Source organism: Vidua chalybeata, chromosome 4 (assembly GCF_026979565.1).
Source record: "Vidua chalybeata isolate OUT-0048 chromosome 4, bVidCha1 merged haplotype, whole genome shotgun sequence".
Taxonomy (NCBI): Eukaryota; Metazoa; Chordata; class Aves; order Passeriformes; family Viduidae; genus Vidua; species Vidua chalybeata.
The window spans coordinates 14,818,102-14,959,215 of NC_071533.1; the positions used below are offsets into that span (position 1 = coordinate 14,818,102).

A 141,114-nucleotide genomic window follows, 5' to 3' on the forward strand; every position below is an offset into this window, starting at 1 on the left:
CGCCTCATAGACCTGCAAGGTCTTATTGCTATGGTAGTTTCGTCTAAGAACCTGAATATATTTCCTGCTATTTTATTATAATAAATTCTAGCTGTGCTATCTGTTTTCATAGTTCATGATGTTTACGTCATTCATTCATTTTAAAGAAGCTGAAAAAGAATGAGAGAGAGAAATACAGAACTCATGTTTCTGACAATATTTCAAGGAAATGTATTGCTGTGTGTTCATAGGAGATGCTTTGTTTCAATTTAGAAAAGCTGTTTCTTCATCATTCCCTTCCAGCTAAAGAACACTGCCAAGGGAAATTTTGAAATCTGAATTGTATATATCTCATAATTTTGAGGAGGACACAAAAATTCTCCTAGACAGTAATCCATCCATATAAACAAAGACCTGTCCCACTCCTATTCCACCCTGGCTTGATCAAGTCAGTCTGGTGAAAAGAATGAGGGATTGTAGTTTGACTGCAATTCCAAATCAAACATTAAATAGTTATGGCATTAAACCCATGTTCTAAAAGAAAATGACAAATAATCTAGGACCTTTGGTAATAAAATACCACACCTGTTATATTTCCCTGTTAACTGTAACTCTTTGGGGCTTTTCTGCTCCTGCTCTGTCCTCAGGGTAGTATTCATTTCATTATTTCACTCCTGTCTAAGCAACTTCCAGGAAGCATTTTTCTAGATTAAAATGACATCACTTCCAAACCTTGTAAATTCAAGTCAGCATTCACAAAATATACTGGATTGGCAGCCTTTAACTGCAAAGTCTTTACCCAGCTGAATCTACAGCCAGCACAAGCTTGCCTGCCTTGCTCTGCCTGGTATTTCAAATTTATTCATCTTTTCTCCCTCACTTTCTTCAACTTAGCTATGTTGACATCTCTTTGATACTGTGATAACATGAAATATTTAAGAATAAGTATGTAGAACACTGACATTAATGAGATTATAAATGTTTTCAAAAACATGAGCCATGAACAGAAATCAGGTTTCTGGAACATTCAGCCCTGACCAGGATTTTGTAGGTACAATTTCAGTACTCTTCGATTTCTCACTTGTTTTTGCCGTTTCAGAAGTGCAGCTTCGTACATTTTATCTGTCTGAATCTGGTGCTTCAGAGCCTCAATTATACCACCAAGGCACAGCAATGATTATTAAATTCTTACAGTCAGGCAAGGCAGTGATGACTGAAGTTTAATCATACGAGGATTCTCCCATCCCTGTTCCAATGGTAACAGCCTGACACTTCAAACTGTGGTCAATTTCCCATAAACCATTTCACTGTGAACAAGGTAATTACCCTACACATTCCAATTAGAAATATGCATAATTTCTAACACTATAACCATACAAAGTACATTTGAGATTTGCAATGAATTCTTTTGTTGCCATGCTGCCTGGTTTTAAGTTGGATCTCATGGAAAGAAACAAAAGGGACTATTACACTTAGTCTAAACGCATATTAGGAACTGTGTATTTCATCTTGGTGGTTCTGTAACAGTATGGGGAGAAAGAAAAAAGGATTTGGTAAACTCTTTTTACATTACCCTTGTCCTTCAGTACTAAGATCACTCAGGGAGTTATCATCTTACCCCTTGAAATGGAGAGATGTATCATGAAGGCTTCTGCAAGGATGACTTCCAAGTCATCCTTCCAAGGATGAATTCCAAGGTATTATGAGTGACCTGGATAACAAAAGAGTGGACATTACCTTTCACTATAGGAACAGCAAACCAATCTCTTATTACACAATACTCAAATTATGAAAAAACACAGACCACAGAACACAATTCAAATTAGTGATGGGAGGTGCAATGGAGAAAGCAAGAATAAAACTTCCTTAAAACTAAGAACTAATATTAAAACCATTTTCTATCTATTTCTGAAAAGCTAAAAAAAAAACCAACCCAAAAAACAAACATACCTTGATATGTGAAAGCCTTGCTCTGAGCATACATTTATGAGGCAAGAGCATTTCTCATTGACTTTCAGCTGTACTTTTATGTTTTGCTCTCAAAGGAAATACTCAAGGCAATTGAAAGTCCATTCCTGTAGCCCCCCTGTAATAACAGAGGAATTTTCTTTATAAAAAGAACACAATATGGGCAGTACCATTTTTTGAGTCAAAGGATCCCTGCAAGAAGACAAGGTTTCATGCAGACAGATTACTGCATGGCTGTACTTTAAAATGCATAACACTGATACAGATGTATAATTAAGTTAGACACCTAGACTGTCTGAAATTAATAACCCCAAGCACTTGAGAGTTACAGTAGCTACACAATATATTAGTTTCTTAGAGAGCAAAATTTGCTCTGTTCTGCAAATAGTTCCACTGAAGGTCAAAGGGCTTTTGGATGTGATGAAAGACATGAAAAATCACTTCCCTAAACAGTTCAAGATGCAAGTTAATTAAACTGATGAAAACAAAACCCTCTTCTTCCTTCAAAGCCATAGCTGAGAAAATTATCTCTGTGAAACTCTTGGCTGGCTTTTCCTGTGCTTTATGATGACAAACTTTGTACATACAATAAAAAACAAAGGCAAAACCAGGGATGGTACTGAAAACAGTGTGAGCTAAGAAGTATTTCATACTAAGACTACTTGATGATGCTCACGAATGAGAATTTCATCTTAGTGGTGATATGTGGATTGAAAGTCCACTTTCTCTGAAGTAATTGGAAAGCTTAAATAAATTTCCATTTCAGCAGCACCTGAATGCAGATTTGGAATGTAGTTTCATGGAAATTTATACCGATACTGCTCAAAAAAGTTTAAAGCAAGAGAAAAATGGCATCTCAGCAGCATGTAGACAAACTAATGACTTTATTATATATAAATTAACACATGTACTCTATATGTACCTACCATTCTGTATGTTCTGCATACAAAAGCACACAGGCTCTGCCTTGAATTTAAGGGGTTGTCCTCACATCGTGAAATAATTTTCCCAGTGAAATAATGCACCAAAAAAAAAAAATCTCCTAATAATGGAAGAAGTAATATTTCTCTGTACAGCAGGAATCTTTGTGACTGGGCTCTATAGAGCATAATTTGCTCTGATTACATGGCATGGGCGTCCCAGCATCCTCCCACTGTTTTTCAGCTTGGCACCACACAGAAATATAATAGTCAAGCCTAAGGCAGAGACATCTGGAACACTTTGGGGAACCTCGGCTCGCTCGGTAAGTCAGTCAAAAGCGCCTCTTTTTTACCTGCAAATTTCAACTTCAGTTGTTTGCAGTGTGGGGCTGGATATTTCTCTAAGTACCTGCCGAGCTTTGTGCAGGTTTGGCCGGGCTGTTGGCCACTTTTGGGCCGTTTTGGCCAGAATTACCTTGCTGCTGGCAGACCCCCGCCTCACGGGTCTGGGCTCCCTCAGGACTCGGCGCCGTCTTGGCGGGCACCTCCCGAGGGCTCCCCTCACGCCCGGCTTGGCGGACACCTCCTGAGGGCTCCCCTCACGCCCGGCTTGGCGGGAATAGGATTTACCTCAAGCCGGCGGCAGCAGCGGGCGGTTGAGGGACGTTTGTAGCGCTCCTGTGGAAGCGCACCGCCCCCTCACGCCCCCTCCCTCTCCCGAGCCGTGGGGGGCGGAGGTGGGATGGGAGCGTCCCCTCCTCTCCGGAGCGCTCGTTGCGGGAGGCGGGTGCGCTCTCCGTGGCCCGGCTGCCTCCGTGACGATGCCGGACTAGCGAGGGATGATGACAGGCAGAAGAGGAGGAGGCGGGGGGCAGAGTCGCCGCCGCTGCTGGGAGCCCTGTCTCTTGCTCGCCTCCCCGGCAGTTCCCGGCTCCCGCTGCCGGGCTGCGCATCGCGCCGCCTTGCCGACGGGTTTGTGGTGAGGGGTTTGTACTCTCCAGGTGCTCTGTCCCCCGCCAAGCAGGGCTTGTGTCTCCTTCCTCCTCCTCCTGCCTCCTTCCCCGCCGCACACGCTGCCGGACGAGGCCGGCCGGGAGCGGGAGCAGCGGCGGCCGCTGCCGCCACCTGAGGGGACCCTGACCATGTCGAGCAAGGGCAGGAAGAGCAAGGAGCAGGGGAGAGTGACCTTCCCCCCGCAGCAGGAGGAGGAGGAGGAAGGGGCAGAGGAAGAGGAGCAGCAGCGCCGGCGCCGCGGCTGGAGAGGCGTCAATGGGGGACCGGAGCCCCCTCCGCCGCCGCAAAGAGCTGTCAAAACCCTCCGGGAGCCCTACGGATACTACCCGCCTCCCCCTTTTGCCAGCACCATGTAAGTGGGGCCCGGGGGGTGTTCGGAGGGGGCCGCCCGGCAACTTCACCGGAGCAGGGATGCGGCTCCCGGCGAGTTTTGGGCCCGGGGGCACGGCCAACCCCGTCTCGGCCGGCCCCGGCAGCGCGGGCGGGAGCGAGAGCGGCCGCTCGGCACCAAGTGCCCGAGGGCATCGTCCGGCCCCGGCCTGCCCTCGGCCCCCTCCCCAGCCCCGCGGCTCTGCTTCTTCAGCGTCAGGCAGGCACAGAAGTGTGTGCCGGGGCAGAGAAGAGTCCATCCCTTCCTTGTTTTCCCCCTAGATGCAAGTGCAGCTGCCGAGAAATTTGACCAATTATTGGCTCGGCTAAGGTTTAGAGAATCCGTTGCTAATGCATCCGCTTTATTCTTACTTATCTTTAAAACCTATGCTGAGATAAAACCAAATTACCCACTGAAATCTACGACACCTGTGCAGAAAAACCTTAGTTCTGGAGATGCACCTTATCCTGTTTGCATGTGCTCTTCCAAAATATCCGTTTATTTTCAAAGATGCAATCATAAACATCTATCTGTTTAGATATATAAAGAGTTGATGCCCATGCAACTAGACTTACTGCCAGATAAATTCAATTTTACTAGTAGGGATGTTAACTTTCTTTTCCCTGACTTGCAAAATGTAGGTTGTTCATGAATAATTCACTAATTTTTATTACATGCTGCAATTTAGGTAGACTTAACCTTAGAGGATTGCTTGACTATTTTATATTTTCATGACAACATTTAGTTCTTAATGAAATATTTTAATTACCAGATAGCAAACACTGAGTTTTAAGAGAAGATATTCAGCATTTGTAGAAGCCTTAATTAAAATCAACACAGAGACAACTGTAAAATACAGAAATAATTAGGGCAGTGCTTGGAATGGGATAACCACAAATGAAAGTGGGGTTTACCATCCCTGTGCAGAAATTCTTCACCAATACCCTGTGCCCAGCAATTTCCACTTTGAGTGAATTGGTCTTTCACATGTCTTCAGCTGTCAGAAAGTTAGTTGTGCTTGAGTTACTTGTCTAGACTCCCATGTAGATGATGGAATGGGAGCAGAAATAGCAGTGGGAAAAGCAGCATAGCCATTTATCTTCTTTTTTGGAGGTGCCTGTCTTTATCTGCCATAAAAAGAGACTTGGACACATTATTTTTAGACAGTTGAAGCTGGCTCAGATGAATTGTAAGCTATGAGTCCTCAACTCCTGCATCCCAAGTGTCCTTCTAGAAAGGTTGACATATTCCTGTGTTGAAGAAATGGGTACTGCACCACAGGGGATCAAACTGGAGTTCAGTTTACACAGCTGTAGGTGTTTGAGCCTGGAGTGAGCTCTGTCTCCTGGATTTGTTTCTGGTAGATAATTCTTGATATCCTGGGAATCTGTGAGCCCAATGGACTGTCAAAAAGGCTGACATGGATTGATGTAATAGGAGTGTATTGAACTGTTGGGGCATAGAGGCAAAAGACACAGAACTAGATTTTGCCTGTTATGTGACTATGGTCATCCTTGGTGTAACAGTGGAATTTTTCTCCTTTAGTAACATTCTGTGTTTGGTGCTAGTGCCTAAAATCATAGTGCATGTTAATGAGATAAAGATGAGCATCAGCTTGCTCCTGATGTGCTCAGATTGACACATGTCAGGCTTTAGCAGGCACAGATGGAGAATCCTTGGCTGGAAGGATTTGTAGTGTAAATACTCAGCACAAGGTGTAAGGAGAGAAAGGCAGGAAGATGTGAAGTATTTTGCCCAAGAAGGCAGACGTGGCTGGGTTTTGCAATCTCTGAAAGCAGTAGCCTGTGCAAGGTACCTGTCAGTGTACAGCTGGCTCCCTCCTGTGCCAAATATTGCTGGAAAAAAAAGTAATTAACCTCGGATTCCCACTAAGATTGCAGTTTGGATGTAATACTTGTTTCACAGGGTACTATATGCCCCAGTGGGAAAAAAGTGGACAAAATCTGTAAATTAAATGTAGTAGGCATCAGATACCTGACTTCCTAAGTCTCTCTGAAAATCACAGCATAGTTTTCTGGCTGGAGAGATAGAACACAAAGAAAGGACTAAGTTTCAAAGGAGCTTTACAATTCTTTGTTGATATGGCCCTGTTAACTTGGTTCTTTCCTGGTGAGATGTTTGCCTTGTTCTGGGTGTGTATAGGTGCCCTCCTGCCTTCAATATATAGTCCTTTTTTTCCCCCAGGAATTCAGATGGTTGGTATTTTCCTTTAAGGAATTATTGAAGGATAATGGTCAGAAAAAGCTCTGCATAGTTTTATGAGGCAGGAGTTTGTTCCATCCCCTAAGAGCATATGCACCTCCTCCTGATATCTCACCGTAATTTCTTTTTTTTTTTTTTTTTTTTCCATTTTTTTGGACTAAATCTTTCCAGTTTGGAGCCAGAACTTCTGTGAGATGACATGAGGGCATTTTGGATGATGGATTATGTCATTTCAGACCAGTGGGAGAGTATAGACCTCAGTCAGATCTTGCATCTGGCCTGATTTATGTTCTGCTGTTCAGCTGAATTAGCCTCCCTCTTCTGGAAAACTCAGGCAGTAGCTCACAGAAAGGAAAAGGAAGCTCTCATTTAATGCATTTTGGATTTGGTGCAGGGACTCCCAAATTTTTTGGATCATGAGTCAACATGAATGAAGGAGATTTAGTGGTGAAGAAACAAATGTGTGTCCCATTCTGATACATGGCTGTAGCCGAGCTTGGAGAGGTGGGAAAGCCTTCCTTTGGGAGAGGCAGTGAGGATGAGGGATTGCCCCTCCAGCACTGCTTGTGGTCCTGCTCAGAGCCAGGAGCTGCTTCCTCACATGGAAGAGCTGTTTTTTTCTGTGACAGTAACAAATAAAACACTTGAGATCGCTTAGTTTGAGAAATCTCAGGAGTCATTAGCTACAACGCTGCTCTTGTGTATGTGCGTGTCTGAGCACTTTTGTAAGGCAATTATGGGTCTTTAATTTTAAAACTGGGACCTCAGAGGTGACTTTCGGCAGAACAAGAGGCACAATCTGCATCTGCTGCTCGGCTGACTCCAGTGTCGTTTCTTTTAAATGCTATTGGCATTATGTACTTACCAGATCTGTCTGTTACTACTGGACTGCATTTCCTTTTCAGGGCTAGAACGGAATCAGGATCACTAATATACTGTAGTTTAGCAGCAGGGTAAACTGCTTGTAAATTGTTGATGCCATCTTTTATTGCATGTGATAGTTCAGGGAGAGTAACAGCCTGTTCTTCAGCACAAATTGCTCTATGGATCTGGGAAGACCCAGGATAAAATCTCTGTTTCTCTACCTACTATCCTTTCCTTTAAAATTGATTATGCTGTGTGCAGTGTTAAAAAGTAGGCTTAGAAACAAGACTATAAATCCTTTGGATTGCTGTAGATAATGAGCTGGATAAGGAAAAGGAATTCTCAGGTCAACTCTTCATCCCACATTTCTTTTCTGCTGCAGTTCTAGATTGAACATGAAAAGGGATAGGCAGTGTAACAGAGTAGAAACCTGTAATTGAAAAAGCCCATGGCAGAAGCAGAGGGATTGTTGTGATTTTTCCAGCCCTTTGCAGTTGCTCTGCTGCTCAAATGTCTTGCTTTGTACATTCCTTGTAGGAATAACTCTGACCAGGCAAGGATATGATGCAATGTAAGGTCATAGTAAATGTGCTGTGTGCAGAAAACAGGAGACAAGTGGGCATTGATTGTTCAGTGGAAAATCTTTTTTAAAATTATTTTTTAATTTCCCATATGAAGGTCATACATTTTAGATGAAAATATTTGAGGTAAGCATAAACATGTTATAATGTAGGATAGGTTTTTGTGTCTTATCTACCAGGTCTGTAATGAACCAATTAATTGTTCAGAGTGCACACAGCATTGCTCTGTCTGAGAGCTTGTGATGTAAAGGTCTTGAAAGGTGATGTGCTCCTTTAGGAGCCTTAGCCTCACTCGTGTGGGAGTTCTGCTGCAAAGCAGAGCTGGGGAATGAGTGATCCTGAAAGTTGCTGTACAGTTCTTGACATTCTTCCTTCTTTCCAGTGAAGTTTTTGAGTTCCTAAAAAAAACTGCTTAACTGCTGCAGGCTCAGGGCCAAGTGAAACATGTCCAGATATGGTGGGACAGGTGTGCTTCATTCAGCTAACATGACTGATCTCCAGTTCCATCCTTCTTTATCTCTACTAACTAATAAATACAGAATAATTGAGCATTTTTCTTACTTGGTTCTTTTGTGGGTTTTTTTGCCATGCATTCTACAGATATTTTTATGTTTTTATGTATGTGTTCTTCCAACTATTTGAAACAGTTGGGAAGAGGAGCATCATGATTCCCATTTCTCCTTCCCTCTTTTTTAAATTAGGTTGTCAGCACCTTACAGAGACAAGACTGAGTATTTGAACTTTAAAGGCTTTGCAAATAGAACCCAAGTAATTAATGCACACTTAGTTCTATTTTATTAATATTTTAAAGCCAGTCTAATGATGTTGAGAGATGCAACTTGAGATTTTGCTGATTTGATTATTTCAGATGGCAAATAATACATATAAAATATGCTGAAAATGGTCAAACACTTAAAACTGAAATTCAAACTATTTTATTCATACTTTGGGATAGCTAAAAATATTGAACACAAGAAAAGGGAAGCAGAAAATTGAATAGGAGACCTTGTACCCGATTGTTGCATGCATTACTCTGACCAGAGCTATGCTGGCTTCAAAGTCTTTGAATTTTCTGAGGGAAAAGTGGAAGAAAAGAGGGGAGAAGTGTGGATGAACACAGCAGCTTCGTGGCCCTGTGGTGCTGCACAAGATTTTTTGCTTTTCATTTTTTTGGAGATGTCTTGGCAATATTTTAGTCATTAAAATACCAAGCACCGTGCATCTATTTTGAGAAGGTATTGCAGCAACATCAGATACATAATTTCTGTCACAAAGTTTACAGTTAAGGGTATCTTCCTTCCTAGGAAGCCACTCTTGAAAGGACACTTTTGAAAGGATATGTGTCTCTGCAGAAGTCAGATGAATCACCTCAGTGGTCATTCAGATAGTGGGGTTTGAAAGGAAGTCAGATAAAATGAAAATAAAGGTTGTATTTCAAAATATGCTGAAAAATTAAACTGAGTATATAAGACTAAATGTATTGTGTATTTCGTAAAAGATAAATGAGATTCAAAGTGGCAGTTTAGAGTCTTCTTAAAGCAAGAAGTCACCATGAGTCAATTTGTTTTGTCTTTGTTACATTTTTAATACCTATAATTTTTTTCTTCATAACATTACAGTAAACACTACATTTCTGTATTTGTGTGATTTTGGATGTGGAGGATGAGTGGAAGTGTAACAGCAAAAAAGACAATAAGATCTTGTTTAAAAAGAAACTATGAGAAGATAAGGTACCTGGTTTTACTTCTGATTTTGTTGGGGAATAAGATAGCAGCGCACTGTGGCTGTTCACAATGTGCTCTCTGGGCTCAAGTCTTTATTTCTGAGTACTCCTAAGTGGGAAATATGCCTGAGGTTTAAGACGTTAAATCAATTCTGTGTTTAACAGAGTTACAAATCCTCTCTGTTATGCAGCCCTTTTTATAGATTTAAAGAAAGTGGTACAGAAATGGAAAAAAAAAAAAAAAGGTAAGAATGGATCATGTCATGTTTGCCAGAGCAGTTTTGCCACATCTTTCAAAAAGTGAATAGTAGTTAGTATTGCTTATACTGTGGTGACACTCAGGCTATTTCAGATAGTCCAGAAATGCCAGCCACAGATAACAAGGTAAAAAGATCAAATGCTTCATCCCAGGAGAGACCTGCCCTTGCTAATGAGTTTCACAGTCTCTTTGCTTGATGTGCAACTGAGCTGCCCATTTGTGTTCACTGAAATGTTCAGGGCTTGGACTGGGTTTTAGGATGTTTGTAGCTGTGATAAAGTGATTAAGATTGTACATTTTGATGTAGATAGCTGGAAGGGCAGGCCTATCCTTACTAATGGAATTAGTTATGCCCAATGAGATCTCCTAGGCTGGCAGTGCTGCATCCAGTGATGGCAGCGGACATATTTTGTGCAGTGTCAACAGAGCAAAGCTCATCGTTCAGAGATCACACCCACAAAAAATGACCCCCACCAGCTTAGGAGGCTGTTTCTCTGTGGATTTGAACCTGCATCAGTTTGGATGTTTATCTTCCAAAGCTGCCCATGCAGCTGTGTCCACTTTATACAGAGCTCTTGCATGCCCAAAGGTGCATGTGGCATTTTTCCCTTGGTTCTGTCCTTTTTGCAGACTGACAGGGTTTGCTTAAAAAGGGCTTTTTAATATTTTGGTTTGCCCTTGGCATTTATTACATGGACTCACATCTCTTCTAATGCACTGAGGGTAGAAGGATTGATTTCCTTTTCAGTTTTTCCATCTGGCCTTTTACTCCTGTGTCTGAGTTCTTCAGCAAAGTGAAAAAAAAAAAAAAATCACAATGCTCCTGTAAGATGGGAGCCACTTGTTCTTTTTTTTCTAAAGATGAGGAACAGAGGCACATAGGACCTAAGACACAAATTTGGAACTTGAAAGATCTCTTTATCTCTATGCATTCTGTGTACATATATATATACATACATACATATATATATATATATATATGTGTGTTATATGTATTCAAAGCACACCCTCCATTAAGTCATATTGTTTATCAGCAGCACTTGGTGTCTCCATGCCCATCAAATAATCTCAAGTGATCTCTACTCCTTGAGCTACTGGATTAACTGATAGCAGCTGGAGGCTACCCCTCACTGTTGAGCTGGACTAGAAAAGGCAAGGAAGATTGCTGACTGGTTTTGCATTTATGTGCAGATGGCAGTGAAGGAAGGTTAGGGTATCCTGAGTACATTTTCAGGCCTTTGGCCTCTGCTCTGGCAGGCACAATGCTCCTGTTCTTCCCCCAGCTGTGACGACTGTAGCCTGATCCCATCCATTCTGTTGTTTCAGACCTTGCCAGGCAGTTGTCTCCTGCTGTAGTTTTCTCCAGCTAGGCAGCGTCTGTTCCTCAGCCTCTAATCCTAGGTCCCTTCTCTTTGCAATTTCTATCCAGTCTCACTGCTCTGGACCTCCCCACCCCTCTCTTGTGTCCTTGTCTTGCTAGATCCAGCTCAGCATCCAATCTGTCTGTTCTCTCAGTACATTCACTGGTTCATAATTTCAGTTTTTGTGTTTGCCAAATTAGCTTGCTCACCTATTCTTTTCACCTGTTACCCTTCTCTTTCCTCCCTCTTTCTTCTTTTGCTACTGATTTCTGTGGAGAATTCATGGGTTCACTGGTTCTCATTTTCCTTTAAAACATCTCACTTTCCTACACCCGTGTTTCCTCTTTCTAGTACAGCAGTTATCCCAGTTTTAATTCTTTAACTCTTTGACTTTCCTTTTTTTTTTTTTTTTTTTTTTTTTTAATTATGGTACAAGAATGTAGACACAGACCCTTTCAGGTCCTGAAATGGGTAATGTAGAAACAGGCCCAACACAATTCACAGCATTGCAGGAGTCCACTGGAGTGAGAGCTGATCCCAGTCTGTACTGGATGATTCCTGGTATCTGGAACCTGTGAGCAGTTTAGTTGCAGAAAGTCTGCTGAATGTGTATGTAGTATTGTTTTCCAAAAATCCGTAATTTGGCCAAAGTGACTTGTGAGTAGAAGCTTCCAGGTTTAACGTTTCTAGTAGTAACATGAGAAGCTGTGATCAGGCTTCATCACGTGTTGTTTGGCAAGACATCCTGAAGAAAATGTGTTTCCACCTCACTTTTATGTGATCTACAACATGGTAAGCACTAAGTATTGCCTTACTTATACCATCAGCTTGAATGCCTGTGATGGGTAATATTAATTACGACTGAAAGCAGTATAGTAGATGAGTTTTCATTTTATATATGGGAGGGATTTCTGAAGAGGGGCGATGTCTTAAAAGAAATGAAAAATGTTGATAAATATTGGCCATGCTAAGAGAATAGCAGTGGCCCAAAGCATTAAGCCTGTTGAGTGCCTTTAGATTGCAGACAAGCAAGAGTGATCCCAATACAGGATACTGCTTGTCAGGAAATGGGCAAAGGAGAAGGGAGAAAATAAGTTGTTGCAGCCATAGGATGAGAAGTTACAAATTACCACCATAGTGAAAATTTGTTACCTTTTCCTTGTTTTCTCCTTAGGTACATCGAAGAGAGCCCATCCCTGAGGCGTATGACCATGATGAGGGAGAAGGGAAGGCGACAGGCCATTCGGGGCCCAGCCTTCATGTTCAACAACAGGGGCACGAGCCTGACGGCCGAGGAGGAGCGATTCCTGGATGCTGCCGAATACGGAAACATCCCCGTGGTGCGCAAAATGCTGGAGGAGTCAAAGACACTGAATGTCAACTGCGTTGACTACATGGGCCAAAATGCCTTGCAGCTTGCTGTGGGGAATGAACATTTGGAAGTGACAGAGCTTCTGTTAAAAAAAGAGAACTTGGCACGGATTGGAGATGCCCTGCTGCTCGCAATCAGCAAGGGTTACATTAGGATAGTGGAAGCAATTTTGAATCATCCTGGGTTTTCAGTAAATAAGCGACTGACTCTGAGCCCTTGTGAGCAGGAGCTCCAGGATGATGATTTTTATTCCTATGACGAAGACGGTACCCGCTTTTCTCCAGACATCACTCCTATAATTTTAGCCGCTCACTGCCAAAAATACGAAGTCGTGCACATGCTGTTGATGAAAGGAGCAAGGATAGAAAGGCCTCATGATTATTTCTGCAAATGTAATGACTGTACAGAGAAGCAAAAACATGATTCTTTCAGTCACTCTAGGTCAAGAATAAATGCGTACAAAGGACTGGCCAGTCCGGCTTATCTGTCCCTGTCCAGCGAAGATCCAGTGCTCACTGCTCTCGAACTCAGCAATGAACTTGCCAAGTTGGCCAACATTGAAAAAGAATTCAAGGTAATGGTGTCTTTGTGTTTTTCTGTCTTTGTCATTGTTTTAAAGTTGCTGCTACTTCATGTTGTCCTTAGATGCTGAAATGATTCCCTGTGCTTTTACTTTTTCAATTACAAATACTCTCATCTTATTGTCTCATTTAGTCTTGATACATAAGCCTTTAGAAGGAATTTTTAATGAAATGAAATTGCTTTTGCACCTGCTATGTTTGGAGAAAATTAGTAAAATTAGAAACTGGAAAAAGTGTGCAAGGTTCTGATAACCTTGCAGCGGACAGAAAACAATTCTGATTGCTGCAGCACACAAGGATTGTTATAAGTGCAAAAAGCAGAAACATTTTGCTTTTCTTGGGGGCACTGCAGCACTGACCTTATTCCCTCTTCTTAATTTGTACCGATTTTGACTGATATCTCCAAACTGTTAAGAATACCCAAAGTGGATTTTTTTTTGGATGCACCTTTTAGGAATGTCACATGTTCAAAACCAGATATTAGACTGCTTATAGATGTTTGTCCTCTTACCTCGTTTTCAGCTCTATCTAGTTTTTTATTTCAATGCCCTAACTTCTTTATATATTTCAGCTTCTCCCTCAGACAATTAATGGCTTAGTTAAGTGTTGCCCAGTGCTTTTTTAAATTATTTTTCTGTTCAGTTGGATACCTTGAAAAGGACCATAGCAGATACTTTTCCTCTTGTCCACTGTTCTCCCCCTGCAGCCAAACCCCATCAAGTATCAAACCCCAGTAGACTGCTTGTAATGAGAAGAGCTTGGCTTGGGGAATGACAGATTGCTCTCAGTGGGTAGAGATATTCACAGCATTGTCTCTTGGTGTAGCAGCAACTTGGGGTTCTGCAAGGCCAGGCAAGGGTACCACTTGCTCATTTAATATCTTCAAAAATTATCTGAGAGAGACAAAAGATGCATTAACCTCTCCAAACAGCAGCAAACACTGCTTACCCTGTGGAGTACTCAGAAGGAATACACAACAAGCTGGAGAAAGACAGACAGAAATTAACAAAGTGAAATTTAACAGAAGAGGAAGAAAATTCCTGAGAAAGAATAGGTCCATATTCAGCTGAGTGAGTTAAAATAGTATTTAAAAATAAATTTTCAATGGTGAGAAGGTGTTATAATACATTAATTATGAAGAATGTATTATAACACATACTGATGAAGTGTAAAATTCAACTTAAACCCTTCCTCCCCTTTCTTTGCTGAAGGAACTCACTCATACCATGCTGTGTATTGTGTAACCTGGCAAATTAATTGAATACTTCCTCAATGTATTTATTCGGTGGGAAAATGTCCGATTTTTCTTTTTCCTTGGAGGAAAAGCTACCCTGCCACCAAAAGCTAAATTAGGGCAAGCTGCATTGTGGTTTTGTTAGGCAAATGTAGATCATTAGAATTGCATAGAAAAATTACAGTGGAAATAGAAATTCATGGGAGACTCCCATCTCACAGGCACTAATACTGTGCATACAGATTTCATTAGAAAAACAAGTAGCTTGAAATTTTGGAGCAGAAAAGGTGAAGTTTTTTGATTGAGCTTCTCATTTCAAACCACAGCTTAAAAAAATTATTTCAGTTTTCAAAATGGTAATTCCCTCCTATTTTGGGATGCCTAAAACCCCAAGAAAATCACTATTTTCACATATTTCAGTGTTTTTGGATAGCACTTACATGACTACTAACCTTGCCAGGTGTATCAGATGATTCAGCTTTGGCATCTACAGTAAAAATTGTTCCTGACTCTTTGCTGGCATGGAAATTCCAGCTTCTCATCAACATCAAAACATTCCAGTGAAGTAATTACTCTCCTCATTGATGTCACTCATCTCTTTTTTTTTCCTTCTGTTTCCATCAAGCCTGATAGGAGAGCTGAGTGTTTCCCTGGAGTTCCTCCCATCTGTAACTCCCTTTTCAGTGCTTTCTTCCCTACAGAACTGTCATCTGAAAGTGTTTGGCTGATAAGTTGTGTGCTTTGTCACATCCCAGAGGAGAAGGCTTCTAATCCAGCATTTGCATTCCTGCAGACTTCTGCTGCACTCTCCTCTAGGATCATCACTGGAAATGCTCAAGTATTCCACTCAAATTCAATCTGTAGCACAGCACTGAGCAGAACTGTTTCAGGGTGGAGAAAAATGGGCAAAATACTTCATCTCCCTCACAACAAAGAAATGGACAAATCTATTTAAATCATTATTTATTCTCAGTATCTATGGAATATTAAGGCCCATGATGTTTCCTGTGCATGCTCCGCTTCCAGGATACAGAGCACTCCTACAGAAAATACTGTTCTGGGTGGTTTTCCCACAGAGAAAGAGCATAGGTTAAACCTGTTTAAAAACACCTGAGGGCCAAGACTCCTGGTAAATGCTTGTTAAATTGAACCTAACATCCATTGCATATGCAAAGTCCAGTCTGCCTCTCTAGCTTATCATTTACACCAAGAAATCCTAATGCACAAACCAGGGTTTGCACAAGTAAATTAGAAATGTGGGAAGGTGACTTAGGCCATTCTTTCATGACAGTCAGTTCCTCAAGAAAACCTGATTAATTACACTGATTTTTAGGATTTTGTTTTATTTTCCTTTTAGAAGTAAGGAGAAAGGATTCAAAGAAACCAGAGAGCCCTGATTTTTCTTGTAAATATGCAAGACACCTAACAAAAAAAAAAAAAAAAAAAAAAAAAAAACAAAAAAAACCCTGAAAATTAATAAAAATAGATTAAGAAACTGGAGCCCCATAGACCATTTCATTCTAGTCCTTTAATCTACAAGCTTCCTTACTTCCATTTGTGAAATCCTTGTTTCAACCTGCTGTTTGTTCTTTTGCTCTTCATCTATTATATTTATTTCTTCTTGATGATTTTACTCCTTTTTGATCTTTGCATCCACTTGTCTTCTTCCCATGTATTCCTCTATTCATTTCTCTCATGGCCAGGGCAGGGAGTACAGTATTTCTCTGACTTTACTTGGTGTTCCTAGTCCCCCATGTCTCCTAATTCCAAGGATTGCCTGCAGGATTTCAGATGACATCAGGAATTTCAGTTTGATCTCGGTCAGGAATGCTACCAAATTGTAAAAACTGGAACTGTTTCTTGTGTAAATGTAAAAAGTCACCATTACCATAGTTGGAGAATTATCTCTTCCTTTCCTTTGTGTAGCACCACAAAAATACTTTGCAATACAAATATTTCCAATTTTTATGTTTTCCTGTTCTCCTATTTTTAGTAGACCATGGCCACTGCAGCTTGGCTTGGGGAGTGTCAGGGTTGGGTTACTAAAGTTAATTGATATTCACCCTCCTCCCTGAGAACTTTAAAGCTGTTACTGCCCAGGAAAGGGAGGATTTCTGGCAGTTAGAACAACTGATAGAGCTTTCCTTTGGAGTCACCATAGGAAGAGAGAGGACAAGGTATCTAAAAGGCCCCGTGGTTATCTCTTTATACCAGCTTTCAACTAAATACTGTCCTGTGTAAGCAAGCTCAGTTCTCCCAGCTGAAATTGCTCTGGCAAGGATCAAAAAGGTTGCAGTCCTGCTTTCTATAGGATAAATCCCTGTTCCCAGTTTTTCTAAAAGCTCCTACTGAACCAACGGAAGATGTGGACGTGCATCTAAAAGCAGAATCTGTCAGTGTTCCAAGTAAATTTACATAGTGTTATCTCAGCTGAACTAACAAAGAGTGTTGAAGCTTGATCTAGGTTTAGGCCCAGCTTTTGAAAGAACGGGGCCCAGATCCATAACTATTAGTGCAATTATGTGCTTTCTTTGTATATACAGTTACATGTGCAAACTCACCATATATATGATTTCAAAGTGGCCGTTTACCAGATAATAACATAAATTTATGATTCAGTATAATGACTGTGAATTAGTTGTGCATTGCTCGTGAGCTTTGGTGCTTGCAGGAGTGTGGCTCCTCTAAAAGAACACAGATCCCTACATTCTGCTTGACAGCATGTGATGGCTCAGTATAAATTTCCTTTGCAGTTGTTACAAATCTTGAGTGAAGGTTTTCTCTACGTGTGCTTCGTTCTTTGCACACAGACCGATACGTTCTTTGTCAAGACTGCAGATGAATTCACAGGGCAGTGCTTGATGTTATGAGTGAGAGCAGAGCACGTAAACTTGGGCAGGCTGATATCCAGCTTTTGATGTGTGTCAGAGTCCTCTGAAACTGCTTGTGAGATGCAGCTTTGCAATTCCAGTCGTCATCAGTTGCCCTGAATGTGCTGGAGTCACCTGCGAAACCTGGGAAACGCAAAGTGCAGGCTGATACTTTTTGATGTTACAAAGATCTTTGTGCAACTGTTAGTGTTGATCTGCTGGCTTAATTTGTATGTTTTCAGGAGTGAGCAGAGGTGATTTGGATGACTGGGACCATAGATTAAAATTTCTGATATTCACAAAACACCCTAGAGGTAGAAGGTTGTTTGAGAATCAGGTAGTTTGTCTATTTAATTCTGTAAAGCAATCAGATAGACTGGGATAAATTTGATTTGCTAATACATAGGTAAATAAAGACCTGGAGAGGGAAATCTGACAAGTTTTCCTGCTATAAGATTCATAGCCAGAGTGGGATATTAAGAATGCACATACTGGTTTTCAGTTCTCATAAAAGCATTTGTGAATAATGTAGGCTGTATTTAATCCTTAAATTTGACAGAATAAAAACTCATCCATTATATCATTAATCTTATCTGGCAATAAGCAGAATTTTTATAAGCTAATGCTGCATCTACCAATGAAGAAACATGTCATGTCTCTACTGTTATTCTCCTGCTATTGGAAGAAATCTGGGTAACTCCTGTGGTAGGCAAACATGCAAAGCATGGAAATAACTCTTGTTATTTCCTAAGTATTAGAAATTTACTATTTCCTCTTCTATTTCTTCACAGTTAGCAAAATAATGAGAAAACACTTTGTAATTGAAGCCTCTCCCTGCAACTGGTCAGCCCATGCTCATTCATACAAGGACAAAATTTGGGTTGTGTTATGTCATAAAGCACTTGAATAATACAAAACCATCTAAACTAAACTTTATGACAACTTAATAAGATATCACTTTAGACTGTAGGTTAAATACAAATAATAGTAAAACCAATACTTTTCTTGGTAAAGTTAAAAGTGCCTGTAAATTCAGGTGAAAAAGAATGTAGTCTCTCTTTTAGTTATGTTGTATTATTACTGAAGTCACTGCAGGAAGAGTATCCTCCCATGCACTTAGAACAGCGGATTTACAGCTACTTTGGACTGCTAGAGAAAAGTTGATTATCAGTCTTATTCATGTTGAGTTAGTGTTAAGCTGTGTCTGATGATTTTCATGGCTTTTGCTCAGCCACCTCCTTTAGTAAATACTTCCTTTAGCTATAGTGAAATGTGTAAGCAACTCTTGCTTGAAGTTAAATGCTTAAGGAACAGTGTTCAAATTCTTACCAATATTTAGGAATTCTTTTGTGGAAAAAAATATAAACAACATAGGACTTGAATAAACTGAAGGCATGGTATTGTTTTGAGCTTTATTAGATGGTCTTCAGTCACTCCTTTTCCTTCAGTGAATAAAATCCCCATCTTCTTTTTACATTGTGTCACCTTGTGGTGCTTTGCTTAATATTCTCCACAACCTGAATTCTAGCAGTTATACTTAGAGTTTTGGCCTCTGTGATGAAGCTCTTTCTTGACTAGGCTGTCATGAAAGACTGTTCCTCTTTGTTCTTTTTTTTTTTTTTTTTTTTTTTTTTTGACTGCTGCTATTTTCTAGCCACCATCCTGGAGTCTTCTTTTGCAAGGTTTTTATCTTTGTAGTGTCTGAGATCTAATCACATTTCATGTAAAAGCTCTATCTGCCTTCAGACCTCCATGCATATACAGTTACATATACATGCTGGCAAGTATATTTCACTCCCTTGATTAGCTTTTTTATGAGACTTTGCCTTTTTCAAAGTCCTAAATCTTGGTCATACATAAGCTTGCTTATCCCTTCACTGAATTTAATCACACATCCCAGTATTATTTTTATAATTGGCTCTTCTGTCCTGTTCTCCTTGGTTACCAGAAAGAAGTCTAAAATAACCTTACATCCTGTTGTTTCACTGACAACTGAATTAATTTGTCCTCTATGACCAAAGGAAATAACAGGATCCTGTTTGAGGTCTATGATTAGGACTGGTTGTTTCCAAGTCTGTATCAGAGATGTTAGTCTTGTGTAATAACACAACTTCTAGGAGTATTTGTTTGTCTCCAGTAATGTTTTGATTAATATCTGAATGATGGCTGATTCTTGCACTTACCCTATGCAGCCTCTTTTCCCATCATTTCCCTAAATAATTTGAAACTGCTGAGAACACCTTAGTTTCTCTGTCTCATTGTATAGATGCTAAGTTGAAAATTTAGCAGAACTACCAGTACGAGGAGGTAAAATTACTTAGGAAAGGAGGAAAAAATGAGGTTTTCAGGGGGAAAAAAAAGAATAAGTGAGAAAATTATGAGGGCAGAAGCAGTAAGGAAACATTTTTGAGAAGACAGGCACCTCTAAGGGAAATTTTGCACCCTCAAAAAGTGATTTTGAAAAGGCAGTGTCTGGAAATGAACAGTGCAGCACAAAAAATGGAAAGGCAGAGGGCTCAAATGAGTGTTTTGGTGGCCTGGCAGAGGAAAAAAAATTAAGAAAAGCTATAGAGTAATTGAAAAAGGTGGTTGTGCTGTTTCTAGTTGGACACTGAAGGTAAAATTGGCAGATTCAGTCAAGTTTCCTCCTCCAGCTGTAGCTTCATGTGAGGAAATCAGGGGTCATATCTCAGATATGGAACTTCTAGGAATCTGTCTGAGAGGACATGGACACAAAAATGAAGACTGAGGTTTCTGCTGAAGCAGAGATCAAGATAAGAGTTTATAGGTAATGTCACAGAGGTGGTGGGAGACATTTACAAGTGTAAACAAAAGTACAGGCAAAATTTCAGACAGTTATGCTTTACAGAGTTAGCTAAAAATTCTGAAATGCAGCCACAAACGTTTTGTCAGAGGAGGAAGAAGATTAGAGAGAGGCAAATATTTGATGTTGACATATATGATAGTCCTTGGAAAGTCTGAACAGGTATGAAAGATGAATTCTCCTGTTCTTTCCAGAGCACTCTTACATGAAATTTGGGGTATTTTGCTCACAAGGTTGGCGTCCAAGTTTGTCTTGCAGTTACTCTATGCAGCTACTTTGTAACCCACTGTGCCAATTGTTGGGTATGAGACGTTCTAAGGGAAGGTGGGAAGCAGAAGGTGGGAAAGGTAAAAGGGAGAAATGTACCTGGTGTACATCAGAGTAATGAGTAATCAGCCACTTCAGCAGTGTAGAAAGAGCTGAAAGATATTTGTAGCCTCAGAGCCTGAAAGACATGTAGCCTCAATTATTTCATTAGTTTTCAGCAAATTTTTGCAAGAGTGAGGTTACTTTTTTGATAGTCCTGGTCCTGCTTTGTTTGTGAAATTCTTATATTTTCAGCTGGCCCTTGTTGCCCATCCAGGTTATTTTTATATAATGGTACATATTCTCAAGTTCCCATGCTCTGCTAAACAGCTGCTCTTAGGTGTTCACCTTGTGTCAGAGGATGAATGATTCTACTGTATGAAAATTCTATAATATCTGATACACTCCAAACTTGACACAGTAAAAATCAAACACTTCACTTTTATCAACTTGTACAGGTCCTTTTTTCCTCACCTTTGACTCTTAAGCACATTTGTCATGGGCCATTTTCTGTCCCCCTCCTGTTCCAGAATGACTATCGCAAGCTGTCCATGCAGTGCAAGGACTTTGTGGTTGGTGTCCTGGATCTGTGCCGGGACTCGGAAGAGGTGGAGGCCATTCTGAATGGGGATCTGAATGCGGAGCCAGTAGAAGCACAGAGGCACCGAGCATCCCTGAGCCGCGTGAAGCTGGCCATTAAGTACGAAGTCAAAAAGGTAACTCCTCACAGCTCTCAGGCACTGTGGCAGGAGGCCAGTGCACCTCCTCCTTCTGCAGGTGTTGTGAACCCATGGTCAGATGCACAACTGAGACATGGGGTGAGTAATCAAGACTCTCACAAGGCAGAAGGGGACTGTAATGAAGGAGTTTAGTTTAATCTACTTCCCACCGCTGAGAAGTGGCAGGAGATTGTAATGACATAAATGAGGTGTGCTAGCCAGGCTTTGCACAGTTGGTCAGATCCTTCTCCTGATTAACCCAAAAAGTACTTTAGTAGAGCCAGATTTTCACTCAGTGGCACTCAGGCTGTGTCTTCCTGTCAGTCAATGCAATAATATCTACTACAAAGAGAAGGCTGTGTTGGTGAAAATGTTGGTTTCAACCCATAAGTAACTCATCTGCAACTGTGTCATAGTGAGAAATTCCACATGATTTACCATGCTTGTTCCTTTAAAAATATTTTAAAACTCAGCCCTGGAAATGCATGGAATATGTCTGTGGCTGCTTGGTCTATTAATTTCAGTTCTTCACCTTGTACCTGTGTTTATTGATGTTTTGGCAAGCGTTTTCAGTAGATGCCTCTCTCAGAGTAGTTTGTGAATGAATGTTATGTGTTGAAAAATGGAGATATGCATCACATATTTGACATAAATACATATCCTTTCATTGTAGCTATGTTGTTCTCCTCAAGATGCCACTTAGGCTAGCACAGAAAATAGTTAATACTGTGCCCTGTTGTGAGAAAAGCCAGGAAGTACAGCAGTGCCTATGTATTATTTACAGCTACCTTTTTGTGTGATTAGCATCACTTCCATTCCTTACAGCCATTATAGTTTCATCATCTCCACAAGAAGCCTTGTGTCTCTCAGAATAAATAACGCTGTGTTCTGTGGCCACCTCTTGAGCCAATCTGCCATATAAAACAAATTGTAAGGACCCTGCCAGAGCAACTGGGGATTGCTGGTGTTTATGATGGCCCCAAAAGATTGATAATAAAAATTGTAAACACATATTCCAAGCAGCAAATCATCATTTCTAGTAAAGGATTGGTCTACAGCAGATAAATGCATATTAATTACCAAAAATCACGGTAAAAATATACAAGCATTAAATTAATTTAAAAGACTGGAACAGGGGGAAAAAAATCAAAGTGCATAAGCATGCTTTAGTGTCTAAATATATACTTCTTTATGCTATTGCAGTTTAATGTGTACCAAAACTTTGTTGATGGTCATGTCTCAGCTTTCACATTGAAGGCTGTGGTTTTCTTTTATGAGTTTGTTGTCGCTGATGAAATTAACTAGTGAGCAAAGGGCCACACAGATCTGTTAAGAATAGCAGAAATCTAAATAATGAAAAAAAAAAGATAATTCCTCATAGCAAACTTGTTTTCTTCTTTTGCAAGAGAGAAACTCAGAGTGCTGGCTGCAGTTCATGACAAATACAGTTCAGAACCTACAAGAGGAATGGTCTTGTTGGGAGGAAATAGATGTTGTAGAGTTGTTACCATGTTCATACATGTGCAGTTCCCTGTAAGTGGCCATTACACAGGGCATGGCAAGGAGGGAAATGTCTCTGCCATGGTGGTCCTTTCATGCTGGGATTTGCTGTCAGAGCTGTGACAGATTATAGTGATATCCTGACTGGAACAGATTCAGATGTGGGAACTCCAGGGACTACTTCATGGGACTACATGGGACTACTTCAACCCTCTCACCATAGGAAGCAGACAAGCATGTGGCCTATTTCCTTAGCTTTCTGTGTGTCTAGCTGTGCTTCCAGGTCAGGTCCATTAAGGTCAGTTCCTTGTTGCCAGTAGTGCAGCCAAACAGAGCAGCAGGTCCATGAAATAATTATGAGCCTATGCCCCACCCAGAGGGAGGAGAGGCAGGAAAAAAAGATAAGACAAGTAGCAAATGTGCTCAGAATCTCACTGTTAGGGAAAGGGAGTTTTTAATTCTATTACTAATGAAACTCTTGCACTTAATGCCCTAGGTACTGCACCAAATTGGAGCCCATCTTTTAAACATGATGTGATTTTGAAGCTAAGGTTCAGACTGAAACTGCAGCCCCAATAGAGAAGGACTAAGGGAATTAAGGGAGGAAAAAAAAATAAAGAAAACAAATTAATCTTGCTCTGTATGCTGAATTAATGTTTTTAGTTTCGTGTCTCAACTCTGTCTTTAGATTGCCAACAAAATTCCAGAGAAGAGCTGACACTGGACCAACTAATATGCAGTTCATGCCGAGACAAAAATCAGATGGAATTTCCAAGTGAAATCAATAAGAGCTGAAATAAAATCACAGGAGTTGAGTTTCAAACCCTGAAGTGTTCAAGTGATAGATAAGAAAGAAGATGCAAAATTCTTTGTATTTTGTGTGTTAGTGTATCAGAGTGTGCCAGGATTTGTTCTTGCTCCATCTAAACCCAGCCATTATGATGACAGAAATAAATAACATAGTCACTCTGAGTCATACAGAAAAATATTTACATACTGATGACTTGGTTCACAGTCATGAAACTGAAAACATCAGAAGTGTTACTGTCAATTATGCTTGGAAAAGCAGCTACATTAAAATTGGGATATTTTTTCTTTAAGTGACCAGATACTATTCTCATGCATTGTATTTGTTCACTGAGGTTCTGCTTGGAGATGAGAGTATTAGATACATGTGATAGTAAGTTCAACATATGTAATGAAAAATGAGAAACTGCATGGAAAATAGAGTGAGAGGAGAAATGCAGGAAGAAGAAGGTTGTAGGATGATGTGAGCAGTAGGTAAAATGTGATGTGAACCTACTGTCCTTGGAGGAGATGGAGCTGCAGACAAATACAGGTAATACAGACACACACGCCACAGGGGTGGGCATAGTTAAAAGTTGCTGAAAATAAAACAAATGCAATCATAAGCTGAAATAGTTCAGTAAAGACTGAGAGAGGAGGGATGAATTTCAGAGCTTTTATGGATGAGAAGTGACACAACTTGCTCCAAGGGCTTGGAAGTGGTGCACATTGTGCAGTTGCCAGCAGTTAAATAAGTCACTAAGATCCTCTCAAGAGCCTTTAGACTCACTGCCAGAGAAGATCTTGCCCATAACTCTTGGCATCTTATTCACTAAGTCTCTAAGTATTTTTTTTTTTTTTTTTTAATTATAGCAGATCTCCTCTTAGTGTCAGATCAAAATACTGATAGATAGGAGAATAAACCAGCACAGAGCTCTGGATGAGGTGCCACAGGGCCCATGGGCTGATTCCCAGCCCTGGCTAAACTTCCCTTAAAGCTCCTTTACTGTTTCTTCCCATTCCCCATGGTAACAGAAGGAATGATGTGGGTGTTTCTTCCCTACAGTTTTAAGCCTGATTTTAAAAATGTCTTTGTAATTTGAAATAATTATTTACTTTCCTGCCTTTGTCCATAGTTAATCTGCTGTGGGATTTGTCCCTTTGATGTCCTGAGTTGACAATGAAATTTATCTTGGCAAAAGAAGAGGCTGGGGGCATATGTCAGAATGCACAAACACACAAAAACCCAATCTCTTCTTCTCAAATGGGCCAGGCTGGCAGTTTTTATGGTACATAAGCTGCAAAGGTGACAGCCTAATAAAAAGAACAGAAGCAGTCAGAGTTGACATTAATTTCTTAAAGAACTTTTTTACAATCTCTTTATTTATTTCTCTTGGCCACTCCACTTTATGTACAAACCACATTAATATGTGAAGTAACTGCTTAATGCATCATGCATCAAAATGCTTAGGGACTTTAATTTTACAGCAAAGTAGATTAAAGTATGACGATTGCCTTCCTTTTTAAAGTTCATGCAGCAGTTTCAGATTGCTCTTCTTGAGAGGTTTAAGGTTCCCTGTTTTCATTGCCAATGATTTAATTTGATTTTCTTTAAGAAGTCTGTCCTGTTGTACTACTCTATGCACTTTTTAATGAGATTTGGAATATTAATAGAGTTTTGCAAGCAAGACCTGGCAAACAACAGTGTATGTAGTACATAATGATCTCTGAAGAGTACAAGGGATAATAAAGTGGGTATCCAAGGTTTACAGTATTTTCATTCTTTTTTCCAGAGTATAACCAATTGATATCAAATCTCACTCTTAACCCAACACAAATTATCAGTTATCAGATTTCTTTTCAAACCTTTTTTTTGTGAAACACCTAGCCTTCTTTATTCTGATTCACTAGTTATTGATAAGTGTACTACCAGTTTTCTTCAAATTGCTGTGAAAACCAGGCTGCTCACCCTTGTGCTTAAATGGTGTCCCATATGTTCTTGTGATGTGGCAGGTTCTTTTTTATTTATTAACCTTTGTTGTAAAGGCAATGAGAAAAAAACCATGGTTCTTAAATATCTGGTGTTAATTTAGACCTTCAGGTGATTGCAATTGTGCATGTGGCAGTTATGTAATTCTTCTTATTAATGACAGCATGTGTTGTTTTTTCTTTCTTTTCCCTTTTCTTTGCAGTTTGTGGCCCATCCAAACTGTCAGCAACAGCTACTGACAATCTGGTATGAAAATCTCTCAGGATTACGGGAGCAGACCATAGCTATCAAGTGTCTGGTGGTGCTGGTTGTGGCATTGGGCCTTCCCTTTCTAGCCATTGGTTATTGGATTGCACCATGTAGCAGGGTACTGAATTTTATAAATTATGTGTCTTGTGCTCTTCTCAGAGCTGCTTTTCCTTTCCTGGCAGTCAACATGCAACTTCTGCTGCTTCCAAATTTTAAATAATTAATGATATTTTTAGCAATCTTTAACCTTGTGCCAAAAGATGCTAAGGGGTTTTTTGTTATTTGCACTGTAAAGAGGGACCACAATGATGAAGCATTGAATATAAATTAACATTAAACTGAAGGAAAGAAAAATAATCTTCTCTGAGAGCTTTTTTTTTTTCTTTTTTAAATTTCCATAGGTTATGCTCACCTCACAGTATCTGCTATGTAATTTATTATATTAGTAACATTGATTTTTTGAAAGTCACCACTCAGATTCTTTATTAAGTCTCCTCTGGTGGTATCCTAAGGTCTCATGCTGTTCCCATATAAACCATTAGCAGAACATCTGTTGACTTTACTGATGCAGAAGTTAATCTTAAGTAAAATATTTGTTATCCCATCCCTAGGAGGTCTGTTTGCCAGCTGAACCATAGAGCAGAAATTCAATTAAATTCATCATTCTGACCATGTAGTGGGGTGTATTTGTAAAAGAGCATAGCTGTGAACTCTTACCTTTTTAAAAATATGCGAAAGCGTAAGGGTGTTCCCACCTTTCCTGCTGATTTCACAAGGAAAGGAACAGCAGTTTCTTTGAAATCCTGATGGTCTATAGCACATGAATTGTTTGCAAATCAGATGTATTCATAGATCTTTGGTATATCAGATGAAGGAAGATTTCTCTGTTGTATTAACATTTTTAAAAATTTTAAGTACATGTACTCCTGTGCTGAATGTGATCTTTCAATTTTATTTCCTTTGCAAGTGTAAAGCAAAGAAATATGAGTTTCTTTTATATTTAATTATTTTAGTTCATCTCAAAGTGGATAAGGTTTTTCTCATCTACATATTTGAAGGGAACCTGATCTTTTCTCTGGATTAAATATTTATTTACTTTGAAGATAAACCTTTATGAAAATAGTGTAATTGCTACTCTCATTATCGTCTGAAATGTCACTTTCCATTAATATATTTAGTAAATATATTCCTCACAGCTCCATATAATAGGAACATCTTAATATATTTTTAGCTGGTGTCTAATATGGAAAAGTGACATTTGTCCTTGAGCTCTAATTCCTAGTAGCAGAAACATCTGATGTTTTTCCCCAGTGCTCATGTCAAATAAAAGTGCTATACATTCAGGTCAGTGGTTGGATATTGCAATTACAAAATGCTTTCTAAAGGTCAGGAGCAGGAAGGGAACCTGAGATTGTTTGCCCAGGTTGTAAGCGCAGTTTAATGTGTGCTGGTTTGCTTAGTTCATAGTAGCTGACCCAAGTTTCAAGGAAAACAATTCCTTGAAATAAGGAAGCTCATGTAATCTTCTGGAAGCAGCTGGTCCCCTCTTCTGGTGCAGACAGACTGCCCCTACTGCTGCTGTTTTGTTCTTTTACTAGGTGCAGATGTGAATTAAACCTGCTGAATTTATTTTAAAAAAACACTTATATTTCTGACCTTATTTTTCTTAGTCCGTTTTGTGGAACAGTCATTAGTTGTGATAGACACAGGTACTTACTTGACACTTAGAGCTCTGAACATGTGTTCTGTGGGTGGAATATAGAAAACAGAGATAAGAAAACAACTAATTCTTCCTATAGCTGTAGTCATAGAAAAGTTAATAGTACACTCTTGTTGTTAGGGAAAATGTTTTGCTGGAGTTGGAGATTTGAATAATTTTTTTTTCCCTGGGTTTGCTTTACAAACTCTTCCTGGTCACGGCCATTGTACATTTGCAATTCCTTGGAGTGTTTCCCCTCAAACATTGCCATCTAGAGTTTGTGGAATTACATGACCTCTCACTAACAGAACAACATACTCTGTGAGGCTCCCTGTGGGAGCCTTTTGTCTGAAATGGCAAAGCATCACAGCTGAGTGCTCTTGAAAGAATATCCTTTAAGAATGAGGTTTCTGGCTGTCCTGAGCTCTGAGGGCCCATTTATGCTTCTGGAATGCCTGGTGTTTCTTTGAGAAAACTGAGTGACTGCTTTCATTCTGCCTTTGCAGCTTGGAAGAATTCTTCGAAGCCCTTTTATGAAATTTGTGGCACATGCAGCATCCTTCATTATTTTCCTAGGCCTGCTGGTGTTCAATGCTTCAGACAGATTTGAGGGCATAACGACGCTGCCGAATGTCACTGTTACTGATTACCCCAAGCAGATCTTTAGGGTGAAGACCACCCAGTTCACCTGGACAGAAATGCTGATCATGGTGTGGGTTCTTGGTAGGTATATTGCCCCTTCATTTTCCTGTTTTCCTGCAGATAGACATTCTGAAAGGGAGGAGAGAAGCCCAGGTCCCAAAGCATTGATCCAGCTGCTGTGTGCAGCAGATAATAAACCCTTAGAGCAGGTAACAGGGCATTAGAACAGATTTTGAATAACTTGTATCTCCTGGTTTAAGCACTGCTTCATCCTAAACTGTGTCAGTTTAGGGAGGTGAGTATCACTTGCATGCTGCCTTTTGGGAGTTCCAAGTTAATTCTCTTTATTTGACAGAAGGCAAGGACTGGGATTTTCCAATCCAATGTGTGGCTGCTCTGAGTGTGACTGGGATGGCAGCAGCAGCCCCTTTGAATTACACAGCCAGGGAAACAAGAAGAAGTTTGTGGGGTTGTGATTTTGTTATTTGTTGGGTTTTTATTTTCCCTAAGAGGCCTCTTTGAATCAAGCAAAAAGTCTCAATTCACAACAACCACATCTCATGGTTATGGTGAGGCTGTGATCTGGATTAAATCCACATAAATTAATTTCTGAGAAGAAGTTTAAGTAAGAAAAGTGAATTACACCTAGCCAAATTCCACTTTCTATGCTGAAAAGAATCTTATTCTGTAAAGTGAAAAAACAGTAGTATAATTGCACCCTTTATATTTCATCATCTGTGGTTTTGGGTAGTTGTGTTCTTGTGGAAAAATTAAATCCCCTGATTTAGAAGTGGCTTAGGAATGTAAATGGCAAGAAAGTAAGATGACGTTTTTTCCCCACACTTTACTTTTTCTCCTTTGGAATTACAAAGGTTTTGTTGTTTGGCCACAGTACTTTCACTGCAAAGTCAAGGCTCTACTCTGCCCTCTGTGGGGTGATGTCTGAACTATATTTCTATTAATTAATTTCAATTAATACCTTGATATTTGATCAACCCTGTTGAAACCACGAGAGAATAATCTTAGTGATGATGCTGTGGTACTGCAAATAAGTGAATCTCTGCTCCACTGGTATCATCCACTTCCATGAAATGGGAGAATGCAGGGAATTTAAATGACAACAGTTTGGCAAACATTGCTGTGCTTTTTCATTTCTTGTTGCAGGTATGATGTGGTCAGAATGCAAAGAGCTGTGGCTGGAAGGACCCAGGGAATACATCTTGCAGTTATGGAATGTTCTGGATTTTGGGATGCTGTCCATTTTTATTGCTGCTTTCACAGCCAGGCTCCTGGCATTCCTTCAGGCCACAAAAGCACAACAGTATGTGGACAACTACATTGAGGAGAATGACCTCTCCGAGGTCACGCTTCCTCCAGAAATTGAATATTTTACTTATGGTGAGCTTAGTTTTTCTGCCAAACAGATCTGAACATAGGAAAGATTGAAGGATGCATTTAGAAGCCTCTCTTTACCCTAGAGCTAACTTTGACCCCCTTGATTTTCAACTTTTGGAAGTTACATTTTATTCCTGGCTAATTGCACAACAGATAAAATGTTGCTGTGATTCCTTTCTCCTTTTTTTGGTTCAGTTTTTTGAGAGTTATTCATGTTCATAAACATCTATCAGCATTTCCTCCTGAAGGAAGGATGCTGGCCCTGTGAAGGTCTGTTTAAATAGAATAAAACTACTAAATACTTATTGCAGTGCAGAAATTGTCAATAAAGGTGTGATTGATCTGTCTTTACAACACATGAAAATGCTGCTGACAGTGTATTTTAGGATGGACTTCAATATATTGTAACAGCAGACTTGGTTTTGTTACCTTAATTGCACTATAACCAATCTGAACTTGTGCATATGTAAATACACATTTAGAAACACAGGGTATTTTGATATGAAACACATTTTAATTCAGTGTTGCTCTGCTAAGATGGTACATGAATTCACATAATAATTTACAAATTTCTGCATAACTCAATTGTTTCTGTGCACATTGTGTGTAAAACCCAAAGTCCTATTTCTTTTGAGGTAATTGTCAAAAATCTTTATGGTCACTATGGAAACTAGGTTATATCCTGCAAAAAGCAAAAGCTTGGTGTGACTAATAAATGAAATTGTTCATCAGGCAGCCCTTAACTTCCCATCAATAAAACACCAAATAGGAATAAATTTCCCAGCTTTAGCGTAGTGCTTGTTAAGATAGCTAATACAGACAAGTGAAAAACTGCAGTAAGGGATTAGTTACTGTCTAGTTCAGGTAGAAATGCAAACTGAAAAAGAAAATGTCATGTTTCTTCAAGTCACTTCTAACAGAAGTAATGTAACTCAAATTCTTAATTTGTGATTTAAATGAAAAAGGAATAGAGCAGCAACTATTAGACTCCTCAAATATTTGTCTCACTTAAATTCAGACATGTCAATGGAAAAATCCTATCAAGGTTTATTCCTCAGGATTGTGATAAATGAGTAACCCCTGTATTTCATATCTTCCAGCTAGAGATAAATGGCTCCCATCTGATCCTCAGATAATATCTGAAGGCCTTTATGCAATTGCTGTTGTTCTCAGCTTTTCTCGGATTGCCTATATCCTGCCTGCAAATGAAAGTTTTGGGCCCTTGCAGATCTCCCTTGGAAGGACTGTTAAGGACATCTTCAAGTTTATGGTCCTTTTTATTATGGTATTTCTTGCATTTATGATTGGAATGTTTATACTGTACTCCTACTACCTTGGAGCTAAACTAAACCCGGCCTTTACAACGTAAGTATGAGGTTTCATTGTAGGTAAAAAGCCAATCAAAACTTTCAGGTTTTTCACTAAGATAACAAAGTCTGTGAGACATTGTGTGCTCTCTCTTAGCATTAAAATAAAACTGAAGACCTCAGAAAGCAGAACACAAAAGACCAATAGTTCCCTGTTTGTATAATGGAAGCTTTCATTTCAGCCTGAAATAATTTCACCTGTATATATTTCAGTCACATAGACTTGTGGGCAACCAGTTGGAAGAAAATATTACTTGATATAAAATACCTTTCTAGTTCCTGTTGTTCTGCATGTATTGTTACAGCTCTATTAGCTGTGATGGATAGTGGAACACAGAGGACAAATGGAAAGTGCTGTGAAAAATGCTTCCTTGCACGTTTGTTGTTTTGATCAGTGTTCTGATTCACAGACAAATTAATTGAGATTGTTTATCAGTCACTGTAAACACAATTTTATATTTCTTTGTGTAGTTACTAATAATGCCTTCCTCTTTTTTTCCCTACAGAGTGGAAGAAAGTTTCAAGACCTTATTTTGGTCGATATTTGGCTTGTCTGAAGTAACCTCTGTTGTCCTCAAATACGATCACAAGTTCATTGAGAACATTGGTTATGTTCTTTATGGCATATACAACGTCACAATGGTGGTGGTTCTGCTCAACATGCTGATTGCTATGATCAACAGTTCATATCAAGAAATTGAGGTGGGCTCTGTTCTCAAGTTTTTCTCTTCTGTTATGCTGTAAAAAGGGCAGAGTTAATAGGAATTATTTCATTGGTATGCAAAAAGTACAATGAAGAGATTACCACAGGAAAGGATATCACAAAATATATAAAAGGAGGCTAACTTTATCTAAAAACTCAGCCAAGCTGCAGAACCTCAAAGGATCTAAACGAGTTTATCTCATGCCATGTACACACTATATTTGGCATCCAACTCCAGTTAAAAAAACAAATCAGAAAATGTATAGCGTTGAAGATACTTGGGTTTCAAAACTAAATCTCAGGTTGCTGAAATGAAAGAAAAAGTGTATTTATAGTGCCAGCTTTCCAGAACATGAGTTCAAAGAGCAGTACATTCACACAGATGCAGGCACACACCACACAAACAGGAAGAACAATTATCTAAGACATAGTGTACAAATGGATATGTCATTCCCAGTCTTTTCAATGATTTCTGGGACATGTTAGGGAATTCAGCAGGAGAAAGCTAGTTATAATCTAGCTTTGGAATACTTCAGTAAGAATGTATTAGGACAAAATAGGTTTGTCAGTATTTAACACAATTTCTTCAGGACCACAAAGTTTGCATTTTCTATACTCCATTATAAATCATAGTTGCTTGTCCTGGTTATGTAAAAAGCTGCGAGTACAACCATTTTAAGCCATTTTTTGCCTTGAGTCTAATATTTCAACACTTGTGCAAGTACCAAGCCCATGTGACCACTTTAATAAGAAAAGCAAGACTTGAAAAACCCCTGAAAGCTCCACTTTAAATAGCAGGGAGTTTATATGTTGGCTTTCACTTGATGCAAAAATTATGCTTGTTTAAATGCTTCACATGCTTGAACTAAGTATTCTCAATGAAATGTTGCCATAAAGAGACAACTGAAATTTGGTTAAAATAGACTAAGTAAAGAGGTTGCATTTTTGCAGAACTGCTGGAAGTCTTACTAGCAAGAAAATAATATTTTATCTAAAACCAGAAAGATATTTCAAAGCAGTTTCATTTGAAAGAAGCTTTGCATTTCATAAAAACCAAGAGCATCGTCTGTTTTATTTTGTAACACAGGATGACAGTGATGTGGAGTGGAAGTTTGCTCGTTCTAAACTTTGGCTGTCATATTTTGATGATGGAAAAACGTTACCTCCACCCTTCAGTCTTGTACCAAGCCCCAAATCTTTTTTCTATTTCATCATGAGGATCATTAACTTTTCTAAGTGCAGGAGGAGACGGCTACAGAAGGACATTGAAATGGGAATGGGCAACTCCAAATCAAGGGTTAGTTCTGAGATCTTTTCATTGCAGTGAAGAATTGTGTGTCTATTCCAGCAGTCTTCTTTTCTTTTTAATTTTAACCTATAATCCATGATTCTGATGATAATAGAGTAATTAATCATTTATAGCAATAAATCTCTCCTTCAGACTGCCAAAATATACTGCATAAAACAAGAAATAGACTTAAATTTTATTAGAGCAACCAAATGTGGGGAAATAGAATTAAAACAAAAATTGATGAGTGTTCAAAGATGCAAATAATTCCTACAAGGAGTTACTTGAATATTGATTAAAGATACTTTAAGTCTATTTTCTGAGAACAGGATGGCTAAAATGATCAGCATTATAAAAAAAAAAACCAAACAAAACCAAAACCAACATATAATTCAAGGCAATCTCATTTTTTTAAAAAATAATACTCTGATATAGTAAAAGATGGGGAAATCCCCAACATTACTAAAGGAAAATAATAATGGAGCTGAATCCTAACTGTGAATTCCATTATTTATTTTAATTTTATCTTATTTCTTCCTAGTTAAACCTTTTCACTCAGTCAAACTCCAGAGTTTTTGAATCCCACAGTTTTAACAGCATTCTCAATCAGCCAACACGCTATCAGGTAAGTACATACAGTGATCACTGCCCTGAGTAATAGAACAGTGAGAAGGTTCTAGCAGAATTTTGTGTTTCAAGTACAATTTGCCTTCACCAGATAAATAAAATCTCCTGTAGAAATCAAACTCTTGGATGCTCTTTGAAAAAAAAGACAGTTATTGTCCAAGCCCTTCAAACAGTTATTTGAAGCATTTCAAAACTAGCTCATGCAGTACTTAAAATTGGTCTTTGATGTCCCAGTTGGGAAAGTGTGAGGAGCAAACATCTGAAACTGGTGAAGGAATATCTGATATGGGTTTCTGGGTAAGGGATGTGAAAGCTGACTAGGTTGGCTGTTCCATTCCTTTCTTAGCATGCCCCCAGAAAAGCCCCTTTGAGGCAAGCACTTCATCTGGGGCTGTTCATTCTTTCTCTTAGGTAGATGTGACAGAGAGAGCTAAAAAAGAAAAATGAACAATGTTTAATTATGTAATCTCACCTGATTATGTAACTATTTTAATCTGTCAGCAAATAATGAAGAGACTGATAAAACGTTATGTTCTGAAAGCACAAGTGGACAAAGAAAATGATGAAGTCAATGAAGGTAAGAAAGACACTGCAATATTCAGAGGCAATTTTTTTCATGTTGTATTAGGAACCAGTATTACAGGGATGCATGGGAGTTTTGAGTGAAAAGAAGGATTGTTTCCATTTCACATGCACTGAGGCTCAGATAGTAATGGAAGTATGCCAATGTCATAAAAAAAATTGAAAAGTAGGACTAAAGAAGTAGGACTGAGAAATATTATAGGCCCCATTTTACAGATAGAAAATGAGAGTACAGACATAATGCACAGAGGAAATCTGTGAAGGAGCTATTAACTGTATTCGCACTTCCAGACTCCTAATCAAAGCTGCAGGATCTTCCTCTCTGTTTCATTCAACTGAACACACAATTATACACAATCTACCACTTTACACCATGAACTATTTGTCCTGCCTTCCTTCATAAAGCTTCGAGGAATAATCACCTGTGAAGCTGCCCATCATTAAACAGAGCCCCACAGTCAGCTGCATGGTGATAAAAAATGACAAATGTAACCTCTATTTTAGTGGGAGACCTTTTGAGAAACAGTGGATCTGAGCTCCCTGGCAGATGTGAGAGGTGCTTGCTCGAGGTGCACGCCCTCACTCACCACTGGGATGAGATTATGGCAAAGGTTGTCCTCCTCCCTCCAACCTTCCAGGAATGACATGCAGGTCTGCAGTCCTGCAAGGAAACTCCTATGCTCTGTGCAGATCCCCAAACAAAAACTCTAGCTAGAATGTTATCAAGCAATAGAGTGATGCAGTGATGGACAGCTTAGAGTCAGAAGATGTTTTACTGGCATGGCAGCATCAGGCAGCTGTGGGCATGTGTGATGAGGGGCTTGAAAGGGCTGCTCAGCTCTCAACTAAGGCAGCAAAGCTTCTGTTTTGCTCCTTAGTTGCTCTCTGCTTACCTGTAACTCTCTGCAGCGAGAAGCAGGGAACAAAAAAGATTAAATTAAATCCCCCTCAGTGCCTTCAAAAGGCAGCATTGTGCACTGACTGTTATCCTGACACTTCCCCATCCTGTGTGGCTGTACAGAGTTGTGAATGTCAGTGACAAAAGCAGAAAGGCTCCTAAAAGTGAACCCTCTCAGTGTGCTGTTCTCCTGAATTCCCACTGCTTTCCTCCTGTTCCTGCTCTGTGATGTAGGAAATCATACCTAGTGACTGATGTAAAGACTGTTCTGTCACCAGCAGTGCCAGCCCTTTCCAGGTCCCTGATGCCACTTTGGTGTTGGCAGAGATGTGTTTAAATTAGAAAGACAGTGCAGAAGAATCATGGTTTACTGACACCAGGGTTCTGGCTTTGGCACCAGGTTTTATAGAGGAAAGTCCACTTTGAGCAGGGCAAGTAACCATTGAGTTTCACTCTTCAGCTGCACAGCCAAGTGCTCTGCGTCCTCATTGGTACCCAAAGCACAGACCCAGCCTCTGAAGACACAATTCTTGAAGTCTGCTATACCCTAAACAGAAAACATTGGCATTTCTATGTACTACAACTACTTTAACAAAAGTCTAGAGATTGTCCCTGTTCTGCATCACTAGAGAATTTAGGTGTCTCTTCATACTCTTTTATTGTATACGTAACAAATCATTTCCTGAGGCAGATGCTGTGTAAGAATTCACATCCCTCACACTTGCTGGAAGAACAATATCTGAACATTTTAAAAAGCTTTTGCTCTTGAACTGAATATCCTACAAGGGAAAACATGCTGCTGCTTATTATGAGTCTGGCTTTGACTGCTGTCTTTGTTTAAATGTGTTTTTTGTATTTGTGTCAAATTATAACATCATATTAAATTGGTTGACTTTTTCTAATTCCAAGGATGTTGGTAAGGAAGAGGAGAGAGACTCAGAAGCTGTGAGTTTTACTGCCAGCTCTGTCACACCTTTCCTTTGTGATTTTGGCACATCCCTTCAGAAAAAAAAACTCTTTTCCTTTTCTCTCTAAAAAGGGGACACTAATATTTACCAGCTGTTCAGCAGTGTTGGTGTGATTAATTCATTAACCTTTGTACAGCCCTTTGGGAATCTTTGGTGGTATGTATACACATGGAGCACAATGCAAGGCCCCAATGGACTGTTAAAATTCCTTCGGTGCTATTTAGGGCTGGAGACATATCTCACTGAGAATGAAGATGAGGTAAATCCTCATCCTGTACCTGCTCTCATTAACATTTTGGGATGATGATCTGAAATAGGCATTGATGTGACTTAACAGAGGAGTATTCACTGAATATTAAACTTTGCTAACGAGTGTTTCTTTCCATTATTGATGCAGGTGAATTAAAGGAAATCAAACAGGACATCTCCAGTCTTCGCTATGAACTGTTGGAAGATAAGTCCCAAGCAACAGAAGAGTTGGCAATTTTAATACATAAACTCAGTGAGAAACTAAATCCTAATATGCTGAGATGTGAATGATTCAACGAAGGAACCGTGGCTTCGACTACAGCACAACTATTTATTGGCAATAATATTTCAGTATCTCATACTTGAAAAAAATGTATTGTAGATTTTTAGCACTAAATAACTTTATGTACAGCTTCTCTGGAATTTAGTCTTAGGAACTTTTATTAACTCACCACAAAAAGATTGCTCTCTTCATTTTAATTGCCTAAAGCAAGAACTATCATAACTTTTTTCTTTGCATTTATGCATTACAAAGGTATCATGGTATCGATTGCTGATATTTTAACAGATTTATGATTACATATGGAGAATTCTTTGCACTAAATTTGCAAGACAAAAAATTAACAGATACAGCATAATACTCTCTTCCTTGCAGTGTCCAGGTACAAAATAGGATTTTTCATACTACAATAAACCAACTAGAGATGAGTGGAGGATTACTTGAAATCTTTGTTCTTTATTAGTGGTGCTAGTAATGCGTGTAAGCCCAAAACTCATGGTTATGACCACAAGGAGTTGCTGAGAACCAGGTAAGTGGGAATGGAATGGCAGCAGAGCTATTTAACATGTCTCTGTATACGCGCACCCGCACCGATCCTTTCTTATTTCAGTGTATTTACACTGCGAAGAGTAAGGATTTTTTTTTTTTTTTAAACTCAGACCCTGTGCAGGGCAGGTATTTTTGGCTTCGTTGTTGAATAAACCACTCCTCCCGCATGGTTCAGCACCGACTCCGGCGTCCCCCTCGCGGCCGTTCCCGCTGGGGCCCCCACGGGGTGCTCCCGGCTCTGCCCGCCCCTCGCCCCGCCCTGGGGCATTTCAGCCAATCGCAGTGCCCGTCTGGCCGAGGCCCCGCCCCCGTCCGCCCAGCCAATAGGAGGCGGACCCCGCGCGGAGGTTGCCGCGGTGACGAGCGGCGGGCGCGCCGTGCCCGCGGGAGGGACGGGCGTCCTGCGGGAGCGATGGAGCCGAGCATGGCACGCGTGGATTACCTGCAGGTGGGCACGGCAGCGCCCCGGCAGCGGGATGAAATGGCACGGCCTGCCCGGGGCCGTGGGGCGGGGCCTGCGAGAGGCCCGAGGCGCTTCCCGGCGCTCCGGGCCCCGCTCTGGAGCGTCTCTTCCATCCACAGGTGGGAGTCACGGCGCAGAAGACGATGAGGCTGCTGCCCGCCTCCGGGAAGAAGGCCACGCAGAAGGTACCGACCGCTTGATGCTTCGCTCCTGTCCTGTGCCTCATCCTATCGTTAATCATCTCCAGAGTTTCCGTAGATATAGGACGTCATAGGGAAAGACCACAACCCCATTTTGGCGGTTTGGAAAACCTTTTTTGTGGAAAAAACAAAAACAAAAACAAAAAAAAAAAAAAAAAAAAAAAAAGAAAAAAAAAAAAAAAACCTGAATTTATGATTGGAAAACTTCAGAACCGGGAAGGAATTTTTGTAGTTTACAGCGTTTCTGAAACCACGAAGGAGTTCTTCCATATTTCTCTATTTCACTTAAGCCTAGAGGAAATGGCCTGAAGGGAGATTCAGATTAGATATTAAAAGAAATATTTTACTGTTAGGATGGTCAAACATTGGAATAGGCTGCCTAGGGAGCAGGTGGAGTCACCATCCCTGGAGGTGTTTAAGAGGTGTCTGGATCTGTCACCGGGTGGGTGCCATGGTTTAGGGGTTACAGTAATAATGACAACTTGATGGTTGAACTTGATGATCTTAAAGGTCTTTTCCAACCTTGATGATTCTATGATTTTTTTTTTTTTTTAGTTCGCCTTAATATAAGTTCAAATTAAGGACACCTTGTTAGGGAAACTCAATATAAATAGCTGCATTTTTTTTCTTTCAGTAATAAAGTCTTAGTGTGAAAACATAACTTTCCCCAAATACATCTTCACCTCATGGATTTTTAAAAGTAGAAGCAGGAAAACGATTGCAAATGCCTGTACTTGAACTGCTGTTCAATATCCTATCTATAGCATTTTATATAGATCTTTAAAGTATACTCCCATATGTAATTAAGTACTCTAGAACTTTGAGTCCTTAAATATATGAAAATATCGTTAATATTATAATAGAGGACTATTTACAATAGCATGCAGTGATAGGACAAAGGGGAATGGCTTCAAACTCACAAGAGAATAGGTTTAGATTAAATATAAGGAAAAAATTCTTCCCTCTGAGGGTGGTGAGGCACTGGCACAGGTTACCCAGAGAAGCTGTGGTTGTTCTATCCCTGGAAGAGTTCAAGGTCAGATTGGATGGAACATGAGCAACCTGGGATAGTGGACAGTGTCCCTATCCATGGCAAGGGGTTGGAGCTAGGTGATTTTTAAGGTCCCTTCCAACCCAAACCATTCTGAGATTCTGTGAATACAGGAAGAGCATTATTTAAAACCACTGTTGGGTGTGTAATAAAAAATAACAATGTATTATACTTTTGAAGGTGGTTGTTGGAGATCAGGATGGGGTCGTTACGTGCTTTGGCATAAAAAAGGGGGAAGCTGTGGTAAGTGGAAATGTTCCATTTAAATTTTTGGTTTTGGAATGTTCTTCCCAGTGAACTTTGAAAGTTCATTTTTTATTGATGAGGCAAATAAGATGCCAGTGGAAGGTGTCTAGGTAGAGCTGTGGACTGATGCCTAACTGTGGTGAGGGCATGCTGATCTCATGCCTGATCAAGCACAGGATTATCCACAGTTACAGTCAAAAACTAATGTGGAAAAAAAAGTAATTTCCACACATTTTGCACTTTAGTTAAGTTGGGCTTAAGCCTGGGCACATACACAGTTACTGTAATGGGACAAAACCTGCAGAGATTCATTAAATCGGCTTAGGGATTTGAACAAACTGATTACTTTTTATGTCCAATTCAATAAAAAATTATTTTCTTTCATGGGTTTTCTTCTCCAGGAAGTTCATGGTCAACTCATAAGTATTCTATAGCAATACAAATAAATCAATGTAGACTTCTGGAATAAGAATGTAACATGTGAGAGGGAGGGAGTGTGTGGGTGTTGTTCTTTAAAATAAAAAACAAACCACAAACAAAACAGCTGACAGCAGTGCTGAATTTTTCCCATGGATGAATTAATAACAATGAAGTAATGAAGTCTTAATTTATTGTGTTTTAAAGCTTTTTGTTTGTATTTACTGATAAAATGCTTGATTGCTCTGTGTTTCTGAAGATGAATATGAGATTATTTTTGTCTGTGTACAACCCATTGCATCTTAGTTTTGCCAGAAATTGTAAAGTAAATTTCTTATCCTTTATGTTAAAAGACTACCATAAATATGATATTGTGATGATGAAAATTGCTTTTCTGTTGACAGCCAGTGTTCAAGACACTACCAGGACAAAGGATCTCCAGACTGGAGCTGGGAGGAGCTCTTAATACACCACAAGAGAAAATTTTTGTGGCTATAGGATCCGAAGTCAGAGGTTTCACAAAAAGAGGGAAGCAGTTTCTTTCCTTTGAAACTAACCTTACTGAAAACATCAAAGCTATGTAAGTATGATATTTTGCATTTTTTGACAGCTATAGCAGATTGTTAGTTTATGATTTTATGCAATAATTTTAAGCATATTGTGTAGGTGACACTAAGTGCCAGTCCAGCTTCAGCTTGTGCTGTGATCTGTAGAAGGAATTTGGAATATCATGGAGAAGTCTTGGAAGTGTGGGCGGAATTGGGAGTGGTCTGGACTCACTGCACTCACAGCAGTGCAAAATCTGTTTGAGCAGAGCTGGGATTATATTGATAAAGTGTGTCCTGTCCACATAGCTCTTGGAGCAAAATCTCTTTTGGATTGTGTTGTAAGATGCTGCCATAGACAAATCTTTTTTAAAGATATTCTTAGGACTTTACCTGAAGACAAAGTAGAAATGTCAGAGCTGTAGAAACCACGTGGCTTTAATATTTATAAGGAACTCTAAAAGCTGGAACAGCTTGCAGGGCCCCATAATACCTTGGAGCTGTAAGCATAGTAAGGCATAAAAACATAAAGGACTCTTGCTGCAGCAAGATGCTACAGGAAGTGTTTTCTTCTCCTCAGGTACATTTCAGGAGCAGATCTCTTTCTCTGTGCAAGCTACATCTATAACCATTACTGTGACTGCAAGGACCAGCACTACTTCCTATCAGGAGATAAAATCAATGATGTTCTCTGCCTTCCTGTAGACAAAGTGAACTGCATCACACCGGTGCTTGCGTGTCAGGACAGAGTGCTCAGGGTGTTACAGGTTAAAATGCCTCCTTCTTTATGTTTTATGTATGAATGCTATGGAATTGACTACTTATTAAGGGATATGATTAAATATGATAAGGATCAGTGTACTGTGCCTTACTTGGCAGTGCTGCTGCTGGTGCATTCTCTTTCTACTGTTTTTCTAAAGGAGAATCGTCATAAACTTGTGAAAAATGAGGATTAATGAAACCACTATAAACAGGCTTTGGAATACATAGGTGGAAGTAGATGACAAATTGGTCCCTTCTAACTAAAAGTGCTCACATATACATTTAATTTCCTGAAGTCTTTATCACTTTGGGAATTCTTGCTCTCATAAATTACTGTTGCGACAAGTCTTGAGTGATACTAAGGGGTTTAACATATTAAATTGCCAGCTGAGCTTCTGGATCATTTAAAATTTTAATAACATGGTTCAAGAGTCCTGTGTTTTTTTTTTCTACAGGCTTCACCCTGTTTTTGGCTTATAAATCGTTTTCCCATAGGAGTTTGAATAAGTAAATCTTACCTTTTAGTATGATCCATAATAATTTTGTCATTGTGGGGCTTTGGTTTGGTGTATGGCTGGTGTTTTGGAGGTGCTGTTGTTATTTTGATGGTGAGTTTTTTTTTGGTTTTTTAATAAATTCATTTAAGATTGTTCTCTTTGTCTTCAGGGATCTGATTTGCTGTATGAAGTAGAACTTCCTGGACCACCTACTGTTCTTGCTCTGAGCAATGGAAATGGGGGTAACAAGATTTGAATACACATATAATTAATAATACTATTTTACTGTGTTTTTAAGATTTTGTAGCTTGTCTTTGTTAATTATTCTGTCTTGATTTTTAAGCTGATGTTAAAAATGCAGCAGAAAAGTGACTATGCGAGGTAATTTTTTACGTATAAGTAAACATAGAGACATGACTGGTTTAGACGGTTCTAAATTATATTCACATTCAGTTGAAGACCTCTTACAACACTAGTGAGATCTGAAGGGTCTCATTGTGTAAAAACAAATTGGACTTCGGGGTCCATGTCCAGATTTTGGGTTTGTATTTCCCTTACACATGGATTTCCATAACTGGAATACATGGATGGAGGAGAATATTGAGTAGAGTTAACATAAACTGAGACTGAAAGGTTCAAACTTAAAATAGTTTTGATCATCCTTCTTGCTAATCTGCTCTAACCTCATAGAAATCGCTTTAGGGTGTTAATCTGGTGCTTAATTTAGTTTCAGTTAGATTGTGTGACAAACATCCTGAGCTGGTTTGGAAAAGTAGTTCTTAATTGCTGAAATTTTGGCACAACATTCACTGCTGGGTGTGTGTTGTGAACGGGTTTCTCTGTTTTTCTTCTGTAAAGTCCATTGAATAGCCTTCATACTTCAGCCTAACTTTGCTGAAATCCATAGTAATAGATTGTGACTGCTTTTGAGGCAGAACTCAAGTGCAAGGGTGCAGCCAAACACAGAATAGTGATAGCCCCAAAGACATTATCAGGATGGGTGCAGTTTTCATGGATTTGTTTTTAGGTTTGAAGCCTGACAGTTCCATTGCACGTCACTAATTCAGTGTTTCCTTTTACCATGGGCTTCAGAGTGTAGCTACCCAACATTTTGAAGTCGGTGTGCTTGATTTTATCAATTCTAAATTCAGTTTCTGTGTTCAGGTGATTCTGGGGAAGAAATTGTGTATGGGACTTCTGATGGGAAATTGGGTGTCACTCAGATTACTGGTACCAAGGCAATACCAAGGTGGGAAATTGGAAATGAAAAGAAGAGAGGAGGTATGTGTCTCAATTTCTCACTCTTTAGCTTTCCAGCATACCTGAGGCTTTGTTAAGGGTAGGGTAATCAGGAAATCTTATTCATAGATAACTTTGGAGACATACTGTGATTATGTGATATTAATATGACTAAGGTCTCTTTCATTCTTCTGATTTTCTGACAAATAATTTGAATCAGTTTGTCTTGCTTTGGATTTTGTGTTCATATTATTTCCAGTGTTTTAGCAAACTTTTGTTTTTACACTATTTTTAAAGTGGTGTTTGTAAAACTGTGCTCATTCAAATATGATTCATTGAGATGTTTTTAAATTTTCTATTTCTAAGTGTGTGTATATTTGGCAAATACACCTGCCAAATTTATCAGATGCTCAGTGATTTTAAGATCTCTAAAGAGTCATAATAAAGGGTTTTGTCTGAAGGTGGAAAATGTTTCCACAATAACTGATCAAAACTCTCCCAGTTTTAGCCTTGGTGTGCTGCTTCTGGAACATCTATTAGCCCCTACTGCTTTGTAAAGGACAAGATCAGGAATGGAATGTATAAGTACATTTTTATTTAATTATAAGAGTTATCTTCACATTATTTTCTTAAAATGCTTCCTAGTATGTCCTTAGTTTTTCTGTGAAATATGGAGCCCAAAAAGTTAACCTTGAACCTGAAGCACAGGGGAGGGACTTCAGCCTTGAGGACTCATCTGGAAATCTCATTATTAACACCTTAAAAGCTGGCCAGGACTCTCTTTCTGTGTAACTGAGTGTGGCTTGTGTATTATTGTATCATAAACTAATAAAGATTAAGCAAATGGCTTTGTTTTCTTCTTCATTAGGTATTCTGTGCATTGATAGTTTTGACATTCTGGGAGATGGAGTTAAGGAATTACTTGTTGGACGAGATGATGGAATGATAGAGATTTATAGCTTTGAGAGTGCTGATGATCCTGTCCTTCGACATGATTATGTAAGTCCTCATTCTTCATACTCTGCTGGAAAAAAAAATTAATTTAAAATAAAAATCTGTATTTCAAAACTTACATGATCGTTATTGCTAAAATATGTGGTTTGTTTTTAATTTAAGAGGTTTGTAACATTGACCACATGAACTTGAAATCAGTATGGTAACATGTAAGAACCAGAAAGTGAAGTGGTTGTGATTTGACCAAAAATCAAAATAATGTAGAGACTGTGTGTTAAAGTTTTGGCTTAGTTGACTGCTGGGTGAAACCTAATACAGAGTTGCTCTCTGAATGAAAAACCCAAGAGTGTTGTGTATAGTCTGTGATTTACAGGTTAATAAATGGAAGTTGTCAGGGCTTCACTGAGCATAATTACATTGGCTATCAATTGTTTAAAATAGTAATTGGATCCTGAGGGATCATTTCACTTCACTCAGATTGCTAATTTCTGCTGGAAAAATACTGTCTATCAGTGTTTTGCTTTCAGCTTTTCAATTTGTTTGCTATGTGGAGTAGAATCTTCTAAAAACTTCTAAAATGAGTGCAGTGATATTTCACTCTGCTTGAATGTGTTTATTTGAAGGCTTTATCAGAGAGCATTGCATCAATCCAGGGTGGCTGTGTAGGAAGAGATGGCTATGATGAAATTTTAGCAGCAACATACTCAGGTAAGCTTCATATCATTGACACAATAAATGTTATGTATGGTGAGGTGATAAAATGAAGCAGGTTATGTTAGTGCAGCTCACATCTCTTAAAATTTTGTGTTGAAAAGATCTCTTCTGATTTAATATTTACACTTAAAAAAAAATTCCTACACTTAAACTGTGGGGATTTTATATTTTAAGATATTCATCATGCGTAACACAGTGGTTGACTATATTTTGGTGTAAACTGCTGCCTTAATGTGATGAATTAATAAGTATGTCTGAAGGAATTATTTGTGATTTTTTAATATACATGAAAAATGTTGATATACAAGCAGGTTTTTATTTTATTTTTCTGTCTTTTATGTCATTTAATTCCTTCTTCAGCTTCACAGTCCTTTAAATGGGGTTGATTTTGATTTTAGGAGGAAATAAAGCTCTCCCATGTGAGGCATCTCAGCAGCTCCTCTATAAGTCTTGAGCTATTGACCTGTCTGTGACAGGCCATGATAAAAATGCTGCATATGTCAGCTGCTGGGAGCTAAAATATTGCTAATTTTCTTTCTTTAGTTACCTTCAGTGCTAAAATTTAACCTATTGAAACTTCTTGTAATGAAAATCATGTCATTTGGCAAGATACAATCCTCAGTCATTTACTGAGAAATAATGGTGTTCCAAATACCTCTTTTAAACATTTTTGAGTGATCAAATGACCCTTGCACCTGACCTCATATGAATTGGTTTGTTATGATTGGCAGTACTTAGTACTGTTGCAGTCTAAGTCCTTCATGGCTTCTTTTAATGGGAATGTTGTAAAGATTCATGGATCATAGAAGAAAGGGAAAAAGTGAAAGCTCATGTTCCTCTCTGGGCTTTCAAAGGTGAATTCTGGTAGGATGTGCACTAGACTGATTTTGGCAAGGAACCAGAGCTATAAACACCCATTCATGTCTGCATATCATGCCTGAGGTATCAGAGTATAATCAATTAGTATTTTCTTTTAGAAATAAATGTAATTTAGTAAGCAAAAGTATAACTTTTTTTCAAGCAGCAGCATCCAACTTTTAAGCCCACTGAGCAGCATCCAGTTTGCTATAAACACATTGCACAGCTTTTGTTTTGTTTCAGTACTGCCAGTAATTCAAGGTTTTGTGAGAAAAAAAATCCAACTGCTCAGTTAAAAACTGTTAAAGAAGAATTTATTGCTCAAAGTGCTTAATGAAAAAAAAATGTTTTCCAATTTAAGCATGAAACCCATAAAAATGGTGCTCAGTGTCTAGGATTAACTCTACAAAAAAGGATTAAATTGGGCTCAATTCTCTCTACCCAGTGTGTGGAACAAACATCACTCCATACATACAATAGTTGAGTGTAGAATTTTCTTTTTAGCTTATAAGGAATATAAACTTCATATATTGGTTTAGGCTGGCTGACAGGACTGACTACAGAACCTGTCCATAGAGAAGGTGGATCAGGTGAAGAACTTAAATTAAGTCAAGAAATGCAGAACAAGATTTCATCCTTAAGGTAATTGTGCTAGAAAGAAATTTAAATGTAAGAATGGAAATGTTAGAAGCTGAAATGTCATCTCTCCTTCCTATCTCACTGGATTTTCTTTATCACTAATATATCTAGAAGTAGAATCAGACCTTTTCAAAGTAGAAATGAATAGCAGCCTCATTTCAGTCTTTTTCTATCTTGCCTTCATATAATGATGTCTTAATGCTTTCTGCCTCAGTATCAGCAAGATGAGATTCCTTTCTTCCTTGCTGCTTTAGTTTCTAAATGATGGCAGGAAAGAAATCACCACCATATTATTCAAAATGCATTGTACTCTTGAAGGAAAATTTTGTCCTTTCCTGTGTCTCAAAAACCTCTTTTGGCAAGGAACATGTAAAATCCACGTGTCTGTGTGATAGAGTTTATTTTTTATCTTTGCTAAGTACATCTAAGGGGAGTCACTTCTGGCTGGAAAATTGAGGACAGGAGATAAACATGATTGCCTTGCACATTTAAACTACTTAATTTCTAGAGTAGCTCTATAGTTGCCTTTTTTTTTTTTTTTTTAAGACATTATGAGTGGTTTCCCTTTTCTAGGAATGAATTGGAACAGTTGCAGATAAAAGTACTTCAGGAACGGGAGAAATACCAGCACTCCTCTCACTCCAGCACTGCAGTTTCCTCAGTACCTGCCTTCAGTGTGAATGAGAAGTTCACACTGAACAAGGATGATGCCAGCTACAGCCTCATCTTGGAGGTGCAGACAGCCATAGATAATGTCCTGGTGCAGGTCAGTGGGGCTTTGTTCTTGTTGGATTTCCTGATGCATAAATAAAACACTCAGAGACTTTCTAGTTCAAAAAGCCAAGTTACAGCATCTTAAGGACATGTTTGTTAGGGAGCAAATACAACAACTTCATATTGAGCAGAGCAGCTTTACATTACCAAAATAGACCAAAGTGGCTGCTGTAACAGAAGATTTCTTTGTAACTTTGTGTTTGCTTTTGCATGTACTAATTTAAACATCAATTAAATGAGGTGCACATCCTCACTCACAAGTTTAGTGCCCTCTATAATGGAAAATTAATTTCTGAATGTTATGGGCCACCTGTTAACTTCCAGTGTGGAACAGCATCTGATTTGTGTGCAGCTGGGGAGAAATAGTCCTGCCCATTACAGCAACCTTAATTAATTATTCCTCCTACTATATCAGCTGAAATTAATACCATCATTGGTAGTCAGAAAGAGTAGCAGTACTGAATCACCTTATTTTGGGAAATGCATGAGGAGAAAAATGTGACAAGGAGGAGTTTATGAGGTAATTTTTCTATAACAAATGGGAAAGAAGTATCATAGGATTTTATTTTCACTTCTTAATAAAAATCCTGTTTTTTTTAAACAATGTTACAGAGCAATGCTAAACTACAGCTGATTTGCCACTGTATAATATCAGATGTTTCCATTGCTAAATGAGAAATAATGAAATTGTTTCATCTACCTTTCATGTCTGAAAGACAGTTACAGATTTTATGCTGAGGTTGTGGTAAACCAGCCCCCCAGGAGTTCAGGACTCTGTAAGGGAATAAGAGAAAGATCATCGTGTTACTCCAGGATTAAGTAGTAAGCTGCATGTCTGTTAGGCTTTTGCCTCTGAGATGAAGCAATCTCCTTGCCTCTCTCTCCTTACAAAGCTTGATGACAGTTAGAGGATAAATGCACTTGGAGCTACTCAGGAATGTAAGCTTCTTATTTTTCCTTCCTCCTGTATTCTGCAGAGTGATGTCCCACTAGACTTGCTGGATGTGGATAAAAATTCTGCCGTTGTTAGTTTTAGCAGCTGTGATTCTGAGGTGAGTGAAACCGAGGAAGTGATATCTGTAGAGATGGCGCGATGGAAGCTCCTCATACTGCGTAGTAAAAATAGAACTTGGATGTATATATCTCTGTTTTAAAATACATGCAGTTAAACTACTCATCTGATAATTGTGAAGAGCACAGCTTCATTAGAGATACTGCAGCATTAGGAGTTATAGGCAGGTCCTGACGTAAGGCAAACCTAAAATATGCAAAAATATCTGCTCTCTTCCTTTTTTTTTTTTTTTTTGTTCCTGGAAGATTGTGAGACACAATCAGTATTGCTCTCTTCTCTGGATTTCAAAGACTCAGGTACATTTGCTTCCTAGCAATTTAGGTGAAGAGTGTTACATTTCTTCCATTTCTAAAAAATACCTTTAGAATGTGACAATTCTGCTGTGTGGGGAGTGAAATGTTTGCATGCCTTTTTTTATATGTAATAACTACAGACTTAAATAGTTACAGAATTAAAATTGACACTGAGGGCCGGGAGAAAATCCTGGAACTACCTTAGGATTTATGAAAATATTCTGTAAAATCTTTTCCCTTCTAACAGTCCTTTATTTTAGTTTTAAGAACAGAATTTGCACATCATGTTCTGCCCTAGAGCTCACAGAAATCAGCTTTTTATTTTAGGTTTTGTGCCATTTGTGATGATTAACTTAGAGCTTTTTGAGGTGTATTTTCCTGCTGATCCTGCTTTAGGTTTTGAATGTTGAACTAATTTTGTAGATGAGTGGGCCAGGCTGACATGCATTTTTCAGATGAAAAGTAGGTATCTATGTAATCTTTGTAGAAATATTAAAGACTGTAAGAGGCTTTGGTTGTATTCTCCTTATAGAGGGATTTTTATTTTTATTAACTCTATCATAATTAAAGCTAATTGGAACGTTAAGGGGAACCAAGGATTGCTTTTTTTGCACTTAACTCTTGTAAATAGCTGTACATGCATAGCAAAAAACTTCACTGTAACATAGCTACAGTTACGTTAAAACAGACCAGTAGAAATTTTGTGAATCCACAGACCTATTTTGTATTATTTTCCTATTTAGTTGTTTTTTTTTCCTTTTTTCAGCCAAATAGCAACTTTCTTCTTGCAACTTACAGATGCCAAGCAAATACAACAAGACTTGAACTTAAGGTAAAGTGCTCATAAATATGTTCCATAAAATTTGTGGTTAGTCCTGCTTTGGAATGAAGAATTCTCTACGTGGATCAGTCCAATTTCTACTGCTGTTTTTTTCCCGAGACCTGCTAATCTGGGGGTTGTGTTCCTTTTTATTTGTCTTTAGGATTTCTAAGGGCTTTTAAAAATATGTCAGAGGAAAGCGTGAGATCTTTTTGAGTGTCCCAAAGATGAAAGCAGTGGGGACACCACAGATTGGGAAAATACAGGATTCTGAAGGCAATGTGTGCAACTTAAAGCTGAGGGAAGTGTGGGAAAGAAAGCTCTGGCACTGTATATTCTCTGAAGTGTTTGAAGGAAGTTATATTGGGAACTAACAAGGGAATGTAGGCTCAAATTGTATTTTGGAGAGGAAGCAAATCCTGTCATCCCATGCTTATTACACTTAAAGGCATGTGGGTGTTTTGGAGTTTATTTTTAAGGATCCACAAAATTCACACATTTTATGGCAACCACCACAGGAAATAATGAAGGAAATCGTGATTAGGAAAATCCTCAGCATGCACACAGGCATGAAGTTTTCTCTTTTTTACTACAGCCTCCTAATCTGATACGTGTTTATGTAAAACTCTCAATTTTTGAGGCTTTTAATTTTAACTGATCAGAAAATGAGTTAGAGGGTGTTATTCTATTAATATTTAATTAATCTAATACAGCAGCACTTCACTGGACTATGCTCCATTTAGTTTTAAACTCATCTGCTTTAATTATAGTGGCACTATCAAGTAAATATAGTACTATAAATATTCTTGAAATACTAGAGTCTTTCTTTAACACACTTTGAATATTCACTAAATTTCCAAACAGTGGTAAAATAATATTTTCCCTTTTCTTCTTCTCTGTGGATTCTTTCCTCTCTGCAGGTTCGCTCGATTGAAGGACAGTACGGGACACTTCAGGCGTATGTAACTCCCAGAATCCAACCAAAAACCTGTCAAGTTCATCAATATCAAATTAAGCCACTTTCACTTCACCAGAGAACTCATTCTATTGATCAGGACAGGTATGCGCAAAGAAAAATCAATGCCTTTTTTCACTTGGAAAAAATGACACAAGGCAGCTGAAACATTTGCTCGATAAACTTAAGTATAGAATTTCTAGCCCCTAACATACACTTTTGAGCGTGTAGTTCCATTTCATGGATTTCCTAATAGAAATTATGGATTAAATGGGTTCCTTGCCACTCTTGTTTTGGGGCTATTTTTCATTTTACTGCTCTGAGTAAAGAAGTTCAGCCCCATGTGTTAGTATAGCTGAGGGTGTGGTAGAAAGGAAACTTTCTGTAGGTAACTGTGTCTTTTCAGTTTCATTCTCTGCTCCACCCTTTTCCTCTGTTTTTTTTCTCACAGCTAACTTGGCCCCAAAAGTGAGCCAAGACTTTTTTTACCTTTATCTCTCTGTTACAGGAGTTTTGTATTTTACACAATTTCTGATGGATTTTTGCCTACCTCACTAACTTCTCGTATTGCCTCCAAGGATCTGCTTGTTCAAACCAAAACTGAAAGACTGAAGGGAGATACCAAAGGCTTCAATGTGCAAATGAGCTCCACTATGCCTTGTTCTTGATAAAAATGCTATACCTGGGGTTTACAGCACGGGAGGCTCTTGAGGCTCTTAGTCATATTTGCTCTTGTCAGTTATTTACCTTTGTCCTAAATTTCAGGTTTAACAACTTGCAATGGGACATCAAAAACTTCCAACTTTTTTTTTTTCTAGTTCTGACATGCCTAATGGGAGATAAACTTGAATGTGCATGTAGCTTTGCATTTTGAAGTACAGAAATATAGCTGTAATCTGCAATATGTGTCTGTACTTAGGGAGAGACCTGGTTTTTTACAGTGTGCTGGTTAAAAGGAAACCACCACGTGGAACTATTTTTTTTTTACATGGACAGTGTCCCTCTTTCTTAACTATTAACTGTCCTTTTTCTCTTTTAATTTCACAATGTCACAGGCCCATGAATACACTGATGCTCAAAGGCCAGTTCAGTTTTGCTGAAATTCACTCCTGGGTTGTGTTTTGCTTGCCTGAGGTGCCTGAAAAGACTCCTGCTGGAGAGTGCATCACCTTTTATTTTCAGAACACTTTCCTGGGAACACAGCTTGAAAGTACCTACAGGTAAAATACAATTACTAAACCTAATGCATGCATGTGTGTTCAAGTTCATTAATTTAAAATTTTTCTTCTTCAATAGAAAAGGTGAGGGATACTTTAAATCCGACAACATCTCTACAATATCCATCCTCAAAGATGTGCTTTCCAAAGAGGCTACTAAAAGGAAGATTAATCTCAACATATCATATGGTAAAAATTCTTCTGTATTTTGTTGTCTTTCCATTCATTTGTTTTTTCCCATAAATGGATTATGTAATACTCATTTGCTTGTTGGGGTTCTTTTTTACTCACTGCTAGATGTAAATGAAGAATCTGTGAGGCACACATTAAAGCTTATCCACCCTAAATTAGAGTATCAGCAGCTGCTGGCCAAGAAGGTTCACTTAATAGATGCTTTGAGAGTAAGTATCTGAACTCTTGGGGTTTGATTTTTATGAAGGGGCTATGCTGTCAGACACCAAACCATGGCTCAAGTCAGGTGTGTGTCATGTGGGGATCTGTTGTTCCCTTTCTGTTCCCTTAGATTAAATTATGTATTTTAAGTGTCTAGGAGACAATTTTCTTTAAGGAAAATTCTCCTTTTTGCTATATAACTAGTGGTTAACATGTAGGATTACTGAACATGCTTAAATTGAATGGTAGAAGGGCAGCCAGGTTTATCATCTAATGTTCTCTCCTAGCCTACTGTTACTTTCCAGCTCCTTCTGTCCCTCTTCCCACTAATATTTATAGGTTTTTAGGTCATCCACGCCAAATGCAACTTTGCTTTGGAACTTCATCCCAGTGTTTCATAATTTCTAAATCATCTGCTTTTGAATCTTCTGCTTAATACCTTCCTCAATAGGTTTTAGGAGGTACCAGTTAGGCAGCTTATCTCAGTTTTTGGACTTTTTTTCCAACAACCAGGATTTTCCTGTGAAAACTCACCATCATTGAGTTGGTATTTATTATTTAAAGGGAGGGGAGGTGAAAATGTTGAACCAGTTCTCTTTTGTCCTTTTGGGGGAATCAAATACTTGTCAGAGCTCTTTAGACAGTAGAAAAGCTGGCTACCAATGAGAACAGTGTGAATCTTTATTATCACTAAAAGGGTTTTACTTGGGCTTGGTTTGGCAAACCAGGGATGTAAACAATAATAGAGAATTTATTCTTATGCATATTGTGTTTCTGCAATAATAATGGTGTTGTACATCTTGCTTGCTAGACAGCAAATCTTTGACAAATTTTTTGGATGATAACTTTATTGACAGGCAGTAAAATAATCTAATGATTGATGAAAGCTGTTATCCCAGCAGACTCACAGTGCATAACTAATTACTACTAGTAACTACTATTACTAATTACCTCTGGTCTAGAACAGAAGTGCCTTCCTCTGGAGGATAAAAAGATCTATACTATTAACCATCCCAAACTGGTCTGATAGACTGAGGCTTTTTAGAAGAGGCATTCAAAACTTTTTGCTGTCACAAATTGAGTGATACTTTCAGAGTTTACTTTTACCTTCAGACTTCTCTGAGTGCTACACTTTTTTAGGAATCCACTTATTCTAAAAATGAAGGTATGGTCAAGTCTTGAGTCTGCATGGTGCGATCCTGTTCTGGCTCAGAGCTGGAAGCTGAAATACGGAGGATTTTGAGAATACAGTCTATGAAGTGACATCTGGTGTTTCATTAGAAGACTAGAAAATGAGGCACTCTGAAAATAACACTTGCTAGTTTGGAAGGGAATTGACTTCCTTTTGAATTATTTCCTTCTGACATACCTAAGCTTCATTTCTTCTTACTTACCTCCTCTTATGATACTTACCTGCTGTTAGCCCTTACCATTTTAAACTGTCTTTGAGGAATTACAAGTTCACGAAGGCAACATGGACTTCCTGCTCCCAAAATACCGCAGCATTTTGGAAGAGGCAGATCAGCTGCTCGAGGAATACAAGAGACAACCTGCACATCTCGAGAGACTTTATGGTTTGTTGACAATTCAGCTTTATTTAAATGGGGCTTAATGTCCAGAGACATGGCTGAAATAGACAGCTGCTTATATTTAGATGATTCTTGTCTTTATGGATATGATTAAAGATTGTGTTCAAATTCTGGATGGCATTTAAGAATGTATAAAAGTTAAGTGGCTTGGATTTGTTTACAATTAAACTGTTGTTTAAAATGTGAAGTTTAAAAACTCTTCTAACAACTGGAATATTTGGTACATAATCATGAATTAAAAGTAGAGATATCTCCTACTGAAAATAAATAGTAATTCCTGGAATTCTACTTTTACAGGTATGATCACAGATCTCTTCATAGATAAATTTAAATTTAAAGGCACCAATGTGAAAACCAAAGTTCCTCTCCTTCTGGAAATTCTGGATGGCTGTGATCAAGATGGATTGATCGCTTTTTTTGATGCTGCCTGACAAGGAACAAGCAGAGTAATTTATCTGGTTTTAACCAAGGCATTTCAGTATCAAGTCAAAAACACTTTTAATCTTTTGTTGTACTGTCAGCTCTTAGGTTTTATTAATATTTATCATATTGTTTACAGTAGTAAACTTCATATAAACTGTTGTGTATGTTAACTGTGTGCAGAGGTTTTATGTACAGTGTTAATAGCTCAAGAACGATCAGATGTAAATACCAAATATCCTTTTTTGCAAAAATGTTTTCACTACCGTTTAAGACAACATGGAGTAGCCTGTCCCACAGCTGCAGGAATGGATGAAGAAACTTTTCCAGAGACTTGGATGGATTTGGAAGAAATCTGTGTGTTTAAGCTGTACCTAAATTAGTTTTTCCTGTTGTGTTGAGAAGGTGGTGTGAGAATCTCACCAGACTTGATGTAGCTGGTGTGTGCAGAGGGGGGAGAGCTCTGAATTTTAGACCGATGACAGCTCCATTTAAAGCCACATTTGTTTAGTAATGGATGGCATTAAACTTTCTCAGTGCTTCTCCAGCCTCCCTGTGCTTCATTTCAAAACTCCACCTACTTTCTCACTTGGTTTTATTTAAAATTAGAAGAGATGAAGCAGCCAGTAGAGACAGAGATCTGTTTGCAAGTAAAAAGGATCAACGCCATTGAAGTGACATAGAATCATCAAGTGTGGAAGAGACCTTTGAGATCATCAAGTCCAACCATCAACTTGTCATTATCACTGTACCCTGTAAACCACATCCCCCAGCACCATATCCAGACACCTCTTAAACACCTCCAGGGACAGCGACTCACCCAACAGTGGTAATTTTTTCCTAATGGTCTCATCTGAGGGTGGGGAGGCCCTGGCACAGGTTGCCTGGAGAAGCTGTGGACGCCCCATCCCTGGAAGTGTTCAAGGCCAGGTTAGATGGGGCTTTGAGCAGCCTGGTCTAAAATGAAAGGTGTCCCTGCCCAGAACAGGATCGTTGGAACACGAGAACCTTTGTGGTCTGCCATTCTTTGATAATGGAAATATTATTATGGTCTCATCCCGAGGCCATTTCCTCTTGTCCCCTCACTGCAGGCACTACCCCCTCCTTTCAGGGAGCTGGAGAAAGTGATGAGCTCTCCCCTTAGCCTCCAGCCTCCTTTTCTCCCGACTAAATCCCCCCCTCCCCCATCTCCCGGGACATGTTCACGAGCCCTGCTGGGCAAGCTCCAGCTCGTTTCCCACACACGTTTCCCAGCGGGAACGCCCGAGGCTCTTTTCTCCCTCCCTTGGGCGGGCGCGGGGCCTGGTGTCCCCGGCAGCCGCGTTCCCACCCCGTGGGCTCCCCGCCCTCTGTGTCCGGCCGTGTCTGTTTGTCCGTCCCTCTGTCCGCCCCATCCGGCGCGGCCGTGACGCCGCGCGCGCCCATTGGGCGGTTCAAGAGTCGCGGGCTACTTGAACGGCGCGGGCGGCTCCAGGCGCGCCTGTCCCCGGCCCCGCCGCTCCAGCCCCGTCGTCGCCCCGCCGTCCCCTCCGCCGTGCTCCCCCCGCTCCTGCTGCGGCCATGCTGGCGGAGCAGGACAACCAGGAGAACGTGCCCCCGCCGGCGGCCGGCAAAGCCGCGGCGCCGCCGCCCGCCGCCGGCACCCGCGTGGCGCTGGGGCTGCTGCGGGGAGCGCAGCAGCGCGCCGGGATCCCGCTGCAGGTGAGGGGGAGCGGCGGGTGCAAGGGGATGTGGAATGGGCAGCGCCGCTTCGGCACTGCGGGAGCTGTCAGGGGCCCGGCGCTGACGGCCGCTCTCCCCACAGGCGGCGCGGGGCGGCTGCGAGGGCCGTGGAGCGACGGCGGGGCTGCAGCAGCATCAACATCAGCCCTTCTCCATCCATGTGGACGAGCCCGATGGGGAGCGGGAGCCGCGGCGGCAGCGGGGCGTCCTGGCGGGGCAGAAGGAGGAGGCGGCGCTGGGGCTGCGTGCGGCCGTGTGTGCCCTGGGAGAGCGGCGGCCCCTGGCTCCCCTGGGCAACGCCATGGAGCTGAGCTTTGGTACGTGACACCCCGGCCCTGGTGCGCCATGCAGGCCGCGTCCCACCTGCTCCCCCCTCAGGGCCCTGCCCCCGGGAAGCGCGGAGCAGCTCACCCAGGGAATGGTTTCCAGAGCCAGCTGGAGGGCTTTGGCTTGGGACGCGGGCTGGTTTGGTTCCTTTGAACCTGCTACCAGGATTGCTCAGCTCTTCCCGGCAGCTGAGCCTCTGCGTTCTCATCCCCTGCTATTTTAGGCCGTTTTGTACTGTATTACTTTAGCTATCAGTACCTCATGAGAGAAGCCAGATTACAGACAAAATCAACCCATAAAGCCTTGCCCTTTGCTACCATTACAGAGTTAGAAGGGGATTTTACCCAGGCAGATCCCAAGATGTAAGAGGTTTTTCTGCCAGTTAGTGATGCAAGTGTTTTGAGTTCTTACCAGTATGTGAAAAATGGCAACTGCCAGATCCATCTTCTGTAGCACATGTATGAATATCTGGGGGCTGACTTCCCTGTGATCCACTTCTGCAGGCTACGAAAAGCTCTGGCACCCCTGCCTTGTTTTACACCACAGTCTAAGCCTGCAGGATCTGCATCTATGTTACAAGGTAACAGAGGGTGCACTACATAATTGCAAGAGAGTTTTACATCTCTTCATTCTTAGCAGGAAGAAGAGAAAGGGGAAGGGGAAACTTCCCTGTTGCTGTAACATTTCACTTATGTAGAGCCTTCCCAAATCCCAGTCCAGCCGAATGAGCCTGCACAAGGTTCCCTGTGCTGTGAGGAAATGATGTGATGGTGCCCATTTTAACATGGCTGTTATCCTCTGCTTAGATTCTCCAAGTATTATGGATATTTCAATAACCTCAGAAACAGAAGAGAAAGCACCAAATGTTAATAACGTGCCAGACTATATCAGTGAAATCCATACGTACCTGAGGGAAATGGAGGTGAGCTGCTGTCCCTTTTCTTATTTGCATACAGACCACGGGGGAAGAGTTTGGGGTGGAGAAATATATCTGAACATGAGTTACCAAGACAGTGACTAAATTAGAGCTTGCTAGAAAGGGAGAAATAAGAGCACGGGACTGGTTTATTGTGATAAAGTTTATTGTGCCATGCACAAGCTGGAAAGCAAGATTACATAAATAGAACTTACTGATTCTAAACTCACTAGTGTTTACTTCTGATTTGTTAAACTGTGATAAGCAGAGTTTAAACAGTTGCTTCCCCAGCAGCACGTGCTCCAGCCTCAACTTTATCTGTCATCTAAACCTACAGGTGAAGTGCAAGCCCAAAATAGGTTACATGAAGAAGCAACCTGATATCACAAACAACATGCGGGCTATTCTTGTGGACTGGCTGGTGGAAGTTGGAGAAGAATACAAATTACAGAACGAAACCCTGCACTTAGCTGTAAATTACATTGATAGGTTTCTTTCTTCCATGTCTGTTTTGAGAGGAAAACTTCAGCTTGTGGGTACTGCAGCTATGCTGCTCGCATCGTAAGTGAAATTGCTTCATTTCAAGTTCCACCTGCTGGTTTCATACAGATGAAAATCTTATGGCTGTTCTGTTGCCTAGAGCAGGACTGACCTGGGAGGGCTTCATACTAGGATAAAAATCAGGAGTTATCCACCTAAAAGCGTATCTTTGAAGTTATCTTTGAAGTTTGCCCCTAAAGTGAGGATCCGTTATTTCCAACTGCAGCAGCCGACATCTACAACAGTATTTGAGGGAATATACATAAGGCATGCTAAAAGCAAGTTGTGCTTGCCCCAGTTACTAATTTAGTGGGTTATTCTGGAGTTTCAAAGACTCCAAGTACTAAATTCCTTAGTCCTAAATTATCATGCTGTTCTAGCTCTCTAATTTCAAATCCTGGTGATTCAAGAGCTACTGAACCAACTGCAGCAAACTTGCTTGGCACCAGTGCCCAGCTCCTTGCCAAGTCAGAATATAAAGTAGCATTTCATTAAATGCTGGTGGTTTTCTAGGACTCAGTTATTTAGTCATAAACGTTTCTCCTGGCAGAAAGTTTGAAGAGATCTACCCTCCTGAAGTAGCCGAGTTTGTCTACATCACAGATGACACCTACACCAAGAAGCAGGTCCTAAGGATGGAGCACTTAATTCTGAAGGTTTTATCATTTGACTTGGCGGCTCCAACAATCAACCAGTTCCTCACCCAGTACTTCCTACACCAGCAGACAGATGCTAAAGTGGAGAGCCTGTCAATGGTAAGTAGGAATTCCTAGCTCAGCCCATGTAATTAGAGAGTTTTATTGCAGATACTTATTACACATATATATGTATAACATATATACACCTTATGAATTGTGCTCCTCCAGAAGTGGTACCCCACTGCTTGAAACTAACACTCTTATTACCACTTTCTGTCTGGGATACTCCATTCTTATCAGAGGCTAGCACTTGGCCTGGCTCAAGTATGCACACTTACTCAGAGCAGGCAGAGATTAATGAACTTGAAATTGAGGCTTGTTGCACTGCTAGATAGATGTCTCCCTCTCTCTTATCTACAGTTGCCACACCTACCCCCACACACTTTGGCAAAAAAAGACTTTTAGTTTGGTTTTGTCCTCAACCAGCAGAAAGCTCTAAATCCAGAGGCTAGTTTCTAGAGCAGAGCACAGATAACATTTCAGCTGAAGTTATAGTAAATCCTAGCTGTATGGTAGGTACCAGAGGTCCTAAACACAAGCCTTTGTCTCACTGTGCAAAGGTCAGACCCAACTACAGGCTTCCGACTAGTTCTTATATGTTTGCAAATGTAAAATGTGCTGGGAAAGCATGTGGGAATGCTGTTTGACAGTAGCTAGCAGGAAGTGCTTAAAGAGAAAGTAAGTGGAAACTGAAAAAAGGTGTCCTTCTAACTGATGGCAGGATTGGAAGCTCAAGTTAGGGTTCTAAAGCATCTGTTAACATTTGGAAGCAGATGATTATCTTTTTCATTTCCCTTGCAGTACCTGGGAGAGCTGAGTCTAATTGATGCTGATCCTTACCTGAAATACTTGCCATCAGTTATTGCTGCTGCAGCATTTCATCTGGCAGATTACACACTCACTGGACAAACCTGGGTACGTAGCACTCCAACATGAGCCTTCACAGGCCTCTGTGTGTGTTCAGTGTATTTCTACACAGTTCTGAGTGCTGGGCCTGGGCTGCAGGAATTGCAGCCCTTCTGTGCTCCTAGGCTGTTAATTAGGGATTGCTCCCTGTGTCATTTGAAAAATGGGATGGCGGGGGTGAGGTAAATATGGTTAAAAAGGAAGCTAAAAACTACACCACTGGTGATCAGCATAAGTGAACTGCAACATTCAAATGTCCCTCTTCCTTTTTTTTCCTCTCAGCCTGAATCCCTGTGCAAAGTAACTGGCTACACTCTTGAAGACATCAAGCCTTGCCTCATAGACCTACACAACACCTACCTCAAAGCAGCCCAGCACACACAACAGTCCATAAGGGAAAAGTACAAGAGTACCAAGTGAGTATCTGTGGAGGTGTTAAGGTGTGAGTTGTCCAAGCATGTAAATGTCTGGCAGGGTGCGGGTGTAGGATGTATCTTTTGAGTTTTCAGGCAGATTCAACTAACCAAATTCACCTCTTAGGTGAGAGGGTGACAACACTCCCTGAGGTTTTTACATGGTGTTCTGTTCCTGCCTGAACTGTCAGGTAGAAACTGGAGGAATTATCTAGGCATTTCTACAGTTGGTGATACCTAATGCTCCTAAAAATCTGTGTGGGGCATGACAGCCAACAAGCCCCAGAATGGTTCCTGCCTGGTAGGAAATGTGCTTTGCTCTTTGTGGCAAAGAACACTTGAGTAACATGACATCCTGCCTCTTTTGTTCCCTCTCTAGGTACCATGGAGTATCGCTCATTGACCCACCAGACACACTAAACTTATTGTAATAATCAAGAGACTGATCTTTTTAAGAGATATATATTACCAGGAAATTATGTACAGTTTTAAACATGGTTCAGGATTCTAGATATGATCACTCAGAATATGAATGCAGGCTTTTACTTCAATTGTAAAGTTTAGTTTCATGTGGTTTTAATGTAAATCTTTTGTACATGCAATCTTGTTAAGAGTTTTAGCTGTGTTTTTACCAAAATGTTCTTTTCAGGCACAGAATTAACCATGCAGGCCACGTGAAGTCTGAGAATGCTTATCTAATTATAGACTAAATAATAGCAGTGCATTATTATAGTAGGGCTTTTTCTCCTTCTGGGTAAGAAAAATTTGGTCGCCACAGAGTATTGGCAGCATTTTATACTGTCTAGTTTAAACTGAGACTTAGATCAAAAGCATTGCCTTAATGGCTACAAAACTGGAAAAACTATGGCCATGAGGAGAACTCCTTGCTGGAATCGACTCATGAGGCTCTTTAGGACGTGCCCCAGTTGCTGTATAATGCAGTGCCAGATCTTCATCAGGGGAAAGGCTGAAAGCTCTGCTGCAGGGACTGCACAGTTAAAACCCCCTGCACCAGTTCATACCTCGCGCTTCCACTATGCAGAAAATGGTCTTGCTGTCAGTATTTTCTAGTCCAAGTGTAAAATTGATACTAATCTAAACCCATGGAGTTCCCACTGATGTGTTGGCTGTCCCAAAAGTCCATTGATGCCTACTGAGAAAATTAGTCCCCAGTCTACTTGCCTTGTACCTCTTGAGGGGTGGTGGAGGGATTCAAGTGCAGTGGGTGAACTGCTGCTCTGTGGCCTCAAGAGCAGGGAGTGTCATCTGACATGGATGGGCTGCATGCAGAGCAGCAGGAATTCCGTACACCCCTCACGCTTGGGAGGAGCTCCTCTCTGGCACACAGCAAAAATGTGCCACGTTTTTCCTTAGCTCTGGAACTGTTACATAAGCAAACTGGCATTCAATCAGCATTAGAGCAAGTGGATGTTTACCCTCAGCCTGTGTAAATGGAGTGATGCTGCCCTGTACCGCTGCTGTTTGCATGTAAAGTAGCGAGTGCACAGAAGTGGGCTGAATTGAGCCATTTTCAGGTTGGCTAATAAACAGCTTTTGTATCTGATGTTAGTGGTCTTGCCAATAGCTTAAAATCACTGAGGGGTAGTGCTGTCATCTTAAACTGGCATTCTAAAGACTTTTGGTATGGGCTGCCCTGTGAAAACTCTGCCTCTTCAACTTGAAGTTGAGTCGGCGCTGTCTCTGATTATCTGGGCACCCAGCAGTATAAACTCCTCCTCACAGCTGTTAGGGTGTGGGCTGTTTGAAATAATTTTTTTAAAATAGTCATCTCCATCAGGCTGAGCCCAGCAGTTAATGAGAAAGAACTCTGTCTTACCTCAGCAACTACAAAGTTACTACTCTGCCCCCACCCTTGTGCTCCTGCCTGAGCCTTCCCTGAACCACCTCAACTACAAAACCAATGGAGTAGAGTGGTGGTCAAAATTCTGGTCAAAGTAAGCAGCAGGAGTGGCCTTTTTGGCCAATCTGATCTTAGGATGCACTTGGACTTTTATGTGTGTTCTAATGGTTAATGAAGAACTGCTTTTCATTGGCCATCAGCCTTTATTCAGATTAATTTCAGTGGGCTGCTACAGAAATGCTAAAATTAATTTGGGACAGCCTGTCCAGCATATCATGTCTGGTGCTTGGGGTTGGAAACACTTTAACCTTGCAGGAGAGAGAGTTTATATAGGGAGGAATGTTTTTCACTGTTTGTGACCTTGGAAGGGTAACTGGCAATGCTGACTGTAGCAATTATTTGAAGGTAACAGGCTCTCTTCCTGGGAAACTGCGTTCTGCCTTCCCCTTCCTTTCTGTGGTGTATTCCAAGACCACTGAGAAATATCAACATTGGAGGGGTAATTTAAAGGAAGCTTATGAAGTATTTTCTCCAGAAAAGGAGCAAGTAGCAGTACTTCAGGTGAAAAGACTTCAGTGGGTTTTAGTATTAATTTAGTGCTTAATCAAAAGAGCTGTGCTCAAGTTCTAATGGAATTTGGTCCCTTACTGTTCCCATAGCAGAGAAAAATTCTTCCATGCTCCCTGAGCTTTACCTTCACCATTATCAACATGACTTCCTCTGCAGCCTAACAAAAAAATCTCCAGTCAGGGGCTGGCATCTCTGCCCAGCACGATAATGTTCCTCCTTCCTCAGGGCAGCTCTTGCTTTTGCTATTAAATGCTGTCTTTTTCCACCTTCTCATTTTCCAAAGTCAGTATGGGAAAATTCCAGCTTTTGCTTCTAAGCCTTTAACAAAATATCCCAGGTTGTACTGTACTACTGTTAGGCCTATCCAGGTTAACTTCTAATCCGTTCCAACTAAAGGCTCTAAGGAATATAGGGATGTTATGTGTGAAGAAGGTAGAAACAACTGTGCAAAAAATACTATTCTTTTTTCTGAAGAAGTTTACAGTCTTGTGATACTACAGAACTAAGAAGGAACTGCATCTTCACCCATTTTTGTACTCAGGACAGTGACTTTGGGTTGGAAGAACTGACACTAAAAAAATGCACTGGTTTAGCTCCTGAACAAAAGAGGCTTTGTGTGTTGGTCCCTTCCTGAAAGAGCATAACTTGAATCACACTTTGCCTGGCTGGGAGCAATGTTATATGCATATGGTTTAGGTTTTTTTACATTAAGTTCTTAATCTGATTTGGGGAATGTAAAATCTGCAACAGTAACTTCTCTCCTGTTCATAGCTCATGTAACACTGAGGTCACCTGTAAAATAGCCCTGCTTCACTTTGTAAATATGTGTGTGTTTCCAGGGTCACTTGTTTGTAAACAAAGTGCCCAGATCAGGCATTTTGCAATCCTCCTTGTCTCTTTGTTTTGCCTGATCCTAAATTCAGAGCATAACTCTTTGCCTATAGTTCAAGAAGCATTCCTGTCTGTTGCATGTAATATTTAATTAAACTTTTAAAGAAACTCCACTGCTGAAGTTCTGTGCTAGTTTGTAAAGTCCATGCATTTCTGGTGATTTTCACACAAAGTGGTTTGAGTACAAGGTAAGATGTGGACTAACAGGGGCAAGAAGGTTTTAATCACAGCACATTGATTTTCCCCTGTGAAGAAAGCTCAGCTAGGTGTTTTTGCTGCAGCTGGATGCCAAACCTAGGATTCCAGTTACAGGCACCATTTTTTAATTTAAATCTGTGTACAATCATTTAACATATACGTAAAAGCATAACCAGATATTGGAAGGGGAGGAAATAAAATTATCTACAAAAATAAGCTCAGTAATAATACACCAAAATCCATATTATACAGCATTCCTGCAGGAGGGATGATGGCTTTAACGAGAAGTTCTCTTCTTTCTTCTCCTTTTGTTAAATGCTTTCTTACTTGGATTTTCTTGTTTGGAGCTAGTCTGTGTTCTGTCAGCAAACAACAGTTGTATCAGAAACATACCAAATGGTTTTTCAAAATAAAACAGGCTGATTATCCGTAACTTGGCAACTACCCACCACGCCTGGGGCCAAGGTGTAAGTTAATCTCTTGAAAGTGTACTAACAACAAGGGTTTCCATGGATACAGCAGCAAATTTCACTTCTTGGAGGTAAAACTCAACATCAGCTCTAGTACAGCACACAGAATGTCTGCAGCAGCTCTAAGGAGCCACTGACTGTATGCTCTCACTCCCTCTGGAAGGACTAAAATGAGTCAAATGGCCAAAACCATCTCAGACAGCTGCAGGCCAGCCAGGCTCTGGCCCCTCAGGACAGAAGAGATTTAGCCTAGATTGCTCTCAGCTGTATCTGTATTCCCTTTGATCAATTGAAACCTTTCTTAGCCTTGCCAAGATACTGTCCTTCCTGGAACAAACTTTTATCCCCTCCTAATTCCACTTGCTAGTTACCTTGTTTTCTGTGGTAGTTCCTGTGGTTCCAGAATGACAACTTCTTCCTCCTCGCTGTCAGACAGTACAATGGGTTCATCTAAAAAAACACACAAACCCCACCAACCCCAAACTGCTGGTCACTTTTGTACAAACAACCCCCTGTAAAAAATAATCACAGCATTTTTAAAGAAACACCCAGAGGGGCTACTGATTCATTCTGAGCCCTCCCTATACTACAGAAATCAAGTTTTGAAAAGAACTGACTGGGTCAAGTGGAATTAGCAAATGTGTAAAATGGCTACAATGGTTCTTTCTTCCTTTGGACCTTTCACATTTTAATTATGAACTGTTAATAAAGTGATATAATAAGATCTGATTTAAGAAAAACAAATACTTACCACTCTTAGTTTCCCTCAGTGTACTTGTATCCTCAGTCTCCACTTTTTCACATTCAAAAGCAGCTGCCTCACTTTCACCTTCTTCTTCCGCTGCTTCTTCCTTCTCAGATTCTTCAAGGTCTCCCCAGGAGCTCTCTATTCCTTCCCCAATCTGGGCTGTCCCAGGAGTGTGCAATACTGGATTGGCAAAACTGCAGGAGTTAAGAAAAACCTTGGTGTTTGCTGGTAAAATTCTTTGTATTCTGAGAGTAAACCAGGTGGTTTATAAGCTGGGGAGAACAGATCTAAAGGGGAGTTCAGAATGCCACTTCTCCAGTCACTGTAATAATCACAGCTCTGACCTCAGCTTTGCACTTTAGGCAAGGAATTAAAACCAGACTGAAGCAAGACCAGGATGATGATGATGAGGATGATGGTATTTCCTCTCAAGGTTATATGCCTACCTAAGCTATGAGGAATATCAGATGTGTGTTTAGGCTGGTTTTCCCCTGAGTAGTACCCTGGAAAAGATACACTTCCGAAGGAGGGTCAGCTTTAGCAATGATTTCTCCAGCCTGTTCTTCCACGTCATTGGTGTCCACAGCAGCACTCGCCATTTTGAAGGCAGTGATCCTTTGGTTGGGGATGGATTCCGCAAAGCCGAACTTCCCGCCTTCTTTCCTGGTCATTCAACAACAGACATTATTTCAGGATAAACAAAAATTCCTTCTGAAGTTCAAATATACAAACGCTTGCTATTTAAAAAAAATACAAGTGAAGACAATTTGCTGATTGACATTTGTTTTTTACTACATTTCTTTAAAACCCCCATCTCTGTCCCTTCCCAAAACACTCACCTGGCTTTTTGGTCGTTTTCCAAGGCTTTCTGAATCAGTTCTGTTATTTCTGCGACTTTAACAGCTGTTATTTTACTGCATCTCAGAATCTGTTTGTTACACATACAAAAAACAGCTTACAACCAGGAAATCAAGAAGTTTTTAAATGGAATTATAGAGCATCATAAGAATCACAAACATTTAAATCACAGGAATTTCAAACACTTAAAATATGGCCCCTTAGCATGAGGGACTGGATTCACCAAGACATGCAAAAAGTTAACAACCTCCAGAGTGCAACTGGAAATAATCTGCCATTTTTTTCAGCCGGATCACAGGGAAAATAAAAATATGCAAATCTGACCAAAAACTATGCATTTTCTACATCCCTTCAGCAGCATGGTACACAGTACTATGCTCTTCCACTAAGACAAAAAATACATAATCTTTTCCAATAAAATCAGACAGTTAATTGGTTTCTCAGCCTCCAAATGTCATGGATATTTACACATCAAGACTGCAGCACAGGAATCAGTCTATACACCACAGAAGGACTGGTCAGAGCAAAGGTTTACCTGATCCTGCAGCAGCATGACCACTCCACTGGACTGGATGGTACAAATTTCATGGTGTTTATTCATGGCAATGACAAGGAGCCCATCCATCACCCGCTCCTCACGTTCAGTTGGATCCACCAATAAATAGGTTCTAGAATCAAGGTTTGAAATATGAGGCAACAGTAGAAATTTCAGCATCTTACTACCCTTAAACACAATTAAACAAAGGAGTTGGTTTGCATATTAATAACTATGGGTTTACAAGGTTTATACCCCTTATGTGGGTACATAGACCTCAAAATCTTACCCTTGATGGAAGAAGGCAAAACTGACACAAATGGGCATGTGGTGGATACTCAAGGGGACAGGATCACGTTCCTCAGGAGTGTACTTTGAAAGGAATTGGCCCAGAATACAGTTATTTATGAAACTCGTTTGACTTTAAAATGACAAAGAAATTTCAGGAAAATTTAAAACAAAAACTCAACTTACCACAGTTACTTCCTCTCCTTGCACAGACACATCTGGCCTACGAAAATGACACAGAGCTACAATCCCTGCTATGCTGGCAGCATCAGTGATGTTGCCATCATGGTTTAACAGGTGCATGTCCAGCCGAATTTGCCAAACCTAACAAAAATACAAAAAATATAAAACTGCTTGATTCTACAGAAGCTGACTTTTTTTTTCAAAACTAGTTCATTTTTTTGAAACAGAAAAAGAACCAGTATATTTTTCTTAGGTCTTTGATTAAGAAGATTAAGAGATCTTGGTATATTTCAAGATACCCACTGTGCCAGATTTAAGTATGACAAAATATGCAGCACTTCAGCACAATTTAAACAGCATTCTGTAGGGTCCCATCTACTTCAGAAAGCCTATGCAGACATGCAAAGTTAAAAATACCTCTCAAATCAGATGCATGCATCTTTACATTAATCTAAAATCAGTATTTCTACTATCCAACAAAAGTCAGAGACCAACTTAAAATTGGACTACATGTATTTTTTAGTTTAAACCCACCAGAAATGAAGAAGTTTTCCTACCTTTTCACCAGCAACAACGCAGAGAGATTCCGTTTCAATGCATTTGGAATCTCTGAGGCATCGCTCCAGTAGTCTGTTCAGTGACACCAGTAACTCGGATTGTCTGTTGGAACAAAATTAACCCAAAGTCAATAGGATTACAGTGGCTTTTATGCCATCCCTGCTTAGTCCTTTTAAGACATTAATTACCTGCCAGGCTCCAGCCCAGGTGCAGCCATCGGTGAGAGCTCCAGATTAAAGAAGAGCACACCTTCCGTGGGCCGACTGGGCTTAGGGGGAACAAGTTCACACGAGACCTGTGCAAGAACCCTGCCAAGGCAAATAAAGCACCAAGTCACAGAAAGTACCAGGGAAAATCTAGAAACAAAATACATACTTGAGGGGAAAAAAGCATGTGGTTAGGGTTTTAGTTTGTAATTCTCACTCCTGAGAGTTTCTTGTTCAACGCCTGTCATATGTATTTAAAATTTGGTCAACAACTGAAGGAGCCAAATGGCAAGAACTAGAACATACTCCTGTCTTTTAGACTAAAAATTGACTCGAACACATGAGGAACTGTAATGACATATTTATGCAAGTGCATATCTTTCACTTTTACACAGGCAAAAAAGGTTCGTTTACTTTGGGGAAGAACGCAAAATGTGAGATCACTGAATAAGCAAATGAAAACTTGGGAACAATTTTGCATTTTATAAATTATTTGTAACTACAATCATCACGGAAACTCCATCCCTTTCCCGCTTCCTTCCTTCCCATCTTCTCCTCTTTGCTCCTACCCTTGAAATACTACGACTTCAAGGCTTGAAAGGTTAAAATCTGTTTACAGATATCTCTGCAGGCATGGGAGCCCCGGGCTCTATTTAACCCGGGGCCCGCGGCCGAGCCCCCACGCCCACCTGGTCCTGCCCAGCTCCACCATGCAGCAGCCGCGGTCGGCGCCGAAGGAGACGCGGATGTTCCGGTAGTCGTAGCATTGCCTCCCGTCCAGGCGCTGCGGGAATACACGGACACGGACACACACATGGAGAGGGTTACTGCGCCATGTCCGGCATGCGACGGGACCGCGGGGGGGCGGATCCCGGGGACAGCCGCTCTCCCCGGGCGGTGGGCAAGGGGATCGGGAAAGGGGCAGGGAGGGGGATGCTGGCGCCGCACCTTCTTCTCCTGGATGGCGCGCAGGAGGAAGCGCCGCTCGCAGTTGGAGAGCGGAGTCGCCTTCATGGCCGCGCCGTGAAGGGGCAGCGCGCTCGGGTGATTGGGGGGGAGGGGGGGAGGAGGGAGAGCGCGCGCGCGTCATCGCCGCGCGCCGCGCGTGCCTAGCCCGCATGCGCCGCGTTACCGCCCTCGCGCGCGTCTCCTCAAGGAGGGCACGGCCCTGAGAACGTTGTAGGCGGGCGCGAACACGCTCTGCTTGGAAAAACTTTTCCTGCTATCCAAGCTAAACCTGCCCCGGCTCAGCTTCATGCTGCTTCCTCGTGTCCTGTCCCTGGTCACCAGAGTGCAGAGATCGGCATCTGCCCATCCTCTCCCCCTCCCGAGGATGCTGAGGTCTCCCCCTCAGTCTCCGCCAGCTGAACACACCAAGTGCCCTCAGCCACCCCTCACACGGTTTCCCCTCCGGGCCCTTCAGCATCCTCGTGCTGTCCAACAGCTTCATGTCTTTTCCATATTGCGATGCCCAAAACTGCATGGGCGGCATGCAAAACAGCACTGCAAAACAGCACCCGAGGAGAAGGCGCGCCAGTGCAGGGTGTGCACCTCAGCCTGAGGTGGCACGTAAGGGACAGAGGCAGCGAGAGCTGATTCCGGAGTGCCGGTCGTCGGGAAAGCCATCTGGAATTAAAAACAACAAAAACAAAAACAAAACAAAAACAAAAACAAACAAACAAGAAACCAACAAAAACAAACAAACAAACAAAAAAAACCACAGAACATGCATGCCAGACATTTCGAGTGGTTAACACTATTGTGGTGCCCAGCCCCCAAGGTGCGGATGCCCCGCAGCCCTCAGGAAACAGCCGGGCCGGTGTCGGGAACACGGCTGTCAGTGCTGCGGGCAAAAATGCAGCCAAGACATCCAGGCTGTGGGAAGAACATCCCTCCCTGCTGTTCTGAAATGTTGCCCGTAAGTAAAAAGGCCTTTAAAAGTGGCTTTTATGCTTCGTTTGAGCTAAAACGAGAAAATCTATTCTCTTCCCACCAACATTAAACCCCAGACACTGGCATATTCCACACAAAAGTGTTGAAATATCTCAGTTACGCTGTCTTTTCAAGCCTTTGTTAACACACTACAGTTCTAGTACAAACTAAAATGTAAGTCGTGTTTCTGAAATTCACAAGTTTGTGCTAGTGAGGACAAGTGCTGTCTGATTTTCCCATGATGGTTTTATATTTACAGTTTAGGATAAATATCGTCACAAATAATAGGTGTAAGAAAATATCTATGGGATTATAGAAAGACACTCCTTCTCCAAGGAGAAAAATAAGCAAATTGCCCTTGGAGTTTTACTGGCAATCTTTACGTGGAAATTCTGTCTAATTTTACTTTTTTGTTGTGTGAATTTGGTGACAATATTCATTAGTGAAGGCTTGGGGTTAAATTAGTAACAAGCAAACTCTGTAAATTAGTAAACTTTAAGTTTACTAACAGCAAATTTGGAAGCGTTTTTTATTGTTTGTGGGAGTTGTCCAAACTACATTACTCTTCATCAATTACAAAAAGATGTTAATTTCAGCATATGCTGAGATTTCTGCTTGAGGTGGAGTGGGAAAAATTCCTGGTCCGGCTCTCTCAGTGAACTGTTAGGTGACTCGATCCATCAGGCTGGTGGAAAAGCACCCGTTTCAAAAGAGAAGGTGGTGGTGATGGTGAACTTCAGGGGGAGCTGGATGTAATTCCAGGGGAAATAAGTCATGTATTTGGGCTGGAAATCAGCTGTGTCCCCTTTGATCCACGCTGTGAAATTCAGGGGGAGCTGGATGTAATTCCAGGGGAAATAAGTCATGTATTTGGGCTGGAAATCAGCTGTGTCCCCTTTGATCCACGCTGTGAAATTCAGGGGGAGCTGGATGTAATTCCAGGGGAAATAAGTCATGTATTTGGGCTGGAAATCAGCTGTGTCCCCTTTGATCCACTCTGTTGTCTTTACACAAAGGCTACTTTGCAGCTCTGGTACTTGCACATGTGCTAGGAAGGGTGAAGAATTTCATGGACAAGTTAAGGAGGTGTAAAACCACATCATTGGAAAACTGTAGGAGGAGGGTACACAGAAAACAAGGTCAGTGTAAATGGTTAATGAAATAGAAGCTGAGTAATTTCTGTGTTTCTGAACAGTGAAGGACAGGGCTACAATGGTAATGAAATAATGGAAATACTCTGCTGTGTTCAGAAGGAGTGAGTGTCGCACCCTACGGAGTGAATAAATGAGCGAATAAATCACAGGTACTTAGGCTAAAGCAGGAATTTTTAGAAAGAAGATCCTGATGATCTACTGTGCCCACAGTTGGAAGCGTTTCTTCATTTGAGCTGAATGCTCTATGGGCTGAAATGCTTGAATTGGATTATCTTACTGAACCGAGCCTGAAGGGAAAGTTGCATTTAAGGACTGGAGAAGAAAACCAAACTGCATCAGAATCTCTGGATCTTGACAGCAAGCTGCCAGTAATTTTTATGGCCTAATCAAAGTAAAGAAGAAATTGACCTTCTCTTTCCATGGCAGCCTTAACTGCAATGTGCCTTTGCTGATTGGCTGTAAGTCCTGCTCATTTACACATCCATGCATGACATGATATATGCTGTGTTCCAGCTGATAAGGTTATTTGGGAAGAAAGGCTCTGCCTAGATGTAATAATGTAATTTAGAATTTGTTTTTATGATTAACAGTTCCAGGGGGGTGGGAGGATGGGCAATCCTTGCGAACAGTGTTGCTGGCAGAAGTGAGGCATGAACAGTACCTCCTGCTGAGATGAGGAACAGGATATTCTGTCCAGGATCCAGGGAAGCACTCAAACAAGCTCTTTATCTGAAGCACAGATAAACACTTTTGTCCCTTACGTATTAGAAAGAATGTGTCACAGCTTCCAGGGCTAAAATTTAGGGAAGGAGTTGCCTGGTATATATGCTCAACTAATTTTTAATTAAAAAAAAAAAAAAAAGGGATCCAGAACTGCCAGGAAATTATTCAAACACCAGCTTAAGGCAAGTTGGTAAATAACACCTTCATCTGCTTGCTGAATGCTTGCTTGATCATGTTTCCATAGGCTAGATTTCAGAGTAAACCCCAAAATATTCTTGCTGTTTCCACCTGTACTTTAGCCTTCACATCACCTCTTGGGGTTTACTGCTTTCATGAAAGAAGTTTTTTGCTCCAAAGGGTCCTGCCAGAAATTCTGATCCTGTAGACAGTGCTGCGTTGAATGAACACTCATTCCCAGCTCTCAGCAATCCCTTGGGGAAAGTGGGAAGTGTTTTCAAGGCTGGATGCTAGGCAAGCAACAAAGTCGGAGGAATAGAAGTTACACCTCTCCTTTTTTTGTCTCCACACCCTGTAATTTCCCCATCTCCAGGCAAACTGTTTCAATGATTTCTATGGATACAAGTGAAACCAGTTACTGAGTTAAGTGTCATGCTAAACTAGAATTGTTACAGTTTGAGTTGAAGGCTCTGCATATACAAAAGCAATGTCTGAGTTCAGATTTTAATGTGGTTTAAAATTTTCAAACCTTTTAGAAGCATCTTTAAATTCTCTTAAGAAGCAACAAATGTCCATGTTGAAGTAGAAACTGTAATTTTGTTTCATGGGGAATAGGCAAAAATAGACCAAAATTGTTGCCTGAAAAAAAACACTTTCTCATATCCTAATCTTAAATATTACTTGACAGATAGGTTAAATACTGGCTTGAGGCAAGACTTCAGGAGTGTGAAAATGAAGTGAATATCTGTCTGGAAACTGTTTTTTTTTTTTTTTTTTTTTCTATTGGAAAGGTGTCAGAAAATGTTTGCTGATACCACATATTGATAGTCCTACAATACAGAGGAAATCCAGAGTACTGACAAGCTTATGAGTCACATCTGATCCCTAAGAGATGATAGCATGTTTAATAACATTGGGGGATAATCAGATAATCAAGTTGAACCATTAAATCAAAATGTTTTTTTCCCCCAGTTATTTCTCCTGCTTATTCAGCTTCCAAGTATCTGTTACTGACCAGAAATTAATCCTGACTCCCTTGAAATGCTGGAAGTCATAATCTTTCTCAATCAAGTATTTTTGTTGTTCTGCATGGACAACCTCTCTTAAAATCTTTTAAAACAGGGGATGCATCTTTTTGGTGATTTGGCTAATTTTAAATGAAATTTCACTTTTAGAGTTGTATCTTAGAATGCAGGTGTTGTTAAAAGATAGAAGTGTGGTTGGGAAGTGCCTCCTGTTGTGTAGAACAGCCACCCACCACTGTCTTGTGCACAGGAGCAGACTGTCTCACATGAAGAATTCTCTGTATACCACATATAAGTGTTAATCTCTCCATATTTTCCAAAGATCCAAATTCTTCATTCCCTGCCAAGAAATTCTTACAAGAAAACTGTTGTGAGTAGTTGAATTCCTCATAGTAATACAAGCAAAATGGGAAAATGTCCAATTATTGTGTCAGAGACCACAGAGCCAGGATGAGCACTGGAGAATGATGGGTGCTGGCCTTGCCTTTTTCCAGCAGGTAATGTTTTTTACAGTATGGATGAAGTCGTCCGAACGATGTTTTGTTACTTCAAGAAAAGGTAAGTGATCATTTTCCCAAACTGCCTCAAATTGTTATATTGAGCTTTATTGTGAAATATTATCCAGAGGTCCAATAAGAATTTGGTGTAAAATCACAACTCAATACATATTTGTCTCCTTAGCTCAGACTTGGGGTGATGCTATACTTATGTTAAGAATTTGGGAGGCTTGATGAAGTAGAATTTATGAGCTTTTTTTTTTGATACATATTTCTTCAGAAAACAATACACTTTCTCAAGCCCTCACAAAATTTGCAGTATATGGAGCCGTGCTAATGTTCCCTTTGTGAAATTTCACTTCTCTGGCTTATAAATCCATGGAAGCTTTGGGAATATGACTTGATCCAAGACAAATCATGCAGGGAAGTGGGTAAATGGTACCATGAAAAGCAGAACTCATGGTAGATCCGTCACAATCAAATTGTTCACCAAAATCTGAGTCAAGCGGTCAAAACTCAGAATAACTTTCCTACTGCCATGGCAATACCTCACGAGTGTTTTTGCTTTGGGCCAAGGGCAGGGTTCTCAAATGTCTAGAAGGAGAGAGACATTTTCTGGTGCTGCTGGAGTTCAGAGTTGTTTGGCCTGTGCTGGTGTATGGTGACGCGGGCTGGGGAGGCAGGGAGGATGGGTGCACATGTGGGCATTTCAGTCTGGATGGGAGGCTCCGACTCGAAGTGAGCCACCCCAGGAGCTCCTCCTGCCAGTGACAGGTGGTCTCAGGGCATCGTTTCTGTGACAGGGGACCTCTGTCCAAGGAGCAGGGACAACACGCGACAGCTCGGAGCACCGGCGCGGTGCAGCCCCGGTGCCCTCCTGCCGCCGGGGCTGCCCCGGCGGGAGGTGCCGCAGAGGCGGGAGGTGAAGGCAGGACGGGCTCCGCGGCCCCTCCGCCCGGTGCCCCTCTCCTGCCGCAGGGGAGGAGGCTCGGCCGCCGCCGGCACCAGCACCAGCACCGGCACCGAGCGGTCCGCGGGGAGCCGAGCCACGCCGCGGGCGGCATGGAGTGGGAGCTCAACCTGCTCCTCTACCTGGCGCTGTTCTTGCTGCTGCTGCTGCTGCTGCTCCTCCTGCTGTGCCTGCTCCTCCGGCAGCTGCGGGGCTCGGCGGGAGCAGCCCCGCGCCGCCTCCCGCCACCCCGGCAGCCCTGGGCTGAGTGCCGGGAGCCAGGAGCGGGGAGCCGCCCGCCGCCGCCGCCTCGGGCCGCCCCCAGGTGAGTCCGCGACACGCAGGGAGGGTTGGGGGCCGCCCCCGAGGCCGCCTCCACCTCTCCGCGTCCCCCGGGAAGGCACGAGCTGGGTGCTGCTCCGCCGATGCAGCATCCCCTGTTCTAGACCGCCCTCCGGTCTCCCGCTCTCTCTAGAGTAGCTACGTTTGCCATGTAAAATTCGGGGAAATTTGAAGGTGCGCCCACCCTGCAGCTTTTACTCTGTAAGAAAGTATTATAAAACTCCCCTCAGGCTCTCTTTGTAGAGGAGGTTATGTGGCTTTCCTTTGGCATAGAGAGATCCGAATTTGACCCGATTAGAGAATTTCTAAATGTAGTGTTTTCCAGTGCAGAAGACACTCACCTTTTAAAACAACTTCTCCCCCCCTCCCCCAACTTCAACCACATCTAATTCAGTTTTCTTCCTTTTACTCCACAGGAGCTATTCCATCATATAACTAAAATGCCAAGTAAGCTTCACTCCCTGTAGAGTGGGAGCAGACCTGGCAACAGCCCATGGCTGACCCTACCCCATCTCTGATGTCCCCCAGGGACCACTTTGGCCCCAGCAGAGCAGCTGCTGCTCTCCAGGTAATGCCTGGGGCTGGTGTCAATATAGTGTGGCTGAGCCACCACCTCCTGCTGACTGCCCTCATCCTGTGCAGGGTATCAGGGGTGGCAACTTGGCTTCTGGGCCTTTAGGAAATTCGTGTTCGAGGCCTTTAGGAAGTTAATGTTTGAGGCCTTTAGGAAATTCTTGCAGACCTTTGGCTGCAGACCTTCCATACCATGGTTTTTTGATAGTTCTCTGGAACCAGGGTGTCTTTCAGAGAGTGAGCTTAAGCGAACATGGGTTTTGACCTGTGCTCACTCTGGTGAGTTTCTGCACCATGGACAAAGATGGACAGACACTGGTTTGTCCCTACAGGAAGGATCTGTGGAGAAGCTAAGAATAGGTGTTATCAGCTGTGCAGTGAGCTTGGCAAAAAGAAATTATTTTAGTGCTATAAAGCTTGTGTTCTTGTTTAAAAGTGTGGGGTTTAGGGGTTCTTCTTTAGCCACATTTAGATGGGAACTGTTGGGGCGGTGTGGCTGCAGGCAGCCGGGTCTCCAGCATTGCTGTGGGGTGTATTTTTATACGGCAGGTTGCTGCTAATTCAACAAGTGCTTCTCAGTACACCATCTGATCTGCCTGATTCACTCCTGCTGTGCATTGCTCAGTTACAAGGTAGCGTGCTGTGAGCATGAGGACACTGTTGGAGGGAAGGTAGGATATTCCAGCTCTCAGCCCTTGCTGCAGTGGTCTGAGCTCTCCTCTCCTGCTCACTGCTGGGAAACTTGGCATGGGGGAAGAGTCTGTTAATGGTGCAGGGGTAGTTACAATCAAGTTGGAGAGGCCCTCCTCCAGAGGGTGTTGGCACTGCTCTGATCCTTCTTCCAGCTGGCTCACGATGACTTTTTATTTCAAGCTTTTGAAATTGTTGCACACTCTGGAATTTAGGTCAGGTCTTTTATCTGCATCTCAACAGATCCATCATCTCTTATACAGACTGTCCACACATACAGTCCCACTTGGCAGGGGCTTTGCAAGACATAGGACATGCTCTTTGGGATACTAGTCCTGGAGCTGATGCCACACTGCCTCACGCATCTTGGGCCATGAAGATTTGCTGTTTGTTGCCCCTCCTAGAACCTGATGCCCCAGCTGCCCTTCTCCACTCTTGGGTGGTTTTTTCAGTCATGGAAAAATTATGAGAGAGCAATCAAGTGTAGGTTTCCCTGTCAGTGCCCCATCAGCCTCTTATCTCTATGGTTTTCTTGTTCTTCCTCTGTGAAAATGGTGGGAATGATTTTGGCCTCACATCAGTGATTAGAAAGAAGGTGATTAATGGTTTTGCTCAATTAATATGAGTAGCCATAAAACTGTGTTGCCTTCTGCTGAGAAGGCAGGCAACCTGGTTTCAAGACACAGCACGGCAACCTGGCCTCGCTCGGGTCACTCGGGCCACCAACATGCACAGACACGAATGTGGAGGATGGTCAAAATGGTGTTTATTACCTTATCTCGTGTGGTTAAATAGTCAAGGGGCCCTACTATGTCAAAAGGGGGACGGTGGGCCCGGCTAGGGTTAGTAGGGAGTGGAGGACTACTGGTGTTAGGAGGTGCTACATGTCTCAGGGGTGATTGGTTACATATCGCAGGATGAGGGGGAGAGGGTCTTGCTTTCCATTACATTCTGAAATCTTCTGTTCGCCTGTCCTTATCTACTACAAACTGTGACACATATTCTGCATGAGCACCAAGAGATTACCTTCAGAAGGTGACTTCACAGATAAGTAGCCCTGAAGTGTTTAAAATCTTGGGAATGGTTGGGTCACTGTTGTAGATGTAGGTAAACCCAATGAGAAGAATAATGATGTCTAACTCTATATCAGAAGGCTGAATAATGTCTTTATTATAATTATATTATAATATATTAATATATAAAAGAGGATACTAAATACTAAATGTTACTTTCTCTAACTATCATATCTCACTAACTCACAGCTCGTGACCCTGTTCGCTAGAGTCTAAACACAGGTGGATCTGATTAGCCATCAGGCCCAAACAATCCACCATGATCTAACTAAACGCTCACTCTGGGTAAACAATTCTCTAAACACATTCTACAAGAAAAAAACAAAGAGCAAAAATAAAAATTGTTTTTTCTTTCATTTCTCTCTGTGCACCTCAATAAAAAATCCTGAGAGAGATAGAAATGTGCTTGCCACAGGGCACTTCTAAAAACTTGTGTTGCAGAAGCCCTTCATACTTATTGTATTGCATGGAGCAGAGAGAATCTGATTTTTGTAATGACTCTTTACAAGCATGACCGACATGGCAGCTACCTTTCTCTGGAAAATGAAAACTACTACATGATTCTTCTCTGACATACAAGCGTTTTACACCAACAGTGCAGGAGAAAAGTTTGTGGGGGCTACTAGGTGAAACATCTGCAGGTCAGAGGATTATAATCTCTTTGCTTTGTCTTGTTTTGGTACTAGTACTGCATCTCAAATGTTGTCATTTCACAAATACCTTCAGTACAGAAATAAATATCTCAAATTCACAAGGTGAGCGCTCCTTTTAAGTAAGCTCCATGTTCCAATGCTGTCATCTGCAGTGTAATTTGGAAGGACAAGCAGGGGAGTTGTTTGGCATCACACACCCAAGTGATGCGGCGTGGGTTTTCGCTCTCCCCGGCTGCATGTGGCTCTTGGGAGCCGGGCTGTGGCGTAGCTTCCATGTGCTGCCGGGGTTTGCTGCCGCGGGTTCCCAGACACGGCTCCGTGTCTCGGGTGCGTGGGCTGGCCAGCCTCTGTTACCGTGCGCTAGGGATCCGGTAAAGAGGTAAGTAATTTGTCCATTTACTCCGTGCTTGGCAGGAACGGTTTATTGGTCACGTGGCGCGGTTCGATGGAAAGATGCGACTGCTCCCGGCACTCGCATGGGAGAAAATGGCGTCTGGGTGATGGCGGGGTAGGATTTTATGGAGGGGCTGGGTGAGAGGATCCATGGCCTCCTGTCCAATAGGGGTGGCTGCCGTGGCGGTGACGCCAGCAACAGCGACCAACCAGAGAGCCCCGCAGGGGTGGGCACCGAGCCTCGGGCTGAGCGGGATCGTGTGGCTTGGGGTCGCTGGCACGGGGTTTCCCGGGCCGGACGGTGGGGTGGTTACAGGAGTGGCAGAGGGGGAAGATCTGTCAGCATGGGGCCAGAAACCGCGGGGCGGGGGGGGGAACAACACGGGGGAAACGCGGGATTACAGAACTTGACTTATTTTAACATAAATTAAAAACCCTAATCTAAACCCGAACTCCAGGGTGCAACATCTCCCCGCTTAATAAAATATAAAAAGAAAGCAGTGGTGTTCATTCAGTCTCTCAAGTGGTAGCCTCTTCTCCCAGCTTCTTCTGCTGCTGCAACTGCAGTGACTGCTACGCAGGTGGAGAGGGCCTGGAGATGGTACTGGGGCTGGTTCTTCTCAGGGTGTTTAGGGATAGGGAAACTGGGACAACTTTATTACAAGCATGGGGATTTGGGACACATGCAGACTGGGGTGGCTGGAAAGTTTTCCTGGGGCTTTGGGGAAAAACATGTTTTAAGGAGATCATAGGGTCCTTTTTCTTTTTGCGTCGCCTGCGGTTTGATGCAACCCCCTGATTGGTGGGGTCATCTGCCGCATTCAAAGGCACCCTGATGTTTTGAACTACCACCTGCACAATTACTTGATAAATCACAGCTCCCCTTAAGGTGCTGTGGCCTGCCTTATTTTTATCTTCACGCGAGGCAGGTGCGCGTTGTTTTTTCAGTTTTTTGGGGGAATGGGGTCTCCCTCCCCCCCTCTCCCCCCTCCTACTGTCCCTGGGGGTGCCCTGCCCAAAAATGGACACTGAACGACAAAATGTCCTCTCTGATCACAGTGGAAGCACTGGCGTCTTGCTGGAGGCTGCTTCGGACCAGCGTTCTTTGGAGGCACAGCATCCAAGGCAGCAGTGTTCATGGATGCCACTTCCAGGACAGCCTTGTCCTGAACCTCTGATCCCTCCACATGCCTCTCAGCTGTCAGCTCGACCCGTTCCATGGAATCTGGAAAATGCTCAGAGACCCACATCCCCTTGCTTCCCTCCCTCCCAGGTCTCCAGGAACCATGGGACTGCAGAGTCGGGGGCTCTTGTTCCCCCCTCCCTCCTCTTCCCTCCCTCCCAGGTCTCTGGGAACCATGGGAATGTGGAGGCAGGGGCTCCGATTCCCCCCGCCTCTCCTTTTCCCTCCCGCCCAGACGTCTGGGGCCCATGGGAACTTGGAGGTAGGGGTTCCCATTCCCCCCCTCCTCCTCTTCCCTCCCGCCCGGCTCTCCGGGACCCATGGGAAGATGGGGGTAGGGGTTCCCGCTCCTCCCTCCCCCCTCTTCCCTCCTGCCTGGATCTCCAGGACCCATGGGAAGATGGGGACAGGGTGCGGGCAACAGGACGGGGGTTGCCTCCCTCAGGCAGCGGGGTGGAGATGGCAGAGCTCTCCCCGGTGGGGGAGGGCAGAGTCGATGACTCAGCAGGGACGACATGCAAAGGACTCGAGGGAACGCCCACGCGAGGGGGAACAATGGGTGAGGGAGTAACCTGACCTCCCGAGGGGGCGGCGCCCACGCCCACAGAGAGGCAGGTTGGGATTGGGTCAAAGGCGGGGACACCGGGAACAAAGGACAGAAAGGGGTTGTGGGAAAAAGAGACCCTGCCACGTGTCCGCCCTCGATCTTGGGAAGACAAAGGGATCAACTACGTGGCCTCGACCTCCTCAGAGGAACAAAGAAAGGGGTTTAAAGAAACAGAACTGCGCGGGGTAACGCCGAAACTGGGATTTTCAACTGGGAAAAAGGGATTGGAAGGAGGGTTTAGGGTCATGGCCTCAGCGAATCGACCAATCTTGCTAAGGTGGGGAAGCCGGGATGGCTTGGGGGAGCCAGGAGCACGGTCCATGTTTGTGGAGCTGCCCTGCGTCTCAGATCGATGGGGTGCCCCCCCTCTCCCACCCGGGTTAGGGGAAGAAGGGGTACGAGAAGGGGATGGGGAAACAGATTCAGGGGGAGTAACAGATTTTCTGGATGGTTCTTTCCTTTCCCACCCGAGTTTCGCGCAGGGTCTGATTTCACCACATCCGAGATCAACAAATAGAATTTAGGGAAGCAGTCATCTATGGAGGGATCCCTACCGATCCCCTCTGCTAGCCTTTTTCCCACTTGCTCCCAAAATTCTGTTTTGCGCGTGTCCTCGGTAGACAGACGGGGGAAAGCAAGGAACAACCACCAGACAAATTTCTTCACTAAATTTTTTGGGTAGGGGCCCTTCACTGAAAGGATTTCCTTAACTTGGGAATAAAATTCCTTTTGTTGGGCAGATAGCATGGTCCCCATGCTCCTTCCACCCAACCCACCTCACCCCTGGGGCAGTAAAAAAGAAAAAAAGAAGGCAAAAAAACGCAGGCGACTCCAGCAGCTGCCGTTCATGCTGCGCGCCGCACGTCCCAACCTCGGGAACATGGCCAGCCCTCCCCATATTAGCTGGACACGTTTCCACGACTAATACTTACCAGACTGAAGTCTCTGCAAAGAAAGGCTGCCACCAGGGTCCGGGAGTCCGGAGAAGTGTCCTTTCTGCTGCCCTCTTGGCTGCGAAAGTTTGCACTTCCTGTCCCACGCAGGGCACACTGTCTAGTCCCCCATGGGTGACGGAGACTTCACTGATGTACTTTGGAGAGCCCCTGCTCTCGGTTTCCGTTCGGCACGAAGCAGTGATCTGGCGCGGACTGCTGCCCGCTCTGGCTTGGCAGCGGCACTCCCCCCTTGGCAGCGGCGGCGCAGCCCCAGGCCGGCGGTGGCGGCGGTTCCCGGCGCTGTTCCTGGAGCTCCGCGGTGAACCTCCGTCCACGTGATCAGCTCAGCGCTGGCCTCGGCCTCATGTTGGGTGCCACTTGCGGCGTGGGTTTTTGCTCTCCCCGGCTGCACGCAGCTCTTGGGAGCCGGGCTGTGGCGTAGCTTCCACGTGCTGCTGGGGTTTGCTGCCGCGGGTTCCCAGACACGGCTCCATGTCTCGGGTGCGTGGGCTGGCCAGCCTCTGTTACCGTGTGCTAGGGATCCGGTAAAGAGGTAAGTAATTTGTCCATTTACTCCGTGCTTGGCAGGAGCGGTTTATTGGTCACGTGGCGCGGTTCGATGGAAAGATGCAACTGCTCCTGGCACTCGCATGGGAGAAAATGGCGTCTGGGTGGTGGCGGGATAGGATTTTATGGAGGGGCGGGGCGAGAGGATCCACGGCCTCCTGTCCAATAGGGGTGGCTGCCGTGGCGGTGACACCAGCAACAGCGACCAAGCAGAGAACCCCGCAGGGGTGGGCACCGAGCCTTGGGCTGAGCGGGATCGTGTGGCTTGGGGTGGCCGGCACGGGGTTCCCCGGGGCCGGACAGCGGGGTGGTTACAGGAGTGGCAGAGGGGGAAGATCCTTCAGCATGGGGCCAGAAACCACGGCGGGGGGGAACAACACGGGGGAAACGCGGGATTACAGAACTTGACTTATTTTAACATAAATTAAAAACCCTAATCTAAACCCGAACTCCAGGATGCAACGAAGTGGCATCAAACATCTGCTCCATTCGAACAATTTTCTATTTCTTGATGTGCGTTTTAGGGCACAGCTGTGGAGGCAGCACTTTCCCCTCTGCTGGTGTGGTCACAGGGCAGGAAGGTGGGTGGATATTTGGCTCTTCTGTGCTGGTGTTATAGGTGTTTTGTTTTCCCAAAGATTGATGCTGCCAATCCTTTGATTGATCCTTTTGCTCAGGAAGGAGGGCAGGCTACCCCTTGTGCAAAGAGCTTGTCCCACTGTCCAGAGATCTTCTAGGAAGTTTCTAAATTCCCAGTGTCCCACCTCTCAACAGAAGGTGTACACCATTTTGTTTAATCAGTGATGAGAGGCAGAAGTAAACCAAAGGCTCTAAAAGATTAGCCAGATGAATCATCGAGGGAAGATGTAAACAAGCTGCAGGATGAGAGAAATACAAGATAGAATTGTTAGTAGGAAATTACTCCTGAGCTCTGCATGTTGCTGAAGTGCACAGACACAGGTATCCTGTCCTGGAAGGGAGCAAGGTTCTGTTCAGCACGGAGGTATTGGAACACCTCATTACTGGGCCATTGCCGGCAGCACCAGAGGGAAGTCGGATAAGAGCTGTGAAAAGCCTTTGGGGAATCCACAAGGAAAGAGTAAAACAGTTGTGTGCTTTTGTTAGCTGGCAGCTATAGGGCAACCAAATAATCTGCAAGTATTTGAAAGATACAAACTCTGAGGAAGAAGATAATTTATTTAACATGATCTGTAACAGGGCATAAGAGAGTAGACTCAGGGAATACTAACACTAAAGGCAGGAGAAAGTACTTGACAACAAGGTGTGTTAATTCAATAAATGATCTCTCAGGGAAGACACACAAAGCTCGATGTTTGCCCCTTGAAAATTAGACTGTCACTAGAGGGAATAATGCTGTGCTTTTATGAAGAGGCATTAACTATGTTGTCACCTCTTTTCCCATTTGTAGATTAAAAGGCATGAAGGCTCATTGGACCAGAACAGTTCCCAGTGAGGCCTGAAGAATTATGCCAGAAATGTCCTAATTTGGTATTTACAAATACTCTAAACCAAACACAGCAATCTGTTTCTTTTTCTGGTGATTAATCTGGTGTATTTTCACAGTGACAGGTAGTGGCATAGCTCCACTCACAGCTACAGCTGTGCAAGGCCTGCTCAGTGCCTTTAAATTTTTGGCATTCCTGAGAAACTCTCTACTGTGTTGCTTCCCTTCGAACGTTGTTACATCTCTCAAATTCCACTTTGAAAATCCACCTCTGTGAAGAGCTGTCAAAATTCTGACAGTCATTTAAGATCTGTTTTGAGGTGCCCTGGGGGGACTTTAGCCAAAGCAGGTTTTCTATTCAGGTGTATGGGCATATCTGAGCTGACAAAGCTTTCAATACATAATATAATGGTCCTTCTTATTTAGACTTACAGAAGAAATTTATTGTTATTATTACTACTACTACTACTGCTACTTTGATATTTTACCACATAGTAATGACTACAAGTTTTAGAGAATGGGGAATATATTGCTTCATGTAGTTACAAAAATTGAAGTATTAATCAGTTCTGTGAGAAATATATATAATTATTGGAGGAAATTTATGGAAAGCCTCACAAATCCAAATGTTGCATGTTTTCAGTGTGACTTTCAGTGAAATTCAGCAGCATGTGCTTCAGGGGACTTCTCTCTAAAAATGCATATCCTATTTTTGATTTCAGAAAAATTAGCATCTTCAGATCTTGTCAATAGCAAGGGTATTAAAATGGTATTTTGCATTTCCTGGATAATTTTTTAGTAATCAGATATAAAATGTACATCCTCAGTCTGCTTAATTTATTATTTCTGTCTTTACGGGTGTTTTTTTTTTTAAATGTAATTTTGTACTTTTTCTGGATCTGTGTTGACAGAAACAGCACTCTGCAAAAATGGTTAAAAGACAAGTCCCTGCTTGCTGAAGAAAGCAATTGATAGAGAAAAACAAATTAATTTTCATTCCAGCGTTTGTGCACAATGCTTTACTTAATCTCTGTGTTAGCAAATCGTCCTTCTGCTTTTTCAGTAAGATTTAATATCTTTAAAAGCTGAGCTCACTGCCAGTCTGCTGTGCTCACCAGGGCACGCTCACACCTATTTAACACCTGGGAAGTGGTGTGTGCTGGCTTATTAAAATTTATGCTGCATTAAGAAGTCTGTCAAGAGGCAACTCTCTGTCTTCACACATGGTAATGAAGTTTTCAGAGGAATCTGTTCTTTCGCCAAAGATCACCTGTCTTTGGTAGAACAGGTTTTGCTGGAGCCTTGATTGATTGCTGCAGACAAGTTTAACTGCTCTGTTTGGAGAAAGGATCACTGGTGTATACTTTTCCTCCGTTGTTTTCTCTTCCTTTGGGGTGATTGATGTATTCAAACCAGTCCTTTCTACACAACGTGAATGCCAGGTAACATCAGACATGGCATGAAACCTTGATATTCCTGTCCTGAAAATGAGAAAAGCCTCCCAAAAACTCTCAGGACTTGATGTTATGACAGTGTTGCTAACTCCTAGGGCTGCGTCTCTGAGTCCTGGGGAATTCTGATGGCTGGAGGAGCCATGGGGGGAGTGAGGATTGGCAGGAGGTGGAGGTGGAGCAGAACAAAACACTGGTGTGGCCAGTAGAGAGGGGGAGATCAGGCTCGTTTACTTGCAGCTGAGGGTGGAAACAGAAAGGTTAAAAGCACTGGGACAGGGACCTGTGGGTCCTCTGGAGAGACATGAGGGCTGGGAAGTGATGTCCCAGGCCTTGGCTGCTGGCCTGGGCAGTAGTGATGCCCTCTGGAGCAACTTGGTGGGTGTCTGTCAGGAGAAGCCAGTGAGGATGGTGGCGCCCAGGGCAGAGGAAATCCAGGAACAGGAGGTGACATGTTTTATGTATTTTGCTATGCTTGGTTATTGTGTAGGAAAGAGGAGGGCATAGCCCTCCTTAGAGGGTGAAAGGAATTGTGCGTGTGGGGCTTTTTTATCTTCTTCAGCCAAACAGTTTCCAGGTTAACAGTGAGGCCTTACAAAGCAGGTGATGATGAGGTCTCTCCTGCTTTGCCAAATCTCCCCAGCAGTTCCATAGGGGTTTTGGTGTCTGCATAGAGGTTTTTCTGTCTGTCCTGTGACTACAGCTTAGCAACATTTTCCTCAACGGAGGAGTACCATGTCTGGGGTTGATGTGCCCTCCTGCACTTTAAAATTGTGGAAATTAGACAGTATATCTTTGTGGTCTTTTCATAAGCCCCTAATGAAATAATTTTGTTAAGAGTGCCAGTAGTTGAAGTGATGTAAACAATTTCTTCGTTAAAATGCACAGTTTGGTTAAAGTAGAAGTCTATAAATTTTATAACTTTGCTCTAGCGAAGTCTACTTTAATGGAGTTGTCTATGTCTGTTGCCCTGGTTCACATATGAACCCCTGGAGACTCGTCAGCTGTCAGAAATTTATGGATGTTTAGTAGAGAAATTAGAGGTCTGCAGTACATTGTTGTGCAAAGAATAAGCTTGAAGGAAAAGAGATTAATTGCTGCTCTGCCTCAGCCCTGTGTTCACATACCTCATTCAAACTCAAAAAAATGGGGAGGGAAATGTGCTGTACCTGGCCTCTGTGTGTACTGTTCATTCTGTCCTGGCTGCTAGTTTTTGGCAAAGCCCTGTTACCCTAATTCCTCAGGGAATACAGAGGCTTAAAGTAGTTCTGAGCAGGGATACAATGCAAGCCTCTGATGGGGATCTCCTGTGGGGAGTTTGTGTGCTTCTCAAAACCTGAACGTGGGCAGTGACCCAACTGCCTCAAGGCCCCTGGTGGCTGAAGCCAAAATTTTGGGTTCCTGGAGCTGAATACAAATGGACTCAGACCTACTCCTGCATGCACTCTTACCTGCCACTTTAATGCAGATCAGAAACCCAAAAGACTGCTAGAGAGTGTGTTATAATTCCAGCTAAGAAAGCTTGCAATTTGGCCTTCAGTTCAGGGAAAAGAGCACTTTTTCCCTTGTCCTGTTGTGGTATGGAAGGCAGGTGAATCTGCTTTGGGAAAAAGAGCTTGTTTTGCCCTGTGGGTGGCTGGTTACCTGGAATGCAGTGAGGAAACTTGTTTAATGAACCCACAAAGGTCCCCTCCACCCTGTGATAACAGCTTGGTGGCCTTTACTTGTGGCCCTAAGCCCCCAAACAAATTTCCTTTTCAGCCTCCTGTTTCTGCCACCAGTTCTGTAAGTAACAGCGGGGTCCATGGAAAACGCAAAAATTTGACAACATTTTAGGAACAGAAGACCTCGAGCATCAACAAATGCTTGTGACAGGGCAGAGCTGTGTGACGTGTAACAAACTTATTTGTCTGCTTGTCTCAGCATACAGCTCTGAGAAACCAAGTATCACTCATGAGTTTCTGTAGAAATAATGTAACTTTTAAAGGAAATGCCTAGTCATGGAACTGTGCGATATTAATACAAACAGAAATTTAGAAGTATTTTTTTATTTTTTAAAAATCTTGTTCTTCCACTTTGGTCCTTTCAGCATAGTCAAGGCATGTCTGGATTTCTCATTCACTATTTGAAAGCTGCTTGCTTGATGTCATTTATGAGTATCAATTTTTTTTTTAATAGTTTGCTTGGCCAAAATCTGCCTTGATTGTAGAGATATCTCACTGTTGGAAAATCCCTCCCCTTTCAGCTTTCCTTTGAGGGGAATTATTTGAACAGTAGAATGTACTGAAATGCTATTCAGTGCTAGTACAATGGAAGGCATTAAATGCTTTTATGAATTGTGATGAGAGATTGACTAATCGAGAGGTTTTAATGTTTCCTCCTTTGTTCATCACAACTGTAAGGTTAGTATGCAGTCTTTTGGGCATGGACTATTTCCTCAATGTGTAACATATAACACAAAATTAAATGCAAAGTCTTAATAAGGATTGATGACAAAAAAATTTAAAAAACCAAACCAGGGCCTTTTATTTTTTCCTCTATTGATCCTACTGCATCTGTATTGGATTCATTTCCAGCTCAGCACTGAGTTTTCTTGTGTTAAAGAGAAACTCTTGATATGAGATTATCTATTCCTATGGAAAATTTGGCTTACAGAAGCCTGCTCACAGTCTGATACTGCAGAAAGCAGAGCTGGTGGGGGGTCTGCTTAGAGCTGCTGGGAACGCTTAGTAAGAAATATTCTGGGATCAAATATTAGGATGTGTAGGTAAACAAAACCCTTTTTTCCACAGCAGTGCCGCAATTCCCGAGCAGTGCCACTAGATGGTGAGCTTTCTGTATGGTTCATCCCACTTTCAAAATCCCTGGGACTATTGGAACTATAGGAAGGGATTTCAGCAAGTCAGCATTTACATTATTCATGTCTTCACTTCCCCTTTGACTATTACCATGCCTGTTTTTGAAAAAAATGCTACTGAGCGTTGTTTAACTAAAGTTTCTGAAGTGACTGAGATGGGGAGCCTGACAAAAAGCAGGCCTCCATCCTTCTCTGCCGCTGTATTCAGCAGAATAACTTGTGGTCAGTTGGTATTAAGCTGCTGTACAGCAATTCTATATATCCCTACTATACTGGATATAGATCCTAGTGCAGATGGAGGTTGAGGTTGCTGTGAAGTTGGTGTTTCCTGGTTTCTCCCTCTGGTTAGAGGCACACCAGCTGCTTCCTGTTCCTAGGACCTATGGCATTGCCTCTTGTTCAGACAGGTGAATGCTCACAACCCTGAGAGCCAAGTCCTAATTAGCCATAAATATTTATTTATTTTGGCTGAAAGCAAAAAGGTAATTTATGTCTGCAGCTGTCTTCAGCAAATACTAGAACACCAGGAAGGAAATAGGTTAGCCATTAAAAGAATGAAATGCATCTGCTCCTGCTTGGTAGTTTGGATGCAGAGTTTCAACATGCTGATTTGCCAGGTGCACAGATGGGATTGCACCACCTTTTCCTGCAGCTCATACCCTGATGCTGCAAGTCCTGCACTGTTGTGCCTAAGGGCTTTAGAGGTGTCAGGGATCAGGGCAGGAATTTCTCCCCTTTTCTTCCCTCTTACTAGTCCAGAGTTAGGACTTGTGCAGTTACAGAGGAGCAAGCTTTGCTGTGTTGGGAAAAGTTGTGTGACAAAACTTTAACATTGTCTCACCAGAGTTTCACCCATGCCAGGGGAGAGTGAGGTCTGGATACTTCTCTTTTCTCATTCTGGGAAGATGATTTGACTGGCTCAGTTATGACATATCTTTCCTTCTTAACTCCACTCTTGGATTTGGGCATTTGCTTTTTTGAGCAATGGCCTCCAGACCTGGAATGGAATAGCAACTTTATTTTTAGGGTTTTGATTACCTGGAGTATGGTCAAGCAGGTGGTGTTGCAGGCAGCTCATGAGAAATCAGCCAAACCACTGACTGAAAATAGATACAACAAAATGAGGAGCTCAGGACATAGAAGGAGGAGGAGGCAGGGAATGACATTTAACGTCAGGCAGTCTGTGTTTCTCCTTGCAAATGGGATTATCCTGTAGCATCTGAATGCCATAAAACCACTCTGGTTTTTGGTCTGGCGAGGGGTCAGGATATATGGGAGGAGTTACATGAACACATCAAAACCAATTCAGATCTATAGGGTTTAGTGGTTGCTATTAGTTCTTGGGTAGAGATTTGCATCAAGGCACTTTTATTAAGAATAAATACTGTTTTGACCATATCACTTCTGGAAAAAGAGGCTTGAGGTTTCATAGGAGCCTAACAGTGCATCTTGAAAAGACTCACAGCCCCTGACTTTGAATTCATCCTCTAATCTGAAAAAAAATTAGCATTAAAAATGCTATCAATAGAATAAAGAAAACCAAGTTTTCCTTTGTGAATACCTGAATAATAACTACATAAAAGTTATTGCTGGAGATGGAAGGGGGAACACCTTTCAGTAAACAGAACTGCAGTTTGCATTAGGATGTCACTTGTTCCTGTGTTTCTGGACCTTAACCTGGCTCTGGTTTACCTACAGCTCTGCTGTCATTAACACTACTGGAAGTTGCTGGTGTGCTGTATTAATTGTTTTAACCTTGAAAATGTGAATTAAAGTAACAAAACCTCCACCAAAAGAGATGCTGAGGCACTGAGGCTTTTTAAAGGAGCAATACAATGGACATTTCTCCTGAACTTATAGTTTATCCCCAGGCATACAGCTAGTTTAGGGAAATAAGAATATTCTGTCATAGAGCCAACTCTTCAAAAATATGATGGAGGTCATAAATTTAAACTACTGACAGTGTCCTATTTTTTAACCGTAGGACCAGTATTCCATGGAGGGGAAAAAAACCCTTGAGCCTGGCAATGATCAGGGTGGGATTAGTAGAATAGTAAGAAATGCTATTTTAAAATGTCTTTGAATATTTTCTTAAGGCAAATGTTGGGGTTTAGACAGTGGCAGGCCCTTCAACCTTGATCTTTGTGGGTCCCTTCCAACTCAAAATATTGTGTTTCTGTTTGATTGTGTATGACTATGAGCAAGAGAAGGCTTATGGAATTTTGTCCTATCTATGATTATGCCCAAAGCCTCATGTTTGAATGGCTTTGTTCATGCATAAACCTTTGAGTGGCCTGCTCACCTTTTAAAGCTTAAAAATTAAGAAATGGAGCATTTTACTTGAGTGTCTATGTGTCTGGGTGTGTGCTGGCAATGAGCAATTAAAACACACTTTACTTATGTGCTGGCATTTTAGGCAGGTTTGTCTTAGTTCAGGTATCAAATTGTATTGTAGAAACCAGGAAAATAGCTTTAGAGGTCTTGAGCTAAGGGCTAAAAATATTTATTGTGTTTTAGAGTACTAAACATCCAGTATTGAGGATTATATGGGAAGTTATAGACAGAAAGAATGAAATTTAAGTTCCAAACAAATCATTAAACCTCTATAGGACACAGGTGCCTCCTGATAAAACTGTTGGGTTATCTGGGTTTGATGTGGGCTCCACACAGTTTGAAATGAAATCACACTGTTAGTCAGGGTTTTGGTGAATAGTCATTTGGAAGGTTGAGATCAGCATGTTTTAGAAACTTAATAAAAGGCTGAAGAGAAAAGAAGTTGTTGTAGGCTTTGGTTTTGCATCCAGGCTTACCTCCTGATAATCAAAGCAGAATTTTGTGGGCCGGGTTCTTTTCTTCTGTATGGGAGCCAAGGCTTTTGCTGTGTCAGGTGAGAACAGCCACATGGAGATGGGAGGGTGCTTCTTATCCTGGTATCTTCAGAATAATTTATGGATTCTTTTCTTCTTCATGAGTCAATAGGTAAATCAAGGAGGCAGTTCTCAGTGACACTGAGGGCCTTTGGCAAAGCAGAGAGAGAAAAAAACAAAGCAGTGCAAAGTCAGTAGCTTGTGACTTGAAACCTGGGCTCAGTTATCAGTCCCCAGCAGTGACCTTGGGGACACCACTGAGCCTCAGCTTGTCTTTATTCTCCATTTGAAAATGAAGATAAAGCTGTTCCTGTATCTCACAACTCTTGTGTGGCTTCTAATGGGAGGCCCCCGGTGAGAAAGAAGTCTTGTTACAAGATCTCACTTAGAAGTGTTTTAGGGAACAGTAAATGCAAAGCCCACACTTGTTTAGTGACCTTATGCCAGTTCATTTCAGCTAAACTTATTCTCTTCTCACAGAGAGAGAAACAAGCACTCATGGGTGATTTTTTGAATTTCCATTAAACTAATAGAACTCAATTATTTTTCTCTCTGCTCCTCTCTCCTAAGTAGAACTAATGGCCTCAGTGGTTAACGGAAATACCTTTCTGAACTTGTATTGGTTGCTTTGGATAGTTACTTAGTGCTATCCCAAACTTCCTGGATGAGGGACAAGACAAATATTTGCTATTATAGTGAGCTGTGCCCTCATACATCATCTCTGCGTGGAAGTGTAGAGCACAAAGCCCAAGTGATCTGCTTGTGCTAAGCTGTAGCTTGGAACAGCTGGAAATGCAGGAACACAGCCTGAGCACCTGGCTCCTTTTCTCCCTCCTTTCCCCAGAGGAGGAGTCCATATCACTAGTAATGAGGGATGTAAACTGTTCCTCAGGAAGAATTACCCTGGAAATCAAGTCCTGACTTAGTATAGTGCTGTAGAACTGTCGTAGTAACCAAGAGTAGCATCAAGGACTAGTATCTGGCTCAATTTGTCTTTGCTTGAATTGAGACTATTGCACTGATAGCAACCTTGTGATGTGTCTTACTCTAAAGACAATTTCAAAGAAACCTGCACCTCCTCTGAGTAAATGAAAATAACATCGTTTTCCAGTAAGAGGAATTCAGCTGCCTGCGGCTGTAATTGGTATGAATGCCTGTACCTCCCATTAATCTCTTCACATTGAACTGGTGCCCCCACAGAAATCAAGAATCTGTCAGACTGCTGCTCTGTAATGGGTTGTGGATTAGAAGTAATGAATCACTTACAGGAAGTTGTCTTTGCTGGAATATAAGACAACATTTAGTCTCTAAAGCAACTCTCAAAGTGCTTTAAGAAACAACAAAATCTTCTACTTTGTACTCTTAGCCTGTCCTTCAGCAGCCCCCTGATGCCAGCACATGAAGCAGAGAAAGAATTTCATAAATTTTGTGTCAAACTCTGAAGTTTTTTTCCCCCTGCCTGTAAAGCAGTAAAACTCTCCTCTCTTGTCCCTTATTTTAATGGTGTTACTGCTTAGTGTTTCCCTCTTACCTTCCACCCACAAGGTGCTGGAGTGCAGCACAAAGCTCTCTCCATTTGTGCTGAGCTGTCCTCAAGTAGGAGCTCAGGGAAACGAGGCACTGAGAAATTTCTGACCTCTGGCACCAAGTCTGGAACAAAAGAGATTCCTCTCTATCAGTGTTAATCAAATCATGAACTTGAAACTGCTCAATTTTTCCCACCCTCACCTTTGCTTCTGACAGTAGTTCATCAAGGATTTGGGACTGTTTCACTTCCAAAGAGCCATTAAAGTGTGGAAAAGCATTAAGTGTTGATCTTCAGTTATAATTCCAGAAGGAAATAATCTGCTCCATGGGATTTCCAAAGCCTGAAAGTCTCCCTTGGTAAGCCTATTGCCCTTCAGTGCCTCTAGAATAGACTTTTAAAATATTTTGCAATGGGATTTTATTTTTAAGGGGAAATATTTTAACTAGGACAGCAACAGGCCTTGGCATTTCTATCTTGTGTGAGAAGTGCTTTAATGTGATTCCTAAGCTCCAACTCTGATAAATTGAAGGACCTTTCCATTTTCAGCAGCTTCTGGATACACAGCAGAGCAAACTCCACTTTAAGGAGGGCCTTCCTCTTTTATTTTCTTCTGTGATGCATTTAAAGGTAGTTATGTAGGGTCACATAACAGCTCAAGAATAGCATTGGTAGCAAAATGAGACACAATGCTTTTGGGCAGGAGGTGAGGACCTGCTGGGAGAGTGCCTTGATAAGCAAACCATCCCTCTTCCTATTTACTTATCTTTTGCAAACTTCTCAAAGCAACCTCAAGGAGCTGTGCTCCTGAAATGAACTGCTTTTGTACTAATTTTTCATCCCCCTGGACTTTTCCATTGTTTCCAGAAAAATGCACAGATGGGTTTTAGTGCTGCAACCAGACTCTGAAAACATTTTCAAGCCCCTTATTAGAAACTCCATATCAAGTTAATTATTTCACAAATTTGCATGCACTCTTTGCCTTCTTGTGCAGCTACAGCCCCAGATTTCACTCTGTATGGACAAGTCTTGTGCCTTGAAATGGATTGGGAACTTGCAAAATCTCAATGTGTGCCAGACCTAAATACACTATTAAGGCAATGCCACTCTTTTTCTGATATTTTACTGCTGTTTTTCTTTCCAGGTGTTTGCAGCACTGTGTTAAAGAAGAACTGGAAGTGCACTGTGCCAGCAACAGCCCTGGGAAGCAGACGGTTACATCCTGGTATGATTTTACTAGTGATTGAAGATGCAAAGAGCAGGGAGGGGCTTGGGGAGGTGAAAAGACTGCTATGATCTCATGTGGTTTCTTAACCTGTGTGAAGATTTGTCTTTATTTTTTAAAAATGAGAAAAATAATTATACTTAATCTAGAAGGCTTATTTGTGACTTGTGGGTAGGCACTATTGATTGTTAGAGCTGCTGTCAGGTGAAATACCTGCCCACAGTGGCCATGAAGATCCTGCAGCTGGTGCTTGTGAGTCACCATCTCCAACTGTTTTAGTCTAACTTGAATTGTTTCTGCTGAAGGCAATCAGTACAAAATGCATTTCTCTCCAGGCACATGTTAATGTCTTCAGGTTCATCCTGGATTTGCTCATAGAGCTATTCCTGCCTTTTCCTTTTGCATTCAAATCGATGCAAAGGCTGAAATTCTGTGATAATCAGATTTATTTTCTTTTCAAATATCTACTCTTTCCAAATGGCCTGGTGAGTCTTTCCCATGGTTTTACTCTAACATTTCCCCCTGCTCCCCCAGGCATCTTTGCTTTATGAAGTTATGTAAATATTCCCTTGCTTAAACACACATGATAACATTTTAGATTGACTGGAGTGGGTTATACTCCTAGCGTCATCTGTTGGCAAGAAGATCCTTCTCTTCTCTGTTTAACCTTTTCCTACCGTTGCAATTCATCTTGGAGCATGCATTTCAGACTCCTTCCAGAACATAAAAATATTGTGTTCTCAGCCCGAAGATTCTTTTCCTTGTTATTCACTGATTAGAAATCTAGTGGTAGCCTCCCATTGACTGAATGTTACGTCATGTTTGTTCACAAATCATAGAATAACGAGATGGCTGAAGGTAGAAGAGTGGAAAACCATTTCAAATATTTTGATTTTGAATAGAATAGACTTCTGCCATTGGAAATGAGAAGCAAAGTGTACGCAGATGTTCTGGTTTGAAAGCAAAACCAGTGAGAGACTCCAAGTCAGAAATACAATTTATTGGGAAAAGGGAAAACAAAAGACAAAAATACACACAATGATACAAAAGGAAGACCTCTGGCAAAGTCAGAATACAACCTAACACCCGCTTTGGCCAGCGTGCTGGTAGCAGTCCAAATTGGAGTGGCTGCAGTCCTCCTGGAGTGGCAGATGTGGTTGCTGTGTCTTCTCGGAAACCTGTGGAAAGGCTGGCTTTCTGTCTAGAAATCCCTGGATTTATCCAGGTGGGAATGCCTAGCTTCTCCCCCTGGGTGGAGCATCTCACAGTGGGCTGATGTTATTTTGAGTCACAAGGTGTGTTCTTAATCACCTGTTAAACAGAACTGGCTCTTGGAGAGTGTTATCTCTGAGTCATGAGGCGAGACATTGATGGGCCTATTAACAGGAGATAAGGAAAACTATCCAGATGCAACTGCTACTCGGATGGTAATAGGAAACATCTTGGTGCTCAGTCTTGGACAGCAGACACATTTACTGCAGAATAAAAGGCATGTGTTAATTTGATTCCAAATCCACAGCCTCCAACACAAAGTTTAAAGGGCAAAATAGAATTCAATACATATATTGGATCACTTCCTTGAATCTGAGAGTTGCTATAAAGTAATAAGGATACCAAATAAGGCACAGGAAACAAAAATCCTATAATTTAGAAAAATCTGTTCTCCTAAACCAAAAGGTAAAAAGCCAAGCTGTCCCCGCCTTGCCTCTTAATGTGCTATAATAAACATGGCATGCTCGGAACAGATTTTTTAGGATAGCAGGAATTGCGTGTTGCTGTGCCTGGGTTAAACCATACCCAGCATTTCAGGGAGCCAAGGATTCAAACTTTGGATTGTGGCGCTGGGAGCTGGGATGGGCTTGCTGCCGCAAGCCAAGGGAGGTAGAGCAGATGCATTCCAGGTGGTCCTATGCTAACTGCTAAATAATGTCAGATAAACAGACACATTTTTCCAAGTTATGCAAGGATTTGTTTTATTTGTGAAGTTTAGTAAATATTTTTGTGTCAAGGAAAGTAACTTGCTGACCTTTGTATGATAGTTAGTGTAGTAGAGATTCTATTTACATATTTCAAAGTGGTGATGATTACAGATTTATTAGTTCCTAGAGCCTCATTATATGTTCACACGATACTGATACAGCTTTTTTAAAATTTCCACATCATCCAATAATTTTTTCTATATAGCACTTCTGATTCACTAACGAGGTTTGACTTCCATGTGGCACTCGAGGAGCCTTTACTGCAGTGTTCACGTGCCTCATTCTGATTGAGAGAAGTTTGGAGTGTGTTAAACAAAGTGGATTTAGTGAAGCCATATGCGGAATAAATAAATAGACTCCACAACCTGGGGTAATTATGAAGTGGGTATGTATGTCAGCGCCCGGCACAAGTGAGATAGCTCTCCAAAACTTGTGCCCCGAGCCTCAGTCTGACCCACACCTTTATTTTCAAAGATGTTCCATATGTAATACATTGCACAACTTTGCCATGCATATTCAAACCCTGGCCCCGCCTGTCCTCGCCTCTCATGCTAAATAAGTCCACGCCCTTCTGGGCACGTGTGGTTTGCTGTGGTGGTCCCACGGGGGTCTCTCGGTGGTCCTGAGGCTGAAGATTGTGGTCTTCTTCATGGCTGAACTTTTGAACTTTTCCTCTCTGCGCGTGCGCTTTTGGTCCTTTGGTGCTTATCTGAGTAGGTCTGTCAGTCTTGATGGGCTTGGAGACAGAGGAGCTTCTTTATTTGGGTTCTTTGCCTGTTCTTTATGCAAGAAGCTCTAGAAATTTGCATTTTCCTCTGCCCTTTGTACCAGGCAGAGGTTTCTTAAGTAAAAGGTTAGAATTCAACACATAACTCTACAAGCTAAATTATAAATGCTTAATTCATTTTGTTAACTTATCTCTAAAAATCTCTGTTTCATTAGCTTCCACTGCATTTCCTTATGTCTGCACTCTCTTGATGGTACAGCTTGAAGCATGATCCAGTTGGCCTGTGTCTCTTCTGGGTATGATGTGTAAGGAGAAAAAGACTTAATTTTTCAGAAAGGGGTAGAGGTCTAAGCAAGGTTGTGCTTAAATTAAAAGTAACCAATTTGAATATCAACTGGACTTTTTTTAAAGAATATGCTATAATGTTTTCTTTAATATTGTGATTGTACATCTAATCCATATGTGCATTTCTACATGCATGCTATGAGCAGCTCTCTATTACCTTCATGCATCTTTGGGCATGTGTGGAATGCCACTTCAATGGATTAGATTCAAATCTGAGTTGAATAAGTAAATCAGGACATTTTAGCAAACAGTTTGTTCCTTAGTCCAGCAGAGGAAGCCAGATGGGTGGATCACATGTTTTTGCTGAACTGTATGTGCACTGCAGGGGCAACAAGAAATGCTGGACAAAATATTTAAATTTACATCATGATCTGTTTCTCTTGCTGTTTGTGAGGTAAATGCAATTTACTTTCAGACAGAAGTGACTGTTACATGTTAAAATGCTCACACAGCGGGATTATGTTCATGTTTTATTTTGGCAGAGGCAGTGAATTCCATTTGCATTGCAGTCACTTTTCCTCCTTTCTTCTGACTCAAGGCTGTGTGGCTGAGGGAGTGAGTCTGTCTGCAGCTTAGATGGAGCAGCTCCTTGAGTAGCCAGCAGACTGCATCCTCCTTGCTCTCTTAAACTGGATATATCTTCCCTATTCCTGGGCCAGGGAGATGGTCCTGCTGGAAGACATGAAATAAAAAAGTGTCATCGCCTGAAATCCTTGCAATTTCTGGTAGTCGAGAACTACAGCCCTAACATTCTGTTCAACGCTGCGCTTGTTGTGCTAACCTGGCTTGCTTGGAAGCCAAGCTAGGTCAGCTGATGAAATGTCTGTTTTTTACCAAATTCAGTTCAGACTTGCCTTTTAGTGCTGGGATAGGATCCCCTTCAGATTCATGGGAACCGATTTTATACAGACTTCATCCGGAGGGTGCTTGAGCACCTACTGGAGGCTGTCTATCGGCAAATGTATTTTTTCTTTTAAAAGGTTCACGATCGCTAAGAAACAAAGCACGAATGCCACCCCTCCAGGGCATGGCAAGGATGGAGAAGAAAGCCGGGACGCGGCCGGCGGTGCCTGGCCTGCAGACGGCCCCGGGAGGCGGCCGAGGCTCGCTGCCCGCGCAGGGTGGGGCTGGCCCGGCCCCCGGGTGAGGCAAGAGCGGCGGGGCTGCAGCGGGACCTCCTCCCTCTTCGCTCCTGCCTCTCTCTGTGCCTCGCTCGGTGCTGCCGGTGGCTCAGGGCAGCGCGGCGGGAGGTGAGGGGCGCGGGCATGCGAGGCGGGCGGGCACTGTCGCTTTCTGCTCTTCGCTGTCCCTCACTGTCGCATCTCTCTTTGCAGACTAGGACTCGGCCCCACCCGGAGGATCCCAGAGATGGCGAAGGTGAGGAAGGCGGCGGCTCCGGGAGGACACGGCCCGACGGCCCGTGCCCGGCCGCTCCCGGGGACATCCTCGTATTATCTCTCTCCTTGTTTTCACTCCTCACCGCTTTCTTTAAGGGCTCCCCGAAACCAGGCCATCCGCAAGCCCGGGCGGACGCGGACGGGAGGAGGACGGGGATCATGAGAGGGACACGTCAGGCACAACTTTTTTTTTTTTTTTCCTTTTTTCCACCAGTTTCCACTAATTTGGCCAAGTTTTCGGTACCCTGTGTTTATATTGCACATGGGTGGAGCTCCTTCCACTGAAAGGAAGGAGAAAAAAATACCGCCGTGGCAGTGCCTAGTGGGGGCTCGGTATTTCCATTCTCAGTTTTCTCATAGCTAACACGAATTTTTCTGGGAGCCTTGGAGCTATAGTGCAGTTTTTCATTTGAGGATTTTGTTTTGCAGCCCTTCGCTTGTTGTGGTTTGAGCCTGGACGAAGGTGTGGAAAATGGGGCGGACTCCAGCATTTGTTGCTGTAGTTGCATCAAATGCATATGCTCTGAAAAGTAAAGTAGGAGTTTAATGGCTTATTTGTAGGGGTTTGTAATGGCTTTATGGGGTTTGTACTGCTGTAGGAAGTGAAAGCAATCAAAGTCTGTTAGGGCTTTCACAAAGGTCAGAATAATTGCACTTGAGTGGAGTGATTAGTAGTTTTAATACCCTTGTGAATATTTACTCATATTATGTCTGGATTTAGTTATAAAAGAAAGAAAGGGAATTTCTTTTACAGAAAAAAATTTGTAATAGTATTTTTCTAAATTCTTGAAGTTGTGTTTTTTTGGGGGGTTTTCTTTTGAGTGTCAAATAAGGGATTTTTCTCTAAACATGGGGCCTGGATTATAGGATGCGTATTAGGAGAACAGAAGCCCTTACCCATGCCAGTGCAGGATGCCTGGCCACAGGGATATACTTGGACAATAAGCCTTTTATTACGGTGTGTGTAGCATTGCTTATAGGCTTAAGGGTAACTTCTTTTTAGTAAAATCATGGAAATTGACAATATTCTTGTCTGTCCCACAGAGACTAACTTTAATTCATCTTCTTAACAGGAATGTTTCATTCCTCACTAGTGCAAAACAGTTACTCTTGGCTTCAGGTAGTAAATTTTCTACTGCCTAAGGTGACACTTGGGGATGGCTTTTTATCTGTGGTGGGTGTTGGTAGATGGAAGTCATTGAAACAGTGAGGGTTTTTGTTAGGGAGGCCTTGTTCTCCTATTTCCACATTCTGAGGGCTGCTTTCCATGTATGTAGTATTCTTTTCCTGTGCAGTTAGGCAGCCACGAAAGACCCGGGGGTGTTAAAACATTGTAGCCTGTAACTCATTTTATGAAAATAAAAAAAGCAAAGTTGGAGAAGCTCTACTTCTCATGACAGCTGTCTGTTTTATATGTTGCATTATGAAATGGAGGTAAGAGTGAAAATGCCCATGAAATGCTGACTGTCAATTGACAGAAACTCCTTGTGTACAGCTAAAGCTGCAGAGTTCACAAAGGCTGCCCAGCACAGTGTCCTGGAGTTCAATTTAGCCTAGGTACATCACTGAACAATAAAACCTTTGAAGAAGGTAAGTTATATTTGGAGGCTTGGTCACTGAAGTACCTGTCCTTGCCCAGTTCTGTGACGTCTTCTTTTATCCCTTGCCCAAAAGTCTGGGGAACTTTGTGTGTTCACTGTCCAGAATAGAAAGGTTCATTCATTTTGTAGGAAAACTACAGCATGTGCTGCACAGGCTGGTCTCTCCCTGATTATGTTTATCTGCTTTCTTTGAGGGAGCACTGCTGCCCTGACAAGTTGCCCTTTCTCTCCCAGCTGTGTGTGCAGTGGTCTTTGTTACTGCAGCAATGCACAGGGCACCATCTCCTCCTGCTCAGTGAACAGGCTAGGAACTGCTGCCCAGTACTTGCTGGCTCAGAAATCTGGAAAGAAAGCAGCAAGTGCTGTGGACTGATCTGTTTTGGTTTGACTCCCATTTTTTTTTTCTGAATAAAACTTTGGGAGCATTTGGTATGTCCATTTGTAAACTGCCAGGAAAGGATTGCTTGCTGCTGCTGCTGGTGTGGCCGCTCTGCACTATATCTGGAGTTCCTGTTCTGCCAATGTGCACGTGTGCCTTGGAGCACAGGGTTAGTATTGCCAGATCCACAGTGCTCCAGAAGACTGTCTCACATTCCAAACACTCCTTCAGCACTGGGCTCAGAGCAGCCCCCTCTGGCTCTGAGGTTACCCATGAGGATGGGTTTCTCAAATGTCTCTGTGCTGGTTCCTACGTGGCTACTGCTTGCTCTTCTCCTTCTCTCCCACCCCCTCTTCCTTTTTTTTTTCCATCCCTCCTCCCTGTCTTTGATATCTCTATAGTGTACTGACTCAGAGTTCACCACACATGTTGTGTAATTTTGTTTTTTCTCAAGAGTTTAAATTTAGTGGGGCAGATGTGAGTAGTCTGCTGACCTGAGCTTACTCCTCCTGTTTAAGCAGACGGTCTGAGGCAATGTGGAGAGGTGTTTTGCAGACATGTCTTTTTAGTTTTGCATTTGCATCAGCTCTGCACATGTATCCATCCACTCACAATGTCATTTGCATTGTACTGCCCTTGAAATGTCAGGAAGTAATTGCATATTTCTTGTGTCATGTTGGTTGTAGAGCACAGTTTGAACAGCCATCTCTGTGTGGGCTCCAATGGCTCTGAAGGCTTTCAGGTCAGCAGTGAACACTGTGTTGTGTTTATCTGCAAGATGGGTCTTGTGTAAGACATCTCAGAGCAATCTATCATTTATTCTAGCACATGACCTTCTGGGCTCTCCTCTGTCTGCTGGAAATAGCATACCTTCTCTCTTTGCTGGTAAATAGTCTCCATTTCCAATCTTACCACTCCACAGTTTTCTTGTGCCGTCTTAAACAATGGCTGCTTAAAAAAAGAAAAAACAAAAAGTCTCACAGCACCTTCTTTACACTAAATACTAGGTTTTCCAGAAGCAAATTTTTGAGACACTGCTTCTGTTGCTGCAGAGAAAGGGAATGGCTCTTCATCTGTGGAATTCTGATTGAGAAGAAGTTGCTGTACGTGGTACAGAGCCATGGTTGTGGGCAAGGAGTCTCAGTTCAAGTGTGGTCTGTTGTTTGCTGATATCAATGCTCTGCATTTAACAGTGGCTAAACACAGGAGCTTGTGGGAAGGAAATATTTTGTCTTGGTGAGGAAAATAAAAAGGAACCTTGTTATGTGGCTATTGTTACTGTTGCCAGGATATGTGGCACTATTAGTTGGTGATGCTAAATTGTCTCTTGGGAGACATTCACTTCGAGGTGCTGGTTAGAAACATTTCACATGAGGTTTTATCTTCTCATGGAAACCTTTGCTAGCATAGAATTGGACAAAAATACTAGAGAATGTGAGTTTCCTCATTTGGAGGGGCATAAATTGTAAAGCAATATTATCTCTTGCTTTGTAGTCTTTTTATTTTTTTCCCTTTGCATGCTAATTTTTTGCTTCTAGGAGCTTCATTGGTCTCATTGGAAAGTGTCTGGAGAAAATGAAAGCTGCTGTTTATTTCTAGTGTGTGATCACAAATTTCATTTGCAGTACACATGACTCCTTAACAACAATCACTGTACTGGGGAATGTAGACAGAAAAGAATGTGTGTAGGTTTGGGGTGTTATAATCTTGTGATACACTTTGTGTTGAGGTTTTTTGTGTTGTGCTTATCTTTATATTTTACTGCCTGGTGTAAGGTGTGGTGACTGAGTGAAGGATAACTCCAGATTACAAAAGGATTTATATAAAAAACTGTTTGTCTTTTTCATTGTTGTGCTTTGGATGCTACTGGATGGGGAGCTTACTATCCAAAGAAAATGGATCTATGAGGCTATTGTGTTCCTGTGTATTTGCTTACTTAAACAACAAGGAATGTTTCTAGTAATACTAAAGATAAGGTATCTTTTTCATAGAAGTAAATAAATAATGATGTTTGTTTGGTTCATAGCTCGTTTTCAGATTTGCTGTGACAGCAAGTTTGGGTCAGGCTGTGATGGTGGTTCAGAAGCGGTGCTGCCCTCTCTTTATGTGGCCAAAATGTGCCATGTTTGGAAAGGGGGATACAGCTCTTCCCTTTATGAACTGAGAGTATCTTACTGCTGCAGAGCTTTCTGCTCTTGTCTGTGTATTTCACAAAAAGAGAAATCTGAACTGGAATAACTAAAAGGGCATTTGTGAATGGTGGTGTGTTTTAGATGGATTTGTGGTTGTTGAACACAGTGTGCTGAGTATTCCCTGCGGGACCCCAATTGTCAGGCCACACTGCAGTACTCTAAAAAGCACTAGGTTGAGTTGGGCTCTGTTGTGAAGTTAGGGATGGCTTCAGCCTTTCCCAGTATTGGGCCAACTATTGGGAGTGTCACACCTGCCTACATGTGGCTCCTAAAGGCAGGTGTGGCTCAGGTTCTGGTAGAGGGTGGTTGTGGCAGGTGGGGAGCCAAAGTCCACTGAGTGCTGTGTGCCACAAGGGAATGCCTGGAATGCAAACAGTGCTCAGACATCAGGAAAAGTCTTTTAGGCTTCAGCTGCACCAGGAGATTTTCAGGAACTGTTTATCAAGCTTAGTACATGTTCAGGCTTTCTATGCAGTGCTTTGGAAAAAAGAGTTTTGAAGGATTCCTATCAGTTAACAAAAATGAGAAGGGCCATGCAGAGAGATTTCATCTGGCATTTAGCATTCACACATATTTTGTCTATAACAGCCACACAGGAATGTTGGGCTGTTGTCATAAGACTTAGGAATTGTGAAGGGGAATTCCACTTGCTTATTAACAAGATAAGCAAAAGAAAGCAAAATATCAATATCTGCTTCCGCTGAGATTTGTTGACATTGGTCATTTCCAAAGGAGAATTGTGGTACTTCTGTAATAGTAATTATGTGAGATGATATGGAACAAAAATAAAATAAATAACCCTACTCTGGCTGGAGTGGTAGTAAGGGAAGAGGAGGGAAAGACTTTTCAGTCTTTATCTGTTTTACCAAATTAAATTCAGTTTATAAAAGTGAGTCCCAAATCCTTGAGATTATTTTCATGATAGCCTTTGGAATTAGCTAGGAAGGTGACAATAAATACATTCAAAGTACTACCTGAAAAAATGGCTTATAATGGGACAAGCAGAGTGTTCCAGTGGGATTGTCATGCCTCTGAGTTATCCTGGCTATTGGAAACCATCTCCCAAAAAGAAATTTGTTGTTGCCATTTAACGCTGTGGCACTTTTGTTCTGATCTGTCAGAATATGTGAGAAGTGAACCTGACTCCTGGCTGCTGCTGCTGCCAGGGGAGCTTCTGCTGGCAGGAGCACATGGGAGCCCTGGGACAGTTTCTGGTTACTGCTCTTTTCTCCGTGCCCTTCTGGCTAACCCATCTCTGAGTGCATTGACTGGAGACCAGAGTGGCTGAAATTCCTAACTCCAGGGAAGGCCAGATGGCAGTGCTGCCTCTGGAGTAATCTGGTGCCAGTCTCAGTAGGTGTCTTGGCACTTGCTATCGTGCTCTTTCTTGAGAGTGGAAAAATGCTCTGCCTGTTCTGATTGCTGTGTTTTTATGGCAGTGCTTACAGGAAATTTCCCTTCTTCAACTGTTGGGAACATCTTCCTGTTCCCCAAACCCAGCTATTTCCCCTTTTGGCCACTTCCATAGTTAATAAATTAACTACTGTGCTGAACACATATAGGTTCTTGAGCTATCCTTAATAAATAAAGGCAAAACTTTTCTACAGAGATGATGAATGTCCTTTTGTGTTTAATCCAAAGAGAAATTCCCTCAAGAGCCATGTTCCATGGAAACTTAGTGGAATTGTTTTTTGTTTTGGACAAACTGATCTCTTGCCCTTATGTTTGAACTGGCTTTTTTTTAGCTGTAAATTAATGTAGCTGAATCACTTTTTAACAAGTTGTTCATAACAAAAGAACTATGATGAAAAATTGAAAGCCATTGTAGAGTTCAATGGGTCTCATTTGCAGGGTGGTGGAAAAAATCGGTGTGATACTGCTTGAGATTTCCAGTAGGGTTTGCTTGAGAAGAAGTTCTTATTTCCATAGTGTGTCTTTGTGCCATTTGCCTAGCATACATGATCTGTGCAATTAATTTTCCTAATTACTTTAGCAAATGATAAATTCTTAGTCATTTCCCTGCATTGAGGTTTCAGTGTTGGATATAACAGTAGTTTGCAGAATTGGTATATAAATATACCCAAATTTAGCTGCACTGCTAAGGGAAACCATAGTAGTACCTCTGGAGTGAGCTGTGTTTAAACAGCTACAGACTTCTCCTTAGCCAGACAATTGCAAGAAAAATACAGTCAGTTTTGGATTGTGAATTCAAGTTTAGCTTGAGCTTGTGTATAAACTGAAAGATGCAACGTTCTATTTCATGGCTTTTTCCCTCTCCCCCGACCCCCCTTTCCCCCCCAGTACACGAGAGGCACCGTGACAGCATTCACTCCTTTTGATGCCAGAGCTGATGCAGAAGCCCTTCGTAAGGCCATGAAGGGATTGGGTAAGGATAAGTTTTATTTTACAAGAAAGAAAAGGCTCTTCCTTGTTTGCAAACATCCTTTCTGATCTACTTTTTTGTCTCAGTTGATGAGACTAGAGCGTGTGTCTACAAGCCATGGAAAGACAGCCCCAGGACTGCACTGGTCTGGGCATGTCCTGGTTGTGACTGTGCCGCTGTCAAGGATGTTTATTTTTGGGTTAGCATGAGGGGAAAAAAGAAGAGGTATACACATTCCCCATTAAGAAATGGATGTTCCACACACTGTTCTGGGCACACTAAAGTTTTACAGTGCAGTAGCTCTGGATTTACAGGGACAGCTGTGGAGAATTACAGCAGCATAGTGGGAACTCTGCATGGAAAATATGCAGCAGCCTCCTGGGCCTGGAAGTGTGTGAGCACAGTGCAGTTACTGGGGCAGGGAATACGAGCCCACAGTGTGAATGCAGACTAAGAAGTGGTCTGTAAACCCACACTGGAGCTTTCTGCCTCAAAATTTCCTGGGAGAACAAACCCTGATTTTGCTGCTTTCTCTGAAGTAGAAGGAAGGGAAGGAGGGACGTGTGATACACCTCAGTCTACAGGCACACTCAGTAGGGCTGGGAAGATGCTGTGTTAGGAGGACCTACCTTGCAAGCTTTGTGTATAAAATGGGAAATAACTCCATGCTGCTGCCCTCTGGGGTGTTTGGGATTGCTAGACTGAGTTGTGCTGGGAGTTGGCAGTTTGTTGGTGAGCCCAAAGGCAAGACCTTTCTGTGGAAAACAGACTGACTAAATGTTATAGCTAGTGCTTGGAGCACAGACTGGATCAGATGGAGAGCAAACAGCATGTTAGTCCTCCAGTCATGTTTTTGCACCAAACTTGGTGGCTCAGCTTGGGGAATGGTGACATTTTTTTATTTTAAATGCTTCTGCTGTTTGCCAGTAGACTGTTGTTGTCAAAGCATCTTTCACTTTTGAGTTTGTGCCACTGCAGTTTGTTTTTCAGAGTGTGTTTGTAACTCGTTGTTCTTTCTAACTTCAGGGACTGATGAAGAAACCGTGCTGACGATCCTCACCACCAGAAACAATGCTCAGCGTCAAGAAATAGCTTCTGCCTTTAAAACCTTATTTGGCAGGGTAAGAAGAAGAAAAAATACCTCTGGAAATGAGCTGGTTCTTGCTTAGAATGATTACTTTAAAATATGAGGCACATTGACCATATTCCCTGTAAAACATTCCTTGCAAGAAAATGTACTTTTGCTTTTGTCTGCCCCTCTCCTCTGCCCTGCCTTATCCTAAAAAAAAAAAGCACAATGCATTTCAGGTTTTTGAAATGCCTGTTCATCCTTTTGTCCTGCCTTATTTGCTTCGGCTGAGGTACCAATTATAAGAAAAAGAGGTGTCCCTTGTCTTTTTGCTGTGTCTCCAGAGCCTTTCAGCTTGCAGACTCATGTACCTCCTTTTAAAATGCTTAGTCCTTGTTCATCACAGCACTGTTTGTTCTGCACTAGGATCTTGTGGATGACCTGAAATCAGAACTTACTGGCAAGTTTGAAACCTTGATGGTGTCTCTGATGAGACCAGCGTATATTTTTGATGCTCATGCGCTGAAGCATGCCATCAAGGTAAGAGGAGGCAGAATTAATGTGTTACATTAAGTGATTGGTGCTTTTGGTTGATTTTTTTTTTTTTTTTTTTTTAGGAATGAACTTCTGTTGCTAAAGGGAGTGCTAACAGAAGTAGGCTTAAAAAAAATAGCCAAGTTATGTTGACCACTGCCAGTGCCATGGTTTTGCCTGGGGTTTTTTTCATCCTAATAACTCAGAGGCAGTTTAGAAATCTACACAGCATAAGAATTGTTCCTTCTGGTTTAAATACAATGAGTAGATGTGCAGTTGCTTTCATATTTTTTGCTGTTCGAGTGCAGTGCTGAAGTCCAGAGGGCTCTTGATTTTTCTGCTGTGAGCAGCCAAGGTTTTATAGCTATGCAGCTGTATAAAAATTAGTTCAGAGTATTTAACAGAAGTGTAGTGCTCTTTGTTTCTTCTTGACTGTTATTTAAGCTACAGAGTGTGTTATCCCTGACGGATTGCAGTGCAAGTCCAAATTGATGAGCTTTTGTAAACTGGTGTCCACCAAAATTATGAGCAGGTATTGTCTGTAGTATTGAATGACCTCTAAAAAACTGCCTTCAGTAACACAGAGGGAATAATTGATGGGCCTGTCAGTGTTACCCTTCTAAATTTTGTCTTCTGTGGGTGCATTTAGTGCCTTTCTGGGCAGGCCAATAAACAAACAATTTACAATGTGGGTGTGTAGAAATTTCAGTGTCTCTTCCGTTTGCTCTTTTTTTCCGCCTCTGTTGTATCTGTGAAATTTCAGGAGTTGGCTGTCCCTGGACTATTTACAGTATTGATCAAAATAGAGGACACTGAACTTGACTCTAGTGTGAGGTAGTGCTTTGTGGAATGACACTTCCATACAAACTCCCAAGATCCTGGATGAGCAGCTGGTTAATATGTAGGTTTTAGTCAACTGTGCAAGCAAGTGCTCATGCACCTGTGACCCAGCAAATAGTCCTTCAGGCAACAGAAACTGCGTTCCTGGAGGTTTTCTGTAATGCCTTTATGTGCACTGGGGGAAGGGATGGTGGTACCTGACAGAGAAACTGATAAAGGCCTTGTTGATTAATTAAAAAATTGTATTCCCAAGCTCCTCTTATTGATTTAGGAGTCAAAGACTGACAGAGAAACGACAGAACAGATGGGTGTAGGTGGGAAAGTAGAGATAGTGAAACAAGAGTGGTACCCAAAACCATGGAAATTCAGAGAATGTATTTGCACAAGAAAGGATGTCAGTACTGGCTGCAGTTCAGCTGAGGGGAGTAGCAGTAAAGCAGATGCGATGGTAGGGATTGCACTGCAAGGTAACTCAGCTAAGAGCACTAACTCTGTGCTGAAAGCTGTCCCATCAGTTCTCACTGCTGCTGCTTGGATTAGAGTGAATTTAACTGTGCCTGCCTCCCTTGTTGAGTAGGTATGTTCATGAAACAATCTGCATTTTGGAAATGATTGTCTGTAACCTGGCAGGTTTGTATTCTGGATAGCTTTGTGTGCAGTTGCATATCTTTGTATGTGTTTAGTTTTTAGTTTTCCTTACAGGAAAGGCTGTAAATAACATGCTGAAGCAAAAAATGCTCAGTATTGCATTTCAGATTTCAGTGTTGCTTTTGTGAAATGACTCTTTCGTATGTGTAAAGAGCAGTGGATTATTCTTGCAAACAAAGGCTTAGACTTGTGGAAACAAGATATTGGCCTGGCTTTTGTAAGTTCTATCCTTGTAAAAGTGAAAGAGTGGCTGTTGTTTCTGCAGTCATTGAGAACTGCAGGATTGCTGGAACTATCTGGGTTAGCAGTTCTGTTGTAAAGTGTGTTTGCAGTGGAAGAAGGGGTTTGTTTAACGGCACAGTTCACAGCAGGCTGCAGATCTGTGCTGGGTAGCTCTGTGTCCTGGTTGGTGACAGACACTGTATGAATTAGAGCTAAGATGCAAACTTACTCCATTCACTTCTCTTGATGCCCTTGATTGTAATAGCAAAGAACTGAGGCACACCTGGCTGTGCTTGAGTGTGGAAGGGCCCCTCTGAATCCTGCAGCACTGGGCTTTTATGAATTGTTGGGTTGGTTTTGAAAACAATCAAGACAAACTGGGAGAAATTATTTTCAAAACCCCCACAATGTATCAGAAAGAATAAAATATTTTATTTGATCCAAATATAAGTTTATGCTTAGTTTTGATTGTCAAAGGGATTTCTTGTTTTCCTTTTGTTATTCCATCAACTGATTCATACTTGCACCCCTGCAGGGAGCAGGAACCAATGAGAAAGTGTTGACTGAAATTCTTGCCTCCAGAACACCTGCAGAAGTGCAGAATATTAAGCAGGTTTATCAGCAAGGTAATTTTCTGTATAAAATAAAGGTCTCTGTTTAGTTCCTTTAATATGATTTTAGCTCATCTTTCAAATAAGGTCTATCTCTGAACTGATGGATATTTCCAATAAGAGGGAATTCTTTCTGCTATGTTGCAAAACTTCATGTTGAAAGGAACTAGACTCTGAATTGGAAATTGAAATAGTTTTTATTTCAGGCTGCAGATTGTGGTGCTTCATGCTTTATAGTTAGAATTCTTTCAAAAGTATTTATTTCCTCCACCCATTATTTTCATCTTCTTGACTGAAAGGCAATTTTCATTAATTCAAAACAAAACTGATATCACATAAAACAGGAATGATTTTTTTTTTGCCTTTTGCTCTATGTTGTGTTCATGTGCATTTATGCTAAAGCAGGTGCAGCTTTTGGCTGTCCACAGGAGTAGATGCTTTTACCCTGTGACTGTTAGCTTGTTTTTCAGTGCAATGCTTAATTCAACAGATTTCTTTTAGCTCTGTGCAGATTCTTGCCGCACAAGAAATTCTCACGTTTTAACAAATTTTGAGCCCAAACACAGAGCCTCTAGGGGCAAAATTTATTAGTAGCAGACTTTTCTGGACTCATGGTTTTTGTACATTGACTGCCATATTTTAGCATGACTCCATGTCTGTATCCTCTTTAGTTCCTTAAGGAGCTGAATCCATGCATGTCACCTTGTACTTCAAAATATTGTGAGTAATCTGTTCCTGACATGAGGTGTGAGGTGCTCTATTTTTAGAGTAGTGTTATGTTGTAAGTGAAAGCAGAATATGTCCTGAGTGTTAAAGATGTTACTGATAAATGATTCTACAAATTGAGTCAAGTGGAGTTTTTGCCTTTCCTTGCTCTCCCCTCGAAATAGTGAGGGATCCTGCAAGGTGGTGAGTGAATGTTGCTCTTTTGCAGAGTATGAAGCTGACCTGGAGGATAAGATCATAGGAGAAACATCAGGCCATTTCCAGAGGCTGCTGGTGGTGCTGCTGCAGGTTGGTGTCCTGTTGTGGGATGGCTTTGACTGCTAGGTGCGCTTACCACTTCCTGCTTACTAAGCTGGGTTCTGGATGGGCCTGGTGCTAGGCAGGACTGGCTCTAGAGCTGAGGCACTTCCTCTGAGGTGCTGGGTCAGCCTTGGGCTCTCTTCTGAATAATCTCCATATCACTGAAGCAAAACACTTCTGTGATGCCCATGGGTGTAGCAGGTGCTGCTGTGTGGGGTTTTGAGGGCAAAAGGGGAAGAGGACCCTTATTTCATAGACACATGCAAGCAAAAGGGAAAAACAAGGTGGTTTTGGAGAAGATGCATGAGAGGGTGACTTGTCACAGGAACTTACAGGCTCAATATAACAGATAAATACTTTCTGACTTATCTTCTAATTCTTCAGTTTAGTAACTTGTGAATTTCTGTTTAGGCAAACAGAGATCCTGATGCTGGAGTTGATGAGGCTCTTGTTGAGCAGGATGCTCAGGTGGGTGACTGACTTAGGGTTTGGGATATAATTGTATGAGTTACCTCAAAAGATGACAAACAGCTGGAATTCAAATGTGAAAGAGTGATAGTAAAGGTTCTCTGTGTTTTTTTAATATGTTTTAGTGTGCTTTTTTTTTTTTTTTGTATGTTCTGGACAAAAGAAGTGTCAAAACCTGAAATACTGTGATCAAAATTTTTTGCACTTTGACATTTCAGTTTTGCTTATTACTTAATGAGGGACCTGAATAAAACAGTGAATAGATCATTGGAAGAGAGGCTGAGGCTTGGTAAGCACTGCTGGAAAACTCAGATGTTAACAGTTCATTGCTTAGTACCTGACTTGGACTTCTCTCTGAGTTTAATCCCTTGTCCATGACTGCTCCCTAACCCTGTGCTCTGGATTGAAAGCAGTTAATCGGTGTCCTTGCCAGTCTCTTGCTGGGTGCCATTTGCTTTGTTGGAGTGATGGTCAATATTTCAGTGATTTGATTACAACTCATTTAATATGTATTTCTTCTCAGTTATTTCAGACAACTCTGTATGAGACATTTTTCTCTCACAAATTGTCTGTTGAGATGAAAGAAGTGATGTGGAGTAAACACAGAATATCAGATCAATAAAACATTCTCCTGGTAGCACAGCAAGATGGAGCAACAGAGTGGCAAAATATATTTTACTGGCACAGACCTATCCTTTTTCACTTAAATTCAGAAAGCATTGTTGTTCTGCTGTTAAAGTTAACTTCCTGTGACAATTACAGCTGGAAAATTAGAGGGTCAAATGTTTGAATCTTGATCTAGACTGGGCCTATGTTATTGAGGAAAGACGTGAAGCACTGGCCCTGATAGGTAAATAGATTTCTTTGGCCCCTTTAATTGAGTTTAAATGAGCAGCTAAACTTAGGAGGCACCAAACCCAGCTCTTGAAAAGCTCCTAGTTTTCCAGTCTCTGTGGTTTGCTGCATACATTTAACTTGGGCTGGGACCTTGAGTCAATGGACTTTTCCATTCACCACCCAACACAACTGGAACAGATTCAGTCATTTTCTAATTGCTATTGCCAGGTACAGATGGCCAGAACTGACATACATGACTGTGCAGATGTAGGATTATTTTTGGCTTCCCAATGTTTTTCTTGAGTCATATATTCTGGAAAGGACTTGATACATTAGAAGGCAAACTTTTTGCTCAGTGGTAATTTTTCAATTTTTTGTGTCTAGGATTACTAAATATTAATTCAAAGCAATTATGAGACTTTTCTGAGAATGCCTGAAGGAGGAAGTCTGAATTTTTGGAAAAGATTTTGTGAATATCACTTCTTGAAAGTTACGCAGTTGATGTATATTTTCTGTATTGCCCAGCAGCAGGCAGATACAAACTTAAAGCTGACATAAAGTTCTATTTACAATTTCTGGTGTCTCTAAATCAATCTTTTGCTGGTATTTTTCTAAATGCTGGTAGTGGGACTTCTCATTTGCTACTGGATGGAGAGTGCTGGTATTCATTTGGAGGGCTTAGCATATGTTATTTGTAATAAATATCCTGGCAGTGAGTGCCTTGAGAGCTTTTTCCTCTCCACCTTTTTTCATTCTATACCTCTAATACTAAAAAGATCATATATACTACAATATGTGCAACCTTTTTTCTTACAGAGTGCTTAGCACACAGTTTGGAAAAAGGCAAAATTTTCCAACTGTCGGGAAAAAGAACTTGTTTCATTTTCCAAATTTCTTTTTCTTTCTTGTTTTCTCCTGGCTCTTGCTCATTCCAAACTTTTGAAGTGCTTTACTTTTCTGGTGCTGAAAATGCACCCAGGTCTTTGTCTGCATCAAATACAGACTTGCCTGAAAAGCCACAAATGTGCTAAAACTGTGACTAAAATCTGGTTTCAAGCAGCTAAGAATTTATCAGCCCGCAAATCCTCTTTCTGAGAGCTTCTAGATCTGTCTTCCCCTCCTTCTTGAAGAACTTCCTCCTGGGTCAAGTTGGCGTGGTTCTGCTGTTGAAGAGCCATCATGTAACACATTTTTGCTACTCTGTTTGAAAGGGGAAGGGAAAAAAGGGCGGAAAAGGTAGTTCTGTGAATAAATTTTATCTGCTGTATTATCACAGTTTCAGCAAACTTCAGTCCTTATGAAGAAGACTATGCATGGTCAGTTTCAGGGCGTGAAGCTGCATTACTCATGGAAAGGCCATCAGAGTCAATTTCAGATTTTTTACATTTATTTCTGAGATTCAGTACTTGGCAAATTTAATTTCTTTTTTTTTCCCTCCAGCTATGGCTTGTTAGTAAATGTAATGCTGCTTAGAGTGAGACAAATAGAGCTTTTCAACAGGATGCATGGGCACAAAACAAATGCTGATGTTTTGATCTCTTGAATTCACAACAGGTTTTGTTCAGAGCTGGGGAGCTTAAGTGGGGAACAGATGAAGAAAAGTTCATCACTATCTTGGGAACCCGCAGCATTTCTCACTTAAGGAGGGGTAGGTAGTGTGGTTAATGAGGGGCTGAGAGGTTCTGCCTGAAATCCAGCCTGGAAAAGCTCAGCTCATATTGAGGTGCCTACTTTGAGCTGATAATAGAGGGACAATACCTTTTCCCCTGCTCCTTGCCCATCCAGAAGTCTCTTTTACCAATCTGTTTAGGCCATTGGGAATAATGCACGGAGCTGTTCCTTCCAGGTGCAGGGAGGGGTTGTACAAGGGGCATCTGATGGGAAATTGGTGCTCAGAACAAGACAGTGAGTGGCCAATAGCCCCTGAACTGTGGATAATGACACACAGGTGGCATTGTGCTGAACTGAGGGGCACTGGCAGGAATGTTGGCTGTTCCCTGACTGAGCACACTTTGTTTTGCAGTGTTTGACAAGTACATGACCATTTCCGGTTTTCAGATTGAAGAGACCATTGACCGGGAGACCTCTGGTGATTTGGAGAAGCTGCTTCTGGCAGTGGGTAATTGAGTCCTAACTGTGTCTAGCACTAGGCTGCCTTTGCTTACTCCCAGGCCTCCTGAAATTGCAGTTGTCACAGAGGCTGGTGTGAAAACAGGGTTCCTTTAGGAAGGTAATCAATCACCTGGGATCTATTTTTATGTCTGGAGAAGAGGTGGTGAACTGCATTCTTCTTCATCATGTGCACCTCTGCCAGAGCTGAGACTGGGCTCTGCCTTCACCTGTATTCCTGTCAGCTTATCTAGGACAGTGTTGGAGAGTTTGACTAGTAAAGTCTCTCTGCTATCAGAAATAAATGTTTGGCTAAATCCCAGAACCCAGAGTTTTAACAGAGGACCAGACCAGGTGACACCACTGGAGAGAATAAGCCAGTGACACGCACCTTGTCTTGGCAATCAAAGATGGCCCTGTATTTAATAGCAGTCAATAATTCAGTCATTTGTCTTTTCCAGTGAAATGCATCCGAAGCGTGCCTGCCTATTTTGCTGAGACCCTGTATTATTCCATGAAGGTATTTAAATGTTTTGCCTAGGTCACTTTCCATCTCCTCCAGCTATGATTCCTCTTCCTTTAGCTTGTCCTTCTGCCACTGTAAATGCTGACAGTATCACTAAGTATATGCAAAAGGTTCAGGGAGTGCAGGGCTGGGAGAGGATGCAAACAATTCATAGTTTCCTTGGAGTACATTGTGGGTTTGTCACACCACAGACCTTTTAGTCTCATCAGCTGTTTTTTGATTTGGTGCTGCTACACTGGAAAATGTCTGGCAATATCCACTGGGCACTTCCCAGCTGATTAAACTCCAGTGTCTTTAGGTGGTGGATGTACTGAGGATGGAAAGAAGGTAGATTGTGCAAATTAGTGCTCTTTGATTTGGATGTGAGTATTTACAGATGGAGGGCATTAGGTAGCTTTGAAACACATTTTGATTACTATCCATCCTCTTTTGAGAAACAAAAGAAAGCAGAGAAAAGGAAAGGCTTAAACAGCTGCAAAAGATTACTCATAGGAATTGCATTAGCAGTGCATCCATGTTTCTGTTGGCTTCACCTTCTCTTGGATGGGAATAGATAAGCAGGGAAAGTGGTAATTTTTAACTCCCAGTGGGTAATATTAATTAAACCAGAGGCAAGTAGTCTGCTGTTTTCAGGCAAGTTATCAGCTTCCCTGAGGAATTCCTCCCTTCCCTTTGCTGGAGAGCCCTGAAGTATGTTTGTCAGAAGATGAGGTGACAGCTTGAGAGTTACTGATGAGACACAAAATGATAGCTTAATTTTTAGAAGTCCTTTACTGCTTCTGTAGATACCATGTAGAATAAGGTTCAGGTGAAAAATACAAAATACTGTATCAGTAGGCTGAGCTGTCTGAGGAGGATTACTTTTCTCTTAATTATTTTTATTTTTTAAAGAATGCAATTTTCCTGTAGGCTTTAGATTCTTATACACTTCTTTTATGAGAAGCCTGACCAATGTGTGCTGGTGAGACCCCCAAATTTTTCTTTAATATAAATAAAAATCATTCAACACTTCAGATAAGAAAGCTTTTTGTCAATTATTACTTTGACAGAGTTTGTACTTCTGATTTATCGGTTTGTCACAACAAGGTTCTGCACTGAGCAGAGTTTGCTTTCATTATTATAGGTAGGGCAGAGCTTGGCTTTTATTCCTCAGAAACCACTGGACTCGTGGCATAACTTTTGAGCAGCTTTAGGGCATTTTTAGGTGTAATCCAAGAATATTGCACCCAGAAGGATTGAGTAGCCCTGGACATTAGGCTGAAGATGACTGTGGGGGCTCTGTCAAGTCTTTCCCTGAGGTGCATCTGCAGGTTAGCACGTCAAAGTTTTTATGGCTTCAGCTTGTGTGGAGTCTGCCTTGTCTGAACAAGAGGGGTCAGGGCCTTGGTCTGCACAGGAAGGTGAAATGCTTCAAGCACTGAAGATGACGAACAGAGTGGGGCATGATTGTGTGGTTGGAAAAGGTTTGTGAAGCTTTGCCCCTGTAATGAACAGCTGGAGAGTTTGTGGGATGAGTTGCTCTGCCTGTGTCCTGCTGTACGATGTTGCTTTGTGCTGGTCACCATTGGGATTGAGGTGCCCAGTTCCAGAACTGACTGCAGTTCCACAGCCTCAGAGTGCACTGCAGGGGGCATTTACACGTGATTGTGATTGTGGTGAGCAGCCATGCTTCTGCGTGAGCTTGGAACTGGAGTGTTCCAAATTTATGTGGGCATTCACAGTTGAAGCCTGAGATGAAACATGAAATAAGAGGCCTGAGCATCTGGCACTTGATAGAGGTCCAGGGATCAGAGCTCCTCTGTTCTCCACATGTCAGTGTGAATGTCTCATGATACTGTCCTGAATATTCTCTGTTTTGGAGCTGAACTGTAATGCAGGAGTGGTTTGAGATGCTACTTGTTGCTTTCATGTTGTACCATAGTTTTTTGTATTTCATGTTTTGTTGCAGCATCTGTACAGAACAGACTCATATTTGAAAGTTATTTGATCTTTTTAGGGGGCTGGCACTGATGATGACACCCTGATCAGAGTCATGGTTTCAAGAAGTGAAGTTGATCTGCTGGATATTAGACAAGAATTCAGAAAGAATTTCGCGAAATCATTGTATCAAATGATTCAGGTAAAATTACTGTTCTGTTCTCAGGGAAGGCAGAGGTGATTGAGATATCACCGTTTTCACTGTTGTTTTTCTTGGCAGAGGGTGGGTGTGGGTAGATCTGGGTGACCTGGGCTCTGAGATTGGGTTCCTCTGCAGTTTTGACATGGCATTGTTGAAGTAGGGGACACTTCCTATGGAAAAAAGTTTCCTTCCAGTGTTCACTAGGGCAGATGATGTGGTTTTCTGAAATTGCAATTACTCATACACCATATTTAGCTACTGCATAATTTCCTTGTTCTTGTCTGGGTTCCTTATTGTGCAGTGCTTCAGAGAGGGTGCTGGCTCCAGAGAAATAACGCTGGGGTTGGGAGTCTGAATTTCCATGAGGTTGAAGTTTAGATCTTGGGTTGTGGTGTGGAACTCTTTGCAACATTTCCAATTGAAAAGAGTGTCACTGTGGAACTGAGTCATAATTTCCTTTGAGTGGATAGGAAGGAGCAGGAAGGGAAGGAGCCAGCAAGAAATCCGGAGCCAGCTGTTGCTGAAAAGTTAAGGCAAAAGGCTTTTTTTTCCCCCCCTCTTGTTTTATATTGTAAGTCCTGCTTTTTATGATTTTTCGATTGTCATTCCTGACATTATGCTCCCTTAACTAGGCTGAGTGAAGTTTCTTTTTGGCACTGCCTGTCAGGCCCATATGGATTTCATATCAGAGCTTCCCATTGATTACAGGGAGCAGAGCTGGCGCCTTTCTAGGCAGTGGCAGGTGCGCTTTGCCCATGTGTTGCTTGCTTTTGATGCTGCTTTGGGCTTCTCCTTTGGACTTTCCCCTGCAGACAAATGTGTCAAATGTGCAATGAGCAGCTCTGTTTTCTAGCAAAGCTTTTGGAGGTTTTTTTGTCTCTGGCAGTCTGTCTGTGTAAAAATACAGCTCTCTTGTAAGAGGCAGAGAATTTCCTTGTGTCATTCCTGAGTGGAGAGTCAGCTATGTGGATTTCCTGTGGGTGGGGTGAATATGTAATGTGCTGGGGCCCTCCTTGGCAGCCGCTCTGGTGACTCACGGTGCTGCTGTGCTGCATTGACAGAAAGACACATCTGGGGACTACAGGAAGGCGCTGCTGCTCCTCTGTGGCGGAGACGACGACTGACGGGCAGAGGACACGAGGCTCTCCTTGTACTCCAGCTTTGCAGCCTTCACTAGCATGTCTGCCTGAGGTTTTGTATCTTAATGCTTTGTGGCTGCTTGAATTTATGCTAGGATTGCACTTAGTAAAAAGGAGCTCATTGTTAACCCTCCTCTTCCCCAAGTCCCAGCTTCCAGGAATTTCAAGTGCCTTCTGTGATCTGCGAGAGTCACCTTCATGGAAGGTGGATGCTGAGCACAGAACCCAGTTCTTTACAGGTGTTTTGCTGAAATAGGAAAAAATAATCATGTATTTCACAATAAATTCAAGATTATCCTTTTTTGCTTTTTATTCCTTTCATTTCCACTGAGTATTAAGCTAGTTCTAACATGGCAAGCAAGGAAATCCTTTGTATGTAATATTGGAATGAATTTGCTGAACATATTACAAGCAGTCATTGGAAATCTAAAGGACCAATAAATTTTTCCCCTCTCATCACAGTTGTATGTGGTTTTTAATCTAATTTAATGTTTTTCATATATTTTCCCTTGAATGTAATTTCATTGTCTCAGACTGTTGGTATATATTTTCTCCTGTTATTGGTGTTTTGTAGCTCTCCATCTTCATGTCTAGCCTAGGATATGGGTGCTGTGGTGATGCCATTATTCAGTAGAGTTGGAAAACCAAAATATTGGTGCTTGCTGGGCATTGCATTCTCATTTTGTGCTGCTTTGTGTTTTTCTTCTCCTCTAAAGCTGGGGCAGGGAAGGAGGGAGAGTTGCTGTGCAGGGCCAAAGTAGAACAGATGTGCTACAATTTAGGAATGGTCATGGATGTCTGGGATGGAAGCAGGTGAAGAAGAGATGGGATCTGTTCTTCAGGGATCTTGTGAGAAAAGAGGATGGTTGCAGCATCCCTCCCCTCAGGTTATCAGGGAGCAGAGTGCAGGGTGAGAGAAGCACCAGCCCGTTTAGTGGGCTGCCTTGAATTCTCTGCTTTGGTTCAGCATTTATGACTGGATCTGAAAATCAAATTGACGTGTGTGAAGGAGAATAAAGAGGCTTCTCTTTCATGCCTTGGTAAGGTCTGAACACCATGGCTCTAGACTTGGCTTATCAGTTAGTCACATACATCAGCTGCAGAAACTGCACATTTTAATAGTCCTCCTGAAACTGATTCTTCACAAGTTATTAAGAGATTTAAAACTTTCATATTGAATAAATGTAAAGTTTAATTTTTTTTACATTGTAATTCTGAATTAGTACTGTTGTGATCTTTTGCTACTAAGTGCTTTGTTTTCAGTGTAAAATATGCAGAAGAAAAAATTGTTGTGTTCAGATGTTGTTTTCTTCTCTTTGCTGAAATGAATTGTCAGTGTTTGTCAGTTTTGCTTTTTGTGGAGCCTTTACAAATGTGTTAGCAAGGATTGTTAATTTACGGCTAATCATCCTGGAATGATGTGGCCAGCTGCACACATTGCAAGCTTGGTATGACCAGTGACCTGCAAATACCTTGGGATAACAGGAGATTTTGGGGGTTTTTGGTGGTTATGGCCTTTATTTTTTTCCCCTTTTTTAATGATTTAATATTTGCCAAGGCAAAATCATGTACAAAAATCTTTAAGGCACTGCTTTTTACTCCTTTAGAGATTAGACCCTATATTTAATTTTTCAGCTTTCTTCAGTTTGTCTAGAATTCTTAGGAAAGCAGCATCTGATCTTCATGATCTGTTTTCAGTTCTTTGGTAGATTTTTGGTTCACATGTGAAGATATTCCAGCAGAGTCTGACCCTTGTCAAAAACCTGATGCTTATGATTTAAATGGAACAATCCAAATTACTTGCAGAATTTGCAAGTCCTGACTCTGACCAGGAGTTGTTAGGGGTCAGTATGGTATCAGTCATATGCAGAAAGTTTTGAGATGCAAATGGGCAAAAGCATGTGAATTTCCCTTTTGAAATAATTAAACAGAGAAAACAGTCTGAGAACCTTTCTTACTCTAAGAAGTCTAATTAACACGTAAAGAAGTTAATTGAATTGCAATATTTGTAGTATTTACTGTGTAGTGTCCCTTTAGGAATAGAAGATTTGGGATCTTCAGTACAGTACATTGCTAAGAGAGCTTTAAATTACAGCTGCCAATGAATTAATTACTTCTTCTATGGCAATAGTTAATCATTGGTGTGTTTGGCTTTTTCTCTCTATCCTCTGATTTTGAGTCATGAAAATTTGTGTTATGTTCATTTTGCCACAATTCAGAAGTGTGGAGGAATTCTTCCAATCTCTTGCAAAGTCAATTTGCGAAGATTTGAGCATAAGCAGTAACATCAGCCCTCTTTACCTATGGACAATCTGTTTTAAAGCAAACTTCAGTAAGTACTATATTGTTGGTTTTCCCTGAAGAGCTACTGTCCCTTCCTGCTTTGTTTTTCTTCCCCCCACATGAAAGTGTTTAAGCGGCTCCTATTTTACTGCCAGAAGTATGATATTCTTTATTTGCATTTATCACAACATGTTTATCTCTGCAGTATTGAACACTGTGTATGGGGGAAAAGGAAATCATTACCTTCTTTACTCAATTTCGTTTCCATCAATTTTGTTATTGATGCATATCACGTTATGATTTTGCTTGGTTTAGATTCATAAGTGCTATTCATATTGTTTCTTTATCCCACTTCAACTCCCTGACAGCTGGAATTGCTGTGGGCATCCAGTTACTCAAGTATGTGCTGAAAGCAGTAATTTATGAACAAGGCAATGTTATGCATGAAAAGCCTGAGCAATAATTCTTTTTTATTTAGTGTAGAATTCATCTCGAAGTCAGAGAACTGGTGAGTCATTACAGTGAGGAGTGGTGGGTCACAGCTTTGGTGGTGTTGGGGTATTTCTGGTGTCCTGTGGAAATGCCAATTAATAGCTTACCTGGAATAGATACGTGGAAGGTGACTAAACTGCGCTTGGTACGTAACTTGCCTGCCCAGTGTCTGTAATTAATCCTGATATTGCACTTCTGACATGAAAATGAAAAGGTTTCACCTTTTTGTCTCAGTAAAGCTTTTGGCATGTGGTTTTGTTCCTGTCCCAACAAAGCATCTGTAGAAACACTGAAACCTCATGGAGTGGCTGCACATAAACAACACAAGGCTTCTTCTAGCTGTGCCTTCAAGAAGTTTTGCTATAATCAGCAAACAGAGCTAAATGGAAAGCCTTGTTTCATCTCTTAGTGCCTGTAGTTACAGCTCCAGTTGCTCTGGGTGTCGGTGGAGTGAGTTGAATTCCCATTTCCCAAATGGGACAGGAGTAATTTTCTCCATGCCTGTGCCATTTGCCATGTGGGCAGGGGATGGTGCTGTTGCTCCAGCTAATCTCATTCAGGCCGTGGTGATGCTCAAATTCTCTCATTCTCTCTCGAATCACTTACTGATCTTTTTTTTTTTTTTTTTTTTTTTTTTTTTTTTTTGGTACCCTTTTCAGGTTGCTTTATCTGGTTTCCTTTACCTAAGGCATGAGTCAGACAATTGAATTTTTTGTTATGTTTTCAGAATTTTTTAATGTAATCTTGTGTCCACTATGAAATGAGAAAGCAGTGAACAAAATACTTTATTGGAAATAGAAGCTGTGTTTATACACATGACATTTTTATTAATGTTAAGCATTTACCTGCTGCAGTCTGAGCATAAACAATATCCACTCTTACTCCCCAATGATGGGAAATGAGAAAATGTTGTTGTTCAACTCATGCATTTACAATGGGGAATTTAGTGGAACAGATTTTGCTGTGCAGTACTATTTGATTCAGAGATTTCTAACCTGCAGTCCCTGAATTACTGCTAGGTGCTGCTAGGTGTTAGTAAGCCTGTGGTGTTATTTGGTATCATTCAATCACCAGCATAACTGCCCTGCACTCTCCAAAGAAACTGGAAGGCTGTCCAGGATCTGATATTTTAGAAAGTAACAGTGTAATTAGCAGGAAAAACTCATGGGATGGAAAGGTCAGGAAAGATTATGCGTTGTTTTGGTTTTTTGTTTTGTTTTTACTTTCCAACAGTTGTTGTAATGGAGGTGGCATTTGTAGGATGTCATGAAAAACTCTTAGAGCAGGAAAAGGGAAGAATGTTGTAAGACACAATACAATCTGGTGTGCTACCACAAGAAAAAATGGCCAAAGTAATCTTCCACTGATATCTGTGGGAAATGGGCTCATAAATCTTCCTGGACTAAGAGCATATGTGAATTGAATTTCATCCACAGAATAATTGGATAGCTTTAACTTTTTGGCTACTTCTAGTCTATATTTCAATAGATAGCAGAATGTTATAACAAAAGGTCCAAGTCTTGGTCATTCTTACACACATCTATGAAATGTGTCATGACAGTGAGGGAACCTCAAGGAAGGAAATAGAGATAAAAGTCAAATTGTGTACGTGATTATTTCCACACACTTGGCAGCAAATGTGCTTTCTTCTTACCCTTCCTGTTCTCAAAGCCTCCTTCAATAAGAGAAGGCTACAGGTTGCATATAATGAGGCATGGTAGTATCTCTGCTCTGTATCAGTTGCCAAGTATTCATCACATGCTCTGTTCTTTCACACTGATTGCTTTGTCTTTGTATACAGAAATATTAAATCAGGGAAGTTACTCTGTGGATGCCTCTGTAGCTTCATTAACTACTTTACCTATTTATCTCTGCTCACCCTTCTCCCATTTTATGTTTACTTTCAGAAAACAATCTTCTGGTGATAAGGATGATTGGAGGAAATTAAGAGTTTGTAGATCCTGACTGTGCTGGCACCACAGGGTGAATATGAATGATAAAATAAGAAAATTTAAAAAAGACCCATTCATTTTTGAGGAGTTTCAGCAGTGGCAGCTTAGCAAGAGAACTGACTTTACACCATGGCCATCCACTGCTCCTAACAATTTCTGTAAGGCAGTGTTTTGTCACTGCTTGCACTTGATCATATTCACTGTTTCAGCAGCTCTGCTTGCAGCCATGGGCATGTGGGCCTCACTTGAAATGGTCTGAGGGTGTTCCTTAGTAGACACAGCCAAAATTTGCCTTAGCAATGGTTCAGGCATGGCTGACACATCATGAGAAAGGAAGAATGGGGTTTTTTAGTTGTGTTTTTGGGGTTTTTACCCTATGCCCCTTCCCCTTTTCCTTCCTGCTTTATGCTTAGATGTTAAAACATTGTATAGATGCTGTTATCTGCAGATAATCTGACTTGCTGCTTCATAAGAAGCATACACAGTGATTGTCCCATGCAGCTGGGTATAAAGCATCTGTTAAACCTTAATGACATTTACATTGAGGGAAAGTACACTGTGATCCATCAAAGGCATCCCCTGGCTAGAGGAAACAAAACCCAGTCAAAATGATTGCCTAATTATTTAACCTGTTTATGTTGTGTTTTGCCTTGGCTCAGCACCTACTGTGTCACCTTCACTCCAGACTGATGTATCATCCCCTGTATTTATTTGTAGGCTCTTTGTTTGTTTCATCTGTCTTATCAGGCTCTTGTGTTGCAGATGAGGATCCAAGCAGGCATGACTACACTGAATTTAAACAAAAGATCGCTTGTCACACTTTGCTTCGGTCCATGTACAGGTGGAGCCTTGATGTTATGGTGACCAATAGACTGTATATGCTGCCTAGAGTCTGAAAATGACTGGTGGGAAGGAAGGATGAGAGGAGACTGCAAACTGATGAATGACCAGGAGAAGAGCAATCGTCATTATTTACTGTCCTCAGACTAGAAGAACCAGGGGACCCCAGCAATATTGCCAGGTAGGGAGTTTAGGAAAAAAGCGTCGTGACATGATTAAGCTACAGAACTTGCTGTTACGTGGCACTGAGGAGACCATGGCTACAGATTATGCTTAGAAGCTAAGAAGACAAGTTCATGTAGAGGTCCATGGGTATGTTTTAAACCAGATGCAAAGTGTAGCTCACACTGTCCCCAGCTGCTTTTCCTGGGAGTAAGCTGGGAGCCCTGTTTGTGATGGATTCATGATTGTCACTGCTGGCAGCCAGTTACTGGATTAAATTGCCTATCCCCTACCTGGGTGCCAGGTTTTTTTCCCCCCCACCCTTACCTCCTTGGCCAGCAGGGTAGTTTGTCTTCCTCGTGGCTGCCTGCTTAGTCACAGGTTAAAACTGCAAACTATTCCCATTAGATTTTCTCTACACAAGAAAATGCTGATTTAATCAGGAGGCTGTTAATTAATGGCCTCTTGGGACTGACCTTGATGAGTTTGACCTCAGCCAAGATGAGCTGAAGCCATTCAGTGGAGAACAGTCTGTCAGGAGTGTTGTAGATGTGGCTGGTCCTGCCTTGGGATGAGGAGACAATGGGGCAGTGGTTTTCAACCTGGTTTGGTTGAAGACTCACCTAAACGTTTTGGAAAAACAAAACAAAAATCAATGCAAATTAAGGAAAGGTTTGGACATGCATCTGTTCCTCTCTAATCCCCTCTAATTTTATTCATTTGCACAGGATATATGTTGTGTGTGGAGGTGAACAAGACCTTTCTGGTAAATATTTGCAGTGGTCTGTATGGCTATGTGCCCAAGGGATTTTGTTTTAAGCAGACTTTGGCCATTTCCTAGTCTTGGAAATAGTGGAAGAGGAGAAGTATTCCACCTCACTGCTCTCCAGGTTGTGTATGCCTGTGTATTGTATGTATATTGCCTGCAGCAATGCCAGACTGATGGACAGCAAGGATCTGACACCAACAGAAGCAGGTTTGTCTCTTTCTTCTTGTTTATATATTTTAGGGTTCCCACAGCTCTCAGTGCAGGACACTGAACCTGGCCTGTAACAAGCACACCAGCTATAAATGAACAGACTAAATTCTATTAATAACTGCCAGTGGGAACAGCCACACTTAACGTTTGTCCACGTGTGCTAAAAGCTGCCACTGTTCCTCTCCAGATGCATTCCCTTCTTTCTGCACATGCTGATTGCTCAGGAGAAATTTACTTTTGAATGCCTGACAATTGAACAGTTGGGTTTTGAAGTCCCTTCCTCAAGCTGGTCAACTCAGCCTCCCCAGTAACAGCAAGGGAAAGGTCAAATAGTCAATAGCACAAAGCTTTCCAAGCATCCTGAGGCAAGGGACTTGTTATTTTTAAAATGAGAACATTAAACTCATAGATGTGAGACTTGAGTAGACAGAAATGTCTTATTTCAGCATTGGCTGGATTTACTTTAGGGTATATTGTATGGTATTGGTAACACTTGAAGCTATCATTGCAGCAGATTGGTGTAATACAATCAAGTTGATACTTGACCACATCAAAGTCTGTGATTTTTTTCACTCTATAGCCATAGTTTTGAACATACAGTCTGTTTTCAGTCTGAAATAGTTAGTGGTTAGAAAGGACAGAGGCATGGTTATGTTGTAGAGCCCAATCTTTCTCTGCTGGACTGAAAGTTCCCTGTTGCTTCTGACAGTGATTGCCCTCCAAGATGCAGTGTTCTGCTCTATAAAATTTTGTGCTGCTGTACAAAACCTGTTCCCTGGAGCGGTGGGGTTTGCTGTATGATATGATCACTTCAACAGATATGTTTCACCAGCAAGGTTCTGCAGACTGGGACTGCCCTGATATCTCTTGGTAGATGTTCTGAAGGTCATGTCTGTTCCTGGTGGGTGGTGGGAAACCAGTCTTTTCAAAGATTCTATTCCAGTACAGTGGCTGATAGTTCCCTGGCAGTCCTGTGGCCCTGGCAAGCAGCCAGCAGGAGGGGGCTGCCTGATGGAGTGTCTTGGGCCAGTGACACAGGAAGGGGCTGCATGGGCTTGTATCAGTTACCTAAACTTATTGCGAATCCTACATGTGTTGATTGCAAGAATGGATAAGCTTTTACAAAACCTATTCTTACACTGTCTTGTAGTCCTTGTGGATTTAAGCACACAAAAGCTCCATTGGAAGATTTGGATGCAGTTTGGGCTTTAAAGTGCTTGTTACAGAGTCCCATGTTGGAAATAGCAGTCAGGCTGCAACATGCATTAAAGAAATGTGATTAAAGTTTGACCTTTGGTTAGAGCACTCTACCAGAGGGCTCTGAGTACTCCATGGCAGAGAGTGTTTGGGATGGATTCACAGCTTCTACAGAGTCTGCCTGAAATTGTTACATTTTTTTCTATTTGGGGGCTGTAATCTCGGTATTCTGGTTGCCAAGTGTAACAGGCTTTCACAGCAGCGGTCAAAGAGGTAAGTCAGAAAAGAAGTGACCTTGTTGGTTTGCTGGTCAGAAGTTTTGTTCTTTGCTTCTCTGGTAAAGTCTAAGCCTTTTCTGCAAGTTCAAAATTGGCCATAAAAGGACTTGTGAATGTGCTTAACTGCATTCTTCTTTCCCCTAAAATTTCTTGCAAGATTATGGGGTTTTTCTATAAAAAGATTGTAATTTCCTATACTGTCAGTGCTCGGTCCACTATTACTGAGAAGTGGAATGAATAGAGCAATATAGAGCAAGGAATTATTCCTCTCTAAATTCTGGAAGTATTTGATTTTGGCCTTAGATCACAGCAGTTAAGGTCTTTGGATATTATGTCACCCTGAAGTTATCCTAGGAAACACTGACTTGGTGATATAATTTCTTCCCTGACATCTCTTTGCTCCAAGGAACAGTGTGTTCATTTGTTGCTGGCTCATGCAGAGAAATGGGGCAAATGGGGATGTGGTTTTAATTCCATAAATGTGCTGTCAGTCCTAGAGAAAGCAATGTGGCAAAGGGGTTACAGGGAGAGAGCTGTGATTAGGGTTAAACCATGTCAAATCACACCATTAAAAGCTGCAGTGTGGGCAAGTTTCTGGAGAATAGAGTGATGGGAAGAAATCAAGGTTTTATGGCACTTTCAGAATAATTTTTGATTGCCTTTCAGTCTCATTTGATGCTCACATAATGAAAACCTTGCAGAACACCATGGCTGGCCTGAAAAATTGCTTTCCAATGCCAGACTGTGTAAGCTTATTTTTTTCCTCATCGTTTTTCTAGCAAGTGCCACAGTAACAAAATACATTATAGAAACTTGTGGAAGAGAGCAGGGAGAAACAAAATCCATCCTGAGCTGCCAATTACTCAGAAATGTACTGGTTTGGTTTAGTACCTAGAAAACAGAACCTCACAGAGCCTTTTGCACTGAGAGCCTGTTACCATGTTATTTCTAACACAGTGCTTTAGTTAACACAACTTTTAATAGCTGTAGTCATGCCTGCTTTAGAGATGCACTGCCAACTTCAGATCATGTCACTGAAGATTTGTTGCAAATTCCATTTGGGAGAGCTGATTGAGCTCCCATAAAATTGGTGCACTTCTGGGCATACCCCAAATCAGACATTAAACATTTAAGCAGCTTCACTGTAGGTTTGCAGTACTTATGTTTTTTCTGTCTCTGCCTAAGAATGGCAGACTGATATTTTCTGAACATAACTCCCTGTATCTCCCACCAAAACCCAAACGGAATAAGCAACAAAGATGTTCTTTATCCATCTGCTTATTCCATGAGAGAGCCTTTCACAAATGAAGACTGAATTTTGTCATTTTTTGGGGTAGTGAAAATGGAAGCAAAAGCACAAGTATTTGTCCAGGTTCAGCACAGCAAGTCAGTGATGGTTCCCCCTTTGCTGGGATCACTGTTGTTAAATCAACAAAATACTCAGAAAGCTGCAGAAATGGTAATTGATGACTCCTGGGGTGCTTATGGTGGCATGTCATGTGGGAACTCAGATCAGATGTACAGGAGATTTAAAGTTTTGTCATTTTATCCATAATTTTAACGGCACCAGAATTATGCATAGATGAGAAGAAAAAGATCTACTGAGCTGGAAAATATACTGAACCTATACTTTTTTTGCATGAAGCCAAATTCAGCTGTTAACTCACTTCTGTTATTAGTTCATCTGGCTTTATGAAGATATGCAATTTAGTTCCCTCCATGTAATGTACTTGATAGAACTTGATAAAGAAATGGATATTCTATTTTATGGATCCCTGCTGACTAGAACTGGAAAAAGTTTTAGTTAAGTGTTGAATAAACTCATAAATCCCCCAGGAGAGAATTCTGTAGATGCTCACATTTTGTCATGTTTTTCCCAGCAGAGAGGGGTATTGAAAACAGGGCACTGGCATAATGTTTCCTTAGGAAATTGCTTGTAGAAGTCACTCTGTTCTCTAATGTGGAAAAATAGCAGAGAGGCAGGGAAGAGTTTTCCTTTTCCACCTCTGCTAGAGACCTGCACCTTTGCAGATTCACTGCACTGAGGTTAAAAATCTCTTGCATTTGGCATTGATGGTGAGCTCTGAAGCTGTCAAGACAGATGTGCTCCACCAAGAAATCATGCACCTTAATATCTTCAGGCTTCAGAAACTGCCAGAATATCTTATATAGGGGATTTAAATAGCTGGAAATCGGGCCTTAACAGAGTACCAGATGCCTCATATAAGCACTGTATTACACAGGTACGTGTTCAGGTGTAGGTTGTGATAGATCTCATCTAGCAAGATTATGCAGCCTTTAAATGACTTGGAGATTACTGAGACCTTGGGATCATGTAAGGGTAACGTGTTGCTTTTAACGTGTTTAAATAGGCTACTTCAGTAAAGCCTTTTTGTGAGGCGTCTTAAAATTACTGTGTGATTACACACTGTTACCTTTGGTCAACAATTTTTTGAAACTCAAACTACCTGCTGTTTTCCTTCTACTTCCTCTGGGCAGGCCCAGAGGTACTCCTACTTCTTGGCTCCTTCCTTAGGGCTGCACTGGGTCTACCAGCCTTGTCCTTCCCATCTCTGCTCTGTGGCAGTTACCTGGGCTGTAGGGATACCTGGGATCTTCCTCTCTGCCCAGAATTGTATTTTAGTTTGCTTACTGTGAGTTCAGGGACAGCTCTTTCTGCCTCATAGGGTTTTTGGCATCAGAGCACTCAACAGCCAGACAAAATAATCTCAAATACAATGATGACTTTTAAAATCTGTGAGAGTCTGTGGCTATCTGGAATAGTGTCTTCCTTGCAGTAACTTATGGCAGAAATTTAGCCTGAGAGACCCCTGTCATGGGGAATTTACACTTAAAGATTGACATGAAATACAGAGGTGGCTTTCCGTGAAAGGTAAATGCAGATAATAAAGCCTTTCCTGGCTGATGGTTGAATTAAATATCTTTCCTATAGCTTCTAATATGCAGTCACAAATTACAGTTTGAGATTTTAGGCTGTAACAGAATGTCCTTGTTCAGATATATAACTACTTCCAGGACCTGCAGAAAGGAATGAGGGAAGAGATGGGAAATTATGGAAGTAGTGAAGGAGGAGGAAACCTGGAACACCTTCGATTTTCCATGGAGTTGACAGTCACAAAAGCAAGAAAAGTGTCCCCCTTGGGAGGCTGGTGAGGAGCCAGGGGAAGAGAAGTGCCAGGGAAGAGCTCTGTCTTCCGAAAGGAGAGCTGAGAAAGAAAGGCAGGAAGAAGGGCACTTGCCATGACAATCCCATATTATTTTATGCTGCTTTTGCTTTTAAAATGTATTTTCCAATGTCAGCGTTGAACAGCTGCTTTATTTTGAGAGGTAAAATGTTTTCTGGGCAGAGGGTAGAAGAAGACTACCTATGTAAATGCATGCATTTACATAAAGTCTGAAAAATGGTTGAATAATAAATCAGAATTGTCTTTTTTGTTTGTTTGTTTATTTGGATGTATGTGATGTGTTTTCCACTTGAGTAATCTCTATGAGATTCATGAGTTCCAGTGAAAAACATGAGGCTGTCTGGTGGTACCACAAGAGACTTATATTCTTTAGCTTACAGCCTGCTGGAACTCTGAAAAAAGAAATTATTTAAAGGGTGACAGGTATTTAGCCTGCTCTGTGAGGCCTGGCTCAATAAATAAGTACAGAGAAAAATGAGAGGGGAGACTTCAGTGTGGACTACAGAAATTGTGATGTTGTTTTGAATGAAAAGTGTTAGAAAAATGTTACGAGATACTGGTTTTTCTCGGTGGTTATAAAAAGCCAGCTGAAACAAATACTCTGAAAAGGAAATGCTAATATGCTGGTAGAAGAAATAAGATTAAATTAATTTCTGTGATTAAACTTACATGAATTAAAGTGGTGGATATTAACAAAATCCTTGGAAATCAAGGACCTGAAATTTTTTCATAATGTTAAGAAAAGACAGAACATGATACCCTTGGGCTATTTAAGTTCTTGTATCTACTGAGGTTTGAGAAAAGACGACTTTTTTCCTTGTTGTTGATGATTTTTGGGTCTGTCTTAATTTATAGATCTGAAAAAAAAGGTGGTTATTTTTTTTTGAGGGGAGGGGTGTATAGTCATAGGTGTTGTTTTTCTTTTCCCACGATTTAGATGAGACAAATACTGGAAATAAAACCAGAACACTGAGAGGTTTGTTGCTGGCTCAAATTGGTCTCAGCCAGAATCTTACTGGTGAATTAGGCACTCAGTAGACCTGAGCAGATGAGTTTGTTGGCTTGCATATATCTGAACAGATAATTCTTAGATTTTTTTTTTTACCTGGCTATATGGTAAGCTAATGCAGATTGATGAATGAATTAATTGTTAATACTTACTGAAGAGTGAGCTCAGGATCTAAGAGAGGGTTTGAAGCTATGGTTTTTACACAGTAACAACTTGCTTCTAGTAACTGCATAAATGCAAAATTACTTAATGACCTTTAGCAGAGTTATTCAGTGCCAGCTGGTTCTCAAGACTACTACTTAAAGGTCCAAAAGGCTGAAAATTGAATAATTAAACAGAAAAGCTATGAGAAAACACATCTAAAACTTCTTGAATCATCTTACCACTGAAGTGCCACACCTAAATTGGAACCCTTTCTTTCAAGTGGGGACTCCAGTTGCTATGTTATTGAAAACCAGACAAATCCCCATTTGAAAGAAGATACCACACTTAGATGACCTTGAAGTGCTTAAAAATTGTGTGCAGCAGAAGGAAAACCTTCATTCAGTTTCTTGTTTGTGTGGGTGGATTTGTGTTCGTAAAGCATAAGCCCCAAAGCACCCCTCTTCTCAACAGTGGTGAAATGGGTCTTGCCATTTGATTTATAGGAGACTTTGTTTGCAGTGGAAGATGCTTCCTGCAGGCACACTGGGGCTGACAGCTCTTAGAGCTTTTGCATTTTGCCACTATATTGAGTGAAATATTGTCTGTTGGACACAAGAAACACTTTAGATGTTGAAGCTTTTAAAAGAAAGGCACAGTAAAGGCCTCTTGTCTGTGCTGCTTGCTTCTCTAATGTGCTTCTGATCTGCTTTTTGATTTTTTTTTCAGTGATTTGGATTGTGGCCCCCTTATCAATGAAGTAGCTTCTCATGAAGGAGCAGGAATCTTGAAGATTTCCTCTTGGATGTCTTGCTTAAAATAGCATTTCTGTCTCCAGTGTGGGCCACATAGAAAATCAGCAGAAGCTGTGGACCAGCCTAGTGTAAGTAGTACTGCTGTGACCCTCCTGGTGACAAGGAGGGATGTGTCCTGCTGACAGATCCTGTGTATATTGTAGTGCTTTCTTTTTCTTATTATTCTACTGAGCAGGACTCTTTATAAAGTGTTTTTTGTTGGTTTTTTTTCCTATTTTAGAAAATTTTAGGCATTTACTAAGACACAGCAAGTTGTAAGGGAGTTATCATGTGAGGAGATAAATCAGCATATATACATGGATTAAATGTATCTTCTCCTACCCAGTATTTTTCCTTGGACTTCTTTGATGCACTCAGAGCTGCTCTTATCTTGTCTTATGTCTTGCCTCAGAGATGCAGCCAGCCTGCTGTGCCAGTCCCTTTGTATCTGTATTTCAGTCAGAATGAAGGCCTTAGGCAGGGAAGGAGGAATGTTGTAAACCATTTAATGACAGAGCTGTCTACTCTAATGGTGTGCTCTGGTTGCCTCCATCTGTGTGACTGCTCAGTGTGTGTCAATGTTTATATTTATTTTGAAACACTTGGAAATATGACTAGCTCTGAGCCCTCTATCAAATCTATCTGATGTTGGCTCAGTTGTTTCCAAAGTTGTTGCAGGTTTGGGAGAAGCTGGCAAGGAACAATGGTTGAACAAACACCATGGAATTGCATGGCTTATGCCTCATTTGCACAAGGCTGGCAATAAAAAAATTCATTAGGGGTATATATCTCCAAAGATTTGTAGACACACAAGCTGACAATAAATACCTGGTCTTTGATCTGGCATTAAATTTACATTGACTGGGAGCTTTAGAGGTTGTATAGTCCAACCCAAGATTAGCTTTAAAGTGAGGTCTGGTTGTTCAGGGGCTTGTCCAGCCAAGTTTTGAACATCTCCAAAAATATCCCCCTGCTTTGCTGAGCAATCTGTCCCAGTGCTTAGCTGCTGTTGCTGTAAATATTTGTTTTCTTATTGCTAGTCAAAGTTTTCCTCACAGCAGCTTGTGCCAATTAGTATTAATCTCTTTTACTCCCAAATCGACTGCATTACAAGCAAACAGAGACAGCTGAGGTTCAGGAGAGCAAACTCTTAACTTTGGCTTCCTTACTACACTGTTACAAATGAAAATACATTCCATTTGGCTGTGAGCAAATGTAATGAAAAAATGGGCTTATTTCTCGTGAGAAGAGAAGCAATCCAAGTCTTTTGCTTAGCAAATGCGTAAGCAGATAAGTTTGATTAAGGAAAAATAAATCCATGAAGCACAAGTAGGAAGTGGAGCTGTAAAACTGGGATGAGGCCCATGAGGGTACCACCCTGTGCTCATATTTGCACACTGTCTCCCTTGCTCTCATCTCAGGCCCTTTGGGTTGGGTTATGAGACAGAGACTTTATATAATTTACATTTAAAGTCATTTGAAATTATACCTTTGTGTTATCTTTAAGGCTTTTTGATTCTAAGCTTTCTGAAAGGGAATGGATTCTGGCAAAAGTTCAAAATAGTCAGATGAGGAAATTCTGGATCTTGGAACAGGGAAAACAAAGCATTACAGAAAAGGGAACCAATCCCATTTCTCTTATGTCCTCATTGCTACTGTGAGGATTTTATATGTGGGTTTGCAACTGCTTAAAATAAGACAAAGTACTCCATACTTTTTATGGAATAACTTATCCCTGGGCTTCTTGCCTGTCATGGATGCCACATGAAGGAATGAGTAATATTGTAGTGATAGCAGAGTAAGAGACAGTGGGGAGAAATATGATGGTCACAATTTTCATGTGCATTCTGGAAAAGGTCTCCCTATAGGAAGGGGAAAAAGACTTTTTATTCCCTCCACATCAGTGTCTGGTATCTTCAAAAGGGTCTGGCTGCATCTTTGTTTTTCTTTGTGTGAGCAAAGATGTCAAATTCAAAAATGTCAAGTTGTTTCTGTTGCCTCATGTTGACTGACCAGATATAAGCCAAGCTTCAGTGAGCATTATTAAAGAATAGAGAGAGATGACTTCCTGCTTGGTGTGTATCCAAAGCAAACTGCAAATAATGGTGAGTATTTTATTTTCCTCCCTTGAATTTTGTTAAATAAACTGTCACAGATTTGTGCAGATTCCTGTAATGAAACTGAACACAAATGATGCAAGTTCTTACTGATGGTAATGCAGGCTGTTAATTTGGAGGGCGTAAAGGAAAGTAACTGTGGTAGATAGGGACAGGCAAACGGAAAATCTCGGGATGTGACGGAAAGCAAGACCCTTCCCCCCTCATCCTGCTATAAGTGATCAATCACCCCTGAAGCATGCAGCCCCTCCTAACTCCAGTAGTTTTCCACTCCTTACTAACCCTAGCCAGACCCACCATCCCCTTCTGACGTAGTGAAGCCCCCTTGACTATTTAACCTCACGAGATGAGATAATAAAGGCCATTTGACCATCCACCACATTGGTGTCTGTGCATGTCAGTGGACCGAGTGACCCGGGGGAGGCCGGGTCGCCGTGCTGTGTCTTGATACCAGGTCATCCGCCTTCTCAACAGAAGGCGACAAGTAACCAACATATGGCTCTAAATTACAGACACTGTACCCTAAAAATAAACTGCAAACCATCAGGACCATCAGGATTTATTTTTGTAAAAAATTCTGGTGTATTTCTTGAGCTGTCCTTTTAACAGTCAGGTAACTGTATCAAGCCAATTCCTAGGATATCTGCCAAGGAGTTACTGACTGGTTTTCCTTTCTGTAGGTGCCTCAACTCCGTGTCATACCGTGCTCAGTTCTCTTTTTGTTGCTGTGCTGCTGGTAATTCCTGCCAGGTTGTAATGGATAATCCAAAATTAAATTCCAGGCAAAGAAATCTGTTTCTTTTGGGCTGTATGTAAAGGCAACTGCTTTGGTGTTTCATTTCAGGAAGACACCATAGGCAATTAATTTTGGAATTTGCTGCTTGGCATAGAACAGGCTTATAAGGATAAGGACAGAAATGTCTTGGAGAGTCTGCAGGAGTTAATGGTGTTGGTCTGAAAGTATATCACACAATTCCAGTGTTTCATAGAACAATAAGCAGTCTGCACAGTTATCTGTTTGCCTGCATTTGCTGTGAAAAGTGCAGATTTTCCCTTGTGCTCCTCTCTCTTGCCACAGGCTTTGTGTAGAATCTGTTTCGGTTCTGCACAAAAATACAAAGATAACATTGACTGCAGTTCTGCACTCTGACTAGATGTATTTCTTTGGTTTTTAATAAACAAACCCTTAAATGCAGGGGTTATGTTTTCCCTGGCATTTCAAATGTGGTGCATGATTTTAAAGAAAGCTGATCTGGAAAATGGTTATTTAAGTGAAACCGTTTTTTGGGAAACATGTTCTCTTAGGCTCGCTGGTTTACTGGAAATGTCATGCCTGCTGGTGTGAGACCAGTGTGGAGTCAACAGCCTCTTACTAATTTAGATGCTTTCTGTATCCTAGTCTTGCTTTATAATATGGAATGGAGAGACTCTTGAATCTCTGGCAGGTCTGTTTTGCATATGGCTCAAAATAAGACTGCAATAAATTATTTAGTAGTCACATGATAAAAGGAATGTATTTTCTGAGCCTTTAGAATGCTGTGATCAAACATTACAAGGCAACTGGTTTGTCAGCACTGCAGAAGAGAAGGAGGGTGGCTCTACACTTGAAAATTGCTCCTTGGAGCTTGCATCAGAGCATTCCTGAGCTCTTTCTGTAAGTCCATAAATTACTTACATGGCTCAGTTACCTCCAGTGGTATTCAGAGTAAACCTGTTTCTAAAGAATAGCAAAGGAAAGCAGACAGACATCCCTAGGTGGAGACTGCTGGTTTATGAAGGGATAAATGATGTGCTCTCTGAGGTGGGTGCCAGGAGACTGACCTTCCCTACATCGAAATACCTGGCATCTGGCAAAAGGCCTTTTTGTTTCAAATCTGCCCTTGGGGACACTGGCTGTAATGATATCACAGTGTTAGCCTGCATGGGCTCTGTTTAATCTTGCAGGGATTGAGGGACCTGGGGAAATCAATTGTTGTAGTGATACGGGATATTTGAAGGTATTAGGAACAAGTAAAGGTTTGAATGAAAGCAGTCAAAATGAAGCAATTATTTGTACCAGAAATTGTTTTGTGCTGCAGAGGTTTAAAACAGTTTTCCGAGAACTGAGTTTGAGTTCTCAGCAAACTGAGAGAGGCTGCTGTGTATCTCTTATAGAGAAGTCTTAGAGAAAGCCTCCTATAGAAAGTTCCTTAGACCAGGAGTGATGAAAAAATATAGCTATACACATTTTGAGGGACCACATCCTGGCTGAAGTCTCTTGGAGATTCATGGTCTAATGAGGAAAAAGCCACAGGGTTGTTTCAGAGATTGCTTGTTTGAAAAAACTCCAAGCATAAAACTTTGCACAATAGGATGGGACTTGGGCTCATGAGATATCAACCTAATGGAAAACCTGGAATATTTTGTGTGTTTATTACTCTTTAAAGGCACTGGCAGTGAAGCATGGAATTAGAGGCCAAACTTCAGTCTCATGGATATAAGTTCTTATGCCCTCAAGAAACAATTATAAGGTGGAAAAAAATGAGGCATCAACTTTATTGCTTAACCATCTTTCCAGGATTTTTAAAAATGTCCCTGAAACATCTGTCACAGCAACATTCAAAATCTTTATGATTGTGTGAATCACTCATCCCCTGGATTTCATTTAAGCTGTGGACATTTTGCATAGTAAACAGATTTTTTCATGCCCTGTGGCTCCAATTATCGTCTGCGATGCATAAAGCAGCAAAACTCCTTTGGTGTAAAAAGCAGTGTTGCTGTTTTATACAGGCTTAATTAAAAAAAACCCAAACCCTAAACAAACAAAAACCCACCCCAAAACTTGGTTCCTGCCTGTGTATCTTAGAGGAGAGATTTCTGAATGCAAATTTGTCACTAAAGCCATATCCAGTCACATCCTATTAAGGCATGCCTACAAAGCAGGAGACAGGCACATCACAGATTTTCATGCACAGAGGCAATCAGAATATGGATGCAGATCCCTTTTCAGGTTTATGATGTGTATCACTTCTGTGCAGGTTTATCTTGTCATTATTGTGGCCTTGGTTACCTGTTGCCATGCCATCTGTAACAACTGTCAGCTCTGGAATTAATTTGTCTGGCCAAAGTGGTGTTTATTACTTTGTTGTGATGTACAAATCCTTTCATCTGCTCCTTTGCCATTCCTCTGGCAGCCTTCTCAATGATCAGGGCTCCTGGTGGCTGGGGATTAGGTGACCCTGGGCACTCTGGTTGGTGTAACAGAGCAGCATTTGGTATGTAATCTGGAAGCTTCAGAAAACACTGCACTGATAAAATGTGAGAGCTGGGTTGCAAGATGTTATCCTGTGTAACTTTTTGAAATGGAGGTTTGATTTTCATTCTGGCTCTTGAGCTTTGGGCTGCCCTCTGTGTGGAGGACAACAGGAAAGTGCAGCAAGTGTTTTCTGCAGCCTTTGGGAGAGTGAAGTGCAGCACTGAGGATGTGGGTGGAAAAGCTCTGTGGAGAGAGACGAGGGTGGAAGTGCAGCTTTTGAGTTCCAGGCTACTGCAGAACAAACAGCTTTTCTCCCTGCCTCTGTTGTGCCATACTGGGATAACTCTTGGAGCTGGCTCTTGTGTTGGGTGCAGCCCCGGCACACCAGGAATGCTCTAGGGCTGCATTTCTGCATGTAGGGTGAGACCTGAGCCTTTGAGGTAAACTTACTATGATCTGCTTCGTGAGAGCAAACTGAAAAGAGATTTATAGATTTAAAAGTCAGAGAACCACAGACTTTTCTTTTTCCTGCTTGAAAGAGTTCAACAGCAGGCAAAACAGAATAGAGGAGGAATTGTAATGCTGTCTTCTCTCTGTCCTACCACAGTGGTGGTTCTGCATTTGTTCTGAGAATTTTTAGTTGACAAACCCCACTGAGGCCCTTCAGACACTTGAATCTTAGTGTGCTTTTCTGTTTCTCAGGCTCCACTTGTGCTGCTGGCTGGATTTCAGTCTCTTTCCCAGCCTGTGTTTTTTCTGGTCTTGGAAACTTCTTTCTCTGGTGCTTGCAGAGATGCTGCCAAAACTGATCTGCCTAATCCTTTCCTTCTGGTGTGGAGTTCCTTCCACAGCTTTAGCCAGGACTTGGGCAAAGCATGACTTATTTTGCTGCTTAGTGGTGGTGTTTAAAAGGAGCCTTGTTCTGTGATTAAACCAAATAACTTGAATGCAGTTAAACGACTGATGGATCCATGCATAGCAACCCATGCGTCCCAAGAACAAATAAACTGTGTAACACATAGAAGAAAGGCAGAAGTATAAAGAAGCTTGATTTCCCTGTTCTTATCACACTGCAGGAGGTTGGTGCTTTTTCTCTTGATTTTGTATGTCTAAAGTAATTTCATTGCATTTAGCAATTACTTCAGGCTCCCAGCTGTCATAGCTGGGTTGGAGGGAGAATTAAGCTTATCTTCCTTAGCTGTTCTGCTTTTCAGAAAAATATCTCTGGTTTTTCAGAGTGGATAATTACAGGATCCTCAGACCTGTGAAGCTTTCTATATTCAGATGGGGGGGATTTTGTTTAGGTACTTGTAGACCGGTAAGTAGTTTGCTGCCATGCCACAGGGTCAGTGTGCTCTTGGTTTTGAGGAACAATTTGGGGAGCAGGTAAGGAATCTTCTATTACCCATTCATATGTGCTTAGTTGGAGAGAGATGTACAATAGTCAGCATTTCCTTATATGTTGGGACTCTCTCATTTAATGTGTTAGAGAAACATGAGCAACTTTGAAATTAAAGACCTTATCTTAGCAAGAAGGACTTTTTTAATAATGAGAAAAAATCATTGCGTCTATTTTCTTGACTGAATGAAATACAGAAAGTTTTACTTCTAATATTGACAATACAACAATTTTGGCTATTTAATTCACTGTTTACTGATAAGAAGTGTGTACATGCTTCTGGCTGTAGGGAGACTGCCAGTTTGCAAAGCTAATTTATGTGTAAGAAGATCACTTCTAGATAGGAGTAATAGCTCAGGGCCACAGATCTTGCTGTGTGGTTAGAAAACTTTACAGTTAACTAGGAAAAGTGCAAACTAGCACATAAAAATGAAAAATAATCTAAGTGAGGAGATGATAGGTCTGAGGCAGAAACTTGGAAAATAAAGTAATGCAAAGAGAAACTTAGGGATGGGTGAATAGATGGCAGCTGCTGTGTTGTGTAACTGCAGTGGGAACCATTCTGGCTGGTCTGAGGAACCTTGTTACCAAGCAGGGAACAAACCGGTATTCTGCTGATAAATCTTTGCAATATAGAAGGTTGGATTTTAGATACCATCTAGGCAAAGATTTTTGGCAAACAAGATGGAGTCTTAACACCCATTGGAAGGTAATGAAAGAACTGATGTGTTGCAAACATTAAGCAGAAGATAGATGAAGAATTTATTGATTTGGTTACAGCCAAAATAATGGGATGAAATCAAGCCAGGTAGAACACTGAGGGTGAAATTTTCTCATGGTGAGAACTACCTGGCTTTGTAAGTAGATTCCTGGAAAGCCCTGAACTGTCATTGCTGGGACTGTTTTAGACCCTGTAGGGATGAAAAGCTGATAGAGGTCTAATGGAGAAAACCAATTAATAGAGAGGGATGTTGTAGTTCCATTACAAGGACTTCTTCCTGCTTAGGGCAGTGAAGGAGCTTTCCAGTAGCCTAAATGAGGAATGCTTTATTGGTTCGGTCTTGTTCCTTCTTTGCTCCATGACTTATTTTCAGAGATGTCTGGAGCAGAAAGGCCACATGCAGTGACCACTCTGAGGCTGCCAGAACACTCTGAGGCTGCCAGAACACCTGAGAAACAGCCCCAGGAGATGCCAGCAGCCCAAGGCCATCCTACAGGGACTGCTGGGCATCTCAGTGGGGCAAGATTCTTTATGCAGCTCTAACAAGGCCCATAGTTAAAATCTGTAGCCGTGGACACTTGCTACCAGATCTCATTTCAAAACTGGGATCCAGTACATTTGCTCATTGTACTGGTCCATGAAAACCTGGATGCTGGAGGCCTGTTTTAACACACAGTGAATGTGTCTGTTGGGAAGACTCCCATTTGCAAGCTCTGCTGATAGTGATGAATGACTGTTCTACCAATTAAATTGATCAAGTGCTTAGTTATGTGTAATTTCGAAAGCTGACTGGAACCTCACAGTGCTGCTCTGGAGTGAAGTGACAGCCCTTCCAAACAATTCTTTTATTACCAGCATACTGAGGGATTATTTAGTGATATGACATTTATGGCTCTTTAATGGTAATCCTAGGGCAGTGACCCTATGATAACATTCAGGATATCTCCCTTTATGGGCCATCTTTATGGGAAGCTCATTGATGGTGCATTAAGAATGCACTAAAATTGAACCTTTTTCAGTTCATCTCTTCTAGAACTTTCCTTCTACTTGCATTTCCAATATTTTCCTCTCAAGCACTATTTCACAGAAGTGATATTTTCCTTTGTTGTAACTGTAAGCACAAAGCCTGTACCTGGTGCAGGTGTGTAAACAGCCACACTGTTTCAGTTCTGGAAGTTGGAATGCTTCCCCAGTGCCGCAGTAATGTGATTTGAACAGTCGTTAAGGTGCTAGCCTTTCTAGCTCCTCTTGGGATGATTTAGCAATCTGTGAATGTACCTCCCTTTGCATCTTACAGCAGTTTGTTGATTACGTTATACTTGTTTTGTTTTGCAGAAAACTGTTTATATAATTTCACTTAGCCTGGGCTATTCTATCCTTGAAGGGAAACACTTGGACTTGAATTATTTGCTGGATGAATCTCAAGGTGTGTTTTTAATTCAAGTCCCATGTTTAATTTAATACTGGGTGTATTAGCTCACAAACTTAAAAATAAAACAAAAGGAAATTTTGGGTTTCTTTTTCAAAGAGCTATTCTAGGTGTATATTTGGTATTCTTGCCCCATCCCTCTCCCAAATTTCTTCTGTGTTTTTTTTTGTTTTGTTTTGTTTTGGTTTTTTTTTCTTGTATCACCTTTGATACAATTAAATCATAAAATCAAAGAATGGCCTGGAAGAGACTTTAAAAATCATCTTGTTCCACCCCCTGCCATGGGCAGGGACACCTTCCACTATCCCAGGTTCCTCAGAGCCCCATCCAACCTGGCCTTGAACACTGCTAGTGATGGGGCAGCCACAGCATCTCTGGCCAACTTGTGCCAGGGCCTCACCCCCCTCACAGGGGAGAATTTCTTCCTAATATCTAATCTAAACCTATTCTCTGTCACTTTGAAGCCATTCCTCCTTGTCCTGTCACTCCAGGCTCCTGTGAAAAGTCCTTCTCCAGCTTTCTTGTAGGCTCCCTTCAGGTACAGGGAAGGTCACAATTAGGTAACCCCAAAACTTTCTTATCTCCAAGCTGAAAAATCCAAATTCTCTTTCCCTTTCCTCATAGGAGAGCTGTTCCTTCCCTCTATCTTGCTGACTGGCTCCAACAGGTCAAAGCCCTTACTGTGCTGGGGACCCCAGAGCTGGATGCAGCACTGCAGGTGGGTCTCACCAGAGCACATTAGGCTGATTTTGTTGCATCAGAGGAAACAGCTCATTAGTCTGTAATAGTTCAGCTTGGCTTGTGATTTGTATGAGCCACAGAAGGAAGGGGTATAAGTCCAGTCCACAGAAGGACTGGAGCATAATTGTGCCTTGGGCATCTCATTCTGCTGAAAGCAGTGCAGAGGGTGAAGCTCTGTGGCGTGGAGCCTGCACCAGGCAGAGATCTCTGCTTATCAGGCTCACATAGGATGGCTCCCTTGGCTTTGACAGAGCAACTGTCCTCTTTTCCACCTCTGGCTGTAAATACTGAGAGAGGAAGAGCAGAAGAGGAAGGCAGGTGGTCACAGACTGCTGACTCTCACTGGCTTGGGGCTGCTGTAACAGCACTTGCTGTTTATATGTTTATTAGGACATAAACAAATCACAATCCATGCGATTTGGCACATGGACCTAATCTGAAGTGGGCTGCAATCTTTTAGTAATTGCCTAAAATTAATTAAAAGGAAAAAGCTGAAGATAACTAAAATGTTCCTCTGGAAGCCATAAAAAGCCTTTCTCTGGTATTGCTGTAATATTCTGATAATGGATCAACCAGGGTTGTTTGCATGAAGAGTTTGCCCAGCCCCCCAAGGATGCACTGAGAGCCTTATTTGCAAATGAGGTGATGAGGTGCTTTCTGCATATATTTCCTTCCAGGCTGGAGGCTGACCTGGAGCTCTGCCACATAGCTTTGCCATGAGAGAGAATCTCTTGCTGAGGGCAAGTTTGGGTGAGTCCCAGGAATTTTTCTGTCCCCTTCAGGCAGATGATTGAGAGTTTTCTGAAAGCGGGATGAACTGCGTTTCCCTCGGTCAGTGCCAGTGTTAGAGTGAGACTGGCAACAGACCCAGCCTTAAAGGTTATGGACAGCTGCTAAAGCCAAGCCTGGGATGGGAAAGGGAAATGGGAGACCTACTGCATTCAGTTCAGACTTCAGGGGAATCTCCTGTGTATGTGAAGCCTGAATATGGAATGCAAAATTTCTGTGACACACATCTCCACAGGTTTAGCCCTCCTCCACTGATGTGCCAAATACAACGTGGGAAGGACAGAGGTTTCCTGATGAGCATTTCCCAAAGGATTGTCTGCTTCACAGGATTTTTTTTCGTTACAGTGAGTTTGAGAATGGTTGCATCCTCCCAAAAAGCTAACAGGTCCTGGTGTTGTGCATTAGGCTGTGTATGAAACCAAAGTATCGCAGGGCTGCTTCTGTCTTGGGATGTTGCCATGGTCATTAACAATTCTGCCTGGGAGTGTTTGTAGGGGAAGCAAGAGATGGCACTTGCTGACAATAGGGAGAGAATTTAAAGTCGGGAAAATGTTAGCACCAATCTTTTGATTGAGAATGGTGAGCTCTGGAAAGAAGCAGGGAGGGGGGGAGTTTTAGGAGTGTGGGTGGTTGAAATATTTATATAAATAATGCATCATTTATGTGAAAAAAAAACAAAGTGGGTGTTTTCTTTCAGTAGCTAAAATCCCTCAACGATCTCTCAAGTTGTGTTCCATGCTGCCTGTTGTGGTAGGATGGCAGCTTAAGTGGCAGAGGATGTCTGCAGTTTGGAGTGAAAATACGAGGGCTTTCAGAGCATCCTGGTTTTACAGTAGAACAAGAATAGATCTGCTTTCCCTACAAGTGAGAGGCGGGTCCCTTTCCAGAGCTTTGGAACAAGAGGCAGGGGAGGAAAGCAAGCCTACATATATTGTGACTAAAGATAGGAAGGTAATGAGCATTCATGGAGGGAAGCATGGGGTTAGATTTACCCTGTTTTCAAGACTGCTGTTTAGGTTTTGTTCTATTTCATGTGAACTTGTGGGTTGCTGTGATGAATCCCAGGCATTTTGCTCTGCTCAGTGCCCTAACAAACATATAAATTAGTTCATTCCCTAAATGTTTCTTCATTAGCAATGAGCTCAGTTAAATAAAAAGTACCAAAGACATGTTCACTTGAAGCCTCTATTGCTCACTCTAGGACTGCTCGACTTCTAGGGTGGGAATTGCTCACCATCTGCTGTGATGTGATTGATACACAGGAGGATCTGCTCCAGAGCTGCAGTTTATCAATTTCTTACTTTTTCAAATCATTGGATATTTGGATGTGCCACATCTCTTAGAGGAGCAAGAGTTAAGCTTTCCAGGTGGCAGAAGCAGGGTTGGTGAGGGCACAGCCTGAGTGCACAGCTGAGAGCTGGAGAGCCATGAAGCCCAAAACCTGTGCCTCCCAGAGCTGAAATTATCAAAAACCACAGGCCTCATGTTTTGTACCTTGCCAATCACTTACTTAGTGCCCAGTTAGTCATCCCTCTGTACTTCCTGTACTGATTGATGCTTGTGCAGTGCTGCTGTAAATTATCTCAGCTCTTTATGGTTTGTAGTCATACACTTGAAAATAATTACACAGGGTACAGAGAAGTGGAGAGCTGGGACAAAATGTGTGCCATTGCTCCCCTGTGCTAGGGCTGCCACGTTAGGTAGATAAACATGAAGTAAAAGTTTTTGTTGAAGGTGAATGCAGGAACAAGACCTTTTACCTCTCTGCTTGTAGTCTTCCTCTGAATTCAATTCCCATACTTCTGCCTGATGTTTGATTGGTTTTGTCCTGCATTTACAGTGAAACATGATGGAAAAAGAAGTCAGTGGAACAGACTCTATGCTAACTCCTTCTGTTGTAAAAACAAGCAAAATATTTTTTGGAATCTGTCAGTTGTAGAAGTAGTTTAATATAACTTGTTCCATCTAAATTATGTTAAAATAGCCGTGTTCTGTTTTGTTTCTATTCTATGTTATCTTAAATAGTTTTCAATGACTTTGTATCCACTTCTATACACCAATCTTCCTCACTAGTAAAATAAAATCCACTTACAGTTCTGAATTGAAATAATAGTTCTGTACTTCTGAAAAAATATTGATGAAGTTCTTTTGAGGTGGAGATTTTTGTTTGTTTGACTGCTGGTTTTGATATTTTCATTCAGAACAGAAAAAAAAAAATCACTATTACAATGTCCCATATGGCAGAAGGTTCATCTTTTGAAACAACTGAAGTACTTATTTAGCCTTTCAATTAAGACTCTTGGAATATTGTAGTTATCAATTGTAAAGCTTAGTGTTGGTGGTGTATGTTTTTAAAGTGGATAATGTGGATTTTCTCAATTACATTTGAGTTGAAATTAATCTGGAAACATCTACATGAAGGGCATAGTGAAATATCCTTCCCAAGGCTGCTATTTGTTCATAGCCAAATACAGGTTAGCAGGTGCTTTGGCAAGGAACAGCAGTGAAAGCCACCCTCCAATCCACTGGCACCTTTTGAGAACTATAAAAGATTGGAGTCAGAGAAAATAAATTAGTCTTTTCATCGTGACCAAAGCTGTGGTGTGTCGTTTTTCCTTGTGTCATCTGGTGACAGGCTGGCACAAAGCTCATGTTTTGTTTATCTGGGGGTTCAGCAGCCCCAGTCCCAGTACTGCCAGAAGTTAGTGTTTGAGGGATGGAGGCTGAGATTTGCAAGTGTTGGAGTATGAAGAGGAGGCTGCTGCTGGTAGGGAAGAGGGATCAGCAGCTGGTGCCTGACCAGACAGGAGTCAGGCAGCAGACAAAGCACAAGGGTACAGTTTGGTGCTAGAGGAGCTACAGGATTTCAGAGCTAACAGGATCCCAGCTGTGTGTTTAAAGGCTTGCTGGATTCTGGAAAGCAAAGCAACCACAGTAGGCATCAGGGTTATGGGTAAACCTAGAGATAAATGTGGGAGTGCTGTCAGAGGTTGTGAAACAGAGGCTATATAGTCCCAAGATTTTATTCCGTATTGTTATCTGTCTCCTGGTGGTTCAAATAAAAGTGATGCCTGTCCTTAAAAATAATTCCAGCAGAAACAGTAAAATAACAGGAAAATCTCATTGCTCAGTGCAGCAGGGTAACTTGTGGGCGTAGCATCCCTCATGTCAAAATAAAGATGAGCTGCTCATTATTTTCTGTGGGCTTGCATTCACAGGGCTTTGAGGGAGCAGGAGGAAACAATAGCAGGACTTCTGGGCTGTTCTTCCTGGCCAGTTCAGTACAATGCCTTGCTTCCCTGAGGTGGCCCGGTGCAGCCCCATGCAAAGATGAGCCACAAGCCTCCTTCCAATGTAAGGCATGGGCTTGTGATCTCAGTAATGACATTC

General features: G+C 41.7%; 5 protein-coding genes across 5 annotated transcripts; 4 read left to right on the top strand and 1 right to left on the bottom strand.

Moving 5' to 3' along the window:
• The first annotated feature begins 4,009 nt into the window (after positions 1 to 4,009).
• Positions 4,010 to 37,114, top strand: TRPC3 (transient receptor potential cation channel subfamily C member 3). The gene is made up of 12 exons (XM_053940732.1): positions 4,010 to 4,233; positions 12,437 to 13,208; positions 20,980 to 21,165; positions 25,647 to 25,811; positions 27,899 to 28,115; positions 29,199 to 29,432; positions 30,530 to 30,794; positions 31,303 to 31,498; positions 32,587 to 32,796; positions 33,329 to 33,412; positions 33,916 to 33,991; positions 36,260 to 37,114. The coding sequence occupies exons 1-12, from the start codon at positions 4,010 to 4,012 to the stop codon at positions 36,400 to 36,402; spliced, it is 2,772 nt and encodes a 923-aa protein (XP_053796707.1). The 3' UTR covers positions 36,403 to 37,114.
• Positions 37,115 to 37,288: 174 nt separating this feature from the next.
• On the top strand, positions 37,289 to 53,601 carry BBS7 (Bardet-Biedl syndrome 7). Its single transcript, XM_053941517.1, has 19 exons — positions 37,289 to 37,388; positions 37,523 to 37,588; positions 38,835 to 38,897; positions 39,722 to 39,897; positions 40,443 to 40,629; positions 41,291 to 41,363; positions 42,286 to 42,402; positions 43,229 to 43,359; positions 43,938 to 44,022; positions 45,426 to 45,528; positions 46,099 to 46,291; positions 47,277 to 47,351; positions 48,431 to 48,496; positions 49,405 to 49,544; positions 50,495 to 50,659; positions 50,736 to 50,845; positions 50,954 to 51,057; positions 52,500 to 52,623; positions 52,936 to 53,601. The coding sequence occupies exons 1-19, from the start codon at positions 37,353 to 37,355 to the stop codon at positions 53,067 to 53,069; spliced, it is 2,148 nt and encodes a 715-aa protein (XP_053797492.1). The 5' UTR covers positions 37,289 to 37,352; the 3' UTR covers positions 53,070 to 53,601.
• A 1,017-nt stretch (positions 53,602 to 54,618) lies between these two features.
• CCNA2 (cyclin A2) lies at positions 54,619 to 60,144 on the top strand. Its single transcript, XM_053940478.1, has 8 exons — positions 54,619 to 54,759; positions 54,863 to 55,097; positions 55,914 to 56,029; positions 56,361 to 56,584; positions 57,114 to 57,318; positions 58,063 to 58,176; positions 58,450 to 58,583; positions 58,960 to 60,144. Exons 1-8 carry the CDS (start codon positions 54,619 to 54,621, stop codon positions 59,009 to 59,011), a joined length of 1,221 nt encoding a protein of 406 aa, XP_053796453.1. The 3' UTR covers positions 59,012 to 60,144.
• A 2,025-nt stretch (positions 60,145 to 62,169) lies between these two features.
• On the bottom strand, positions 62,170 to 66,994 carry EXOSC9 (exosome component 9). The gene is made up of 12 exons (XM_053940477.1): positions 66,895 to 66,994; positions 66,636 to 66,730; positions 65,929 to 66,048; positions 65,740 to 65,842; positions 65,186 to 65,323; positions 65,001 to 65,083; positions 64,712 to 64,844; positions 64,158 to 64,246; positions 63,835 to 63,981; positions 63,322 to 63,512; positions 62,942 to 63,020; positions 62,170 to 62,459 (listed from the first exon to the last, which is right to left on the bottom strand). The coding sequence occupies exons 1-12, from the start codon at positions 66,958 to 66,960 to the stop codon at positions 62,378 to 62,380; spliced, it is 1,326 nt and encodes a 441-aa protein (XP_053796452.1). The 5' UTR covers positions 66,961 to 66,994; the 3' UTR covers positions 62,170 to 62,377.
• Positions 66,995 to 94,808: 27,814 nt separating this feature from the next.
• Positions 94,809 to 114,416, top strand: ANXA5 (annexin A5). The gene is made up of 13 exons (XM_053941266.1): positions 94,809 to 95,110; positions 95,195 to 95,237; positions 101,731 to 101,815; positions 102,839 to 102,933; positions 103,308 to 103,421; positions 105,661 to 105,751; positions 106,671 to 106,750; positions 107,174 to 107,230; positions 109,622 to 109,715; positions 110,091 to 110,186; positions 110,638 to 110,696; positions 112,699 to 112,821; positions 113,883 to 114,416. The coding sequence occupies exons 2-13, from the start codon at positions 95,229 to 95,231 to the stop codon at positions 113,943 to 113,945; spliced, it is 966 nt and encodes a 321-aa protein (XP_053797241.1). The 5' UTR covers positions 94,809 to 95,110; positions 95,195 to 95,228; the 3' UTR covers positions 113,946 to 114,416.
• The last annotated feature ends 26,698 nt before the right edge of the window (positions 114,417 to 141,114 follow it).

What these genes read in the sequence shown, in the direction of transcription:
- TRPC3 (XM_053940732.1), top strand. Translation starts at nt 4,010, where the DNA reads ATGTCGAGCAAGGGCAGGAAGAGCAAGGAGCAGGGGAGAGTGACCTTC. An exon ending in AATTGAATATTTTACTTATG is followed by an intron (nt 29,433 to 30,529) that starts GTGAGCTTAGTT and finishes CATATCTTCCAG; the next exon opens with CTAGAGATAAATGGCTCCCA. An exon ending in AAATGATGAAGTCAATGAAG is followed by an intron (nt 33,992 to 36,259) that starts GTAAGAAAGACA and finishes TTATTGATGCAG; the next exon opens with GTGAATTAAAGGAAATCAAA.
- BBS7 (XM_053941517.1), top strand. Translation starts at nt 37,353, where the DNA reads ATGGAGCCGAGCATGGCACGCGTGGATTACCTGCAG. An exon ending in TTAGCAGCTGTGATTCTGAG is followed by an intron (nt 47,352 to 48,430) that starts GTGAGTGAAACC and finishes TCCTTTTTTCAG; the next exon opens with CCAAATAGCAACTTTCTTCT. An exon ending in TAATCTCAACATATCATATG is followed by an intron (nt 50,846 to 50,953) that starts GTAAAAATTCTT and finishes ACTCACTGCTAG; the next exon opens with ATGTAAATGAAGAATCTGTG.
- CCNA2 (XM_053940478.1), top strand. Translation starts at nt 54,619, where the DNA reads ATGCTGGCGGAGCAGGACAACCAGGAGAACGTGCCCCCGCCGGCGGCC. An exon ending in GCAGCTATGCTGCTCGCATC is followed by an intron (nt 56,585 to 57,113) that starts GTAAGTGAAATT and finishes TTCTCCTGGCAG; the next exon opens with AAAGTTTGAAGAGATCTACC. An exon ending in CACTCACTGGACAAACCTGG is followed by an intron (nt 58,177 to 58,449) that starts GTACGTAGCACT and finishes TTTTCCTCTCAG; the next exon opens with CCTGAATCCCTGTGCAAAGT.
- EXOSC9 (XM_053940477.1), bottom strand. Translation starts at nt 66,960, where the DNA reads ATGAAGGCGACTCCGCTCTCCAACTGCGAGCGGCGCTTCCTCCTGCGC. An exon ending in TTTGCCTTCTTCCATCAAGG is followed by an intron (nt 64,845 to 65,000) that starts GTAAGATTTTGA and finishes CCTTGATTCTAG; the next exon opens with AACCTATTTATTGGTGGATC. An exon ending in GAACTACCACAGAAAACAAG is followed by an intron (nt 62,460 to 62,941) that starts GTAACTAGCAAG and finishes GTTTGCTGACAG; the next exon opens with AACACAGACTAGCTCCAAAC.
- ANXA5 (XM_053941266.1), top strand. An exon ending in TAAGCAGGTTTATCAGCAAG is followed by an intron (nt 105,752 to 106,670) that starts GTAATTTTCTGT and finishes GCTCTTTTGCAG; the next exon opens with AGTATGAAGCTGACCTGGAG. An exon ending in CCCTGTATTATTCCATGAAG is followed by an intron (nt 110,697 to 112,698) that starts GTATTTAAATGT and finishes TGATCTTTTTAG; the next exon opens with GGGGCTGGCACTGATGATGA.